Source organism: Sorex fumeus, unplaced genomic scaffold, assembly GCF_029834395.1.
Source record: "Sorex fumeus unplaced genomic scaffold, SorFum_2.1 ptg000125l, whole genome shotgun sequence".
In the NCBI taxonomy this organism is placed as follows: domain Eukaryota; kingdom Metazoa; phylum Chordata; class Mammalia; order Eulipotyphla; family Soricidae; genus Sorex; species Sorex fumeus.
The window spans coordinates 2,649,625-2,785,669 of record NW_026606182.1 but is presented as its reverse complement, the minus strand read 5'-3'; the positions used below and the strand labels follow the sequence as shown (position 1 = coordinate 2,785,669).

The window sequence follows — 136,045 nt, the reverse complement described above, 5'->3', positions numbered from 1 at the left end:
TGGGCTTAAGAGAAATGAGGAAGGGTCTAGCGCCCAGCCCGGGTCGGGCACAGCGTCCAACGATTCCGTCCCTTGCAGCTGGAGTCTGGCGGCGGACAGGGGCAGAGTCTTCGCGGGGAGTCGGGGCCCCTGCCATCGCCCCCGACCCCGACCCCCCGACCCCCGGCGGCGGCGCGCTCGGGCGCGGCCCCTTTAAGACCGGGCGGGTGATCTCAGCCGCGCGCGCCCCGCCCCCCCCGGCGCGCACTGCGCAGGCGCGGCCGCTCTCGGGGCCCGGGACGCGCCGGCCGCGGGGACACTCGGGCAGCGGCGCCGCCCGCCCGCCCGCCGCTCCGGGGCCGACCGGGGCCGCCGCGCTCCCGCATCGCGCCGGGCCATGGGCGCCTAAGGTACGCGCCCGGCCGGCCTGGGCCGGGGCCGCGGGGATCGCGGGGATCGCGGGGGGCGCCTGGCCGGGGGGTGGCCGCTGCCCCGCGCGCCCGTGTCCCCTGCACCAGGCGGGGCCGCCCGCCCGTGGGTGGGCGCCAGCGTGGCATGCAACCGGACCCGCCGGGGGGAGTGGACACGCGGTGGACGCGATGGGCAGGACCTTGGTTGGCAAGGCCTGCCGGGGGGCGGGGGCGCCGGGCACTGCCCAAGCCGCGGGGGGTGGAGCCGTGCCCGACGCGGGGGGTCTGGGGGGTCGCCCGCTCGGGCCCGGCTGGCGCCCCCCTATCCCGGTTCGTCCGTGGGCCTCTGTGAGCAGGACCCCGCCAGGAGCCCCGGGCCCCCCCATCCCACCCCCCGGGGACGTGCGTCGTCGCGTGGCGGCGCCCCTAGGGCCCGGCTGTCGGGTGGGTCCAGCCCCCCCCCCCACGGGGCGCGCTCACGCCTCCCCGGGCATCGGGGCGCCCGGCCAGGGTTCAGCTGACCCCCCGGCCCTTGGCCAGGCCGCCGGGTGGGCAGGCGTGCCTCCGAGCGAGTCCGGCGCCCTCCCCGCGGCGTGCCAGCCTGGCATTGTGTGCTGGAGACAGGTGTTTGCGCGCCTGGTACCTGCGGGGAGGTGGTGGCCTTTGCATTATCCATGCCCGGCCTCGCCGGCCCTCGGTGGAGCGAAGCCGCCGCGCAATCTGTGCCCCGAGGCCCCGGCTGGGCACACCTGCTGGGCACCGGCAGCCGGGCGCCCGTCCCCGGGGTGCGTCCTCCCTTTCCCAGAGCCTCTGCGTGGGTGCGCCTTGGGGCCCGGCCCTGAGCTGCCGCCGGCGGCGCGCGGGGCGCAGGGGAGGCGTCTCGCCAGGGGGATGGGGACAGTTGGGGACCCGTCGTCGCAGGCCCGGGGCAGCAGAGTCCCAGCAGCCCTGGGGGAGATGCGCGAGACACAGACCTGGAAATGGGGGCGGGGAGCATGCCTGGCCACGGTGTTAAAAATAGCAAGTGGGGGGGAGGGATGCAGGGAGCCCCGCCAGGTGAGGCCCCCGGGAGTGCTCACGTGGCTTTGCAGGAGGGGGTGGGCGAGGCCGAGGGGTGCCCTGCCCAGAGGGGTCTCCCCAGGCTGTGGCCCTGTTTGCAAAGGGGGCAGCTGAGACCCAGATGCGGTGCCCTGACCGGCTCTTGCCAGGCGCCAGGTGAGGGGTTTGAGGATCAGGGGGCCGGGGGCCAGCTCTGGGCACCCGTCTCCTGCCCTGTGCGGGGGGACAACATGCCGAGACAGTGACCGCCACCCCCGTGAGGCCCTTGGGAGCCAGCGTGGGCGGAGGCGGCCACCTGTGACTCCCCCAGACACCCTCCCCCGACTCCCCGGGCCCCCTGGGCGCCCCAGCGCATTCCCGGGGTGCCCTCGGTCGCTCCCACATGGTGGTGGGTGATGCCGAGGGTTCCCTGGGGAGGAGGAGAAGGCACAAGGGAGGGTGTCCTAGTTGGCCGCTGCTGGCCGAGTTCTGGGGCGCCCGCGCCGTCCCCCCTCTGCTGCCCGGCTCTCTCTCTCTCTCCCCCGGAGAAGGGGGCAGAGCTATTTCCAGTCCCTGCTGCGCTGGTTTCTCCCTGGAAATTCCCCGGAGTGGAGACGGGCTCGGCCAGGCTCAGTGGCTTGTTTTGAAACCGGGACTCAGCGAGTGCCCTGCAGTGCCTTGCAGCAACGGGGCCTTTGGGCGGGGGACTGGGGGGAGGGGAGGGGTGCTGGGTGCAGACCTACTGTGTGTGTGTGTGTGTGTGTGTGTGTGTGTGTGTGTGTACGCGCACGCAGGGAGAGGGAAGGGAGGGGTGTTCACTGCAGACCTGTGGGGGGGGGGGCGGGGGGGGGGGAGGAGAGGGATGCTCACTGCCGAACCTACTGTGTGAGGGGGGGTCTCGCTGCAGACCTACTGTATGTGGGGGGCACTCGCTGCAGACCTACTGTGGGGGGCTCACTGCAGACCTGCTGTGTGTGCGCAAGGGGGGCTTGCTGCAGACCTACTGTGTGTGTGTGTGTGTGTGTGTGGTGGGGGGGATGATTTCTGCTTTCTGAAAGGTCGGGGTCGGCCGAGGGCACCTGGCACGGGGCCAGTCGGGCAGGACAGTGCCCCGCTTGTGGCAGGAACAGCTGGCCTGGGGGGCCCCGAGGACAATGGGAACAAGGGCGTGTTGATAAAGCACTTCCTGTGTGCAAGGAGTGAGGGGGGCATTGCCGGGAGTGGGCGCTTCCTGGGGCGACTGAGGTGACTTTTTGGTTCTTGGGCGTCTGTGTGTGGGGCTGGAGACCCAGGCCCCCCGCTGGGTCTGGGTGTGTGGCACTGGGAATGTCACCGTGCGTGCCTGGAAGGATGGAGGGAGGGGCAGAGTGGGTGTTGGGACCCTCGTGAGGACCTGAGCCCCGAGTGGTCTTCAGGACCCCTGAAGGATTCCAGGAGGAAGTGATTTCTCCCTGGGGGACCATCTTCCCCTCTGGAGGGGACCACGGGGACCCCATGCCGTGCCCCTGGGTCCCAGCATTCTCACTTGACCCTGTGGCCCGGCCTGTCTCTCCTTCCAGCCACTCCTGGGCTTGTGGCCACCTGGGCGGGGACAGCTTTGGAGTCCCCTGCTGTTGGGGCTTACCTCTGGGCCACCCTCTCACTGGGCTGTCCCTCAGACGGTCAGTACAGTCCGGGGGGTGCCCTGAAATCCGGATCCCGCATGAGTCCACCCTGGTGCCGTCCGCTCTGGAGAGCCTGGGGACAGATGTCCCTGGCGGCACAGGACCCTGCAGCCCTTGGGGAGAGCCGGGGCGCCCTGGTGATGGGAGGAGCAGGGGATGTGGCCTTCCCGGAGCCCAGTCCCTTGCGACAGGGAAGGTGAGACCGTTTCCTCTGCCTGCAGGAGTGATAATAGCCGGAGTCGGTTCCAGCAGGAAGGAGGTGCCGGCCGGGTGGGGCTGCCCTGTGGGTGCTGGGTGCTGGGGAACCCAGGGGGCGGGCCTCCTATCCTCGAGGTGGCCGTGAGGTGAGGTCACTGCTACCCGGCGCCGTGGCTGGGAACAGCAGAGGGGACAGTCGGCACCAGGTGCCGGGTGAGTTGGCGTGCGCAGGCCAGTGTCGCCCATGTCAGTGAGGTCTGGTGGCATCCAGGGAAGTGGGGGGGGGGGGGAGAAAGGGCTGCTGCCCACCGGCCTGGGACCCTGCTCCCGGGACCCCACCCTTGTTCTGTGTGTGATGGGGCTGCGGTCTCCACTGGGCGGTTGGCATGTCCGTGGCCCAGCTTGTTCCCAGGGAGATGCCCCCCGGGTCCCCACAGTCAGAGCGCGGGCGTCCCCAGTTACCCGACCAGCCACCCCCTTCCAGAGGATGAGTCTCTGCCCCCCCGCCCCCCCCCCCACGCAGTTCCCCTCTGGGAAGCCCCGGTCTAAGGTCTAAGGCACACGCCCATGCTTGGAGCCGGGTCAGAGCGGGCGTGGGAACCGCCAGTAGGTTGGGTTGCAGACTGGGGGTCTTCTGCGGCCTCCTGCTCCCGGGGGCTGAGTCAGGCTTGGCTGCCGGGGGCTGTGCTGAAGGGAGCCGGGCCGGCGGCTGGAGAGGCCGGGAGTGAGGGTGGGACGGAAGCAGGAAGCCCCCGTCACCTCCCTTCCCTGCTCCTGGGGAAGTTCCCACCCAGAGCCCTTTGTGCCCGACCTGCGCTCCAGGTCAGCGCTCCCGCCCCCACCCGTGTGGGTTTATTTATTTATGTTCTATTCTCCCTGACCTGCAGTGACAGGTCACGCGTAGCCCCAGCCCGGGTCTGAGGAGGGGCCTCGTCCCGGGTCCCGTGCAGGCAGAACCTCGTGGCGGCAGCTGGGGCGGGCACAGGCTGTGTGCCAGGCGGCCTGGGTTCCTGCCCTGGCACCTCGACTGCTGGGAGTCCCCGAAAATGAGCTGAGGGGACCGGCTGAGAGCCGGCTTGCAGAGCGCATGCTGGGTCCCAGGGCCGGGGCAGGTGAGGCTGAGCTTTGGGGGTGTGAGTGGAGGTGTGCGTCGGGTGTGGGTATGAGTGTGGGTCTGAGTCAAGGGGTGAGTGGAGGTGTGACTTTGGTGTGAGTGTGGGTTAAGTGGAGCTGTGAGTGAGGTGTGTGGGGGGTGTGGGTGTGGCCGAGGTGTGAGTGGAGGTGAGTGGGTGTGAGTCAGGTGTGTGGGGGTGTGAGTGTGGGTGTGAGTCGGGTGTGGGGGGGTGTGAGGAGGTGTGAGTAGGTGTGAGTCAGGTGTGGGAGGGTGAATGGGGGTGTGGGTGTGAGTCAGGTGTGAGTGTGGGTGTGAGTGTAGTGTGAGGGGTGTGAGTGGAGGTGTGAGTCGGGTGTGTGGGGGGTGTGAGTGGGGGTGTGGATGACTGACAGCATCTCCTGGGGCCGCCTACATTTGACCCCTCGCCCTCCCGGGTGCCTGGGCTGGAAGGCTGGGGGTCCCTGCGAGGAGGGGTGGGGGGATGTGTGAAGACCCTTCTCCAGGGCTGGGGAGCCATGCTTGGTGGCCCCCTGTGCCTGCAGGCCACGGGTAGTGGGCGTGGCTGTCCTGGGGTGGGGGCAGAGAGTGAAATTACTATTTGCCCCCCCCCCAAAAAAGAGAGAGGGGTTTCAGACCTACCCTGGGGGCCTGGGGAGGGCCTTCAGCCAGGGAGGAGGAGGTGACCATGAGCCCTGTGCCCCTCCCCCTCCCGTGGTTGGGAGCTGGGGAGTAGTGGGGGCTGCCGCTGTCCCGTCCACCAGGACTCTCGAGCCGCTGTTTTCAGGCGGGCTTGGGGGAGACCCTTCCCCGCTCGGCCCCCACTGGGGTCAGACTGGGGCCGGAGCTTGCGGGGACCTGGGGGCGTCGGGCTGATGCCATGTAGGGGCTGCAACTTCCCAGCGCTTTCCTTGTCGTGGGTCTGAGCGACTGTCACGGCTGTTGCAGGGCATGACTTCTCCGGCTCGGGGTGACCGGTTGAGGCTGTCCCCACCCTCCCCCAGGGCGGCCAAGGGGCCAAGGTGCGCTGTCCACCCCGCCTCCCCCTCTGCAGCCCAGGAGACCAATTACTGGGCCCTGTCACAGTCCACCCTGTATCCGCCCCGGGGACAGCACCGCGTGGGCTCTGCTGGCGGGAGGCGATGGGGGGGGGTTGTGCACCCAGCCCTCCCCCTCGGGAGGCGTGTGGGGGCGAGCGGGACCTGGGGTGGGGGCGGGGTGTCGGCCCAGCCTAGATCTTCCCCTGAGCTGGCATTTCCTCTGGCAGCTGTTTCCCTCCTTTCAGCCGTAGGCCCACCCGGGACTGTGGAGACAGCCCAGAGGGTTGGTGCACGCTCCCAGGGGGGCGAGTTCTGGACCCCCAAAGACTGCCCAAGGAACCCCGGGGACCCCCAGCCCTCCTGGGCCTGATCTCTGAGCCAGCCGGCCCCTGTCACTCAGCTCGGGACCCCTGGGAGGTTGGACAAGGGGTGGTCTGGGCGCTCAGAAGGACAAGCTCACATCGCCCTCAGCAGACGGGAGGCCCCGGGTTCGATCCCTGGCACCCAGACTAAAACCAACCAGAAACCGGAAACCCACCTAGTCTGCACCTTTCCAGTGAGTCGGGCCAGGACATGCACGGAGGATCCACCCCACCTTGAGGTCCTGGGCAGCTCCCACCTAACTGCGACAGCTGCGGGCCAAACCTCCCTCTTGGGGAGAAGGGGGGGGCGTCATCCAGCTCCTGCATGTGGGGGTCCTTAGGGGCGGCAGGCTGGTGGCTGTTCCCTGGAACCTTCTGTCCCTTTCCAGCACTTTCCTCCAGTAGGATCGATCCAGGAAGAGCCCGAGTGGCCGGGACAGTTTGTGCATCGGTCAGTGGGCCCAGCTCCGGCCACACCCCCTGTACCCCCACCACTTCAGAGCCCAGAAAGTCCAGACCCCCCCCAAGCCGGGGGCTCCAGCCCCCTCTCCTGGGCCCGGCTCTCTCCTGGGGTGCCCGCTGGGCGTCCCGGCTGTGGGGACCATGAGTCCCACTGGCCGCATCCCAAGGCCCCTGGTGGCCCCCTGCGGCTCCCCATGGCCCTGCACAACCTGACTCCCGTCTGTCTCCTGGGGGACGGTGACCGTTCCCCGCCGGGCACGGCCTCCTGCGGAGCTAGGTCCATATTGCTCTGCGTGTTTGCCACCTGCTGGCCGCCCTCTTCCTGGGGGGCATTGGAAGCCTTGGGGTGGGGGCCGGGGGCGGGGCGGGGGCCTTTCCTTGGTCTCTGAGCCCTCGACCCAGCACAGGGTGGCCCCGCCTTGCAGCGGGACCCCAGCAGTCTCTGACCGCCCACCCGGAGGTGCTGGGCACACCCAAGAGTACGATCTGGGGCTCGAACCCAGGACTGTGTACCGAGCACGACTTTCCCTGGCCTGGTTCCTGCGTTCCTGGGGCGCATCCCTCCTCTCTCTGGCGCCTTTTGTTTTGGGGCCGCACCCAGCGGTGTTCAGGGCTGACTCCAGGCTCCGCACTCAAGGGTCACTCCTGGCGGGGTTCAGGGGGCCCTGCGGGGTGCCGGGGGTCGAACCCGGGGCAGCCGTGTGCAAGGCTGGTGCCCTGCCCGGTGTGCTGTTCTCTGACCCTTCCTAAAGGTATGTTTTGGGGGTCCCGAGGTAAGACGGACGTTTAGGCGCTTGCCTTGCAGGCAGCTGGCTCCAGTTTGATTCTGGCCACTGCGTAGGAGGGTCCCCGAGCCCCCAGAGGAGTGACCGCCGAGCTTGGAGCCAGGATTGGCCCCGAAGCGGCCCAACGACCACCCCCCGCAAACACACACAAAGAGCAGCTTTTTTTTTTAAAGCATCTTATTTATTTTGCTTTTTGGGGGTCACATCCAGCAGTGCTCCAGGATCACTCCTGGCTCTGCGCTCAGGAATCACTCCTGGTGGTGCTCAGGGGACCCTATGGGATGCCGGGGATTGAACCCGGGTCGGCCGCGTGCAAGGCAAAAGCCCCTCCCAAAGAGCAACATTTTGGGGGGTGTCCCAGACTCAACCCAGGGCTTTAAGGGGCCGCCTCCCCACTGTGTCCTTCAAATTCTCTTTTCTCTGCAGCCCCTTTTTTATATTTTTGGCTTTTGGGGTCACATCCGGCAATGCCCGGGGGTTCCTCCTGGCTCTGCACTCAGGAGTTACTCCTGGCGGTGCTCAGGGGACCCTATGGGATGCTGGGAATCCAACCCTGGTCGGCCACGTGCCAGGCAAACGCCCTCCCTGCTGTGCTATCGCTCTGGCCCCCAGTCCTGGTGTCCCCACCCTGTCCCAGCTCCGCCACTGGGCCTTCTTCCTCTCGGGCTCCGCTCACCCTCGGGGTCTGGGGGGGTTCCTCCTGTTCCCTGCCCTGCCGGCCCGGCGTGTGGCTGTGGGGTGAGACCCTTCTCTCGGCCCCTCGCGGAATCTTGGAGCCAGATGGAGCGTGGGCTCCATTTGGATGCTGGAGGCAGGCAGCCTTGGCTCGCCTGGAGGGATTCCTTCCCCCTCCTGGGCCCTAACGCCCAGTGTGGCCCCCTGGCCCCCCTCGCTCGGGTCCCATTGTCCCACGTGCATTCTCACAATAGGCCTTGAAGGAGGTGGCGCTTCCCCGCGTCAGGGCACGCGGGTCCTTTACAGGGGAAGCGTACCCCCTCCTCCTGCAGTGCTCAGGGCCCTCCCAGGGGGGGTGCTCGGGGCTTCCAGGTGGCCAGGGAGCAAATTTGGGCCCGGCCTGCTCTGCCCTTGGACGTGCTTCACGCGGAACGTCACATGCAGAACCAAGCCACCTGGCCTGGTCCCTGGTCGCTAGCCCGCCCCCCTTCTTGCTTTTTTTGCCCACTTGTGCCTCTGCCGGGGGGAGCGGATGGAAGGTTCTGGGGGCCTGGGGCTTAGAGGGGCTCAGCCTAGCAGCCTCTCGCTGCAGGGGGCCTCTGGGTTGGGTCCAGCCTTTTGGCCGGTGTTGGCACCACCGGGAAAGCTCGGGAGACCTGCACGGTGTCTTGGCTGTGCCTGGGGTGGTCCCCTGGGGCGCCTCCCCAGGCCCCCCGCCGAGTGGGCACCCCTTGCTGAAAGGGCATGGATGGCAGGGGGCGGGGGGTGGCTGGGCAGCTTCTAGGCTCCGCAGGGGAGTCGGGACTCTGCCTCCCGTCCTGGCAGACAGCAGGCCGGCTGAGCAGCCTGGGCCCGTCTGTTCTCAGTTTGGGAGAACTGAGACCCGTGGGGGGCAGTCTTCACAGGCTCAGTAACTAGTCGGAAGCCAGGGTGGGGGGGTCGCTGCTGTTGTTCCAAGTCAAGGAAGGGGAGAGGACAGAGTAGGATGGGTGCGTGCGTGCATGTGTGTGTGTGTGTGCGTGAGCGTGGGTGTGCGTGTGTGTGTGTGTGTGTATGTGTGTTTGTGTGTGTTGGCTGTGGGGAGCAGCGGGAAGGAGAGCAAGCTGGGTTCACCTCTTGGGAGCCAGGGTGGCTCTCACAGAGCCCTGACCACTCCCCCCTCAAATGTGGCTCTGCCTCCCCCAGTCACCGCCCCCGCCAGGGACTTGAGCTCTTCCCGGGCTTAGGTCAGTCCCGTCACCCCCCTCCCCCCCTTCTGTCCTGGGGCCAGTGCTGGGGTCAGGGGTTTCTGTATAGACAGTCCATAAAAGAACCAGAACTCCCCCCCTCCGTGCCCCTCAGGCCCAGGGAACCAAAACCCCAAATGTGTTTCCTGCTTCAGGGAATCTGCAGGGGTGCAGTCATGCAACGATTCAAGATCTGAAGCCTGAGAACGAAGGCGTGGCCTCAGGGGGCTTCTGCGGGGACCTCCAGATGCCCAGTGGGGCTGCCTCTGTCAGTAGTGATGGGACAGGCGGGATGGGGGGCATGGGACCACCCGGCCCGCAGCCCTGCACTGAGGTGGGGCTTGTGGCCGGGACCCGATCTGTGGGCAGCACCCCTTTTCCGGGTCCTGGTGTTGAGCCTGGAGCTGGTGCAGGGTGGGGGGGTAGGAGGGTGCCCTTTCAGTCCCCCAGGCTGGAGCTGGGGGTCCGCACGGGGGTCTGCTCTTGGCAGGGGTACCGGAACTGATGGGGTGAGGGTATGCGGGTACCGGGAACTGCTACCTGAGGGTGATGGCGGCCCCGTGGGTGGGCACCTGGCGCTTCTCAGGCTGCAGCCCGGAGGGTGGACTCGGCCTCCCCATCTTGGAATCCGGAGCAGCTCAGGGGGCCCCGCGGCCTCCGCTGGTCTGCAGCGAACTAATTTCGTGGCAGAAATCTGACCTGAATTGACGAGAGGCTAATTATGGCCTTTAAAAATAACTCACCGAGGGGCCGAGGGACAGGCCGGCGGGGCACAGCCACCCACCCGGATCCGACCTCCGGATTGATCTCCGAGCACTGAGCCAGGAGTCAGACCTGAGCATGGCCGGGTGTGACCCCCACAACGGAAAGGAAATGAAATGTCTCCGAGGTCCCCTGGCCGTGGGCTTCTTTCCCCCGCGGTTGTGAGTGAATGCCGCCGTCTGGGCCCCCGGCCTTGTCCTCCCGTCTCAGACGTGACAGTCCCTAAGCTCCGGCTGGCCGGCCCCACGCCCCACATGGCCGAGTGACCCCGCCGGTATCCGGTTCTGGCTCTGGACTCGGGAGGCACGAGGACAGAGGACAGTGGCGGCGAGTAAGCAGGGAGCCACTCGGGCCAGAGCTGTAGGACCTGAGATCGCCCTGCACAGGGCCAGTCCGGTGGGTGTCCACACACGGCCAACCCCGGCCCTGCAGAGCCCAGAGTAAGCCTGAGCATCACCGGGCGTGGCCCCCCAAAAGAGCCACCCCCCCCTTCAAGATTCCTTTCCTCTTGCCTCTGCGTCCTGAGAAACGCACCCCCGGTCGCTGGATGCTGACGTCTCTTGCGTTCCTCTCCCCGCCGTGAGACGTCAGGGCCGACCCCTGCACCCAGACTAGAAACTGGGCTTGAGCGCTTGCGGACGGGCCCGTGCGAGTTTGGGGAAGTGCGGTGGGCTTTCTGGCCGCCCCTGCGTGCCTGTCTGGGGAACTGTGTCTAGAGTGGAAGCACATGGGGTGGGACACCCCCGGCCGGGCTCATTTGGTTCAGGTCCTCGGGCCAAGGGCGCTCCGGCTTCTTGTCCTGCCCAGGAGCTGTGGAGGTTTGACTAAGTACATTTCCATCCCCACGTCCCTTCCTGTGAGCTCAGACAAAAGGGTTGGCTCAGGATTTTTTTTTCCCTTTTCCTTTTTTGGGCCACACCCAGCGGTGCTCAGGGCTTACTCCTGGCTCTGTGCTCAGGGTCCACGACTGGGGGGCTGGGGGGGACCCTCTGGGGTGCCGGGGCTTGAACCCATGTGGGCTGCGTGCAAGGCAAATGCCCTACCTGCCGCCTGGTGCCTCTGGCCTACTTCTCAGGATTTGGTTTTGGTTTTGCCCACGTTCTGTGGTGCTGGGCTGGGGGGGCGCATGCGGTGTGAGGGGTGGACCTGCACCTCCCCCCACTCTCCAGTCTGTGACGCCTGTGCTCTGGCCCCGGCTGATCCCTGGGGGTTTTCAAAGCCTTGACACATGACCCCACACTCAGAGGTTTGGGAAGTGTTTTGTGTGTGTGTTTTTGCTTTTTGAGACACACTCAGCGATGCTGAGGGCTCTGCACTCAGGAATCCCTCCTGGCGGTGCTCGGGGGAGCCTATGGGATGCTGGGGATCGAACCTGGTCGGTCACGTGCCAGGCAAGCGCCCTCCCGGCTGGACTATCACTCTGGGCCCGTTTTGGATATTATCTTACTGGGTGGGAAATTGTGTTTGTTGAGTGGGTTCCCAGTCTGGCTGGGGAGGATTTTGCAGGTTGCGAGTCTGTTTTTTGGTGACAGGATCTCAATGACAGGGAAACATCTCCAAACACACTTTTCCAGAATGCTCTGCGTCGCCCCGGCTGCCGCCCGTGGGGAGGGTTTCCCTCGTTCACGCGCGGACATCCTTTCCCCGTGGAGGTCGGGGGTAGACTGCCCGGGAGAGCCTGACAGTGCCTGACAGGACTTTTGGGAACTGCGTCTGGGGACTGGGATGTGGTTGGGCCCAGGCCACATGCCTGAATGCTTGGGGCTTGGGATCGCGCCCCGAGCCGTGTGTTCGCGATGGCCCTCGGCCCCCGGGGAGCAGACCGCCCCTCCTTCCACTGGCCACATCCTTCTGTTGGCCTTGGAGGCCAGAGCGGTGCCGGGGTGGGGGTGGAAACGAGAAGGCAGCGCTGGGGTTCGGCCCAGGCTGTGCGCGTCCACGCGTTCCCGCCCCAAAGGGGTGTCTCTGCAGCGCGGTAGCAAAGCCAGGAAGGGGCGTTGGTTGTGTGCACATGCATGCGTGTACGTGTGTGTGTGTGTTGGTGAGGCAGACTCACCGTAGTGTGTGTACATGTGTGTGCATGTGTGTGTGCGTATGCATGCGTGTGTACATGTATGTGAGTGTGTGTGTGTTGGTGAGGCAGACTCACCGTAGTGTGTGTACATGTATGTGCATGTGTGTGTGCGTATGCATGCGTGTGTACATGTATGTGAGTGCGTGTGTGTGCGTGTGTTGGTGAGGCACAGACTCACCATAGTGTGTGTGTTGGTGAGGCAGACTCGCCGTAGTGTATATGTGTGTGTGCATGTGTGTGTGTGTTGGTGAGGCACACTCTCCGTAGTATGTGTGTTTGTGTGTGTGTGTGCGTGTGTGCATGTGTGTGTGCGCGCGTGGGTTGGTGAGGCACAGACTCACCATAGTGTGCGTGTGTGTGTACGTGTGTTGGTGAAGCACAGACTCCCTGTAGTGTGTGTGTGCGTGTGTGTGTGTGTTGGTGAGGCACACTCTTCGTAGTGTGTATGTGTGTTTGCGTGTGTGTGTGCATGTGTGTGTTGGCGAGGCACAGACGCATGACTGTGCATCTGTTTATCTGCATGTGGTCACTTGACCTCTGTCCAGCTGCAGTCTGTCTGCTGACGGGGACGCCCTCCCTCCCTCCCTCCACTTGCACCTTGTCCCGGCCCCGCCCCCCGCCCGGTGCCCCTATCACCCGCCTGTACATCACCAGAGCCACGAACCGGAGCCTCCAGGCCTCGGGCCATTCTGGGCTTTTGTTCTGGCTTCTGTTTGCTCAGGTGTCCTTATGTTTTGGTGTTTGTGCCTGTCTTTGGGGACACACCCAGCTCTGTTCAGGGACAACTCCCAGCGCAGTGCTCAGGCGACCAGGCAGTGCTAGGAACCAGACTTGGGCCGCACCTCCAGCCCCGGCGGCCTGTTGCACCGCGCTTAAGCTTCCCGGGAAGGCCTCTGGGATCGTGTCGGGTCCTTGCTTGTGTGGTGAGTGTCCTGGTGTTGCTTTGTGTTGGAGCCATATCTGGCGGTGCTCCAGGCTTCCTCCTGGCCCTGTGCTCAGGGATCGCTCCTGGCGGGGATCAAATCCGGGATTGGACTCCAGTGGGCTGTGTGCAGGGCCGACACCTGCCGTCCCCACCATCCCCGCTCTGGGGGAGCCGTTGTGGCCGCTCAGGCCTGGACCTGGGGCTCAGGCTTGCTGGCCCCCGAATCCCAGGCAGTACCGGGCACCTCCCGGCTCAGCCAACAGCCAGGCAGGGCCTTAGGGGCTGGTCTGCCAGGAGGAAGACAGCAGGGGCGCTGACTGCCCAGGGAACTAGGGGCCCTGGGCTCAGAAGTGCTTTATCTGGGCCAGGGCGGGGCAGGGCCAACTGGGACAGCCCCTTGCTGGCCTGGGGGGGTGCAGGCTGCGTACTAAGGGGGTGTCACAGCAACTTCCCCTGCCCTCCCGGAGCTGGGGCGCAGAGCCGGCGTCTTCCAAGGCCTGTGGACATACGGGGCACCATGTGAGGTGGGGGGGTGGTGCCCGCCGGGCATTGAAAGGCTCCGACCCCTTCACCGCCGGCCTCCCCGCAAACTGTGATGGTGTCCCCGCGTCTTGGCAGAGAATGTCACCGGGTGTGGCCGGGCTGAGGCTTCAGGTCAGCGCTGCTATGGGTTAGATCGGCTGGTGTCGATCAGGTCAGCTGGTACTGATCAGCGGGGCTGATGTCGGTCAGCTTAGGGTGGTCTTGGCGGGGGGTGGAGCTGGGCTTTGGCTCGAGGAGGGTCCTGAGCCGTGGGGGTCGGCGTGATGCCAGCCCAGAGTGGGGGGTCCCGTCCTTGGCGCAGGCAGGCAGTTGGGTACTGGGGCGGGGCTGAGGGCGTGCTCTGAGGCTGGTCCACCCGCTGTCCCGGGTCCCTCAACGTGGCCCTTCCCGTTGTCCCCCCCACCGCAGGCCGCTCCCGCTCATCCCGGGGCCTCTCTCAGGGGGGGCTCCCACCGCCGGGCACCATGACGGTGAGGGGGGCCGCGCTGGCCCCCGACCCAGCGTCCCCAACCACCGCGGCCGCCTCGCCCAGCGTCTCGGCCATCCCCGAGGGCAGCCCCACGGCCATGGAGCAGCCCGTGTTCCTGATGACCACTGCGGCGCAGGCCATCTCGGGGGTGTTCGTCTGGACCGCCCTTCTCCTCACCTGCCACCAGGTAACCCTGGGAGGCCGCCGGCCACACCACGGGAACCCCCACACCGGGGGGGGGGTGGGGAACCCCTGCAGGAGGCGCCTCTGCGTCACACTGGGCGGGATCCCCGGGGGCTGGGGCGGGGCGGGGTGCCCACCCCGGGCATCTCCCCCTCTCCACTCTTGCACCTTGGCCAGGGAGCAGGCAGGCATGAGATGCCGGGGTGGGGGGGGCAGTAGCCGGGCGGGCCCAGGGCTCCCGGGAAGGGGGGAAGGGGGGTCCCCTCCCCGCCGCTGACGCCGCCCCCGCCCCCAGATCTACATGCACCTGCGCTGCTACAGCCGCCCCAACGAGCAGCGCTACATCGTCCGCATCCTCTTCATCGTCCCCATCTACGCCTTCGACTCGTGGCTCAGCCTCCTCTTCTTCACCAACGACCAGTACTACGTGTACTTTGGCACCGTGCGGGACTGCTACGAGGGTGAGGAGCGCGCCTGGGGGGCGGGGATGGGGGTTGGGGGGGTGCAGGCCCGGAACCCCCTCCCCGAGCACACCCTCCGCCCGAAGACACCCCTCCAACCCACCCCGCCTGTCCCATCTCAGGCCCCGGGGCGCACAGGCGCCCGCTTGCCTCTCCCGGGGGTCCCCTCCTGGGACTGCCCTGCTGGAGCCTGGCTACGTGACAGGTCCCCTCACCCCGAGCCTGTGAATGGTGACCGCTCCCCGCAAATCCTCCCAACCCCGGGGGCACAGCCGCTGGCCCTGGACTGCATGGAACTCGGGGGGACGGTCCGTCGGGGCTCGCCGGGCACAGGAAATGCCTCTGAACTTGGCGAGGAAGCGCAGGCGTCTGCTGGGGGGTCCACTGTCCCCCCCTTGCCACCACACCAGCCTCTCCAAGAGCCGCATGGCTCCTGCCCCTGTTCCCTGCCCCCGGGGGCACCAGCTCCGGGAGGACACAAGTCCAGGGGGCCAGGCCCAGCTGTCCCCTCTATGGATTTTTCTCTCAGTTTTGGGTCATCCCTGCAGTGCCCAGGCCTGACCCCCTGGCTCTGTGCTCTGGCAGGGGGGGGTCACTCCTCGCGGTCCTTGAGGGACCGTCTGCCTTGTGTCACAGCCACTGGCCGGCTGCTGTCCCGTCTTTCTCTGCAGTTTCTGGCTCAGGCCCTTTGGGGACACATGCTCTGAGCTGGGGAGGTGGGCTGCGGGCGGGAAGCCCAGGGCGTTGTTGGCCCCCGAGCATCACCAGGGCAGCCGTGGTGTCGTCCCCAGCACCACGGGGCCTGAGCAGAGGCCCCGAGCCAGTGACCCGCACGGGCACTCCGAGGACTGCATCTGGCGGGGGTGTGTCATCGTGTCCCCCCACCCCCACCCCACCCTCCCCACCCCCGTCACAGCCTGTGTGCCGTGGCTCTGGGCCCCCGTGAAGCTCAGGCCACAATTGTCCCTGAGCTCTGCTGGTGCCCGCCTGGCCGTGCCCGGGTGTCTGGGAAAGCCACGGGCACCCGCCACCACCGCAGACTAGCCCCTCCCCAGGGCGAGGGTCTGCTGCCTCTCAGCCAGCCTGAAGACGGGGCTTGTGGCAGGAGAGGTCCCGGGCAGCAGCAGATGGTCGGGGTAGGGGTGCGGGGAGGCGGGGACAACCCCCGGAGCCCTCTTTGTGCCGCCCTGACGGTCCCTGGCCCAGGGAGTTCCCGCAGCATGTCCTGCTCCGACGCGTCTCCTAGCAACCCTTTATCCCGCCTCTGTCTCTCCGAGGGGGCTTCGGCAGCTGCCACCTCCCTGTTGGGGTTGGTGGGCTGGCCCTCCACCCGCCCGGGACCCTCCCTCATTGTTCTCCGGCCTCGAGTGCCGGCAGCTGGTGCCCCTGAGGCCGGGTGGTGGCGCCTGGCCCTCAGAATTCAGAAAGAGCCCCCGCCGGCCGCCCTGCCCGCGGCCACCCTGCAGAGTTGGGGGGAGACAGTGCCAACCCTGCCAGGCCCCAGGCACTGCTCCTACCTGGCAGGGCGCTCCTGGCAGTGCCCAGGGGCCCTGCCCACCGCGCTCCGTCCCCTGAACAGGGCAGGAGGACCGGCCACCCGTGGCTGAGCACAGGTCGGCCCCTCTGGTTGGCCCTGCAGCCTCGGTACCCTGGCGGTGGCCCTGCGTGGGGCCTGCGGGCAGCTTGCCCGCCCCCCCACGGGTTCCAGTCTGTGTTTTCCTTCTTAGCGGGACTTGAAACGGCTCCCATCCATTCGACTGCCTGAAGTCCATGGGTGATGTGGTCGCGCCCAGCTCCTCACCGCTCCCGGCTTTTCGGGTGGTTTTGCTTTTTTTTTTTTTTTTTTGGCTTTTTGGGTCACACCCGGCGATGCTCAGGGGTTCCTCCTGGCTCATGCACTCAGGAGTTACCCCTCGCGGTGCTCAGGGGGACCCTATGGGATGCTGGGAATCGAACCCGGCAAGGCAAACGCCCTCCCCGCTGTGCTATGGCTCCATCCCCCCGGTTTTGCTTTTCTAGAACACGTTTCTCTGCCTTCACGGCTCGTTGGTGCCAGCTGTCCACGATGGCCCGGTAGCATGCTGACTAACTTGCTGCCATAGAACGCTTTTCTGGTTTGTGACTCCGAGTCTGCACGCAGGGCTTACTCCTGGCGGTGCTCAGGGGACCACAAGGGGTGCTGCGGATTGAACCTGGGTGGGCCTCAGCCCCCTCCCTGCTGTTCTGTCTCTCCGGCCCAGTAGGATTATTTCCTTATTTCCTTCTGGTTGTTGCCCATGCACACACACACACACACACACGTTTTCTTTCCTTCATCTTCTCGGTGTGGCTGTGATCAGTTGGGCCTCACCCCTGCCTGGGAGGTGCCTCAGCTGAGCCCTTGGCGCTTCTGCCTGGCCCTTGTCACTGTTTCCTCCCAAGAGGTCACAGTCCGCGTTGATGCAGGCTGTCTGCAAAGTCCTGTCCACACACAGCTGGTCCCCAGCCGCTGCCTGTCCTGATGTGTCTCTGTTGGTGGTGGTTTTGGGAGCACAACCCGCAGTGCTCAGGGCTTCCTCCTCCTGGCTCTGGGCGCTGGGACCCTCTGTTGCCTGAGCCACCCCCCACCCCAGTACTGTCCCTCTGGTTGTTGTCTCGGGGCCACACTGGCCGTGCTCCGGGGTCACTTTCCTGTCGGGTCTGGGGCGACCCCTTGTGGGATGCTGTCCTGTCCCCATCCGGGCTGTCTTGCTCTCTGGTTTGCTCTGTTTCCTCTTGAATCATTTGCCCGATGCGTCAGTGGAGGGATGAGCCCCCCGGCGCCACCCCGGCCCCCCACTTCACCTTCTCCCAGAATCCGGGGGTGGGGGTGGTCCCCTGGGAACTCAGACGGAAAGTTGTGAAGCCAGAGGTCGGAGCTGGCCCGTTTCCGGGAGTGGTGTCTGTGTGGGAACCCCAGGGGCATGCCTGGTATGAGCACCTATGCGGCAGGTACCTGGTATCACACGCACCCCAGCCCCGCTGGGCCCAGGAGGCGCCACACCGGCGGGTCCGAGCATTGAGGGGCCAACCCAGCTGTCCCCGATCACGGCATTCATGGTCAGGCGTTGGCCGCGGGCATCGGCGGGGCACTCCAGCTTCCAGGGATGCGGGGCCGAGTCTGCGTGCCCATAGGCCAGCAGCCTGGATGGCTGTTCGTGTCCCTGTCCCTGAGAGGCTGGACACAGGCCCCGGCAGAGCCGTAACTGAGGCCCTGACTTGGGGCCTGTGTGTGAGCCCAGAGTGTCCCCTCAGGGGCCCCAGTTCCCCCACCCGACCTCCCGCCCCCCCAGCTCCCCTGTGCGGGGTGGGCCCTGCTCTGAGCGCCCCCTCTGCCTGCAGCCCTGGTCATCTACAACTTCCTGAGCCTGTGCTACGAGTACCTGGGGGGCGAGAGCGCCATCATGTCTGAGATCCGGGGGAAGCCCATCGAGTGAGTCCTCCCCGCCTGCTCCTCCCACCCCTGCCGGCCCCTGCACCCACGGGCGACCTGGGGGGTCCCGGGCTCTTTCTCCCAGGGCCCTTCCCACCTGTCCCCTGCCTGCAGCCCCCGCTGCCCCGTCTCCCAGGCTCCGGGTCCCCCCAGCCCGGCTTCTCCAGATGGGGCCCGTTAACCCCTTCTCCGCCCACCCCCAGGTCCAGCTGCATATACGGCACGTGCTGCCTCTGGGGCAGGACCTACTCCATCGGCTTCCTGCGCTTCTGCAAGCAGGTAGGCGGGTCTCTGGGGGTGTGGCTGTGTCTGTGTGTGTGTGTCTGCATGTCCCTTTGTTTCTGTGTGTGTGTGTGTGTGTGTCTGTGTGTGTGACCGTGTTTGTCTATCAACCATGTGTGTATGTCTGTGTGTGTGTGTCTGTGTGACCCGTGTGTCTGTGTGTAATCATGTGTGTGTGACTGTGTGTGAGATAGTGTATGACTGTGTGTCTGTGTATATATGTGTCTGCGTGTCCGTGTGTGTCTGTGTGTGTTTGTGTCTATGTGCAAGTGTCTGCATCTGTGTTTGTGTCTCTGTGTGTTCCTGTGTGTCTGCATGTGTCTGGTGTCTGTGTGTGTCTGTGTGTGACCATGTGTCGGTGTGACCGTGTGTGTATATGTGTATGTGTCTGTCTGTATGTGTGTGATCGTGTGTTTGTATGACTGTGTGTGTGCGCACATGTTTTCTGGTGCCCCCCCGTTGGCTGAGCATACCAGGGGGTCTTGTTCCCGTGACCCGTGGCCGGTGCATGAGGCCTCTAGGCCTGGGCTGGGGTATTGGCAGTGGCGGAGGCTGGAGACCGCGAGGGTCCCCCGACAGCCTGGTCCATGCAAGTCCAGACTGTCCGGTCCGGGCTGTGCGGCCGCCTGGATCCCTGTCCCTGCTCTCCATACGGTCTCAGGCAGCCTGGGGCTTCCTGGTAGTAGATTGTTTTTCCGCCTTTTCTGGCTGTGTGATCTTGGCCATGTTAATTAACCTCTCTGAGCATTGGTTTTCTCTGGTGTAAGCCTGAGTTCTCCTGGATGTAATGTTACTTCTCCCAGGGGAAGCTGGCCTTGTTGGAAGGCCAGTGAGGTGGTGGAGATGGATGGCATCCCGCCAGGGCCAGAGAGATGAGTGCCACCCGGGCACCACAGGAAGTCACCTCCCCCACGACCGCCCCCCCCCCCAAGCATCCTCCGTTCTCTTCTTGGGGGAGGGATGGACTTGCACCTCTCTGGCGTGGCCTGGACATCTGGGTCCCCTGGGACCTCGTCCCTCTGACTCACCCAGAGTCCCCCCGATGGGATGGAAGCCCTGAGCCAGCACTGTGGTGCCCCTGAGACACCCCCCAACCCTGCAGCACTGCCCAAGGCCTCCTCCCCCAGCTGTCCTACACCCCAACCCCAGGGACTGTGAAGAGCCTTAAGGCTCTGGGTTCCGGCAGGCCACAGGCTCTCGGCTGGCCTGTGTAGACAAGCGAACCCGGGACCCGGGAGCAGGACTCGAGGGCAGAGGGCAGGTCCCTCGTGTGGCCTCCAGCCTCTCCGGGCCACAGAGGGGCCCCTATGGCCCAGTTTCTGAGGCTCCCGAGCTGTTACCCTCCCCCCGCCCTCCTGTAAGCAGGAGTGATGACAAGCATCGCAGGCGCTCTGAGCACCCTGGAGGTGACCCCTGGCCTCAGCTGTCCCTCAGCGACTCGGTGCTCCCCAAAGGAGCTGTCCCCGCTGTCCCTCCCTGACAGCCCCTCTTTCCCGTGACTGTCCTCACTCCGATCCCTCCAGGGGCAGAATCGTGGCTCTCAGCCCTTTTGGGGTCCCCCGGCTCGGCCTCTCAGCCGCCCCCGGTGTCCCGGCCCCTGTGTGGGATGGCAGAGAGGGTGGCCCTGGAGAGCGGAGCTGTCCTTGTGCCTGGGGCTGCCTCCTGCCCGGCCCTGTGGTCACCCCCACACCCAGGAGGACCCTGCTCAGCGCCAGCCCCCAGCCCCGAGCAGGGAGCCGGCATGGGGGGACCCGGGGGACCGGAGGGGGCGGAGCGCCCGGCCCCGCTGTGTCCCTGAGCTGTGTCCACGGCCCTGCTGGCCTCGCGGCCCGGGCCTCGTCCCCGCACAGGCCACACTGCAGTTCTGCGTGGTGAAGCCACTCATGGCCGTCAGCACCGTGGTCCTTCAGGCCTTCGGCAAGTACCGCGACGGTGACTTTGAGTAAGCAGCGGGTGCGGCCGGAGGAGGGGGCATGTGGCCACAGGGGGCGTGCCAGCCCTGGCTGTGGGGAGAGGGTGGCAGCTCGCCCATCCCCAGGGAGGGCTCGGTGCCCGCTGTCGTTCCGCTCAGCCTTTGACCCACGACCAGCACCCCCACCCCCGTTGTCCCTGGCACCGACATGAGCCAGGATGGGACGGGAGCCACAGGGGCCTTGTTGCGGGCGCTCTGAGCACCCTGGGAGGGGAAGTTGGTGGCAAAAGGGAACTGGAGCAAGAATATAGCGGGGAAGGCGTTTGCTTTGCACGCGGCCGACCCGGGTTTGATCCCCGGCATCCCATAGGGTCCCCCGAGCACCGCCAGGAATCATTCCTGAGTGCAGAGCCAGGAGGAAGCCCTGAGCATCACCGGGTGTGACCCCAAAAGACAAAAAAAAAGTTGGTGGGAAGCAGCCCCCTGTCTGCACCCCCTGCCCCCCACATGCCTGGGGGACGAGGCGGGCTCCCTGCAGCCGTGTCCGCCCACCAGGCCGGCTTCTCCCCCCACTCCGGCTTCCGCGTCTAGGTCCCGTCGCCGGGGCGTTAGGAACACACATGCTGGGGGCGCTGGGGCCCCTCGCGAGCCAGCAGCCGGGGAGTGGGGTCTCAGGGGCTCCCCGCTGGTGGGCGGCCCCGGGCCCGGGTCTGCACCTGGGGGCCTGCAGCGTGCCTGTCCGCCCGCCCGCAGCGTCAGCAGCGGCTACCTCTACGTGACCATCATCTACAACATCTCCGTCAGCCTGGCGCTCTATGCCCTCTTCCTCTTCTACTTCGCCACCCGCGAGCTGCTCAGCCCCTACAGCCCCGTCCTCAAGTTCTTCATGGTCAAGTCCGTCATCTTCCTCTCCTTCTGGCAGGGTGAGGGGGCCTGCCTGGGCGGGGGGGCTGGGGGGTCCTGACGGGGTGGGGGGTCCTGACTAGGTTGGGGGGTCCTGGCGGGGTGGGGGGTCTTGACGGGGGGTCCTGACTGGGTTGGGGGGTCCTGATGGGGCAGAGGGGCCCTGATGGGGTGGGGGGGTCCTAACAGGGCGGGGGGTCCTGACTGGGTTGGGGGGTCCTGGCGGGGCTGGGGGGGCCTGACTGGGTGGGGGGATCCTGACGGGGTGGGAGTGAGTCCTGGCGGGTGGAGGGGTCCTGACTGAGTTGCGGGGGTCCTGACGGGGTCGGGGGTCCTGACTAGGTTGGGGGGTCCTGGCGGGATGGGGGTCTTGACGGGGGGTCCTGATGGGGCAGAGGGGCCCTGATGGGGTGGAGGGGTCCTAACAGGGCGGGGGGTCCTGACTGGGTTGGGGGGTCCTGATGGGGCAGAGGGGCCCTGATGGGGTGGGGGGGTCCTAACAGGGCGGGGGGTCCTGACTGGGTTGGGGGTCCTGGCGGGGCTGGGGGCGCCTGACTGGGTGGGGAGGTCCTGACTGAGTTGGGGGTTCCTGACGGGGCAGGGGGTCCTGACGGGGTAGAGGGCCCTGACGGAATGGGGGGGTCCTGATGGAGCGGGGGGTCCTGACTGGGCTGATCCTGACTCAGCTGGGGGGATCCTGACAGAGCTGGTTCTGACTGGGGGGGGCGCTGACTGGGCTGCCGGGGGGTCCTGACTGGCTGACAGGGCTGGTCCTGAGTCAACTGGTCCTGACTGGGCCTGGGTGTCCCTGACTGGGAGGGGCGTGTGGCACGGAGGGGCTGGGAAGGGGACCCAGGCTGTGCCCGCCGTCCCCCGCAGGCATGCTGCTGGCCATCTTGGAGAAGTGCGGGGCCATCCCCAAGATCCACTCGGCGCGCGTGTCGGTGGGCGAGGGCACGGTGGCCGCCGGCTACCAGGACTTCATCATCTGCGTGGAGATGTTCTTCGCCGCCCTGGCGCTGCGGCATGCCTTCACCTACAGGGTCTACGCCGACAAGCGGCTGGACGCCCAAGGTAGGCGCCCTGACCCCCCCGCCCAGGCAGGGGCCAGCCAAGAAGCGGGGTCCCGGCCCCTCTCGGGGCTCCCCTGAGTGTGCGGACCCCAGGGTGATATTTGTCTTGGTCCTGGCTGGGGGTGCAGGACCCCCCCAGCCCCCCACTGCTGCACTCAAGCGGGGGGGCCCAGGACTTTCTCCTGGTGGGATCGGGGGGCCCTACGGAGTGGCGGGGGTTGAACCCAGGTTGGCCGCGTGCGAGGTGAGCACCCTCCCCTCTGTGCTGTCTCGTGGCCTGAAAGTGCTACCTGGGAGCAGGCGGGGGGCGGGAGCAGGATGGGGGGACACAGGGGCAGGTTGGGGCAGGGGGGCCTGCAGGCCCCGGGGGCTCATCTTGTCTGGCCAGAGCAGAGGGTGGCCTGGCAGCCCTGAATGTCCACTCCTCAGAGCTTGCGGGGGTATAGCATTGGGTGGGAGGTCCCTGGGGCGGCCGCAAGGGCCTCCCATGAGGGCCCACTGGGCTTGGCCACTTTCTTGCCTGTCCCCCCACCGTGGGCCTCCCCACATCCTCCACCACACACTTGCACTCAGCCCCCCCACACACACACACAGCCCAGAGCCGCGCCGCGTAGACCAGGGCGTCTCTCTTGGCCACTGCCCTGCCGCTCCCCTGGCTCCGGGTCGCAGGGACCCAGGCATCCCCTCCCCATCTCCCCGCACCCACTGTCCAGGGCCATGGCCTGCAGAAAACCCGGGGTGTCCACACGTGGTGGCCAGGCGGGTCCCTCAGCTGCCTGCCCGCGCCCCGGTTGGACCAAGTGTCCTGCTCTAGTGTCCACTTCCCCGCCCACCCGGGAGCCCCCAAAGCCTGCCTGGCCTGCCGCAGAGCCGGGGCGTGGGGGCTGACCAAGAGTCCTGACTTCCCGGGACCCCCCCAGGTCTGGGAGAGCGGGCCGGCGGTGTGGGGGTGCAAGGGGGCGGTGGTTGCTCACCAGCTCTCTCTTCTCTGTCTCTCTGGCTTCTCCCTCCACCCCCCGCCCCCCACTCCCGCCCGGCCTGGCCCCTGGTGTGGCCGCGGGCAGTGCCAACGTACGGCCCTTACGGTAGGTGTTGCCGCCTGTGCACGTCTGTCCCAGTCCCTGTCCCCGGCATGCCTGTCGTCCCCGTCCCCCAGAGGCAGAGCCCTTGGTCCCTCGGTCTGTCCTTCCATCCGTCCGTCCATCCTTCCATCCATCCATCCATCCGTCTGTCCGTTTGCCTGCTTCTGTCCTGGTCTCATTGTTCCGGCACCTGCCCCAGGGGGGTCTGGGGGTGCACCCGGGCAGCCGGCCGCCAGCTGTGTTCATGGGTGTGGAACAGGGGCCACGAGGCGGGGACAGATTCTTCACCAGGAGGGACGGATGTCAGGGCAGGTGGCTTATGGGGGAGGGGAGAATGGGTGGGCGTTTCGGGAGGCGACCCCGGGCCCCTGCCAGGCGCCCTAACCGGCCGCCCGTCCCGCAGGCCGCTGCGCCCCCATGAAGAGCATCTCCAGCAGCCTCAGGGAGACCATGAACCCGCACGACATCGTGCAGGACGCCATCCACAACTTCTCGCCCGCCTACCAGCAGTACACGCAGCAGGCCACGCTGGAGCCCGGGCCCACGCGCTCCCACGGGCTGGTGCGCTCGCACAGCCTGGGCGCCGCGCGCGACCACGAGAAGACGCTGCTGCTCAGCTCCGACGACGAGTTCTAGCGCGCCCGGGCCGGGGACAGCGACGGGGCCTGGGCCCGGAACGGCGACGCGCGCCTGGGACCAGATGCGCCCGGGACCAGATGCGCAGGTTGCGCGCCCGAGGCCAGGATGCGCGCCCGTGCCCCAGACCCAGACGAGACGTGCGCCCTTCGGGACCAGGACGCACCCACCAGGACGCACCCATCTTCGCTTCCAGAGCAGCCGCCAACAATATGCCCCGCCAGACCCAGCACGGGCGGACCCCCAGGGACCAGCGCGGAGCCCCGCGTCGCGTCCCCCAGACTCAGCCCCCCACTCTCTCGCGCGCGCGCGTACCGTGCAATGCCGGAGCTGGGCCTGCCCCGCCTGCGCCCTCCGTGTCCAGTGGGAGGGCCGTGCTGTGGACTCCCCTTCCCTCCAGGCCCGCTTGGTATGCTGCAAAGATGAGAGCCAGACCCCCACGAGCCCCCCGCCTAGAGGACAGCCCCACCCCCACCATGCCCCTCCCTCCTGGGCTCTGTGGAGACCCTTGAGGTCACAGCTGGGGGTGGGCAGTGGCCCCTCTTCCCTGCTGGGCCCCTGCCACCGCTGCTGGAGGGGGTCTCAGCCAGGCTTTGGGGTTCCAGGTTGAGGATGGGCTCCCCTGGAAGGGTGGGGGTGCTGCTGGGAGGAAGGTCCCAGACTCTGGGGGGGGGGCATCCGCAGGGCCTGGGGTCCTGCCTCATGCAGACCCTGCCCGTCTCCTGTGCCTTAGCCACACATAAAAGCTTCCCCCGTTGCCCCCTCAGTTGCTTTAGGTACCCAGCAGCGTGGGCAGGGGCCCGAGACAGCCTGGCCCACCGGTCCTAACCTCACCTCCCCATCTCCCGGGTCGGGGTCCCCCAGGACTGCCCCTGTCCTTGCTGGTGCCTGAGGACACGGGCTGCACCCAGGGGTCTCCTCTCCTTTGGGCATATGGGGTTCCAGGCCTGGGGTCTTCCCTGGTGACCACTGCAGCCCCTCGGAGCAGGGGGGTGGAGGGGAGGGCGGGGTGCAGGCCAGCAGGGGGTCCCTGACTCTTCCCCCAAACCCGCTCTGTCCTCTAAGCATCCTTCCAGGCCAAAGTGTCCTGCATCTCGGTCTGTGCGGCCTGGGCCCCTGCCCGCTGCCATGGAGGGGGTGATGGGTTGGGGGGGGACTCAGTACTGGAGGGGCACAAGGACCAATGTGGACCACCCCCCTCCCCGTCCAAGGAGGCAGACCCTCCCCTTGTCTTTTTCGTTGGTTTCCATTTCCCTCCCCCCTAGAGTAGCTCTTTGTACATAAGAAATACTTGAAGACACCCTCGGACCCCGTGTGAGACGCCCAGAGCCCCTAGTTTTGTACGCGTCTGACTGCCGTGACCCCCTCCTCCCACCCCCCCAGAAAGCCGCTCTATTTTGGTCTCTGACATTTGAAATGCGTGACGGAAGTGAGCAAATAAAGTGAGAAAGAGTCTATATATATGAAATAATCTAGATGGCACCCAAACCTGCCTCTGGGTGACGTTCTTTCCCGTTCCTGAACCCCGGGGGTGGGGTGGGGGGGCGGGGCGGGAGCCTCTTCCTGGGGGTGTGGGGCCACACGGCCAGAGGTGGACACTGAAGGCCAGCCCACCCCCCCACCTCCAGTTCCTCCCTCTCCCCCCAGGCAGAAGGACAGGCGATGTTTGTCAGCTGAGACTCCCAGGGTCCCCGGGCTCTGCCTGGCCCTGGCCGGGCACTGTGCCACCGCCTGCCTCCTGATCAGGCTGTGACGCCAACGCTCAGGAATGTGCTGTGGGCGGGGGAACTTCCCCCGCTGGCCACCACCCCGCACCCACCCCCACCCCGCTTCCTGCCACCCTCAGCACCTCGGGATGGGGATCAGAGAAGGGCCCTAACCCAGCGGGGGGGCCCATGGCCCCAGGAACCAGCCAGACTTGGCAAGGGGCTCCCCGCGTTCTCCAGTTCTGCTCCCTGGAACACTCCCAGCTGCACGGAATTCGCCAAAGCCCCGGGAACATTTTCTCTGCATGTTCCAGCTCATTCCTTCCCCCTCCCCTCCAAAGTCCCCCCTCCCCGCCTCACTCCAGCCTGTCAGACCTCCGCCCTGGATGTGCCTTCATCCAGGGGAAACTGAGGCTGAAAGAAGGTCCCGGGAAAGGTGCCCCCAGCTTGGAAGACAGGTTCTACACCTGGGTTTGTGTCTCTGTTTCCCGGGCCTTCTCCGAGTACCCCACTGGCACGGGGGTGGGGGTGGGGTTTTAGCGCGGATCAGAGGGCAGAGGTTAAAGCGCTTAACTTTGCACATGGCCCAGATTGACTCTGAGCACCCCAGAGGGCATCCTGAGCCTCACCAGGAGTCATCCCTGAGCACAGACCCTGAGCACTGCCAGGGGTGACCCAAACATCCCAGAAGAAAAATGAACATTCACGGGGCAGCTTGGGAGCCTGCCAGCCTCACAGGGCTTTCTGGGTCACAGGGAAAATACTTTCTATTTGGTTCTAGAAAATCAGCTTCGTGTGAAGGTGCTAGGAAAGTGACTTGTTTTGCGGGGGCATACCCAGCGATGCCCAGGGGTTTCTCTTGACTCTGTGTTCAGGAATTGCTCCTTGCGGTACTCGGGGGGGCCCTATGGGATGCTGGGAATTGAACCCGGGTAGGCTGCATGCAAGGCAAATGTCCTCCCCACTGTGCTATTGCTCTAGCCTGAAGCTTTTTTTTTGCTTTTTTTGGGTCACACCCAGCGATGCACAGGGTTTCCTCCTGGCTCTGCACTCAGGAATTATTCCTGGTGGTGTTCAGGGGACCATATGGGATGGTGGGGATTGAACCCGGGTCGGCTGTGTGCAAGGCAAACGCCCTCCCCGCTGTGCTATTGCTCTGGCCTGAAGCTGATATCTATATGTGGGACTTTTCCTCTCCAGCAAGGCTGTTGACTCACCAAGGCGGGGACCCAGGACCTCACCCTCTGGTTCTACATCACCAGGCGGCCCTTCAAAGGCACCCCTTCACCCCAGCCCCTATCCCATGCTCCATCACGAGGCTGCTTCATGTCTTCCTCTGCAAAGCAGGGTGAGCCTGCCAGCCAGAGCAGGGCACCCCCCGTCCCCCAGAAAAACCAAACAAACAGCACAGAACATAAACACTTCTCTGTGGAAAAAGAGAACTTTGACTTTATTCAGAAAGTCTATAAAATACAGAAGGCGGATAATTCGCTTGCTGTAGGTCAGAAAATAAATAAATTCTAGGGACCGGCTTTTTTTTTTTGGTGGCCACACAGGGCTGTGCTCGGGGTTTACTCCTGGCTCCTATGTCCAGGGGTCATTCCTGGGGGGCCCCATATGGGGTGCCAGGGATCAAACCCCTATCGGCTGCGTGCACAGCAAGTAAGTGCTTTACCCACTGTATGACCTCTTTGAACCCCAGGGGAATTTTTTTTTTAAAAAACCATTTTGGGGATTATCTTTTCATCCGGCTGCCCCTAAATATAAGATAATATGTGATTTATCTGCAGATATAAAATATAAAGTCCAGCTCAGAGCCACAGGCCACTTTCCAGGAAGTGACTGCCAGCCCTGGCTGGGGAGAATAACTTAGATTCGTGCAATAAATAAACAGCTCGGGGTAGGGGGTGGGGGTGGGGAGACTGGGCTTCCCAGGATAACTGGCGTCAGTGGGAGTGTCAGCCCGAGGGCGCTTGGGGGAGGCCTTCCCTTCTAAGGGTGCACCCCAGGGTTGCAGAGCCTGATCCCTGGGTCCCCCACTGTCTGGCTGGCCCACCCCTCCCCCTGCCTTCGGTATCACCTGCTCTGGCCCTCTGCTATCCTGCCCCACCCCCACACAGCGGTCTCCCACACGCAGGGTCTTTGCACCCCTTCTCTGGCCTGTTCACGGCCCCCTGAAAACCACAGCTGCTAGCAAGTTCTGGCTTGTAATTCCGGCTCTAACCACTTAGTTTCGGGTTCGCGCCTGCCCACAGGCCTCTTTCCACCTGCCCACTTTACCCCTCTCCCTGCCTTAGAAAAGACCAGGCAGCCCAACGTATTGGTGGGGGACATCAGCGTCCCAGCGGGAGACCCAGGAGACCCCCAGTTCCCACTCTTGGGAGGAGTGCGCGGAAGGACTCTTGACACATATGAACAATCAGATTACAAAGTGCAGGTGGCCCTTTGCTCCCCTGACACAACCCAACTGACCCCAGCCCCCCACTCTAAGGCGGCAGGACTTCAGCCACTGGGAGACCCTGAGCGGCGCGCATCCCGCCCACCTCCCACCCCCATTCCCCATCTCAACAAAGCTGCTTCTCCCCAGGGACAAGAAGTCCCAGTCCGGCAGGTTGCTGGAGGACAGACCCCGCAGAGAGGACGAGTGTCCACTCCAGGGACAGCCAATAAATGGCACGTGGGGGATGAGGAGGCGCTTAGGCACTTGGGGCCGTGGGGCATGGCCGGGAGGACAGAGATGGGACCGAGGATGAGAGGGAGCAGCCCGTGATGGGGCGGGGCCGAGGACTAGGGGGCGGGGAGAGGGCGCGGGGTGGGGCCTAGGAACAGGGGGCGGGCCCGGGAACTAGAAGGAAGTGGAGTGGGTGGGGCTTGGATAGTGGGCGGAGACTCGGGGCAGGAGGCGGGACCAGAGATCAGGAGGTGGGGAGGGCGGAGCTTAGAGGGTGGGGCGGGGCCGAGAGGGTGGGGCGGGGACTCAGAGCAGGAGGCGGTAAGGGGACCGGGAGGGGGTGGAGAGGGCGGGGCTTGGAAGACGGGGTGGGGACTAGGAGCGGGGACGGGGACGCGGAGCAGGGGACAGGGAGGCGGAGGCGGGGCTTGGAGGGCGGGGCGGGGACTCGGAGCAGGAGGCAGTAGGGGGACCAGGAGGAGGTGGAGAGGGAGGGGCTTAGAAGGTGGGGCGGGAACTAGGAGCAGGGGGCGGGGAGGCGGGGCGGGGCCGGGATGGTGGGGCGGGGACTTGGAGCAAGGGGCGGGGCCGAGAACCAGGAGGTGGTGAGAGGGCGGGGCTTGGAGGGCGGGGCGGGGACTAGGAGCAGGCGGCGGGGGCGGGGCCTGGGGCGGGGGCGGAGCCTGGGGCGGGGCCGGCGGCGGCGGCGGCGGCCGCGGGGCCCGGGGCCGACTTGACGATGGTGATGACGCTGGCCGGGGCCACGAGGGTGGCGGGCCCGCGGGCCGCGGCCACGGAGCGCGCGAAGCCCTGCAGCGCCTCGCACTTGCCGCGCAGCGCGTCGAGCTCCAGGCGCATGGCGGCGTTCTCGCGCGCCAGCTTGTCCACCTCGCGCTCCAGCTCCGACTTCTGCTTCTGCAGCTCCTCCTTCTGGCACACGCGCTTCACGCGGCAGCTGGCGGCGTAGCCGCGGTTCTTGAGCGTGCGGCGCCGCTGCTTGAGCCGCGTCACCTCCTCGGCCGACAGCCCGCGCAGGTGCCGGTTCAGCTCGCGCACCGACAGCCCCATCAGCGCCTCGTCGGACAGGTGCGGCGTGTTCTCGCTCAGCTCGCGCTTGATCTGGGGGCAGCACGGTGGATGCAAGCGGGGAAACTGAGGCCCAGGCTCGCCCCTTTGCCTGTGCACCCCGCCCACACATGCACACCCCCTCCTGCCTGGGGACGGGTGGCTGGGGACCTCCCAGCCCCAGACCTCCCCTTCACCGCGAGGTAGACGCGAAGAGGAAGCGGTTCCGTTTTGCTTCAAGACCCCAAGAGGGACAGGAATTAGGGCAAGGGGCGATCAGCGCCCCGGGGAGCCACCCAAAAGATAACCCAGATTGGGGCGAGCACTCCCTCCTGCTTCTCCCCATACACACACACCTTGGGTTCACCCAGAGAAACCCCGCCTGGAAAGCACCTTTGAGGTCCTACCGCCCAGCTGGGTGCCGGCTGTGGGGACGGGGAACAGGCCAGAGAGGGAAGTGACAGGTGCGCGGGACAGGACCTAGGATCCAGGTCCAGATCCTGGACCTCCTGTCCCCAGCCCAGGGTCCTTCTGTGATCCCGTGATGGGGGGGGGCCTCTAGGGCAGCGAAAAAGGGCTGGAGGGGGGGGGCAGGGGGCCGCCTCCTCACCTTCAAAGCCTTGCTGGATAAGGGATCCCCAGACATGTTTGCAGAAGGCGCCTCTGGGCTGCAGACCTGGGGGAGAGACGATGACAAGGTCACTTCTGTCCCCCCTGGAACCCAAAGACCAGAGACCATATAAGAGGTAACAACAGTGGGCTTGCCTTGCGTGAGCAAACCCCGGTCCCCAGCACTGCACACATTCCCTGAGGGCGGCCAGGGTCACTCCTGAGCACTGATTCAGTAAGGGCCCCTGAGTACCACTGGGTGTGGCCCTCAACCTCTCCCAACAACCCCAAACTCACTGTTTGGCTACCAAAGCCACTGCTTTTTGGGGGTGCCGGAGGGGTTATTTGGTCACACACCAGGGCAGTGCTCAGGAGTGACCCCTGGTGATGCTCAGGGAACCCTGTGTGGTGCTGGGGATTCAAACTGGGATGGTGGCGGCCACCAAGGACCCCCTCAGACCACCACTCCCTGTCGCAGGGGCCCCGCCAGTCTCTGATGGCGCCTCCCAGCCTCAGGGTCCCTGCACCTACCATGCTCTTTCTCCCCATCTCCCCACAACGATTCGTCACTGAGTGCTCGCCTCAGAGCTGCCCTCCCGAGAGGTCAGGTGACCCGTGCTCACACCGTCACACACACAGTCCCCTCTGCTTCTTCCCAGCTGGGGATGGACCCCAGAGTCTCCCACATGCAAGGTGAACCCATTTCTGGCACCTGTGACTCTCTTATGTCTGCTTCCTCGTTTTCGTCTCTATCTCCCAAACCATCTTCCACCAACGCAGGTGCCCTCGGGTGTCACTGCGCCCGTCAGCGTGAACTTCAGCACCCAGCCCACACGCAGGGAAACAGGCACCCAGTGAGCAGGTCCCATGTCCTATCCCCACCCATGCTCTTCACCTGAAGCCCAGACGTGTTTTTTTCTGAAATCATTTATTGCTACTTGGGGTTTAGTCCTGGCAGTGCTCAGGGGACCCAGTGGGATGCCTGGGATTGAACCTGGGTCATCTGCATGCAAGGCAAGCGCCCTACCTGCTGTATTATCGCTCCAGCCCCCTGTCAGGTATAATTTATCTGACTTAAAAAAAAAAAAAAGAAAAACTTTTCAGGGGCCAAAGAGATAGTGTAGTGGGAAATACGGTCCCCTGAGCCCACCAGGAATGATCACTCTGCACAGAGCCAGAGCCAGAAGTAAGCCCTGAACACTGCCAGGTGTGGCCCCCAAACCAAAAATAATTTTCCTTTTTCTTAGTTTTTGGGCTACACCCAGCGATGTCAGGGGCTACTCCTGGCTCTGCACTCAGGAATTACTACAATCAGTAGTAACTCCCGGTGGGCTCAGGGGGCCACATGGGATGCTGGGGATTGAACCCGGGTTGGCTGTGTGCAAGGTAAACACCCTCCCCGCTGTGCTGTTGCTCCAAATGCAATAAATTAATACGTGTCACGACCTTTGCATGGAAGGGAGATGCAGCTCTGCATGTTGGGTGCATCTCTGCACACTGGAGGCTTGGGTTTGATCCCTGGCCCCACACGGTCCCCAGAGCATCCCTCTTCCTCTGACCACAGAGCCACGAGTTGCCCCCGAGCATCACTGCCCATGTGGCTCCAAACCCCAAAACCGAACCTTCAAGGTACACAAAACCCCTTCTGATCAATGATGCTCACAGTCCAAGCCACACCCCATCTGTACCCCTTACCCCTGGCTTTACTCAGGGATTGCTCCTGGCTCAGTGCTCAGGAATCACTACTGGCTCTGTGTTCAGCAACCACTCCTGGCTCTGTGCTCAAGGCTCACTCCTGGCTCAGTGCTCAGGAATCACTCCTGGCTCTGTGCTCAGAGCGTTCAGGCCTTACTCCTGGCTCTGTGCTCAAGGCTCACTCCTGGCTCAGTGCTCAGGAATCACTCCTGGCTCTGTGCTCAGGGCTCACTCCTGGCTCTGTGCCCAGGGCTCACTCCTGGCTCTGTGCCCAGGGCTCACTCCTGGCTCTGTGCTCAGAAATCACTCCTGGCAGGCTCAGGGGACCATCTGTGGTGCTGGGATGGACCCCAGGTCTGCTGCATGCAAGGGGAGTACCCAACCTGAATCCCATCGCTCCAGCCCCCCACTGCTGAATCTTTAGATTGGGGTGTGGACAGTTCAGGCCACCAGCCAGCGCACACACCCACCACAGCCCACCAAGCCAGAGGGTTTGATGTCCCAGAGGGAAGAGACAGAAAAGAAAAGGAAAAAAAAATCAATGTTTCAAAGGCCCCCCTGACTGAGACAGCTGCCTCGGGCCTCCCACTGAAAGGGTCCTTGGTGCCGGACCTCAGGCTGCTACTGATGCTTCCTCCTGAGCCACCCAGCCCCTCCCACGAGCACACCCATCGCTCCCTGCAGGCCCCAGCAGAGCTCCGCAAACCGCCCGTGGCTCCCGGCTGTCGGCCCCAGCCCCGCGTGCACCCCAACACGTGTCCCGCCAGAGTCTGCTCTCGCCCCCACGCCATGCTCCCTTTCTTCACTTCCTCCCACTCCACACTTTCGCACCTCGGGGATGTTCCACAGCCCATGACGCTCCCCATCCCTCCCACTCCATCTGGCTGACTGCTCCTCACACCTCCTCTAGCCCTGACCTCAGACGCCTCCTCCTCCTCCAGGAAGCCCTCCCTGACCCTTGCCATCTGGTGAGGCAGCCCTACTCGTTGGCCCCGAGGCAGTCAGTTTCCTTTTCTCCCCACCAGACAGGGCGCTGGGCAGGCAGGAGCCGGGCAGACAGAGGCCAGTGGCTCAGGGTGTGGCCTGGAGCAGGCGCCCCTGAGGGTTGAATGGTGCCAACTCCACCCTCACCCTCACTGCCTGCTTGGTCAGGCCCGGAGCCCGTCCCCTCATCCCCGGACATCGCTAATTGATCAGGGCACATGTCCTCTGGAGCCTGGACAGTCCTGGGCATCCTGCCCGAAAGGCCCCCCCCCCAAAGCTGTCCCCACACCAGAGTCCCCAAGGGGGTCCCTGCGCTCTGCAAAGGCCGGTCTTTGGGAACAGAGGCTCCGGGTCTGTCCCCTCCTTCTCCTCTGGCTCTCCTTTTGAGTCTTTATTTTATTTTTAAAATTTTTTTTTTTTGCTTTTGGGGGTCACACCTGAGCGGTTACTCCTGGCTCTGCACTCAGGAATTACTCCTGGCGGTGCTTGGGGGATCCTAGGGGATGCTGGGAATCGAACCCAGGTTGGCTGCTTGCAAGGCAAACGCCTCCCCGCTGTGCTATTGCTCCAGCCCCTCCTTGGAGTCTTTAAAGGGCGGCCCCCCTCCCCCAGCTGTTCCTGACGCGGGTTGGGCGAGAGCTGACACTTGCAGGATTGACAGCTGGCTGGCCCACTGGGCAGCCACGAGGAGCCCTGGGCCCGCCCCCTGCCCGCCCGCTGCCCCCCAGGCGGCCCAGACGCCCTGCAGACTGCCGGCCCGGCCCACCCACTGGCACCGGCTCCCCTCTGGCCGCCGCGCCGCTCGCTTCCTCTGTGAGGACACGGGGAAAAAATGTGTTTTCCTGGGCCTTGGCAGCCACACTGGGGGCGCCTCCTCCCTCCTGGACGGAGCACTCCGCGGGAGGGCCCAGGCCCCGGCCAGGGGGTTCCCGCGGGGGTCCAGCTGCCCACTCACACTCGGCTCAGACTGCAGGTATGTACCGCCCTCTCCCTGGGGCCTCAGTGTCCCACCTGGCCGATCTCCATCAAGAGCACTGATGGTCACAGAGTTCAAAGTCTGGGAACTGAGCCCTAAGATATTAGTATCTCAGAGGTCCTCGGGCAGGGAGAAGGCATCCAGGAAGGCTCCTTGGAGGCAGAGGCACGCAAACACAAACTCAGACGATCAGCCCGGACCCTCCCTCTACCTACACAGCCAGGGACCCTTGGGGCCAGGCGAAGGGGACACTCCCAGCAACCCTCAGACAGCCGAGTCTGAACGCTCAATGCCAGGGACCCAGGATGTGGTGCCCTCTGGGGTCCTGTGATCCGGGGGCCATCAGGACACCCGGAGGTCCTCGGAGAGCATCCTGGGCTATGGCTGGAGGAGCTTCAGAGACCACCGGATGCTGGGATCCAGCTCCCAGTCCCCCATTTCCTTTCTTTTGGGGGGGTGCAGCTGGTGGTGTTTGGGGCTGTCTCTGGCTCAGGCCTCAGGGCTCACCCCCAGTGGCACTCGGGGAACAGCCTTGCAGGAGGTGGGGGGATCGAAGCCCAGCTTCTTGCATGCTCTGTGCATCTTCCTGGCCCGTTCTCAGCAGAACCACAGCTGCCTGCTCCCCGTGCGGGGCCAGCCCCCCTCCCCCAAGGCCGGATGCATCGGATGCAACTGCGAGTCCTGCCCATGCGGAGTGCTGCAGGTTACAGCCATGCCTGAGCCCCACTCGCTCCCCTCTGCAGCTGACAGCTGAGAGGCTGCAGCACTGTCTGAGGGGGCAATGGAGTGAGTGCAGGGGGGTAGGGGTGTAGATGCATGAGTGTGTGTGTGTGTGTGTACACATGTGTGTGAGTGCATGTATGTAGGTGCATGAGGACATGTGTGTAAGTGTATGATGTGGGTATGAGAGTGTGTATGCATGTGAGTACATGAGTGTGCATGTACACGTATGAACACACATGTGTGAGTTGCATGTATGTAGGTGCATGAGGACACGTAAGTATGTATGTGAGTGTGAGAGTGTATATGCATGTGAGTACATGAGTGTACATGTACATGTAAGAATACACATGTGTGAGTTGCATGTATGTAGGTGCATGAGGACACGTGTAAGTGTATGCATGTGGGTGTGAGAGAGTGTGTATGCATGTGTGTGAGTACATGAACGCATGTGTATGTGTGCACAAGTGTGAATACATGTGTACATGAGCGCATTTATGTTGGTATGTGAGTACACATGTCTGAGTGCATGTGTGTAGGTGTGTGATATGTGTGTAAGCATATGAGTACACAAATGTGTGTATGTATGTGTCACACGTGTGAGTGCATGCATGTAGGTGTGTAGTGAGTACACATGTATATGAATGTGTGTGTATAGGTGTGTGAGTACACGTGTGTATGCAAGTCTGTAGGCATGTGAGAGTGTGTGTATGTGTGCATGTGTATGTGAGTACGCGTATGTGTGTGCGTGTGTCCCCTGGACCTTGAAGGATCTCTTTTTGGGAGACTAAAGCAAGAATTTTACAGTCGGGAGGCCTGGAGCAATAGCACAGAGGATTGGGTATTTGCAAGGCAAACGCTGGTTCCCGGCATCCCATGTGGTCCCCCGAGCACCACCAGGAGTGATTCCTGGGTGCAGAGCCATTAAGTAAGCCCTGAGCATTGCCAGGTGTGGACCCCCCAGAAAAAAATCTTACATTTAGGGGCCTACAGTAGGGGGAGTATGACTGGCGCAGGGCCAATCCGGGTTTGATCCCCGGCATATAGTCCCACGTAGTCCCCAAGGCCCACCAAGAGTAATCCCTGAGCACAGAGCCAGGAGTAACCGCCGAGCACTCGGAGTGTTAGTTGCGGCTCCAAAACAACAAAACCAGCATCCTGTGGGGGGGGGGGGGGCAGGGGCTCCCGCCTTGCCCTGTGCACCCTCTACCCTGCTCCACCCCATAGATGGTTCTTGAGGCATCTCTGGAGTCACAGAGCCAGCAGGAGCTCCGGCACTGCTGGGTGTGGCCCCCAAACAAAGAACAAAGCAAAACAGTGCTCCTGCGGTGGCGCAAGGATCAGGACATGCTCAGTGGCAGATCTGGCGCTCTAGCTCCGAACCCGCATCCCCGCCCCCCCCCAAGACCTCATGCCCAGGCCTCTGGCCGGGCCTTTTTCTCTATGCATTACGGGTGCACTCAGAGATCATGAACCCAGTGCACATTCATTCAGTCAGTCAGCAAACAGCCAAGAAGCACCTACTCTGGGCCAGGCTTAATACTTAACACCCGGAGATGCTCCACCTCTCCGTCCCCTCCACCTGATGATTCGGCTCACGGGTCACCTCCTCAGAGAAGCCTTCCAAGACTGCCCAGCTGATGCCCCTTTCAACCATGGTGACCTCCCCTACCCCGTCCTGCCCTCTCCACCGTGGCTGTGCTGCAATTCCTCCACAGCCCCTCCCCCCGACTGTGAGCTTGGAGGCAGGGGATGCTGGGGTCTGGTTTGTTGATGTCTCATCCTCCACCCTCAGCCTCAATTCAGGGAAAACAGGAAGAGGAGGGACATGGGGGGGCTAAGACCAGGAGAGCGCCTCTGGCCTGACCAGGGTGCAGGCCTTCCAGCTATGATTGTCCCCTGCCCGCCTCAGCCCTCTCAAGCAGAGTATGGGGCACCCCACGACTCCCCACCCACCCCATCCCACAGTTCTGGGGCCAGTGTGGTTCTCTGGGCCCAGCTGGTCCTTAGTCTACAGGGCGAGAGGTCAGTGGCCCCCCCCCAGCATGGACCTCTAAGGCACTGACAAGGCCTATCCCAGGAGCCTCTGGGTTCCGCCTCCCCCGCCCCCACCTGGCAGTTCGTGACCTCTCAGGTGGCAATGAACCGGGTGGGTGTGACAAGTGCCACCTGGGACGTTCGGCCAGCCCCGCCCAACTGTCCACCCAAGGCCAGGAGCCCAGAGGAAGTGGGGGCCCTTCCTCCGTCCCGCCATGAGGCCAGGCTTTCTGGCCCTTCCGGTTCCTCCTGCCACTCAGGGAGGGATGGAGTTTCCCCCCAACACCCATAGTCCCCCCACCCCACCCCCAGCTGGAAAACCTGGGAACCAGGACCCTGCCTCTCCTGACCCGGGTCTCCCAGATCTGGGTACTCTGCCCACCCACCTCACCTCTCCCTGCCTCCCCCGCCCCCACCCAAGCTGCAGGCACCTGCTAGCACCTGCTGACCAGGAGGGCTCAAACGCCCTGACCCATGGCCAAGGCCTGGGAAGTCCAGGGAGAGAGTGGGTGGGAGGGTGCTTCTTGGGGAACCTGTGCCCCTTCACTAGAACCCAGTTTGGCCCCGTCCTACCTCCACTGCCCGCACCCAGGGCCTCAGCGACCCGGGAGAGCGAGTCCCACGGCCCCACACACCCCTCTCCAAGGTACACCCCCAAACACACACACGCACGCACACACACACACACACACACCCCTCTTCAAGCTCTCCCTCCACCCGATCCCTCTCCTCTCCCCTAGGTGCGCCGCACACGCCCTCCCTCCCTCCCTCCTTCTCTCCGCTTTCACTCCCGCCCCTCTGCCCCCCTCCTCCCGCCCCCTCTCCCCCCAGGACGCGCGCCAGGGAACACACGCGCCCGCCCGCCCGGGGACGTAAACAAACCGCGCGCGGCCGGCCGCGGGCAGCGGGCCAGGGACTGTTCCCCGCGAGTCACGTACGTGCACACGCCGCCCCCGGCCCCGCCCGGGCGGCCCCGGCGCTCGGCCCGCGCGGCCCCTTCCTGCCCGCCCCGCCGCCGCCCGGCCCGCGCCCCCAGCCAGGGGCCCCGTCCGGCCCAGCCCCCCACCCCTCGCCGGCCGCGGCCGCTGCCCGGCCCCGGGTCACTGCCCCGCCGCCGCCGCCGCCGCCGCCGGGGACAAGGACACCTGGAGCCGGACCCGGCGGGCCGCGGCCTCGCCCGGGACCCTCGGAGCTCACCCGCCGCTCGGCCCGCTCGGCCCGCTCGGCCCGCTGTCCCGGCCGCGCTGGCCCGCTCGCCTTCCCTCCGCTGCCCACCGCGGGTCGGCCCGAGTCCGGCGCCCCGGGAGTCGTGTTGTGCGGCGAGCGGCGCGGGGGGCCGCGCGGAGTTGTAAGGCGAGCTTCCCGGAATTACTCACTCGCAGGATTCCTTTCATTCATAAAAACCCAGTCATGCGGTGACGTCACTGCCCCCGCCGCCCCCCGGCCCCGGAGCGGCCTCCCGGAGCCTCGGCCCCGCCCCCGGCCCCGCCCCGCGAAGGCCACGCCCCCGCCAGGGCGCCGCCTCGCCTACTCAGACCCCGATTCGCCCGCCCAGGTCCCGCCCCGCCTACTCAGGCCCCGCTTCGCCCGCTCAGGCTCCGATTCGCCCGCCCAGGTCCCGCCCCGCCTACTCAGGCCCCGCTTCGCCCGCCCAGGTCCCGCCCCGCCTGCTCGGGCCCCGCCCTCCCCATTCAGGCCCCGCCCCACCAGTCCAGGCCACGCCCCTCCTGCCCAAGCCCCGCCCGCTCAAGTCCCGCCCCGAGATTAGCAAAGCCTGGTAACACGAGGGCTGGGTGGATTCACGTGACGCCTCCAGAAAGCCGCGTGGGTGGAGGTGTCGTTTGTCTCATTTTGAAGGGTACGGTCCCAGGACTCTCCTTTTGAACTACACCCTGTCTTGATGATCTCATCTCGCAGTGCAGTGCCGCGGCTTTAAATGCCATTCGTATGCCCCAGAGACCCGATTCTGTGTTTCCAGAGCGAGCTTCTCTCAGACCGGGACGCCAAGCACCCCCCGCCGCTACTTTATCTGGCTGCCCACTCTGCGCCTCCACGTGGGTGCTGGAGGGAGAGAGCAAACGCGACGTGGCCAGAATCCAGCTCCTGTCTATTCCCGCTCCCCCGCATCCTTCACTCCGTAGTTCCCGATTGCGCGATTGCTTCACTTCACTCTTCCGCTCTCTGCCTTTTTTTTATTTCCAGTGTCAGGGATTGAGCCCAGGTCCTCACACATGCTACGCTTGCCCTCTACTGCGGAGTCCCAACCCTTCCATTCCCAGCCTTGGCACCTTCCGAGGCTTCCCTTTTTATTCAGAATATAAACTATACTTTGGTCTAGAAACCCCTAAGCCATGCAGCCACTCGTTAGTGTTTCTCAAATCTTTTTCCCACTGCAACCCCCCTTTTTTTTTCTGCTTTTAGGTCACACCCGGCGATGCACAGGGGTTACTCCTGGCTCTGCACTCAGAAATTACTCCTGGCGGTGCTCAGGGGACCATATGGGATGCTGGGAATCGAACCCTGGTCGCTCGCGTGCAAGGCAAGCGCCCTACCCGCTGTACTATCACTCCAACCCCTGCAAAACCCTTTTGACCTTGTTTTCTTCCTGTGACCCCCTTACCTTACAGGTTGCCCCTAGTCTTGTAGCATGACCCTCCACGGGTGCAATTTTCACTTGGGACCCCCTTGGAATATCCCGGAGTCCCACAGGGAACTTTGAGAAATGCTTGTCTAACCCCTCTCCAGTTTCACCTCCTGGCCCTCTCTCCCCTCACCGGCCACCACCTGTCAGCGGCAGCGACTGACTTCCTGGGTCCTCAAACACCCACACTCATTCCTGTCACAGGCCCTTTGCATTGACCACCTGCTCTGCTGTTGGCTGCCTGGTCCAGCCTCATCTTTCAGATGACACAGGTGCCACTGCACTGATGGGCTGTTGATTGTCAGATTGCCCTGAAAAATTAATCTCTGTCCCTTGTGATGTATTTGATTCCTATTTTCTGTCTTCCACCCCCTCCACCCTTGACAATGTCAATTTCTCGAGATACAAGCACCCCCTCGATCAAGCAGAGAGATACAGAGATAGTACAGTGGGATGGGCACTTGCCTTCCATATGGTGACTCAGGTCCACTCTCTGACGCCCCATCGGGTCCCCTGAGACCGCCAGGAATGATCCCTGAGCACAGAGCCAAGAGTAAGCCCCAAGCACCTCTGGATGTGACACCCCCTCCAAAAAGGGAAAACAAATAAGAAAAAAAGAAACGAGGGCATTTTGCAGTTCCTTCTTTTCCTTTGTGCTGGCTATTCCTTGCCATATTGCAGTGCCCACCTTACATCACTGCATGGAGAATAGGGCCTCCGAGGTCTCAGGGTGGAACCCTGGTCACTGGCGAGGCCCCCAGTCTCCTTGATGCAGTGCCTTTACTTTTACAGGTTTCATTATAGATTTTGGGTCACTTAAGGGATCATTCCTGGTAGTGCTGAGGGGACAGTGCAAGGTGCCAAAGATGGAACCCGGGTAGATTGTGTACCAGGCAAATGACTTCCCCACTGTACTGTTTCTCCAGGCTCTGTTTTTCATTTGCTTTTTGTTTTCGCAGTGCCGGGGATGGAACCAGGGCCTGTGAGGCATGTGGTGTGGTGCTGAGCCACACCTTGGCCTTTGAGTTCAGAACCCTGGTGATGCTTCCTTCCCTCAGGCTTCCTGAACTGCTGCCAGCTACCCCGACCTCCAAAGGCTCCTATGTAAGTCAACCCACTAGCTTTTTTTGGGGGGGCTGTTTTTTTGGGGGGGTCATACCCGGTGATGCTCAGGGGATAATACTGTATTTGCACTCAGGAATCACTTCTGGCACTGCTCAGGGGACCCTATAGGATGTCGGGGATCGAAAGCAGGTTGACCATGTGCAAGGCAAACACACTCTTTGCTGTACCATGACTCTGGTCCCTCACTAGCTTTTATTATTATTATTATTATTATTTGCTTTTTAGGTCACGCCCTGGTGATGCAACAGGGGTTACTCCTGGCTCTGCACTCAGGAATTACTCCTGGCGGTGCTTGGGGGACCATATCGGATTCTAGGAATCGAACCCAGGACGGCCGCATGCAGAACACACACCCTACCCGCTGTGCTATCGCTCCAGCCACCCCCCCAGATAGCTTTTTTTTTTCTTTTTGGGTCACACCTGGCGATGCACAGGGGTTACTCCTGGCTCTGCACTCAGGAGTTACCCCTGGCGGTGCTCAGGGGACCATAGGGGATACTGGGAATCAAACCCGGGTGGGCCGCGTGCAAGGCAAATGCCCTACCCACTGTGCTATTGCTTCAGCCCCCCACCCCCAATCGCTTTTAAAAGTGAACTCAGGGGGCTGGAGCACTAGCACAGTGGATAGGGCATTTGCCTTGCACTCAACCCACCCAGGTTCGATTCCAGCATCCCATAGGGTCCCCCGAGCACCGCCAGGAGTAATTCCTGAGTACACGAGCCAGGAATAACCCCCGTGCATCGCTGGGTGTAACCCCCAAAGCAAATAAATAAATAAATAAATAAACAAAAGCGGACTCAGCTTTGTTGGACCCCAACTATCCCCAATTTGCCCCTACAAATTGTCAGTGCATCCTACGTCTACATAGCTAAGAGAGCAACTCATGTAATCACTCAGGGTAGAAAACCCTGAGATCGGGGAGATTTGCTTCTGGGTCACGCACAGCAGTGGTGGAAGCTACTCCTGGTTCGGTGCTCTGGAACTCGGAGGTGCTGGGACTCAGACCCAGGGACTCCCACCCGTGAGGTGAGTGCTCTGCCATCGCGCCATCTCCCTGGCCTCACGTTTCTTCATCTTGGAGTTTGCACTAGTGTGATTTTGAAATGCTCTCCAGGCTCCCGCTCCCGTCTCCCATGAACTTCACAAGAGCCAAGGCCAAAGTCGGTGCTCCTTTGCAAACCACAACACCCAAAAGGAGAGAGAAAACAAAAGGGAATGCCCTGCCACAGAGGCAGGGTGGGATGAGGGGATGGGGGTGGGAGGGATACTGGGATTAGTGGTGGTGGGGAATTGGCACTGGTGGAGGGATGGATATTTGATCATTATATAATTGAAACCCAAGCACAAAAATTTGTAAGTCTACAACTGTACCCCATGGTGTTTCACTAATAAAAATTAAAAAAAAAAACACCAAAGTCGGTGCTCCACAGGGGAATAACAGCCCTAACACTTTAGCCTGTTCTGCAGCCAGCCCACGAGAGGGGGTCACCAGCTCAGCACCTGGACAGGAGATGCCCCTCCTGGGCAAGCTCAAGAGACCAGGTTCAAAGTCACATTTATTTATTTATTTATTTGGTTTTAGGGTCACACCCGGCGTTGCTTCTAACTCTACACTCAGGAATTACTCCTGACGGTGCTCGGGGGACCAGATGGGATGCCGAGGATTGAACGTGGGTTCTTAGCATGCCAGCCAAATGCCCTCCCTGATGTACTATTGCTTCGGCCCCTCAAAGTTACATTTGAAAGCAAGGGTTTGAGGCTAGAGAGATAGGACAGCAGGAAGGATGCTTGTTTTGCACCTGAATTTAATTGCTGGTATTCCATAGGGTCCTTGGAGCATCACCAGGAGTAGTTCCTGAGTGCAGAGCCAAGAGTAACCCTGAACATCGCTAGGTATGGCCCCAAAACTAAAGAAAACCAAAAAAGCAGGGTCTCCAAGGATAGTAGAGATAAGGACCAGGAGGATTGCTTCATGGCTGGAAGATGGCCTCACATGCTGGGGGAAAAGGCTGCTGGGATAGAGAAGGGACCACCAAGTAATTAATGCTTGGAGGGCCCGCTTGCCATGGGAGATGCGTGCTGAAAGTGGACTATGGACCGAACATATGGCCACTTCGTGTCTGTGTTACAAATCATAACACCCAAAAGGAGAGAGGGAGTAAAAGGGAATGTGCCTGCCACAGAAGCGGGGGAGGGGTGGGATGGGGGTGATGGGAGGGATACTGGGAACATTGGTGGTAGAGAATGGGCACTGGTGGAGGGATGGGAACTCGATCATTGTATGACTGAAACGTAAGCACAGAAGTTTGTAAGTCTTTAGAAAATAGCACGGTAGCACTGTCTTCCAATTTTTCATCGGTTTGCTCGAGTGGGTACCAATAATGTCTCCATTGTGAGACTTGTTACTGTGTCTGGCATATCGAATACGCCGCAGGGAGCTTGCCAGGCTCTGCTGAGTGGGCGGGATACTCTCGGTAGCTTGCCGGGCACTCCGAGAGAGATGGACGAATCAAACCTGTGTCAGCTGCATGCAAGGCAAACGCCCTACCTGCTGTGCTATCGTTCCAGCCCCTGTAGAAAATAAAAATAAATAAATAAAGGAAACACTACTAAGAAAAAAAATAAGCAGGGGCTCTTGGGGCCAGAGAAATGAATTCTTGGCACCGCATGGCCCCACGAGCACTGCTGGGAGTGACCTTTGAACACAGAGCCCCACCAGATGTGACCCCAGCAGACCCAAAATAGAAAAAAATAGTAATATTCTCTTTTTTTTCCCTTTTTGGGTCACACTGGGCGATGCACAGGGGTAATTCCTGGCTCAGCACTCAGGAATTACTTCTGGTGGTGCTCGAGGGACCTTATGGGATCCTGGGAATCGAACCCGGGTTTGTCGCATGCAAGGCAAATGCCCTCCTCACTGTGCTATCGCTCCAGCCCCTAGGATTCTCTTTTGACTAGAAGTGAATTCTTACCAGAACATTCTGAGCATCAAAATAAATAGTGATCAGGATGTCTCATAATGTAGTGAATAACAAAGGAAATTGTCAGCCCGTGGGACTGTCGATGAATGGGACAGCTTTTCTTTCCAGTAAAGGGAATGAAAACTATCATCAGGTGACCCTGTAGTCATTAGTAATGAGTTCCAACAAGAATCAACAGATAGGAAAATGAGATGAGAAAATGTGATATTTACGTAGTGTCTGAGGATTATGCCCCCAACAAGCACCACTGGAAAAACAGTAGCTCTCGGGAGGGGACAGCTGACAGATGCCCCTTCTTGGGGGATTAAGTTCCTGTCACCAGTGCTGGGACAGATGGATGATCTGGGCCCTGGATAAAGATCTGAGCCCTAGGGGCTGGAGAGATTAGAGATAGGCCAGGAGCCTGGATGCAAAAGTTGGGGAACACTTCCGGGTCAGAGGACTTGAGCTGCCCGAAGGACAGGAAGCAGCGTGGAAGTCAGAATTTGCTGCTGCTGCAAAGGCCCTTGTTGAGATCATTGACAATATCCGAATGAGGTCTATAGAGCTATAGATTAGCATTCGATTAGTGTTCATTTCCTGAACCGTGATCATTATCCTGTGGTCAAGGAGGAGAATGACCTGATTTTTTTTTCTTTTTGGGTCACACCCAGTGATGCACAGGGGTTGATCCTGGCTCTGCACTCAGGAATTACTCCTGGCGGTGTTCGGGGCACCCTATGGGATGCCGGGGATCGAACCCGGGTTGGCTGCATGCAAGGCAAATGCCTACCCGCTGTACTATCGCTCCGGGCCCTAGCCTGGATTTTAGAGGTTATGCTGGAGTACTTGGAGGTGAAGAGGTTTTATGTTGAGCTGAGGAATAGAGAGAACAGTGGTCAGGGCACTTACCCTGCATGCGGCTTACTGGGGTTGGATACCTGCCACCCGCATATGGCCCCTCCGAGTCTACCAGGGGTGATCCCTGAGTGCAGAGACAGGAGTCAGCCCTGAGCACTGCTGGTGTGGCCAAAAATAAAAAAAAAAACAAACAAGCAAGCAGAGGCATTATAGAGAGTTTATTTACAGTGGCACAGAACAAGATCGATGATAGGTTAGGTAGATGGATAGATAGGGAGACTGACGGACAGACAGATAAGCAGTTCGCGTAGGTGGATGGACAGCTAAGTAGGGATAGAGAGGTGAGAAGATAAAGATAGATTAGTACAGGTCATAGGACAGCGTGTAATGTGTTTGCCTTCCATGCAACCAACTCAGCTTTCATCCCCAGCACCCTATATGGTCCCCGAAACCCCAATAGCAGTGATCCCTGAGCACAGAGCCAGGAGTCAGCCCTGAGCGCCTCTGGGTGTGGCCACAAAGCAAACAAGAAAGACAGATTGCTAGATGCTACTGGACAGGGTTGACCCCTGGCACATAAACATAAAGAAAATGTAACGAAATATTCAGGTTGGGGGACCTGAGTGAAGGGTATAAAAAAAAAAATTCCACTCTCATCTCTTCCGTTTTGTGGTTCCATTCAAAAAAAAGTTGTTTGGGGTGTTGGTTTTGAAGTGGGGTTCTCAGGTTCCAGCAGGCCACACCCTTCCCTCCTGAGTGACTTCACATCTCTCTCTCCTCCTTCATAAACTGGGCTGACCAGGGGTCAATGCCCATTTCACAGACGGAGAAACTGCGGAACGTGTTTACCCTGACAGACACTGGGCATGGTGCCCAGGGCAGAGTGAATGATCAATAAATATCAGGGTGGAGAGAGGTGAGTCCTCAGAAGTCCCCTGAGAAACCAGCTTCTCCCCAGGAGAGGGCACCTGGCCAGGGGTGACCTCACCCGAAAGATCTCGCCTCCACCCACAGGGCGGGGCTGGCGACCAGTCCCTAGGAAGGAGCCACCCTTGGGGAAAGGGATGAGACTGGCACCTTCTGGAGAACCCTCACTGACCCAGCTGGGTCTGGTGCGCCTGACCTCCGGGGCTCCCAAGCTCCAGGTTCGGGAGGGCACCTTGTTCTTAGCAATCAGAGCCTTGGCTTGAGCCAGGATGGCAGCTGACGTCACACCCATTCCTTCAGCCCCACTCAGCCACTGGCCACCAGGGTGCTATGGGTCCCGCCATCCCACCATCTTCCCTTCTTCTTTTTTTGGGTCACATTTGGCGATGCTCAGGGTTACTCTTGTCTCTGCACTCAGGACTCACTCCTGTTAGTGCTCCGGGACCCTATGGGATGCTGGGGATCGCACCTGAGTCGGCTGCGTGCAAGGCAAATGCCCTCCCCGCTGTGCTAGGGCTGGGATCCCACCATCTCCATCCGCCAGGCTGGCTTCCTTCCAACGCTCATTCACCAGCGCCCGGCGGAAGTGTCCTTGCTGGCTTTTTAAAGTCCCCCTGGGGTTTCTCTCTGTCCTTGCCTTGAGATTTGATTTCCAGGAGCCCGGGAGCTCCGGTTCCTTTTCTCTGCTTATTTTCTTATTTTTCTTTCTCATGTGATCACGAGACATGTCCTTTGGGGGACACCTGTGATATCTAATTACCGCAGTGCACGACCACGCAGACACCAGCTCCTTGTCCTTATATTTGACTTTTGCCTCCCCACAGAAGCCCTCCCCTGTTGATTGGAGGGTACACGAATGATCGGGCTCCTTTTATCTATGTAAGTTTGGGAAGGGGACAGACCTGGTGATACTCCGAGCTTACTCAGGACTCTGTGTTCAGGACTCATTCCTGGTGGTGCTCAGATCATCTGCAGTGCTGGGATTGAACCCGGGGACCCTTGTGCAAGGTAGATACCTTCACCATTCTACTGTCTGTCTGGCCCCCAGTCTCCTTTTTTTTTTTTTTAATTTTTAAAACTTTTTAATGAATCACCGTGAGGTACAGTTACAGACTAACAAACTTTCATGCTTACGTTTCAGTCATACAATGATCGAGTACCCATCCCTCCACCAGTGCCCGTTCTCCATCACCAATGTTCCCAGTATCCCTCCCATCACCTCCACCCCAAATCCCCCCTGCCCCCGCCTCTGTGGCAGGCACATTCCCTTTTACTCTCTTTCTCCTTTAGGGTACAATGCAAGTATTAAGTGGCCATCATGTTCAGTCTATAGTCTACTTTCAGCACGCATCTCCCACCCCGAGTGGGTCCTCCAAGCATCCTTTATTTGATGGTCCCTCCTCTCTCTGAGCTCCCCAGGCTCCTTTTATTTTATTTATTTATTTATTTTTGCCTTTTGGGTCACACCTGGCAATGCACAGGGGTTTCTCTTGGCTCTGCACTCAGGAGTTACTCCTGGCGGTGCTCAGGGGACCATATGGGATGCTGGAAATCGAACCTGGGTTGGCCACATGCAAGGTAAAAGCCCTACCCGCTGTGCTAATCTCTCCAGCCCCCCAGGCTCCTTTTGAAGCAGACAAAACAGGCCAATTCAGGGCTTCACTCAGTGCTCGGGCTGCAGCTGGACCTCAATCCTCTCGCTGCTCCTCAGGAGTTAAGCAGGTTCCTCTCCTGGTGCTGAGGGTGAGGAGACAGATGGAGAGGTGGGGAGATGCCCAATAGCAGAAGAGAACCAGCACTCAGCCGGGCCAGGACTCACACACAAGGGCGGTCACAGCCCCGGGTATGGGTGTGGAGAGAGGAACCCTCATCATGTTCTAGGGGTACCCTCATCCTGTGAAGGAACCTCAGCCCTCCTCCCCCACTTTCTTCCCTCCATCCCCCCTTTCCCTGGGTTGACAGAGGCGCTTGCTCAGGGCAAGCTGCATACTTTTTTAAAAATTTTATTTATTTTTTGGGGGGTGTTACATCCAATGGTGTACAGGGGTTACTCCTGGCTTGCACTCAGGAATTACTCCTGGCATGCTCGGGGAACCATATGGGATGCTGGGAATCGAACCAGGGTTGGCCATGTTGGCTGTGTGCAAGGCAAACGCTCTACCTGCTGTGCTATCACTCCAGCCCCTTTACTTTATTTTTTAACACTTTTTTCTTTTTCTTTTTTTTATTTTTTGGTCACAGCCGGCGATGCACAGGGGTTACTCCGAGCTCTGCACTCAGGAATCACTTCTGAGTGGCAGTGCTTAGTCCATTGAACATGGGCTTGGTCAGGTGCCCACAAAATACAGGGATCATGGCAGGCACACTGCCTGCCCACCATGCCCAGCCGTGTCAGTCAGCCTCCCCTCCCCCACATATCATCACCATCGTCCCTGGCTACCAAGACCATCCTCACGATGACGGTTGGCTGTGTAGGACTCCCCGCTTGGGCCAGCCTTCCCTTCCAGATAGCATCTGTCGCTCTTTGCTGACATTCGGGGGCCACCCGGGAGGTGCCTCAGGATCATGAAATGCTGGGGATTAAAATTGGGCCTCGGGGCTGGAGCGATAGCACAGTGGGTAAGGTGTTTGCCTTGCACGTGGCCGACCCAGGTTTGATCCCCGGCATCCCATATGGTCCCCTGTGCACCGCCAGGACTACTTCCTGAGTGCAAAGCCAGGAGTAACCCCTGAGCATTGCTGGGTGTGACTCAAAAATAAATAAATAAATAAATAGATAGATAGATAGATAAATAAATAAATAAAACTGGGCCTCCTGCATGCACTTTCTGAGCACAACCCACTGCACTCTCCGACCCCATGATTCGGCTCTTTTTTTGGGTGGGGGGAGGTTTTGGGTCACACCCGGCGTGACACAGGGGTTACTCCTGGCTCTGCACTCAGGAGTTACCCCTGGCAGTGTTCGGGGGACCCTATGGGATGCTGGGAATCGAACCCGGGTTGGCCGCGTGCAAGAAAAACGCCCTCCCCGCTGTGCTATCGCTCCAGCCTAGAATTAGTTCTTTTTGTTCGCTTGTTTGTTTGCTTTGAAGTCATACACAGCGGTGCTCAGGGCTGCCTCCTGGCTCATGGATGACTCTTGGTGGGGCTCGGGGGACCCAGTGGGGTGCCGGGGATAGAACCTGAGTCAGCCACGTGCAAATGTCCTACCTGCTATACAGTTTTTCTGGCTCCATGATTTAGAGAAGAGACGTGATTGGTTGAGAGAGGAAGCCCTGCGAGCCATTCCTATACTCAGCAAACTCGCAAGCCTCCCCACACTCCCCCACCACCCCCCCACACCGGCTCTCAGTGCGAGAGCCAGTCTGAGGACAACCCATAGCAACGGTCTTCAAACACCAGGTCTGTGGGCCGTAGCGTTCTGCCAAGTAAAAAGGTGGCAACCCGCTGGTGTGCGGTGTCTGGGAGCCACCAAGCCACTCTGGGTCCAGCGGTACTCAGGGACCACCAGGGCCACAGCCCGCGGAGCTCAGGGCCCACTCCGGCAGTGATGCTTGGGGGCCACACCCCCCAGGGCTTGGGGTGGGGTGCATTCAGTGGCAGGGATCCAGCTCAGCGTCTCATACACGCAAGGCACAACTCCAACCTTTGAGTCACTTCCCCAGTCTGGTGTCTTCTGTGAGTGAGGTGCTTTACAGGCAGTGCTCAGGAGGCCTGGGATGGGGGGGGTCCCTTTAGTGATTCTCAGCCAATCAGGCTGGTGCTTCAAAGCAAAGGCCAGAAGTGCTGGGGAGGACCTAGGCCACCCTGGGGGCGGTGGTACTCAGGGGTCTCCAGGGCTGCCCCCAGAGACGCTCAAGGGTTCATGTGGTACTGGAAGCAAACCGGATTGGGTGCCTGCCAGGCAAGTGCCCTCCCTGCTGTGCTCTCTCCTTGCCCTGGTCTACAGCATCTAACACACCCGGATCCTCGGGCTCCCTTGTTTCTTTATCACACTCTTGCCCCTCTGCAGCCCCCAACCTTGCTTTTCCTGAGACAAGCCAGAAAGAGTCCGGCCCTTCTCTCCTCTCTCTCTCTCTCTCTCTCTCTCTCTCTCCCTCTCTCTCTCTCTCTCTTGCTTTTTGGATCACACCAGCGATCAGGGGTTACTCCTGGCTTTGCACTCAGGAATCACTCCTGGCAGTGCTTGGGGGACCATATGGGATGCCAGGGATTGAACCCGGATCAGCCACATGCAAGGCAAATGCCCTTCCTGCTGTGCTATCGCTCCAGCCCCAACACACACACACACACACACACACACACACACACACACACACACACACACACACACTCTTTGGACATTCCAGGGCTTCACATAGGCTGGCAAATGCTCTATCACTGAGCTCTAGTCTCAGCTCCTAGCCCCTTTGTTCATTCTTTTTTTTGGCTTTTTGGGACACACCCAGCAATGCTCAGGGGTTACTTCTGGCTCTGCACTCAGCAATTACTCCTGGCGGTGCTCGGGGACTCTATGGGATGCCGGGAACCAAACCCAGGTCAGCCGCGTGCAAGGCAAATGCCCTATCCCCTGTGCTATTGCTCCAGCCCCTCAGTTATGTGTCTTGTTGATCAAAATTGCCTCACAGGCCACCCTAAACACAAAGTGGAAGGACAGGACTCGTCTTATTGAATCCATGTACGTTGGGTCAGATAGTTCGATTGTAGGTGGAATGCCTGACCATTGACAAGCTCTTTGATAACCATCATCCCAAGTTTGCTTGCTGGGATTGGGGGGGATAGAGGGCAAAGATGTTTTCATGGAGAATGCGAAGTTTTTATCCTTTTCTCTAACTCCAAGCCAAAACTCTTGAGCAAAATTCTGGTTTATGGGAACAACTTCTTCTCAACAACCTCTTACTACAACAGGAGTAAATTAAAACCTGAAGGGATGTATCTCAGTAAAATTCCTTTGTAACTAGTTAAGGCTCTGAACTGTACCACTTCCTATGATAAGTTATTATTAACCTGTCTGGATTCTTTTATTTTTCCTGGGGTGGGGGGATGCACACGTGGTTATGCTCAGGGGTTACTCCAGGCTCTGAATTCAGGAATTACACCTGGCGGTGCTCGGGGGACCACATGGGATGCTGGGGATGGAACCTGGGTTGGCTGCATGTAAGGGAAACACCCTACCCACTGTACTATCGCTTGGGACCCCTAACCTGTTTAGATTCTTTTGATTTTGATGAGATTTGGAGACGACCGCTGGACTAGAGCCATTACCGACTGGATTCCACGGGATGTCAGACGACTGCATGGCCGCCCACCTACAAGATGGTCAGACTTGTTTGTCAAGACCCTGAACGATCGGTTTGAGGCTCTTCATGTTCCTAGAACAAACAGATGCCATTGGGCTACACTAGCACGCGACAGGGACGAATGGAGACGTTACTGGTGCCTGCTCGAGCAAATCAATGATTTACGGGAAGTCAAGTGATCAAGTGATTTTGGAGGGGTGTCACACTTGGTAGTAGTCACAGTCAATTCCAGCGGTGCTTGGAGGACCATCCGTGCCAGGGACAGAAACCAGGGCTTCCTGTGTGCAAAGCATGCATGCATGGGGTCCAGTCCTGTGCACCCTAGCTCTCCTGTCTAGGTGCTTAAACTTCCCTTCGCTCTGATGGCATGTGCTATTGTATCTCGGGACAGAGTGAGGTAGCTTGGGGTAGACTTCTCACCATGCACATAAAGGGTGCTGAAAGAATTGGTCTAGACCTGACTTGGAGGTAATCATTAGTGCAAGGAAAGTTCCCCAGCCAAGTCCTGGAGCTGGAGAGGGGGTATAGCCATGGCACAGGTCCTTTTTTTTTTTCCAGCTCAGTTCATTCTCAGCGTTACTAGTCCTAACTCCAGGGTGTGGGCATTCATTGATCTCACCTAGTCACTGAAAGTCTGGGAGATATTGCTGCACCTCCTTTTCTGACGATGTTTACGGAGACCAAGTCCTACTTAAAAGTGCAAAGAAATCTAGTGTTGGCATGGTCGAGTCAATGGCCAGGAATAATTTATTTTTATTTATTTATAGCTTGGGACCAACACCCAGCAGTGATCAAGACTCACTCCTGGCTCTGGGCTCCCAGGGGGACCATATGGGATTCGAGGGATCAAACCTGGGTTGGTTGCATGCAAGGCAACCTACCCACTATACTATGGTTCCAGCCCCCAGTAATAATTTATTAGCGGAACTCTGCTAACCCCCACCCCCGACACACACACACACACACACACACACCTGATACACACACACACATCTGATACACACACACACCTGATACACACACACACACCTGATACACACACACACACACACACACCTGATATTAAGATATTACGGGTTGTTTGGCTGATAGTTTATATGTAACTGGGCCTCCCTTATTTTTGTTTGCTGAACCTGGCAACCCCAGCTTGGGGAAACGTGGGGAAACCCGATACCATCATATCCGGCTCCTCCCTAATGTGTCTTAAGTCTTCGTTGCTTTTCCGTTTAGATTTATGAGCCACCATTAACAGGAGGCTCAGAGTCCAAGCCTTGGGCTGCAGTGGGCTGGGAAGGGCGAGCAACTTGCCCCTCACCAACATGTCCACCAGCGAGCCGTCACGACGACTTCCGCCCCGCACAGACATGGCTGCCCTCCGCCGCCGCGGATTGGCTCCCGCCCGAAACCCCCGCTAGTCTCGGGCGATGAGAGCCCCTTCCATTGGGCAGTTAGGAAAGATGGCGGCGCCCGCTCCCGCCTTCCTCGCGCGCGCCGCTCTCGCCGTGAGGGGGTGGGGCCACGAGGGGACAAGGGCTCCGGCGATTGGCCGGGAGGCGGTGCCTGCTCGTCACGTGACCCGGGGCTCGTTTGTTTGCGGAAGTAGGAGGAGGTTCAAGCGCTGAGTAAGGCGAGGTGAGTGACGGCGCAGGGGAGGCGGGGCCTGGGGGGCCCTTCCCCAACCTCTTCTGCACCCCGGACTCTGTGGTCTCCACTTGCGTCCTCTTTAGATCCTCCTTCCTCCCCACTGCCTCGTGACCGCCGTGATCCCCTGCGCGACCCACCTACCGCCCCTTTTGAGCCCCGGGCGCCCCCAACTCCCTTCCTGTGACCCCTCTCCTTCCTCCCCGAGACCCCCAGCTTCAGCCGGGCCCCTCCGCAGGCCTCCTGCCTTCCCCGTGTGTCTCCCCCTCCCCGGGTCGACCCCTCTCCCCATCTCTGGTGACTCCCTGTCACCCCAGCTTCCGCGATCCCCTTCCAAACCCCTCTGAGCGCTCCCGCTCTCCCCTGTTGCGCAGCCCGGTCACCCCCTCTCCTCCCCTGCCCCTCTGCTGGGGGGTCCTTCCTTTGTGTCCCCCCAGCTGCTGTTCTTCATTTCTGACTTTCCGACTCCCCCCACCCGAGGATCCCCGCTGGCCTCCTTACCCCGGGTCTCCCATTCCCCCAATCCTTGGGCCACCTCCTGCTCCACAAATGACCTGGAAGCTGGTGACAACAGCGAGCATGTGACTGGGATCCGTGGGCGTGGGAGCCGGAGTGCAGGGTTTCAGGGATCTGTGCTCCTTTTTTTTTTTTATTGATAGACTACTCACATGACCCTGAACAAATACCTTCCCTTCCCTGAGCGCTTCCCTTTACTCTCTCTCTCACCAGCCCAACAGGATGCCGGCCAGGTTTGGTTTGGCAACACCAACACTCCACCCGGAGCACAACGCTTTGTTTTCAGTTGTCTGCTTTGAAACCTCCCTAGGGCTTGTAAGGCTCCATCTCTGCTGTGGCGCAGTTTTTTCTCCTGTGCCTGGGACGGGGGATTGCCTTTCTTGCCCTTCGAAGGCTGGACCTCTGGTTCAGATTTTGAGAAGATGTCCAGGGCATAGCTTTGTGACCAGTTAATGGTCCTTTGATGGTCCTTTCCAAATACATGCATAGCTTTTTTGGGGGGGGGGTCACATCCAGCCGATGCTCAGGGTTTCCTCCTGGCTCTGCGCTCAGGAATCACTCCTGGCAGTGCTTGGGGGACCCTATGGGATGCTGGGAATCGAACCCGGGTTGGCCTCGTGCAAGGCAAACGCCCTACCCGCTGTGCTATTGCTCCAGCCCCTACAAGCATAGTTTTGCTTTTTTTAATCATAGGAAAGGGAAAGCACTAGAATGGAAAACAAGGGCAGATAAACTGGAGCCGATTGTCTTTTATTTATCAGTGATGGTATTGTTGATTTTTTTTTTCTGAGTGAAATGCTTTATAGGTAGTCCTTCCCATTCATTCATATTTACGGGTTGCCAGTGTTACCACCTTAAGCTGAAGTAGAGGGGGATTGGCTTGATGAGGTTGGAACTGGTTTCTTTTTTTCCTTTTTATTTTTTTCTTCTCATTTTGGGTCACACCCGGCGATGTTCAGGGGTTACTCCTGGCTCTGCACTCAGGAATCACTCCAGGTGGTGCTCAGGGGACCATATGGGATGCCGGGGATCTAACCTGGTCGACTGTGTGCAAGGCAAACGCCCTACCCACTGTGCTATTCCTCTGTCCCTGGAGCTGGTTTCAGAATTCAAGACTTGTCACCCTGAAGCCCAGGGGACCATCCCGCTGTGCATGTGCCTTGCAGTGTCTTTTTCATGGCCAGATCTCTCCCTTCCTTTCTGATTCCTTGTCATTGTCTGCTTAGATGATGGTATCCCGTCAAAACAAAGGAAACATCTTTCTCACTCAGTTAGAGGAAGGTGTGTGCTGGGGGTAGCCTGGAAGACGAGGCGGAAGCGTCTGCAGGAAAAGGAGCCTTGCTAGGTGCTGAAAGCTTTATTCTAGAGCAGAGACCAGTTTGATAGCACATGCTTGAAATGCCTGTTTGTTTGGTTTTTGTCCATCCGTGTTTTGGGGGCAATTTCCATTTTCAGAGCTTGAAGCCCCATCTCTGCTCGGACAGTCCCCACATTTCTATCTCCGCCCCCCACCAGATCCAGACCTTTCTCCTGTGCAGTCATGACACACATCATATGTAGCAACGCATGTAGCCATAGCCGGCTCCTGCCCCCCCCGCCACATTCACTCTCTCCCCCTTGGGACCATGGAAAGGTCCGGCTGATTGTCCAACCAGGCTGGTCCTGGACTCCTCACAGGCTGTCCCACCAAGCGCAGGTGTGTCTGTGGGGCCACCATAAAGACATTCACACATCAGGGGACCGCCTGACTTTCACTGCCAGCCTCAGACACTGCCAAGTGTCCCTGCCCGGTCAAGCTCAGTGACCTTGAACCCTCGCTGCCTCCTGCATGAACCAGAGTGATCCGTTAGACTGTTAGGCCTTGGCCTCTCTCTCACACACACAGACACAGACACAGACACACACACACACATACATATATACACACTCACACACATAGTCATATTCTGGTCTCAAGACCTTTACCCTTGGCTTTTGCCTTTAAGCCTCTCTCTCTCTCTCTCTCTCTCTCTCTCTCTCTCTCTCTCTCTTTCTCTCTCTCACACACACACACACACACACACACACACACACACACACAAAGTCATATTCTGGTCTCAAGGCCTTTACCCTCATTTTGGGTCACACGTGGCGATGCTCAGGAGTTACTCCTGGCTCTGCACTCAGAAACTACTCCTGGCCATGCTCAGGGGACCATATGGGATGCCGGGGATCGAACCCGGGTCGGGCCGCGTTTAAGACAAACGCCCTACCCGCTGTGCTATCACTCCAGCCCCAAGGCCTTTACCCTCATCTTTTGCTTTTAAGTTTCTCTCTCTCTCTCTCTCTCTCTCTCTCTCTCTCTCTCTCTCTCTCTCTCTCGATACTTGAGATTTCAAATGTTTGGTTTGTTTTGGGGCCACACCTGGTGGTGCTCAGGGCTCACTCCTGTCTCTGTGCCCCGCGATCATCCCTGGCCGTGCTCGGGGGACCATGTGGGGTGCTGGGGTTGAGCCTGTATCTGCTGTGTGCCAGCAGGTGCCCTCCCCGCTGTGCTCTTTCAGGACCACCCCCCCCCCCCCACTTGCAGGTCTTGCCTTGTGCACAGCCCTCAGCCTGTGCGGACCAGCTAGTGGCCAGGGGCCAGCGGCCCAGCAGCTCCCAGAGGGTCGGGGTGGGGCATCATCACACCTGCCCTCCCGAGGGGCCTTGGGGTGCTGGGAACCACTCACAGCCTTGGTCCCCGTGTTGAGATGGGGTGGGCTGGCGGCCTCCTGGGCCCCGTGTTCCCATCCTGCTAGGCTGGGGGCGTGTGAGAGGTCAGCTCCTGGGAGGGTGTTCCCATCCCGTGCCAGCTGTCCATGTTCCCAGTGTGGACATCCAGGTGTCCAGCTGTAGCCCTTCTGCTCTGGCTCCCAGAACGCCCTGGGTGCCGCGGCCCTGGGGTGCCGGCAGGCTCCTCCCGGCAGCCCTGGCTCTGACAGGAAGGCACAGAGACGGCTGAAGGTGCACCCCTGCTCCGTGCCAGCCCCCCAGTCCTGTGTCCAGCACGACTCAGGGGTGGCAGGCCGGCAGCTGAGTGCCAGAACAGGATGCGCCTGGCGCCTGCCGTCAGCGGTCTCGGGGGGGCCGGCCCCCCTCTTCCAGCTCACTCCTTGGTTCCCCTTCACGTCTGTGTGCTGCTGGGGTGGAGATCCAAGAGGCCGCAGTCAGGGCTGGTGGGCAGCGGCCCCAGCCTTGGCAGGCAGGAAGGGGGTTGGGGTTCTGTTCCCCTGACGTGTCAGGGGGCGCACTCCCAGGCGGGCAAGGGGAGTGGGGGCCGTGGGCACAGGGCACTGAAACACAGCCTGGACTGTCCCGGGAGCCCTGGGCGAGGCCTCCTGCCATTGGGGGTGGGGGTCCTGGTCCTTTTGGGGAAAACAGTGGGTATAGATGGGAAGGCCGAGCTGCAGGGACCCCCAAGGGGCTCTGAGGCTTCCAGGGAGTCCCTGGGCCTGGCAACACGTGGACATTCCATAGGGACAGCTTCGGAGGGCAGCCGAGGCGTTGGCCTGCCCATCACCTGGGCAGCTTTGGGCTGTGGGGTGAGATCTAGGTGGCCAGAGGCACCTGCAGGTGGGGACCCTGGTCTCCCACCTGCTGGGGATGCAGAGCTGGGGTCGTGCATGCTGCACCCAGCTCAAAGCACATGTGACTGGTAGCCACCCAGGGAGAAAGAAGGGGGATGCTGGGGAAGGCTGGGGTGCTCCCTGCCCTTGTAAGCTGTGTTCACAGAGCCCGGGCTTCCCCCCCACCCCACCCCCAGAGACCCAGGAAGGAAGGGGGAACCTACATTCTTTCTAGAACTTTCCTCTGTCTCTGTCCTAGGGTGGGATGACTGCAGGTCATGGCACTTGGGGGAACCCTCTGTGGTGCCAAGAATCAAACTGGGGGGTGACCAAGTGCCAGGTGGGCGCGCTGAGTCCCTGTCCTGTCTCTGCAGTGTAGGTAGAGTGTGGGCCACGCTGGGGGCAGGACGGGGAGGGAGCAGCGTGCCGGCATGTCGAGAGCACTTGGAGGGAGGGGAGGGGAGCTGCACTCGAGCTAGGCTCTGGCCTCTTCCAGAAAGAAAAGAAGGGCGGGAGTGGGGGAGAACATTCCAGAGAGATCTGCCACCACAGAGGCCAGGGAGGGATTGTGAAACACCTCTGCTTTGGGGAACCCTGTGGGGTCTGGAGTGGACAGGACACTGTCAGACTTCGGCCTCCATCTCTGCACCAGTGACAGGCGTCAGACTCAGGTAAAGAGGCCAGTGTTCTGGGGCCGAGTGATAGCACAGCAGGGAGGGCATTTGCCTTGCATGAAGCCAGCCTGGGTCCGATCCCCGGCATCCCCTATGGTCCCCTGAGCACCGTCAGGAGTAATTCCTGAGTGCAGAGTCAGGAGTAACCCCTGAGCATCGCCAGGTGTGACCCCCGCCCCTCCAAAAGGTAAGAGACTAGTGGATTTCGGGGGGTTTCCATCTGCCAGACTCTCTTCCTGGGCACCGTCACCAGGCCCAGGTTATCGATGAGAAGCAGAAACTGAGCAGGCTGGCATCCCGTGGCTTGGGGCACCAGCCAACCCGGCAGGCAGCTGGCATTGGTGACCCTGTCTCGGGAGGTAGGGAGGTGTCCTGGCCCAGGCAGCCAGACTTGGGGGCATGTGCGCCCCTTCCGGTGTACGAGCTCGTGACCCTGTGGGTCTGAGGTATAAATACCCCACCCGGCTCACGGCTTCTCTATCAGCTCATGCTCTCAGGTTCATTGACTGCCTCCCGTGGGCTCCTGTGTGTTTTGGGGGGGGAGGGTGCTTCCTGGGGAAATCAGGAGCAGGGGGGCAGCAGTCCCTAGGGTGTTAGACACTCGCACATGGCCCTGCCCCAGGGCGCCCTGTGGGTTCAGGGTGTGGAATCACAGAGGCTGGACCTGTGAGTGTGATGGACACCCACCCCAAAGCCCCGCCCACCCGAGCCCCGCCCCTACCAAAGCCCCGCCCACCTGATGCCACGCCCCTCATCAGTGAGGGTACCGCCTGTGACCGTGGGTTATGGTGTTGGGTGGGCTGGGTCACCAATGCACAGGCAGGCAGGTTGGGGTGGGTCTCCAAACTGCCCCACTGTCACCCCCTTCTCAACCTTATTGCCTATTCAGTGCTCTCTCTCCCTCTCTCCCTCCCTCCCTCTCTCTCTCCCTCTCCCTCTCTCTCTCTCTCTCTCTCTCTCTCTCTCACTCTCTCTCTCCCTCCCCCACCCTTCTTTCTTTCCAGGTTCCCAGAGGCCCCAGGCCAGAGGACAGTGCTGGTGGGCAGCGCCCTGGGTGCCGTGGTGAGGTGGGCATGGGAGAGCGAGCCCAGCTGACCGGAGACCCCGTTCTCTTCCAGACGGAGGGGGAGGGCAGGGGGCCCCCCCCCGCCCGGCAGAGGGATGCAGTTCTTCGGCCGCCTGGTCAACACCCTCAGTAGCGTCACCAACCTGTTCTCCAACCCCTTCCGCGTGAAGGAGGTGAGCGTGGCCGACTACGCCACCAGCAGCCGGGTCCGGGAGGAGGGCCAGCTGGTTCTGTTCCACAACGCGCCCAACCGGACCTGGGACTGCGTCCTGGTGAACCCCAGAAACTCACAGAGTGGATTCCGGTGGGTGTTGGTTCGCGGCCACAAACGTGCCCTTCCCTGATCCCCCCCCCATCACCACACACACGCACACACACTTTCTCCCAGGCTGTGGCACCCCTGACCAGGGAGCAGCTTCCTGGGCCTCAGTGGAGGGGTGGGGGCGGGCTGGTGGGGGCTTTGCTGACTTCCTGCCCTTTCTGGCCCGTGGGGTGCTGCGGTGTGGGTCTCTTGTGGCCCTGCAGGTGGATGGGACCAGGGTGGGTCTAGAGGCCAGGAAAGCCCTGGAGAACAGCAGCCAGACAGACAGGTGTGCATTGAGGAAACTGAGGCAGCAGCCCCTCAAGGTGGTTGGGCAAAGTCCCGGCGAAGTCGTGGCAAGGCCAGATGTTTGCCGGGCAGCTTCCCAAGCCAGCGCTGTCGGGCCTCAGATGCGCTCCATTGCCAGGCCCTAGCCGGGACCGTTTGTCGCGATTGGCTGAGTATCCTAGGGCGTGGGCCCCAGACCCCTGGTCACTGCTTGGGGGCCCTGCCTGGCCCTGCCAAACACCGCACAAGTGTGCAAAAGTCCTGGTAGCTCAGTGACTCATGCCAGGCCCTAGTGGGAAGAGAGTGCTGGGGGGTGGGGTGGTGAGTGCTGCCGGGCACATGTGAGACCCTAGGTTTGACGCCCTGCAGCTCAGAAAACAGTGCCCCGGACCCCTTGGAGACCAGGCCCCTTCCACCACCTTTTACTCCTTTTCTCCCAGAGAAAGGGGACCAGTCACCCATCTCTGTCTCTTTTTTTTTTTTTTTTTGCTTTTTGGATCACACCCGGCGATGCACAGGGGTTACTCCTGGCTCTGTGCTCAGAAATTACCCCTGGCGGTGCTCAGGGGACCATATGGGATGCTGGGACTCGAACCCGGGTTGGCTGCGTGCAAGGCAAATGCCCTACCCGCTGTGCTATTGCTCCAGCCCCTGTGTCTCTTTTTTTGGAGGGGGGCAGGTTTTTTGGATCATACCCATCAATGCCCAGGACTTACTCCTGGCTCTGCACTCAGAAATCACTCCTGACGGCGTTCAGGGGACCCTCTGGAGTGCCAGGGATCGAGCCCAGGTGGGCTGTGTGCAAGGCAAGCGCCCTCCCCACTGAACTGTCTGCCCGGCCCCAAATCCCGCTGCGCGTTTTCACTCGGAAAACATTCCATGCAGAGAACAAAGCCAGCCAGCAAAATCGCAAGTGGCCAGAACCCTTGGGCCTTGACATTCCGACCGAGATTGGCGTTGCTGCTGCTCTGATTTCCTCCCCTCGCGGCCCTGCGGGAAGCGCCCTGTGCCCACAGCCCCGACCTGCTCTGTCGCCGTCCTTGGAACCTCGCGCCGCCCTCATCGGAGTCTGTTTTGGCCGTGTTTTCACTTAGCAGAGGGCCATTGTCGTATTTTTCCATTTTCTCCTCCCTGTATTCGGGGATTTTAACCGCCCCCCCCCCACCCCGGGGTCCCTTTAGTGATAATGGGTGAGAGTCCTTCTGCGTCTGTCTGTCTGTCTGTCTCTCTCTCTCTCTCTCTCTCTCTCTCTCTCTCGGCCTCCCTCCCTCCCAGGCTCTCTCGCTGACTGTGTCTAGGGCAGACAGCCCCTGCACAGGGAGGGGAACTTTCCCTAGACCCTGCCCTGGTGGCTGGTTCGTGACCTGCCCTGTGGCCCACAGTCGCTGCTGTCCTGTACAAGTCCAGCTTTGATCGGCTCTGGACAGTTTCTCTCTCTCTCTCTCTCTCTCTCTCTCTCTCTCTCTCTCTCTCTCTCTCTCTTTCTCTCTCTCTCTCTCTTTCTCTTTCCTTTTTTTTTCTATTTAGTTTATTAGTTTTTTGGGGTTCATACCCGGTGATGCTCAGGGGTTCCTCCAGGCTCTGTACTCAGAAATTACTCCTGGCATTGCTCCTGGGGCCCTGTAGTATGATGGGAATCGAACCCAAGTTGGCTGCATCCAAGGCAAACACTCCCCACTGTGCTATGGCTCGGGCCGACTCTGGACAGTTTCAAGCTTTGGTTTCAAGTTCCATACTTCCGGGCTTCACTCTAAAGCAAACAGGACACGTGTCTCCTGGGAAAACTGGACCCCAGGGAATTGCCCAGAGACCCATCCTCTGGCCCCTGGCCTGGTGGGCAAGAAGATCTCGCCACTTCTGCCAACATCCATGAAACTCTGGCTGGCTCCCTGGATAGTCTGCAAGTGGGACAAAATGCAAACCCTTTGCCATTCTCGATAGAATGCTTGAGACTGTCACCCCCCCCCCCCCACACCTCCCCTGGGACTCCCGTGTCTTCCAGCCCAGCCAGCAGGCCTTCTAACCCTCGGAAGCCCCTCCAGGCCACATCTTCACTTTTTGGTGTTCTTTGTTTTTTGGTTTTTTTTTTTTTTTTTTTGCTTTTTGGGTCACACCCGGCGATGCTCAGGGGTTCCTCCTGGCTCATCCACTCAGGAATCACTCCTGGCGGTGCTCAGGGGAACCCTATGGGATGCTGGGAATCGAACCCGGGTCGGCTGCAGTGCCAGGCAAACGGCCTCCCCGCTGTACTCTCGCTCCAGCCCCGCGTCTTCAGTTTTTGTTTCTGTGACAAACCTGTGGAGAAGTGCAACCGCCCCCTCGTGTTTTGATCCACCCACAGAGATTTTCAGTTCCCCTCCGTGTTCTCTGCGCGGTGGGGATGGAGCTCGCTTGGCGTAGGACAGGCCCCGGGTTGCAGCCCCACATCTCACCCCACCCCCACACCGCGTCTTCATCTGTCCACCTGAGATCAAGTTCCTTCAGTTGGAAGTGAACCCTCTCTGCTTCCTGCCGCTAATGACCAAGATTCCTCTCCTTTGGCTCGGGAAATGTTTGGGCTACACTTTCAGCCTGGGAGGGCCTTTGTTTGCGTTTCACGCAGGGTCTGGAATTCTCATGCTGTGCAGGTCTTTGAGGTCCCAAGGCCTGGCTTCCTGCTCAGCTTCTCGGGAACCAGCTGATGCTGCTGTTGCCTGCTGACTTTCCTTCCTCTGCGATTCTTTTCTCTCTTATTTTGATGTTCGGATCTCTCCTGTTTTCATGTTGGGATCACACCCAGCAATGCTAAAGGCTGACTCCTGGCTCTGCGCCCAGAGATCGCTCCTGGTGGACCAATCAGGGGATCCTGTGGGGTGTCGGGAATCGAACCCAGGCCAGCTGCGTGCAGGGCAAGCGCCCACCCGCTATGCCATCTCTCTGCTCCCCCCTCTGCAATTTTAATCTTATTTATTTATCTATTTTATTGCTTTTTTGGGTCACACCTGGCGATGCTCAGGCATTTTGTCTGGCTCTGCACTCAGGAATCACTCCTGGCAGTGCTCGGAGGACCCTGTGGGTTGCCGGGGATCAAACTCCAGGGGGCCGTGTGCAAGGAAATACCCTTCCAGCTGTACTAGCACTCTGCCTCCCCTCCCCCTGCCACAGTTGTTTTTTGCTTTTTGGGTCACACCCAGCGATGCTCGGGGGTTAGTCCTGGCTCATACACTCAGGAATTACTCCTGGTGGTGCTTGGGGTTCCATATAGGATGCTGGGAATCAAACCCGGGTCAGCCGCTTACAAGGCAAATGCCCTCCCCCAGTTGTTGTGTGTGTTTGTGTGTGTTTTTGCTTTTTGGGGCCGGAGTTACTCCTGGCTCTGCACTCAGAAATTACTCCTGGCGGTGCTCGGGGGAACCCTATGGGATGCTGGGAATCGAACCCATGTCAGCTGCGTGCAAGGCAGATGCCCTCCCCGCTGTGCTATCACTCCAGCCCCCCACCGCAATTTTTAAAATTTCCTCTGTGCTGTTGGTTTTCAGTCCCGGTAACATGCTACAGGTTGCCGTGGCAGTTAGGGCACACAGCGTTGTCAGGGGACCACACTCAGTGGCTCGGAAACAGTAACTGTCTAACTCAGCGCTGTAGCATGGGTATATCTCAGAGGGCAAGGCTTGGGTCTCCAAGGAGTCAGCTGGCGGGAGTGACTACGGGTCCCCGAGTGAGGTCGCCCGGGGCCACGGGTCAGTGCCTGGTGTCTTCAATTTGCCTCTGGCATGAAGGCGGGGTCGAAAGAGAAGAAATAGAAGCTTCCAGTTGGTTTAGCTTCCCTTCTGTTATGTTCTATGTGGTCAAAGGGTTAATGAGTCGGATTCGAGAGTAGAGACAGTTCTCACTGTTGTGTGTGTGTGTGTGTGTGTGTGTGTGTGTGTGTGTGTGTGTGGTGGGGGCAGGGGAGCGGGTATCAGAGACTTGTGGGTCTTTTCTCTTCCCTCCCTTCCTCCAGTTTTCTCTTGCTCTGTTTTGGAAGAGGGCTCATATGGTATTTTGAATCATTGGTTGTTTTTTTGGCTTTAGTTTATGGGCCCCACCCAGCAGTGCTCAGAGCTTATTCCTCCTGGCATTGCACTCAGGGATCACTCCTGGGTGGGGCTCACCCCTTTGGGGTGCCAGGAATCGAACCCGGGTCAGCCACATTCAAGGCAGGCGCCCTGCCCCATGTGGCCATGCTGTGTTATCGCCACAGCCGGAATTTCAAATCACTGAAACGTTTTTCACCCCTTTTGGAAAGCTCCCAGTTATGAAGTCTTTGAGCATGGTTTCCATCCAATTCTTTTCTGGTAGCTTTGGGGCTTCACTTCTATGCCTGTTGGGTCTGAGCTAGCACAGTCCGGACCTGATTGACTCAGCCTTTGCCCTTGTCTCTTCATGCTTCGTTTTGTTTCCTTTTTTTTTTGCTTTTTGGGTCACACTCGGCGATGCTCAGGGGTTCCTCCTGGCTCTGCACTCAGGAATTACTCCTGGCGGTGCTCGGGGGACCCTATGGGATGCTGGGAATCGAACCTGGGTTGACCGCGTGCAAGGCAAACGCCCTCCCTGCTGTGCTATCGCTCCAGCCCCTGTTTCTTTTATTTCTAAAAGATCTTCATGATCTCTGGTTGTTCCTTTTGGTATAGTTTAGTCCACTGAGGTCTTTATTTTTGGTTTGTTTGTTTTTGAGTCATCCCTGGTGGCAGTGCTCTTGAATCTGTGCTCAGGGATCACTCCTGGGAAGCTCAGGGGACCATATGGGTGCCAGAGATCAAACCTTAGTTAATCGTGTAGAAAGCAAATGCCTGGTCTGCTGAAATATCTCTCTAAGTTCTTCATTTTGAGTGTTTTTTTCTTTAGTTTTGTTTTGTTTATGGCTTTGGGCCACGCCTGGCAGTGCTCAGGGCTTATTCCTGGTTCTGCACTCAGGAATCACTCCTGGCAGACCTGGGGTGTGTGTGTGTGTGTGTGTGTGTGTGTGTGTGTGTGTGTGTGTGTGTATGATGAGAGGCCAGTAGCATGCTGGGCATTGAACCTGGTCGGCTGAGATCATTCTGGCCCAACCAGGGTTAATTTCTGAGTGCAGAACCAGGAGTAACCCCAGAGTCTCGCTGGCTCTGCCCCCCCCCAACATAACAAAACAAAACACTAGAAATAAAATATTCCCTAGCTTGTTGCTCTTCTTCACCTTCTCCTTGGGTAAACTTAGTTCTGTGGTCACTCTCCTCTGATTTGTCTTTTTATTTAGTCTTTCTCTTCATCCAATCAACATATTGTCCACCTGGAGGAAATAATCCAATCCTGTTTTCATTCCTTTTGACGGATTTCAGGATGCACAAGTCCCCAAGATCTCCCCTTGACTGTTTTTCGTTTGAAATCCACCATCCTGGATTCCGCCATCACTTCATCCTGCTGGGCCCCCTGGCTCAGGTGGTATCGCCACAAAACCCGGGGTGCAGAAGACCCCAACACACCTCCTGGCCCCTAGAGGACGCAGGGAGGGAAGGTTCTTCCCACAGTCACACAGAGTGGCCGTGGGCCCTGCAGCAGGTGCCTCCTCCTGGCTGCCCGCCAGTGTTCCATAGTGCGTCTACTGTGGTGGCCGTGAGGTGCCCCCCCCCCAGATCGGTGCCTGGACCCGGGGGACCCCGGAGTTTATCCCCACCGCCCGGGTTTTCAGGGAGTCGCTTCTCGGCCCTCCTGAGGTCGGGGGAAGGAGACCTCAGCCCCGGCCTCTTAGTCGAGGATGTAGAAAAGATTTCCAGGAAACTGGCAGCGAAGGCAGGCAAAAGCGCAGCATTGGCTGTGGATGGTGCCCGTGTGGGGGCAGGCGGGCAGTCATGGGGAGGGGAACCCACCAGGGCAGAGGAAGTGCTCTCACTCTGGGTTGCTGAAGGCAGTGGATTGTGATGGGGGGTCTCGAGGCAGGTGGTCATGCTAGGGGTGTTGCCCTGGACTGGTCAGCTGGTGTGTGTGTGTCTGTGTGTGTCTTCCTTGTCCTAGCCTTATCAGGGCCTTTGACCGTGTGTGTGTGTGTGTGTGAGTGTTTGTGTGTGTTCCTTGTCCTATTCTTATCAGGCCTTTGACTGTGTGTGTGTGTGTGTGTGTGTGTGTGTGTGTGTGTATGTCTTCCTTGTCCCAGCCTTATCAGGGCCTTTGGTGGTACCTGATACCAGGCCTCCAGGTATCAGGCGATGGAGATAAACTCCGGGGTCCGAGGGTCCAGGCACAGAGGGCTCCGGGCCTTCCCCTCCAGCTGGCCATGCATGTCCTTATTTTGTGGCTTCCTGAAATTTATTACCTGCTTGCCTGCCTCAACCCATGATGAAAGTCATGTGTGTTCCTGGTGGAAAATTTAGAGAGGAAGAGCTTGGGATGATGGTGCTGCAGTGTCCACATTGACCTCTGTCCTTCCCGGCTTTGATCTTTTATGGCATGTAGATTACGTTATATCATAAAAGGGGGGGGAAGTGTTGTGACTTGCTGTCTTCACATTGCAGAATAGACAGGTGCCTGTTCGCTGAGTCATTGTAATGGCTGTATAATATTCCATCGCCGAGGGGCTGGGTTCATGACTGTTTATGGAGGTAAAGAACTGTTCTTCATGGTCTGGGACTTGCAGATGTGACTCTTACATTAGAAATGTGCGTGACGGTTTAGAGCAATAGTACCATGGGGAGGGCATTTGCTTTGCATGCAGCTCACCAGGGTTTAGTCTCCGGCATCCCATAGGGTCATCTGAGCACTGCCTGGAGTGATTCCTGAGTGCAGAACCAGGAGTAACCCCTGAGTATTGCTGGGTATGACCCCCCCCCCACCAAAAAAAGGAATATGCATGACAGAAAACTATGTCAAGACCAAGAAAGTGTGGTTTTTTTTTTCTTTTTGGGTCACACCCGGCGATGCTCAGGGGTTACTCCTGGCTTTGCACTCAGGAATTACTCCTGGCGATGCTCAGGGGACCATATGGGGCGCTGGGAATCGAACCTGGTTGGGCCACGTGCAAGGCAAACGCCCTACCCGCTGTGTTATCACTCCAGCCCCGAGAAAGTGTGTCTTTCAAATGAAGAAACTGCAGCTTCATTTAGATGAGTGTCTGTGGGTCTGGGTGAACTGCTGTGAGCGTGTGTGTGTGTGTGTGTGTGTGTGTGTGTGTGTGTGTGTGTGTGGTGGGACAGGGTGGCCCATTGCGGGCAGGCAGTGACTGGTCAGTGTGGACCAGAGTCTGTTTTTTTGGGCGGGTGCTCTCAATCAGTGCTCAGGACTCAGGGTCTCCCAGCAGTGCTCAGTTTAGCCATGTGGACAGGTTAGAAACGATTCCTAGTGACATGCGGCTGCTTGGGAGGGGCCTCCAGGGCTACCACCAGGGGTGCTTCGGGACCCCGCAGAGCCAGGCACCCAGGCCAGCCCGCAGCGCCCTCTGCCGGCCGGGCCCTCAGGCGCCTCCCGCCGCGGGTGTGGCCGAGGGTCTCACCGCTGCCCCCTGGCGGCCCGCAGGCTCTTCCAGCTGGAGGTGGAGGCGGACGCGCTGGTGAGCTTCCAGCAGTACAGCTCGCAGCTGCCGCCCTTCTACGAGAGCTCGGCGCACACGCTGCACGTCGAGGCCCTGCAGCACCTGACCGACCTCATCCGCAGCCACCCCGGCTGGTCGGTGGCGCACCTGGCCGTGGAGCTGGGCATCCGCGAGTGTTTCCACCACAGCCGCATCATCAGGTGGGCGCCGGGGCGCAGGGGCGGGGCTGCTCCGTGGGGGAGTGGGGAGGGGTGGGGGGTGTGCATGTGTGTGGGGGGGAGAGTGGGGGTGTTGGACGTGCATGTGGGCGTGTGGGAGGGGCAGAGGGGAGGGGTGTGCGTGTGGGGGGGAGGAGGAGAGTGGGGGTGTTGGGCGTGCATGTGGGTAGTGTGTGTCCGTGGGGTGTGTGTAGGTGTGCCTGCATGTGTGTGCATGTGGTATGGGTACGCAGGGTGTGTGCGGGTGTGTGCATGTGTGTGTATATGGGGTGCGGTTGTGTGAGTGTGTGTACATGTGTGCATAGATGGTTTGTGTGTACATGGTGTGTGTATGGCCTGGGTATGTTGGGGTATGTGGGTGTGCCCGTGTGTGTGTACGGTGTGTGTGTATGGGGTGTGTGTGTGTGTGTGTGTGTGTGTGTGTGTGTGTGTATGCTTGGCGAACCCTATGGCCGTCTGTCCTCCACCCTCACAAAGGTTATCGGGATGTGAGGACTCCCACCGTGTGGACCCGTATTACCACTTCCACAGCCCCATGCCCAGCTCGGCCCTGAGACCCACAGCTGGGGGATGCTCCCTGGTGGTGCTCAGGAGACCCAGTAGGGGGAGATTTGACTCACAGATCCCACAGGGGGGCCGCCTCCTGCTCCGCACTTTGTGTTCTTACGGGCGCATACCCCATATTGCTGGGGCAGGGACCCTGGGACCCCGGGGCTTCTCCTGGCACAGTGGTCAGTGGGGGGTCGGCAATCGGCAATGCTGGACCCAGGGTGCTCAGTGGTCGCCTGAGCTACACCCGCTGGTGCTGGTGCTGGCCTTGTGGTGCCAGGATCCAACTCGGGGCCTCTCATACCCTAGGCATGACCCCCGCCCCCTGAGCCATGCCCCCCGGCCTGGGTGCAGCAGCCCCCAACATTTCTGGCCTGTGTGGGCCTGAAGAGATTGTGTCGTCACAGTGGGAGACACAGCCCTGACCCTCCAGGTGTGCACACACACACACACACACACACACACATATATACGTGTCCCTCACCTGGGACACACCTCTGCCACTGTCCGTGTGAAGCATCCCCTTGAACGTGGTGTCCTCGTCTCTGCATCTTGGGGTCCTCAGCCCCCCCCCCGCGCCCCACTTCCCTCCCGGGTCCTCACCTCCCCGCTCCGCCCCTGCAGCTGCGCCAACAGCCGGGAGAATGTGGAGGGCTGCACCCCACTGCACCTGGCCTGCCGCAAAGGCGACAGCGAGATCCTGGTGGAGCTGGTGCACTACTGCCACGCGCAGCTGGACGCCACCGACAACAACGGGGAGACGGCCTTCCACTACGCCGTCCAGGGCGACAGCTCCCAGGTGCTGCAGGTGAGCTGGGGAGACCCCCTCCCATCCTCCCCAGAGTGTGGCTGCATTCCACCTGGCTCCCCCAGACCCTGAGGTCTGAGCTCCGTGGGGGAGAGTCCACCCACCCTCTCCCGGCCTGTGCTGCCAAGGCGGCACCGCCCTGGCACTGGGCTCTGACCCACCTCAGCTCCTCCTACCAGCATCCCAGCCCCCCACCGCATCCCCCCATCTCACCTTTCCCACGCCCCCCCCCCCCGCCAGGAGGGGCCTTAACTCTCTCCCGGGGGTCCTCAAACAGCCAAGACCCCTGGCCTGCTCCCGCTGGCCTTTGTGCAGGGGGAGCATTTCAAAATGTTTGATCCCTGGGCAGACAGGAGTTAGGGTTGGGGGGGCTGAGTGAGAGATGCACAAGCCCCTCTGAGACGGGTGACGTCAGAGAACCAGCTCGAATAAGAGGGGGCTCCCTGAAGGCCTCTCCTTCCGACCAGCATGGAGCACTGCCATCTAGAAAAGGGGAGTCCTCTCCCCCGAAATGTGCTTGGGGAGGGCATCCTGCACCCACCTCAAGCCCCCCCTTTTTTTTTTTTTTGCTTTTTGGGTCACACCTGGAGATACTCAGGGGTTCTTCCTGGCTCTGCACTCAGGAATTACTCCTGGCGGTGCTCAGGGGACTATACGGGATGCTGGGAATCAAACCCGGGTTGGCCGCATGCAAGGCAAACGCCCTACCCGCTGTGCTATTGCTCCAGCCCCTTGAGCCCCTTCTTGAGACCCCAAAACCTGACCCCCACACACTCCTCGTCGGGTCATGTTCGTGCCAAGCTGGCCTGCCAGGCCCGGCTGGGCCCCTGCCCAGTGTCATGGTGCTCGGGTGCCTCCCCCAGAGACCAGCCATAATTCACCCCAGGAGACAACCGCCGGCCCCAGGGGAGGACAAAACAGCCTCGGGGCTCTCTCAGGGCTGTGTTTCTGTGGGTTTTGTTTGTTCTTTCTGTTTGGTCACACCTGGAGGTGCTCAGGGCCATCCCTAGTTCTGCTTGGGGTGACTCCTGAGACTGCACAGGGGCCTGTATTTGTTGTCTGAGATGGACCCAGGGCTCCTGCACGCAAAGCCTGCACTCCAGCCCTTGGACTGTCTCTCCAGCACCCTGTTTTTGTTTTGTTCTGTGGGTCTTCTTTTGGGGGGGTGGGTCACACCCGGCGATGCTCAGGGGTTACTCCTGGCATTGCACTCAGGAATAGCTCCTGGTGGTGCTCGGGGGACCCTGTGGGATGCCGGGGATGGAACCCAGGTTGGCATGTGCAAGGCAAACGCCCTCCCCACTGTACTATCGCTCCAGCCCTTGTTTTGTGTTTTCATGGCAAAAATAAAACCTACCTGCACAAAGCAGGTCCCCAGGATATCCATGAAAGCTGGACTCACTCTCACCCAGCCCCGGCGCTTCTCCCGGATGCAGTTTCCCCGTCTCCCACCCCCCCACCCCCCGGACTGCCCTCCTCGATCCTGTCTGAGGGCCCTGTGCCGCCCACCGCGGTGACCCGGTCCGACTGTCAGCTCCTAGGGAAGAACGCCTCGGCCGGCCTGAACCAGGTCAACAACCAGGGCCTGACCCCGCTGCACCTGGCCTGCCAGATGGGCAAGCAGGAGATGGTGCGCGTGCTGCTGCTGTGCAACGCGCGCTGCAACATCCTGGGCCCCACCGGCTACCCCATCCACACGGCCATGAAGTTCTCCCAGAAGGGGTAAGCTCCGCCCCTCCGCGCCTGCAACAGCCCCGCCCCGCCCCTCGTGCCCCGGCGACACGCCCCCTTCCTATGCTGCCCCGCCCCACCCGCAAAGGCCCCGCCCACGGCCCCTCCCACCCACAACGCCCCGCCCCTTATGTCACGCCCACAAAATGGCATGACCTACCAGGCCCGTGCCCCGCCCACAATGACACGCCCACCTACGCCCCGCCCACAAGGCCCCGCCCCTTACACAACGCCCATAAGTGGCTGACCCTGGGGTGACACGCCCCTTATGCTCCTCCTACGGCCCCGCCCCTTTCGTGCCCCGCCCATACTGAGGCTTGGTGACTCTAAAATGACGCTTGGCCTCCAACCTCCCTGTGCAAAAAAGCTAACAATACTATGTAGGGGGGAGCAGTACTATGAACAATACTAGCAGTACTAGGGAACAATACTATGTGGCAGGCGGGCCATCAGGGCTTCTCTCCGCAGTCCGGGGGATTAGGCCTGTGTGGCGCTGGGGATCAAGCTTAAGACCTTGTCCTTGAAAGGCATGGACCCTCTGGGGCTAGGAGGCAGGACATCCTGGCTGGCTGGGCGGTCCAGGGGCTCCGCAGTGCCAATGCTGGGGATCTAGTGCTCCAGCCCTTTGAACTTCTTCCTTGGTCCAGTGAAATCATTGCAATACTCCCTAGGGTACCACCCGCCCTTCTAGCCTCCCCAGGTGGTAGAATTTACGCGTCCCCAAGACTTGGAGGGGCCCACAAACTGGGGGTCTCTGCCAGCCGAGCTGTCAGCCCCAACCAGACAGTCCCTGCCCAGCTGCAGGGCGCAGTGGCTTCCGTGCCTGGCTATGTGGTAAGGCAGCCCAGCGCCCCTGTCTGCCTCAACATGCCTTTCCTTCCTCACTGAGTGCAGTGTCCTTGCGTCAGGCCCTATTTGGGGTTGCTGTAGACCATCTCCTCACTTCTCCCCTCTCCCCAGAAACAGTGACTTGGGGTGTGTTTGCCTGCATATGCCTGGTGTGTGTATTTCTCTGTGTGTGTGTGTGTATGTGTACACCAGGCATTGCTATCCCTGTGTGTGTGTGTGTGTGTGTGTGTGTGTGTGTGTGTGTGTGTGGGCACTGCTGTCTCTGCATTATACAGAAGCCTCCTTCCCTGTTGCCCCCAGCACACCCACGATGAGCTCGAACTGTCACCAGGACCTTACCCAATGTTTGGGGACAGTCCTGATCCCCACCCCTCACGCCAGGTGACCTAATGGACACAAGTGATGACAAAGTTGTCACCGCGACTGTGTCCAGCCTTGGTGCTGGTGCAGTGGCCGCTTTGGCCAGACTCTGTGGGTGTCATTGTGGCTGAGCCGCCTGCGACCTGGCCCCTGTTTGGCCTCTGAGGGCCAGGGTCAGGCCTGGGCGCAAAGTTTCACTTCCCGTGTTTCCTGGGCTCATTCTGTTGCGGCAAAAACCAATTCCCTTTTCTTCGTTGGTTTTGGTTTGGGGCTTGCTGGGAGGTTGAATCCCACTGCCTCACCTGTGCAGTCACGTGATTGGACACGAAGCCGCACCCCAGCACCAGAAGCTCCTTTTTCTTTTTCTTTTTTTTTTTTATTAGTGAAACACCATGAGGTACAGTTGTAGACTTACAATTTTTTGTGCTTGGGTTTCGATTATACAATGATCAGATACCCATCCCTCCACCAGTGCCCATTTTACACCACCATGGATAATATCCCCCCACCCCCATCCCCCCATCGCCCCCTGCCTCTGTGGCAGGGCAATCCCCTGTGTTCTCTCTCTCCTCTTGGGTGTTGTGGTCTGCAAAAGACGCATTGAGTGGCAAACATGTTCAGTCCATAGTCTACTTTCGACATGCATCTCCCCTCCTGGGAGGATCCTCCAAACACCCTTTATTTGGTGCTCCCTTCTCTATCTGAGCTGCCCTTTCCTCTAGGATACCCGTCTGGCCTCTAAGTTATGGAGTAATCCTCCTGGTGAGAAGCTCCTTTTTCTGTCAGAATTGTTCTGCATAGTCGTGTGTGTGTGTGTGTGTGTGTGTGTGTGTGTGTGGTGGGGGTGTTTCCAGCTTGTAGCTGCTGTGGTAAATGCAGCTCGGCCCACGGGTTCACAGATATCCCTGCCAGCCCCTGGGTCCGTTTCCGTTGCTAACAGACCTGGGAGTGGAGAGTACCCAAGTCTCTGCCTGCTTCTGACAGGCTGCAGGTGCCCACCCCACCCCCAAGCATCTGGTTGGGCTGCCGGGGTGGGAGGGCGGCGTGCACCAGTCACAGAACTAGGTTCAGGAATGTCTTGTCTTCTTAACACCCGCCCGTCCTATTGGATTGTCTCCCTATTGCACGTGGGCTCGGCCAGCACCCACAGGTCTCCACAAGGAAGCCACAGCCTGCCCAGCCCTGAATCCAGCACCAGGGAGAGCCATCTGGACTTGTTGGTTATCAAGGAAGGCTCCCTGGAGGAGGCAGCTTGAGCCAGGCCTCCAGGGGCTCACCATACCCTTACCTACCAGGCGGCCCGCGCGTGCTGGGCTGTCTGTTGTTGATTTTGTTATCTGTGGCAGAAACTCTTTCCAGCCAGTAGATGAAGGCCCAGGTTGAGTCCAGAGGCCTCTCCCAGCGCCAGGGGCCCCCATGTTGACCTTCCTCACTTCCCCATGGGCCCGCCTCCCCAGGTGTGCCGAGATGATCATCAGCATGGACAGCAACCAGATCCACAGCAAGGACCCGCGCTACGGGGCCAGCCCGCTCCACTGGGCCAAGACCGCTGAGGTAGGGGCGGGGTCTGCCGGTGAGTGGCAGGTTCCAAGGGGGGGCGAGGTCTGAGCTTAAGTGGCAGGTTCCAGGGCGGGCGGGGCCTAAAGAGGAGGAGTTCAAGAGTGGGCGGGGGTCTAAGGGTGAGTGGCAGTTTCCAAGGGTGGGTGGGGCCTGAAGATGAGAGGCAGGTTTCGAGATGGGCGGAGTCTGGGACTGAGTGGCAGGCTCCAAAGGTGGGTGTGGCCTGGGGCTGAGTGACAGATTCTGGGTGGGCGGGGCTTGAGACAGGTGGTTCGGGGTGGGCGGGGTCCGAGTTTGAGTGGCAGCATGGGCTCTGCAGTGGGCGGAGCCTGAGGCCAGCAAGCTCCTGGTTGGGTGGGGCCAGGTGAGTGGCAGGTCTTAGATTGAGTGGCTGGCCCAGCTCCTGAGCCCACTGGGCATTTTCTGAGGCCAAGAGACCTTTGAGCGGGGTGTTGGGGTCTTAACGCTGGTGCACGCCCTCTCTCTCGGCAGAGAGGCCCATGGGGAGGTGGCCATGGAATGACCAGGCCTCCACTTTGTGATTTCCTCCCCTCGGCGCTGGGGTCCAGCAGGGAGAGTGACCTGCTGGACCCTGGGGTGGGCTTCAGAGAGGAGACCCCCCCTGCAGGGACCGTCTTCTCGCCGGGAGCCTGAGTCCAGCCTGGCCCTTTCATTCGCGTGGTGGCAACTTTGTCCTTGTGGGCAGTCACGTGCATTTCCGTCCTCAACACGGGGTTCTGGGGCTCAGTCCCACTTGGGGTGTCCAAGGCGTGCGAGTTGGACTAGGGCCACGCCCAGATCTGCCGGCTAGAACTTTCTAGACACCGCTGGAGAGCGGGAGTCCCCACGCGCGAGGCCGGGAGGCAGTGGTGGGCCCTGACCCGGGGGTCCCGCAGATGGCGCGGATGCTGCTGAAACGGGGCGGCGACGTGAACAGCACCAGCTCGGCCGGGAACACCCCCCTGCACGTGGCCGTGATGCGCGACCGCTTCGAGTGCGTCATGGTGCTGCTGACCCACGGGGCCAACGCCAACGCCCGCGGGGAGCACGGCAACACCCCGCTGCACCTGGCCATGTCGGTGAGCCGCCCCGCGCCGCCTCCTCCAGGAAGCCTTCCGGGGCCGGAGCAATAGTCCAGCGGGGAGGGCGTTTGCCTTGCACACGGCTGACTTGGGTTAGATGTCCAGCATCCTGTAGGTCCCTGAGCACCGCCAGGAGTAATTCCTGAGTGCAGAGCCAGGAGTCACCCCTGAGCATCACCGGGTGTGACTGCCCCCCCCCCCCAATAAAAGGGAAGTCTTACAGTTTGGCGTGACCATATCCGGGAGCAGGGAATGCAGCCCTGCAGGGCAGGTTGAGGGAAGTGGACTGCTGGCCCATGGTCACTCAGGAGGGCGTGGTGAAGGGACAGGCAGGCTGGACACCAGGCCAGTTGTCCTTCCTGTTGTATGTCCTCAGCCCTCTCTGGTGGCCGGTGAGCCCTGAGGCAGGTGTCCATCTGGCTCAGTGGCCTAGTGGTGGGCACAGATGCTGGCTTAGATCCTGCCCTCTGTCCACTCTAGTCAGGCCACAAGCGTGTCCCTCCAGTCCAGCACAGACCTCCATGTCCCCCAATCACTCCTCACACCTGAGAGCTGACCGGGGGGGGGGGGGGGGGGGGGGGGGGGGGGGGGGAGGGGCGGGGGAGCCCGGAGCCTCCTTCTCGGGGTTCCCTGAGCGGCGGCTCCTTCCTCTCTCCCCGTCCCCACAGAAAGACAACGTGGAGCTGGTCAAGGCGCTCATTGTGTTTGGGGCAGAAGTGGACACCCCTAATGACTTTGGGGAGACGCCGGTATTCATGGCCTCCAAGGTCCACAAAGGTCCGTGCTCTGGACCCTGGAGCAGAGCTGGGCGGGTGGGGGCTCTGCGAGGGGTGGGGGTGCAGACCTGGTGGGTGGGGTGCAGAACCAGGGGGTGGGGTGCAGAATTGGGTGGGGTGTGTGGGCAGAGCCCGGGGGGTGCAGAGCCAGATGGGTGGCCCGCATTCCATCCCTGCACCCCCAAATTGCTCCCTGCACAGGGTCCCAGGAGCCCTGGGAAAATCAGGGGGACCCTCCTTTGCCCCAGAATAGGGGTGCTGGCCACTAAGTGGGCCGCCAGGGGTGGTCAGTGGGTGTCCCCTCCTGCCAGGGTCCAGGGGTTGCAGCAGGAGGAAGCTCTGGGGACTCAAGTGGTAGGAGGAAGGACCCCCCCTTGCAGGAGATGGGAGTGTGAGAATGTTGAGTGTGAGCGTGGGGGACTGTGGATGTGGGTGTGAATGAGAGTGAGTGTACATGTGAGTGTGGGGGACTGTATGTGTGACTGAATGTGTGTGTTCATGTGTGAGTAGTAAGTGTATGTGAGTGTGAGAGTGTGTATGAATGTGTGTGTATGCGTGTGAGGTGAGTTCATGTCAGTATATCAGTTTGCATGTGTATGAGTGTGAGTGAGTGTGTGCATATGTGTGTATGTGGGTGCATGTGTGTATATGTTTTTGTGTGTATGTGTGTGAGTGTGATTGTGTGTATGTGAGTGATCATGAATGTGTGTATATGTGTGTAAGTGTATGTGGGTGCATGTGAGTATATTGTATGTGTGTGAATATGAGTGTATGTGTGAGTGCATGCGTGTGTATGTGGGTGCATGTGAGTTTGTGTATGTATGTTAGTGTGTGAGAGTGTGAGTGTATGTGGGTGCGTGAGTGTATGTGTGTGTATGAGTGTCAGTGTGTGTATGTGTGAGTGTGTGTGAGTGTGTATGTGAGTGTAAGAGTGAGTGTGTTGTGAGTTTGTATGTATGTTAGTGTGTGAGAGAGTGAGTGTATGTGGGTGCGTGAGTGTATGTGTGTATGAGTGTTAGTGTGTGTATGTATGTGTGAGTGTGTGTGTGAGTGTGTATGTGAGTGTGAGAGTGTGTGAGTGTGTGTGTGTGAGTGTGGTGTGTGTATGTATGTTAGTGTGTGAGAGTGTGAGTGTATGTGGGTGCGTGAGTGTATGTATGTGTATGAGTATCAGTGTGTGTATGTATATGTGTGTGAGTGTGTATGTGAGTATAAGAGTGAGTGTGGTGTGAGTTTGTATGTATGTTAGTGTGTGAGAGAGTGAGTGTATGTGGGCGCGTGAGTATATGTATGTGTGTATGAGTGTGTGAGTGTGTATGTGTGAGTGTTTATGTATGTGTGAATATGTGTTTGAGTGTGTGGTGAGTATGTGTGAGTGATGTGTGTGTGAGTGTGTGTGTCTGTGTGAGTGTGTGTGTCTGTGTGTGTATATGTGTGAGTGTGGTGTGAGTGTGTGTAGTGATGAGTGTGTGTGTGAGTGTGTATATATGTATGAGTGTGTGTGTGAGTGTGAGTGTGCACACCCCGCCTCTGCTCTCAGGCTCACGCGTGTGCTGTCGCTGGCTGCTCGACTGTGGGGCCCGTGCGGGTCCTTCTCCCCGCCTGTTGCCAGGAGCGGGCGTGGGACTTGGTGCCGGCGCTGTCCCTGTGGAGCTGGGACTGGACGCGGCCCGGGCGGGTCCTGTGGTGGCCTAGAGCAGTCACGTGCCCTGCCGGGGCTCAGTCCCTACCCCCGTGGCCTTTGGGGCAAGGGGGCGCCCCCCGCGGACACCGTGGCTGAGCCTGTGCCTCCCTCTCCCACACCCTGGGCAGTGGTCACCAGGAGGGCACTCCTGACTCTGCTGAGAACCGTGGGGGCCGAGAGCCGCAGCCCCCTCAGCCAGGCCGGGCCCTCGGAGCAGGGCTCCGCCACCACGCTGCACCCCTTCTTCTCCCTGGAAAAGTCGCAGCCCCCGCCAATCAGCCTAAGCAACCTCGGTAGGCGCCCCGCCGGGCCAGGGGGGTGCTGAGGGGGACAGGGTGAGGGCGGCAGGAAGGACGGGGTGGCCCCAGGGGAGCCCATCCCCCCCGCCCCCACCCTGCCAGTTCCGGCTCCCTAACTCCCTAAGTTAGATGCGTGTCCCACTGAGCGGCCCCCAGCCGGGCTCTGGCCCCCAGAGTCCCCTTCTCCGGCCCGGCCCAAGGCTCGGCCATTCAGGAACAGGGTCTCCCGGGCAGGCCAGGCAGGACATCCTGAAAGGGACCGGCAGACACCCCGGCACAGGCAGGCGTTTTCCTCGGCAAGGATGGGGTCCTGGCCCCTGCCCCCGGGAGACCTCCCCACCCCCCGCCTGGCCTGGGGTGTGCCGGGCTGGAGCCAGCAGCGCCCCCCGCCCCAGCCCTGATCCTCCCCTGTCCATCCTTCCTCTCAGTTGGCAGGTGGTCAGACTGTGGCCAGGCAGGGCTGGAATGTGGCCAGTGGACCAGTCCCCCACCCCGGCCCACTCCCAGCCTCCCCTGCCCTCAGGCCTGGTGAGGGGGAGACCGCTTGCCGCTTGCTCCTGCTTGGCTGATACACGACGGGGCTGAGGCGGGGTAGTGTGGCTGAATGGTTAGGGGCGATGCCCCGAGGCCACGCCCGGACCTGGGATTACACTAGGGGCCGGGCAGGGGGTCTCAGAGGGATGGAGTGTCTCTGTCTGTTCCCAGGGAACCCCCGGGAAGGGCCCAGCCCTGGTGCTTACCTCGTGCGGGCTCTGGGGGGGGGGGGTAGGGGAACTCCCAGTGCCGAGTCCCTCAAGTGGGGTGCTCCCGCTGCAGCTGTCTGGGGTGGGCCTCCTCCCAGGGGCTGGTGCATAGCTGAGCTGGCCTGGGGGACCCCGGGGTGTCCCGCAGAACTCCAGGACATCCTGCACGTCTCGCGCGCCCGGAAGCCGGCCTTTCTGCTGAGCTCCATGAGGGACGAGAAGCGGAGGTGAGGGTCGGGGTGCTGCCCGGGGGCCCCTGAAACTCACAGGGACGAGACAGGGGCTGGGGGACCCTGTGGGGTGCGGGGGACGGAGCCTGGGCTGGCCACTAGCCACTGTCCTGTCTTCTGGCCCAGGAGGTCACAGCCGGGCACTGCCCGGCTGCCCCCCTGGAAAGGCGCTTCCATGGCCAAGTGCCAGCCCTGCTACCCACCATTCCCGGCCTCACCCCACTGCAGAGGCCCTGACCTTGCTCTCCTTCCCCACCCCTGCACCCCCCCAGGCCTCAGGGTCCTGAGTCAGCTGTGTGCGGTGGCCCAGGGCCTGGGGTGTGTGTCTGCACCTGACCCCCAGAGAGGCCGGAGGTGACCTCGTGTCCCAGGTCTCGGCTTGTCATGGCACAGACCCCCCCCCCCGCCCCGTGCCCCCTTGACCTGGGGGCCCTCATCCTGCCAAGGCTGCTGTCCTGTGATGTGAGTTGTGGGGGTGCCGACCCCCCCGCCCCGCACACACATACCCCCAGCCTCCCTGCTGCCTGATGTGGGCAGCCCCCCATCTTTTCTGCACCCTCACTTCAGGGCTGTGGGGTCCCCGGGACCCAGGTCTCCCCTCTCCCACCAGCTGCCCACAGAGCCTGGCCCAGATCTCCAGAAGCTTCTGGAAGCTTCCAGAAGGAGGGGGGGAGGCAGCAAGTGAGCAGCTTCTTTACCCCTGGGGGTGCTGGGGGCTGAGGTAGCCTCACAGGGGGAGGGGGGGGCGTGGAGACAGGAGGGGAGTCGAAGGAAGCTTCTGGATCCGAGCATGGACTGGGCGGCCCACCTCAAGGCGGGTGGGGCCTGGGTGTGGCTTCCCGGGGGCTGAGACTGGGACTCTGGCTCAGTACCCTGGGTTACGGGCCCCTGGGTGCCCTCCTCAGCTCCCACCTTTTTCCTACTCACTTGAGGGGGACCAGGGACCCCTCAGGGGCTTGGGGGCACTTCAGGGAGCTGTGAAGGGCCCCGTTCCTCGGGACCCTGTGACCCCACCAGCTTGACACCAACCAGCCCACCCAGACTTATTCTGGGGTCCAGCCCGAAGCGGACGAAGCCCAGGGCTGCCCTCAGGGCCCTGTCCACAGGGGCGCGGACCCGGGCCTTGCCCACAGCCCCCCCGTGTGTGTCCCCCCTCCCCCCACAGCCGCGACCACCTGCTGTGCCTGGACGGTGGCGGCGTGAAGGGGCTGGTCATCATCCAGCTGCTCATCGCCATCGAGCGCGCCTCGGGCATCGCCACCAAGGACCTGTTCGACTGGGTGGCGGGCACCAGCACGGGCGGCATCCTGGCCCTGGCCATCCTGCACAGTGAGCACCGAGCCGGAGCACTTCCTGTGGGCGTGGGCGGGACGGCACCCACCGAGGCCCCAGCCCCTCCTCTCCGCACCCCTACCGGGGATCAGGCCCTCACCCCCTCCACCATCCGGGACCCCCCCCATCCCCCGCTGACACACGTCTCAGTCCCTGGTCTGCTCACTGCACTTTGCCCACAGGGAGGGGAGGGGAGGGGTCACGCACCCGGCACGGGTCCGACCTCTGTCCCCCGCCCGAGGTGCCCCCCACTGCACGGCCATCTGGCCCCCCTCCCCCGACAGCTGGGCCTTGTCTGGGTGGGGGCCATCCTGGAGCTCATAGACTGTCCAGCCCCTCTGGCCAGCGGAGGGACCAGCACAGGCCCCCCTGCCCCCGGCCACTAGGCTTTGAGGGGGTGGGGCGTGGGGGTGGACTCAGTGCTGCCCCTCGGCTTCATTACACTTGGGTGTCAGAGGGGGAAACTGAGACTGCCTAGGAGTCAGGGCAGAACCAGGGCAGGTGCCCACCTAGGGGTCCTGGCTCTCCTCCCCCCTACTGGGGGGGGACTTTTCCCCCCTATCCGGGCTCTGTTTAGGATCTTAAGGCCCTCCCCCCCAGAAGCCCCCCAGCCCCTGCTCCAGCCCAGGCCTCTAGTCCTGGACAGTGGGGGCCCTGGACTGGCCACGTGCGCCCTTGCGAGCTCCCCCCTGAAGGAACAAAACGGAGGTTATGGGCCAGGGAAGACCCCAGCCTTGGGTGGGGAAGTGAGGGGTGGGGCCTGCCTGGGTGTGAAGGCGGCATGAGGGGGTTCCCAGAACCCGGCAGGGCCCAGCAAGGCCAGCCCCTCCCTCGGGGCCCAGGTCCCACTGCCCTGCGCTCCCAGGCCTGTGGGTGGCCACTGTCATGTCCCGGGCCAGCGAGCGGCCACTCGAGTGGGCATCCAAGTCCCAGGCCAGCCGGCGGCCACACCACTGTCCTCCCCCAGGCAAGTCCATGGCCTACATGCGCGGCGTGTACTTCCGCATGAAGGACGAGGTGTTCCGGGGCTCGCGGCCCTATGAGTCGGCGCCCCTGGAGGAGTTCCTGAAGCGAGAGTTTGGGGAGCACACGAAGATGACAGATGTCAGGAAGCCTAAGTGAGCCCCGGCCCGGCCCGCATAGGCGCCCGACCCGCCCGGGAAGGTTGGGGGTGGGGGGCAGAGAGCAGCCGTGGGAGCGCCCCTGTGCCCATCCTGTGTCCCCACATGCGGCGGGTCCTTCTGGGGGGCCTGCCCAGCACAGCTCCCTTCCTCCCGGGTACGGTGTGTGGAGTGGGGAGAGGGCATCCAGTGTGCCCCAACATCTGCAGGAGGGCCCAGGGGCCCCCAGGGCACCAATGCTGCTTTGTGGCCCCTTCCTGGACTCCTGCCCCTCCCCCCGCCCTTCTGCCCAGTTTTTTTTTATTTTTTGGCATTTTGGGTCCCACCTAGCGATGCACAGGGGTTCCTCCTGGCTCATGCATTAAGGAACTACTCCTGGTGGTGCTCGGGGGACCATATGGGATGCTGGGAATCGAACCTGGGTCGGCCACATGCAAGGCAAACGCCCTCCCCACTGTGCTATTGCTCCAGCCCCACTTTTTTTTTTTTTTCTGATGGGAGGTGGTGGGGGATATCTGGGCCATTCCAGGTGTGTTTGGGAGACTGACGTGCTGGGGACTGAGCCAGGCTCCACCCTGTGCTGGCGATGATCTCTCAGGCCCAGGGTAACACACAGACTTTCAGGGAACTTTGGACAAACACAGAAAGCCACAGGAAATGTCATCTCAGACTTGCTCACCCAAGAGCGTCCTTTGAAAGCAACCGTGTGTGTGTGTGTGTGTGTGTGTGTGTGTGTGTGTGTGTGTGTGTGTTTCTTCCCTTTTTTATGGGGGAGGAGCAGGGATGTAGGGATGCGTGTGAGACCCCCTGAGCCCCTGGGGCCGGCCCGGGACCCAGCACAGCTTCCCCCCACAGGGTCATGCTCACAGGGACACTGTCTGACCGGCAGCCGGCCGAGCTCCACCTCTTCCGGAACTACGAGGCCCCCGAGACCGCGCGGGAACCCCGCTACAACCAGAACGTCCACCTGAAGCCCACGACACACCCGTCAGGTGGGTCACCCCCAACCATGGGGGGTGTGGTGTGGAGGGATGGTCACTCGGCATCCCCCCCAGCCCCCTTTCCTTCTCATCCCCACTCCCGGCTTCACAGCGGGGGCTGCTGGGGCCCGGCAGGCCAGAGGGTCCCTTACCTCATGCTGCCTGGACAGGACGGTGGCACCTGGGCCTCGTCAGCCCTGTTTCTGGGGGTCCCCGCCGCTCCCTCTCCCCACAGCCCTGACTCCTCCAGACACACACTCCTACTCGCAAAACACACATACTTGTGCTCCTACACACACACATGCATATGCACACCTACCTCAGTGCATGCACACATGATATACACACACCTGCACCTAGTTAAACACACACCTACACCTACACAAATGTACACAGTTACACATATGCACGCAACCATCTACACACCTAAATAAACATGTACCTACCCACGCTGACACACACCTAAACACGTATGCGCATATGCACACCTACATGGATACACGTACCCACGTGTGCACACATATGCCTACTCGTGCACATTTGTGTGTACCTGCATGCCCACACTGACATATGCACATGCATCTACGCATGCATGCATGCAGTTACACACTTACACATACATGCCCACACAGGTACATGCACCTATACATATACACGTGTACGTGCAACTCCACACACCTGCGTGCATACATGCATCTACATATACACATTCACAAACACAGCTCCCAGTCTACACTTCCATGTACCTCTGCACGACACTTACATACTACCTGCATGACACATGCTTACAAATCAAGCGGGCACACGTACACACCTTCACATGCACACCGCATCTTTACGCCGCACGCACCCCTGCTGACATAGATATCCATGCACCTGTGCAGGTGCACGGACCCCTACATACCTGCACACACATCCACGCACTTCACGATGCATGAGCCACGTGCACACTCGTGCACACCTGCACACAGCCACCCCCCGCATGCTGGGGTTCACGCCAGTCTTCCGCGCGTCCCCCCAGACCAGCTCGTATGGCGGGCAGCCCGGAGCAGTGGGGCGGCCCCCACCTACTTCCGGCCCAACGGGCGTTTCCTGGACGGCGGGCTGCTGGCCAACAACCCCACGCTGGACGCCATGACCGAGATCCACGAGTACAACCAGGACTTGATCCGCAAGGTGAAGACCCTGGGCCGAGGGTGGGTAACTCTCCCGTGCCCTCCCCCCGCCCCCAGCCCCTCACTCAGGACCTACTCCTGGCAGGTGCTGGGGGTCCTACTCGGTGACTCTCAGGGTCTCGAGGTGCGGGGGATCCCCGGGGTCTGCCTGTGGAGGCATCTCCCGGCCCTTGGGCAGTTTTCCCGGCTCCAGAGTGCTGGATTGGGGCGTCTGCCTGCAGGCATGGCTCCAGGGGGCGCCGGGATACCTGGGCAGTTGGGATCCGTGGACAGTGTCTGCTGTTAGTGGGAGAGCCGAGGCCAGGACAAACCCCACCCAGCTGCCCAGCAGGGAGCCCGCCATCGCCCTGGGGGCTCCCCTCTGGGGGATGCAGACAAGGGCAGCCCCTCCCGGGGCCCAAGCTGTGATGGGGGGGGCACTGTGGGCATCTGGCAGAGGAGGGGGACCTTCTTGAGGGTCTGAGGGTCCTAGTGTGGGGACCTCATGCACAGGGGCGTTGACCACACCCACTCCACGCAAGGTTGGAGTCAGGGTCAGCAGCAGGGGATGCTGCTCAGGGTCCTCTCCTGCCCCTGGAGGCCTGCTCCTGCCTCCGGCTCCCCTGGGACCCCCCCCACCCCATGGGCGGGACTCCTAGGGGAGGTAGCGCTGAAGCCTGGGCCTGCACCCACAGGGCCAAGGCAGCAAAGTGAAGAAACTGTCAGTCGTCGTGTCCCTGGGGACGGGGCGGTCCCCCCAGGTGCCTGTGACCTGCGTGGACATCTTCCGCCCCAGCAACCCCTGGGAACTGGCCAAGACGGTTTTCGGGGCCAAGGAACTGGGCAAGATGGTGGTGGACTGTGTGAGTCCCTGGGGACACCTGATCGCCCCCTCCCAGGGCTCCTAGGGGTGTGGGCGGGGTTGTGTGCCCTCTGAGCGGGGACTGGTCCCCGAATCCATCCCCTCGCTGCCAGGGACCCACGGTGACCATCTGAGGCCGGGGGCTTTCAGCCTCCTGGGGTCTTTGCGCCTTTCCCAAAGCCCCGCGTAGAGGCGCAGAATACCAGGTGCCGGGGCAAGCGACTCCGCCTTGTCCCCACCCCATCCCCCACCGCGCCCCCGTGGGCGCTGCTCTGTCCAGAGCGCACCGCATAGCGCCCTCCTGAGGGCAGTGGGGGGACTGCGGCCCAGGTGGGGAAGTAGCCCCACGCCACCTTAGTGGGGGCTGCGGGAGGCCTGGCGCTCAGGGCTGCTCCTGGCAGTGCACAGACCCCGACGGACGCGCCGTGGACCGGGCACGCGCCTGGTGTGAGATGGTGGACATCCAGTACTTCAGGTGAGTGGCCGCCCCACCGTCACCGCCCCGCGCCACCCTGGCCCCGCCCCCGACTTCTGCTCCGCCCCGCCCTTGCCGCAGCTCCGCCCCCAGGCCTCAGTCCAGCTCCGCCCTTGCCCCGCCCCAGGCCGTCGCCCCGACCTGCTCCTGCCCCGCCCCCAGGCCTTCGCCCCGCCTCTGACGCTGCCCCGCCTCCAGGCCTTTGCCCCGTCCCTGCTGCCCAGCCCCTGCTGCTGCTGCCCCACCTTCCAGGCTGTAGCCCCGCCCCTGCTGCTGTTGCCCCGCCCCCGGGCCGGCGCCCCGCCCCTGCTGTTGCCCCGCCTCCCGGTCATCGCCCCGCCCCTGCCGCTGCCCCGCCCCTGGGCCTTCTCCCCGCCCTGCCACGCCCCCTGCCGCAGCCCCGCCCCGCCCCGGCCGAGTGGTCCTCGCTCACCCGCATCTCGGCGCACAGGCTGAACCCCCAGCTGGGCACGGACATCATGCTGGACGAGGTGAACGACACGGTGCTGGTGAACGCGCTGTGGGAGACCGAAGTCTACATCCACGAGCACCGCGACCAGTTCCAGAAGCTCATCGAGCTGCTGGTCTCGCCCTGAGCCGCAGACCCCTCCCCGGGGACCCTCCCCGGCCCCGCCCTGACCGCGGGGACACCGACCCCACGTCCAACACTACAGGTGCCGGGAACGCCCAGCCCAGCCTCCCGGAGGCGCGGGGCAGAGGCGGTGGCGCCGGGCGCAGCTCGGGCGTGGGCCCGCACCCTCCGAGCGCCCCGCCCGCCAGTCCCCACGCTCTCAAAGGCCGTTCCTCTGACTGTGACACCCCCCTTGGGGTTCTGAGTGGGGAGGGCCCCGGGGCTGGCTGCCCCCCAAACTGTGAAATAAACGGTGATTCTGCTCTGCCGGTGTCTTGTGTGCTGTGGGGGGCAGGACGCCTCCCTGCGCCCCTGCCCTCGGCCGTTTGCAGCCTCCTAGGAGGGTCGCAGGTGGGCAGCCCGGGCGCCCCTGCCCTGCCGCGGGTCCGGGTAGGCTTGAGGCCCAGAGAGCCGGCAGAGCCGGGGTTCCACGCCTGGAGGGTCTGTGCTGGTCCTGCCTCTGCACCCCACCTAGCCAGGCCAAGAGGCTCCACCCACTGCGTCCCCCGCCCGCGTCCAGAGCAGGAGGGCAGGGGGTCCCCGAGGGTCCGGAGGTACCTAGAGAAGCCCAGAGGTGCCACCAGGTGGTGCCCACCCGCGGATGCCCACCGGTGCTGTTCAGAGGGTAAATAATTGAAGGCGGGTCACACGACCCGCCCCGTCACAGGATGCTGCCGCCGGGGTCTGGTTACGCCCCAGATCGCGTCCTGACATCCCAGGCTGGTGAATAATTAAGCTGCTACCTCCGCCTGCCTCCTGGCCCGCTCCAGACCCAGGCTCCCACCGCGGCACCCCACAGCGCGCCCCAGCCTCCCGCCAGCACGGTGAGGCCCCCCAGAACCCCCGAGATGAACCCGTTCTACAGATCCACCATGACCATCTACCAGGTGAGCGCCCCCTCCACCCCACCCCCTCACCCCGCTCCCAGACACCCAGGCTTCAGCTGGAGGCCCAGAAGCCGTTGCGGGGGACATAGCCTCCCAGCCCCCACCTCAAGGCTTCTGGAAGCATGCCCCCAGCTCTGGGGACAGTGGCAGTCAAGAGGGCCCCTCTGGGGCGTCTCCCCGTTTCAGAGCCCCCTACTCTCCCAGAGGTTGCTGCATTCTCTACAGATGAGCAGTGAGCCCCTCTGGGGGGGCCCTCTGTCCCCTGCCCGCAAGTGGGTAAGAGTTGCCCCATTTGACAGATGAGCAAACTGAGGCCTGGGTGGCAGGCCCTGGAGCTGCCCCCACCTTCAGGGACCTCCTTGCAAGGTGCTGGGATTTCCCTTCCTTTCCTGCCCTCCAAGGCCTGGACTAGCTGCCTGGGGCCTCACCCCATCGGAGTCTCTGGTGGGGGTGGGCAGGAGGGCCTTCCAGGTGCCAGGGCTTGGGGGCACAGTGCCCCAGCGCACGTGGGACCCTGGCTTAGGGGATGTCTTGCAGCCCAGAGCCCGGCTTTTGGACACCCCAAGCTCGCAGAAGGGCTCCCCAAAGTCTGGAGGCGGCTCTTGCCCCTGCCCCCGGGGGCTGCTGGAACCCCCAAAGCCTGCCCTCCACCCACTGTCCTGTCCACCACAGAGCATCATGGAGCAGTTCAACCCCGCGCTGGAGAACCTGGTCTACCTGGGGAACAACTACCTCCGCGCCTTCCATGGTGAGCCGGAAACTGAGTTCCAGCCTGACCCCGTGTCCTGTCAGATGCCTGCAGCTGCGTGGACACCCCCCCCCCCCGCCCCGCCTCTGCCGGCGGAGCCCCTCACTGAATGGCAGAGATCTGAGCCCTGTGCACCCTCCCCCACAGCCTGTGCCAGCTCAATCCCCCCCACCCCCCGCACCCTATCCTCACAGTCCACTCCCAGCTCACCCCACCTGGCTGAGTCTCCCTGGCCAGCGTTCCCCACGTTTCCAGCATGCTCCGCCCGCAGTGCTCAGCCTCCCTCACGGGAGACCAGCGGTCACCTTGCGGGCATCCTCGCGGGAGCCCCCTGCCTCACGCCTCCTTGCGCCCCCGTCCCCCGCCGAGTGGCCTTGTGCTGGGGGGCAGGGCTCACCCTGCTGCCCCCCACCCCCGCAGCTCTATCCCAGGCCGCCGAGGTCTACTTCTCCGCCATCCAGAAGATCGGGGAGCAGGCCCTGCAGAGCACCAGCTCGCAGATCCTGGGTGAGCCCCTCCAGCGACCCTCTCCCTGCCGCCCGCCCCACGCCTGCCCTCCTGGGACCCCCCCCCCCCGAGTTGGGCCTCCTGGAGCGCCCGCACCCCCCACCACACCCTCAAACCGGGCCTTGGCGCGGGGACCCAGCCCCTCCCTGCCACTCCCACAGGGAGCCGTGTGTGAACCCCTGGACTTCGGTCCTGAAAGCAGGGCGGGAGGTTGGGGGGCGGGTGGCCCCACTGAGGCCGTCCTGTGTGTGCCCTCAGGGGAGATCCTGGTGCAGATGTCAGACACCCAGAGGCACCTGAACTCTGACCTGGAAGAGGTGGTGAGTGAGAGTCCCCGCCGGAAACAGAAAAGGGCTTGACCCCCCAACCCCCCAACCCAGACATCATCACAGCTGCCCTGGAGTCCCGCCAGGTTGATCTGCGGGCAGCATCTCCCCTCAAGGCCAAGTTGGGGGCTCACGGCAATCCAGGCACCCTGGGGTGAGAGAAGTAAACTGAGTCAGGGTCAAGGTTCCAGAGTAACTGAGAAATGCGGGCAAAAAAGGGCCCGACCCGCCCCCCACTCCCCAGGTCTGCTCCCCGCTGCAGCCAGACCCAAACAAACGTTCCCCAGCCTAGATTCAAACCTAGCAGCACCCCCACGGCACCCCCATCCTGCACCCCCGAGCCCCTCCTGACCACCCAGGAGCCTCAGAGGTGCTCCTGCTCTCAGCCAACAGGGCCAGGCCTGGCCATGCCCTGAGCATGCTCCTGGGCACAGCTTGGGGACCCTGAACAAGGCCCCTCAACGTGCTGGCCCACACTTTACCTGTCTGGGAAATGGGCACAATTGCCAGGACTGCCCTGTGTGGCTCGATTTGGGAGGATGACCGTCCCCTCTCCAGACCCGCTGAGACTCGGGGTGCAGGCGGAAATTTCGTCTCTGTGACCATCTGTGGTTCTCGTGTGCCGGGGTCAGCGACTTTCGGGGTGGGGCTCCCCAAGGACAGTTATTGGTTATTGGGCTGAAATGGGGAAATTTTCCCAGCGGGAAAAGGGGACCTTCCTACGTGTAATGAAAGCAGATTCCCCCATACAATCTGGGGTTCATCATGAAATCTTTGTCACTTCCTGGGGCCTGGGTGGGGGGGAAGTGAGGAAGCCAGGCTCCCCCCAGAAGCCTGTGACTCCGTCCCCGGGTTCGGTGGCTTTCTGTGTCGCCAGAGATTAGAACAGCCCTGGCCGGGCTCACAGACAAGCCACCCCTGGCCCAGCAGCCTGCCCAGGCCCCTACTGAGCAGGTGTTCAGGCTCTGCCCTGCCCAGGAGGGGACCTAGGTGGAGGGGTGTTCTAGTGTGGCCCTGAGACAAGCCCCTCTGGTCACCCAGAGAGGGGAGCTGCACTAGTCGGTGGAACTGCTTTGTCTTTGAGACCAGAGCAAACTGCGGTCCCAGCCCCGGGGACAGGCAAGCCAGGGCTGCCGGGCAGGGTGGGGGGGTGGGGTTGGGGGTCTGCCCCTTTCTGCCTGGAGCCCCTGCTGGCTGGAGGGTTTCTGTAGAGACGCAGCGGGGAGGGCACTCGCCTGGCCCACAGCTGGTCCGGGTTCATTCCCGGGCATCCTGGGCACCCCAGATGGTCCGCCAAGCCCCGCCCACAGCGGTGCCTGAGTGTGGAGCCAGGCATGAACTCTGAGCACCTCAGGGTGTGTCCCACACCCCGAAAACGAGACACACTGGAGCCCGTGGAATAGTGCAGCCGGGAGGGCGCTTACCTTGCTTGCATGTGGCCGACCTGGGTTCAATCCCCGGCATCACATACAATCCTCTTCCCGAGCACTGCCAGGAGTGATTCCTGGGTGCAGAGCCTGGAATAACCCCTGAGCACAGCCGGGTGTGACCCAAAAATAAAAAATAAATGCACAGGCTCTGGGCTCAGTTCCGCTAGAGCACCTCACTGGCACCCAAACACTAACATTAACCCGGAGTCATTGGAAGGGCCCCAGGGGTGCCTGAGACCACTGGGGGGCCCCAAAGAGAAGCTTCCCTGAACCCACTTTATGCCCCTGTGGACAGGCAGGGGAGAGGCCAGGGAACCCCCTTCTTATCTGCACTGAGCATGCGCGGCTGAGGTCGCTCCCTCCTGGAAACCTACCGCGTCTTGCACCCTGCACAATCATTATTGTTATTGTTGTTGTTGTTATTGTTGTTGGGATGAAGCCCAGCGAGGCCCCTTCCCTCCCGTCTCCCCTCCTCTCCCCCCACGTGATGACTTTATTGGAGTGGGCAGAGTCCCCCGTTCCTGGCCAGTCCCCCATTCCTGGGTCCAAGCCTAGCACCACCCCCTGGGCTCTCCAGCCCGGCTCCAGGCCTGGCCCGCACTGGGCATCCTCCAGAAACGCAGGACCTGGGGAGTATCCCTGCGACTGGGCCCCACCATGGACACGCTTTTGCCGATGAGATCTTTTTTATTTTAATTTATTTTTAATTGAATCACCATGAGATAGTTTGGTTTCTTTGGGGGTCACACCCAGCGATGCTCAGGGGGTTCCTCCTGGCTCTGCGCTCAGGGATTACTCCTGGCGGTGCTCAGGGGACCCTATGGGATGCTGGGAATCGAACCCAGGTCGGCCGCGTGCAAGGCAAACGCCTTACCCGCTGTGCTATGGCTCCAGCCCCGTGGAAAAGGAAATTCTGTTCTGTTCTGGAGCCACACCCAGCAGTGTTCAGTGATGACTCCAGGTCTCTGTGCTCAGGGATCACGCCTGGCAGGCTCGGGGGATCGAACCTGGGTGGGCTGCGTGCACGGCACAAAACTTCCATGGCCCGGCTTCAGTCACAGAGTGTCCCAATGCCCGTTCCCCACCAGGGTCCACTTCCCAGCACCAATGGGCCCAGCTGACCTTTTCCTTCTTACCCTCTACCTGTGGGCACTACGGTTTGCAGGACGGAGACTGAGAATAGAGATCTCTCTTGGTTGGTTTAGGGCCACCAGGCCATGCTCAGGGATCATTCCTGGCTCTGGGCTCAGGGACCACTCCTTGTGATGCACCGGGACGGTCGTGGGTGCCGGGATGGAGCCCAGGTCTGCCTCGTGCAAGGCTAGCACCCTGCCCGCTGTACTCTCTCTGCGGCCCCAGTCTAATTTTTTTGTGAATAAATAGATTTTATTTGAAACTTTTTTGGTTTTTTTTTTAACCAATTACTTGAATTTTTTTTTTGTTTCTTTTGGCCCAGATGCTACAAAACGTTTTTCTCTTAATTGTAGTGGTTTTCTAGGATATATCCTGGTGCCGGAGCGATCGTACAGCAGGGAGGGCGTTTGCCCTGCATGCCCCTGACCTCCTGGGTTCGATTCCCCAAGCACCGCCAGGAGTAATTCCTGAGTGCAGAGCCAGGAGTAACACCTGAGCACTGCTGGGTGTGTGGGTGTGACCCTCCCCTGCCCAGGCTCTGGCCAAAAAAAATTAAAATATATATATATCCTTTAGTTTGGTTAGTATCAGTCAATTGTTTGACATGTTTTCTCTGTTGAGGGGAGTTTCAATATTTTAGTTTTAGGAAAAGTTGCCTTGGTTTAGTTTTGGGGGGTCATGGTCCATAGCCGGTGATGTTCAGGGGTCACTCCTGCACTCGGGAATTACTCCTGGCAGGCCTTGGGGGGACCATATGGGGTGCCGGGGATCAAACCCAGATAGGCCGGGTGCAAGGCAAGTGCCCACTGTGCTACCCACTGTGCTATCTCTCTGGCCCTCATGTGTTTTTATTTGTTTCTTTCCTTCCATCCTTGAATTTCTTCTCTCGGGAGATCTGTGACCTGGGCATGAAAGCTCACTATGTCCTTCCCCTTAGCTATTGATTTATTTATTGGGTCTTGGGTCGCACCCAGCAGTGCTCAAGGAACACCCTCTCTGGGGATCGAACTTGGCTTGGCTGTGGGCGAGGAAGCCCCTTCCCGCTGGGGTCGACTTCCTGGTTCCCTATCCCCCCTCCCCCCACCCGTCCTAGGGCTTCGTGGTGCCAGCTGTGCCCTGGGCGTCCCTTGGTGCCCTCCCGGGCCGTCCCCTTCCCCAGGGGGCCGTGGATGCGTGTTGCGGCACCTCCTCCTCCGGATCTGGGCAGGGCTGCTGGGGGCCGGGGGTTGGGGTGGGGGGAACCGACTCCGGCAACCCGTCTCCTATGCGCTCATGTTTACGTTCCTCTTGGATGGAAATCGCAGCAGATTGTGTGGGTCAGAGGGCGGTCATGTATTTAGCTTTATCAGAAGCTTCCAGAAAATTCCCCGAAGTTCTGGGGGGTTTTCTTTGTTTGTTTGTTTGTTTTGGATTTTTTTTTTTTTTTTGCTCACGTTCTGCATGCTCAGAGGTTACTCTTGGCTCTGCACTCGGGAATCACTTCTGGCGGTGCTCCGGGGACCCTATGGGATGCTGGGGTTCGAATCCCAGTCGGCCGGGTGCCAGGCAAATGCCCTCCCCGCTGGACTATCACTCCGGCTCCTCCCCCAAGGTTCTCAAACTCTCGTTGCGCTGCCCACCCCCGGCCTGGCCACTCCGTGGAGGACCACAGCCGCTGACGTTTCCCTGGCAACGTTCCCCGTGGGTCACTGTGTTTATGCAGGCTATCACCAGGGAGATGCTGTGATATCTCTGGTGATGAATGTCTTTTTGTGGGTTTATTGGATCATGTGTGCTTTCTGGGATGTTTGCTGAGCCAATCACCTATTTTTTTTTTATTTTATTTTTATGAGGGGTTGTGTTTATTGTCTGCTTAGCAAGCATTCGTTAGTCCACCCTTTGCCGAGGCGTGTCCATGTGCCTGTAGTTCTGTATTCTCCCACCTGGGCTGCTCCTTTCCCTTCCTCAATGGTCACTCTGAAGAGCAGATATTCTACAGGTTTTTTTTGTTTGTTTGTTTTTTGTTTTTTGTTTTTGTTTTTATTTTTATTTTTGGGTCACGCCCGGCGATGCACAGGGGCTCCTCCTGGCTCTGTACTCAGGAATTACCCCTGGCGGTGCTCGGGGAAACCTATGGGATGCTGGAAATTGAACCCGGGTCAGCTGCGGGCAAGGCAAACGCCCTACCCGCTGTGCTATTGCTCCTTCTTTAAAATTTATTATTATTATTTTATTTTGCTTTTTAAGTCACACTCAGAGATGCTCAGGGGTTACTCCTGGCTCATACTTCAGGAATTCCTCCTGGCGGTGCTCAGGGGACCATATGGGATGCTGGGAATCGAACCCGGGTTGGCCAAGTGCAAGGCAAATGCCCTACCGGCTGTGCTATCGCTCCACTCCCTCGCTCCCTTTTTTTTAAAAAAAGAAATTCTTATGAAATAAAACTCACCTAGGAAATTGGGGAGGAGAGGGTTGCTCGCTCTTCAAGCCCCTGTTCTCCCTTGAACACATTATCTTGCTTTTCTTGAAGATAATTTTTTTAACCTTTTGTTTGTTTGGGGGCGTTTGCCTTGCACGCAGCCAACATGGTGACCCGGGTTCGATTCCCAGCATCCCTTATAGTCCCCTGAGCACCACCAGGGGTAATTCCTGAGTGCATGAGCCAGGAGTAACCCCTGAGCATCGCCGAGTGTGACCCAAAAAGCAAAAAAAAAAAAAAATCCTCTGTTTGTTTTGGTGGGCCGGAGCCGCCAGCCCTGCGCTCAGGGCTCACTCAGGCGGTGCCCGTGGCAGAGCTGGGGTTGACTGCAGGCAAGGCCGACCTGCTGCCTGTCAGTCTGGCCCCTTGTTTCTGCGGTTCTTCACTTGCTTACTTTCTCTCTGGAGAACCCTCCAGAATGTTCTCTCTCCAACACTTCCCCACACTTTCTCTCCTCTCCGATCTTTCTAAGTTTCATTCGATAAATACTACCTTGCCCCCCCCCCCCCCCCACAAATACACACACACACACACACACACACACACACACCATATGGGGAGGTGGAGGAAAGGATTATGTGTTCAGTATCTTCTCTCCTCTCCTCTCCCTTCCTCTCCCTTCCCCTCCCCTCCCTCCCCCTTTATTCCCCTCCTCTCCTCTCCTCTCCTCTCCTCTCCTCTCCTCTCCTCTCCTCTCCTCCCCTCCCCTCCCCTCTCCTCCCCCCCCCTCCCCTCTCCTCTGCTCTTCTGCAAGGGCACAGCTTAAAAGGGTGAGCAGGCAGGGCTGGAGCGATAGCACAGCGAGTAGGGTATTTGCCTTGCACGAGGCTGACCTCAGTTCGATTCCCAGCATCCCATATGGTCCCCTGAGCACCGCCAGGAGTAATTCCTGAGTGCATGAGCCAGAAATAACCCCTGTGCATCGTCAGGTGTGACCCAAAAAGCAAAAGAAAAAAAAAAAAGAGTGAGCAGGCAACGTGAGCTAAGTGTGAGTTCCTTGAACACGGGCCTGCAGGGCACGCCAGATCTTTTACATTTTTGAAGAAACCCAATCGGGCCATTGAGAACAAAGGTTTGGATTTGTTTCCTGTCTTCCCGGATAGGATATATCTCTAAGTTTCCTGGCGCAGCTGGGGGTCCATAGCATCACTCGGATCCCTCTCAATGTTGATATGACCTTAGATGAGGTCAAGGTTGTCTTTTCCTTATCCTGGAAGCATTTACAATATTGATAAGCCCTTGGTCTTATTGACTCGTCAGGGATAAGCAGGCTTCTTCCTTTTTTATTTACTTTTTTTTTTTTTTTTGCTTTTATGGGTCACACCCAACAGTGCTCAGGGGTTACTCCTGGCTCATGCATTCAGAAATTACTCCTGGTGGAGGTTGTGGACCATATGGGATGCTGGGAATCGAACCTAGGTTGGCCGCGTGCAAGGCAAGTGCCCTACCCGCTGTGCTCTCGCTCCGGCCCCTAGGCGGGCTTATTTCTGAGTGTTCTCTCTCCCACTGACAAATGTGTCTGTACGTCCCTCTCATGCTCTATTGGTTATGTTAAAAAAAAAACATTCCAAGAGGGGCTGGAGCAATAGCACAGCGGATCGGGCGTTTGCCTTGCACGCAGCCAACCTAGGTTCGATTCCCAGCATCCCATATGGTCCACAAGCACCGCCAGGAGTAATTTCTGAATGCATGAGCCAGGAGTAACCCCTGCGCATTGCTGGGTGTGACCCAAAAAGCAAAAAAAAAAAAAAAAAAAAAAAACTTAGTTACCAGACAAAAGTATTTTGGCAAGTGTCTAGGGTAACAGTGGTCAGGCAACAATTAAACAATAATTTCCAGTATCAGTACCAATTATATGATTACACAGACTTCTCGTCCTTTTAGGGTTAACGAAAAGCAACTTCTGGGGCATTGTGAGAATTGATTCATTGAGCCCACCTGCTGAGCCCGGGAACTTTCCCAAGTGGGTTCAGGTTGGCTAGTTACGCACTGTTTTACTGCTGGGAAACGGAATCTGTTTCAGTCCCAGGAACTGAACCTGAGGCCTACCTGATTTTTCTCATTTCTGCCGCCTGTCATGGCGTCAGCTTCGCCTTACACCAGGAAGCCTGCTGTGATTTGAGTAGGAACTGCACAGTCAGTCACAGTGAGGACCTGACTGCGTGTGCAGACTTTGCGAGGTCTGAGTTTGATCCCAGCACCACGTGGTCCCTGAGCACCAGTGAGAGCATCTCTGAGCATGGAGGAGCTGGAGTAGCCTCTGGGCATTGCTGATGTGACCCCATAAAACAAAAACCAAGAGTGAGGTTGAGGGAGGAACTGTACAAATCTCTGAACCGACGCGCGTCCTGGTCATATGTGGGGTCTTCTGATCCACGAACACGGTACCTCTCACTTTCCTTCCGCTCTGTGATGGTCTTTGGATAAGACTCCTCCCTGTGATTTGGGGGAAGCCACTGTCAATGGTATTTTATTCGGTTTTATTTTCTGAGTGACGGGGCCAGATCGATAGTACAGTGGGGAGGGCGTTTGCCTTGTACACGGCCAACCCGGGTTCGATCCCCAGCATCCCATATAGTCCCCCGAGCACTGCCACGAGTAATTCCTGAGTGCAAGAGCCAGGAGGAACCCCTGAGCATTGCCAGGTGTGACCCCCCCCAAAAAAAAAATTAAAAAAAAATATTTTATGAGTGACAACCTGGTTTTCCAGTTGTCCAGGGCGTGGCTTTTGTTCCTGTAGGACCCCTTGGGCTTGGATTTCAATTGCAAAAAGAAAGCACAAAGCCCACGTGACACCGAGGTGATGCCCAGGTGAAACTAGGCTATTTCCCCCAACTGGCTGGAAAGGGGGCGTTACCCTAGAGGTGACAGCAACAGGTTGTGGGTCTATTTGGAGCGAGGGAGAGATTGCAGGTCCGCTGTGGACAGGCAAAGTGGGAAGGGATGGTCAGAAAATTCATTGCAAGGGCTGGAGCAATATTACAGCGGGGGTGGGGGGCATTTGCCGTGCACGTGGCCGTCCTGGGTTCGATCCCCGGCATCATCCCATGCGGCCCTTCGACCCTGCTAGGAGTGATCCCTGAGCACAGAGGCCAGAGTCAGCCCTGAGCACTGTGGAGTGTGGTCCTAAAACAAAGAAAAGAAAGAAAAGCCGCAGAGGTGTGGCTGGTTGGCCGAGGGTAGGAGACTGGAGTGTGGGGGTGAGTCTGGACTTGGGAGAGGACCCCCAGGGAATGGGTTCAGAGAGGGCTTACAGAACCCCGGCAGCTGCCAGGAATGCTGGGGGGAGATGGGGATCGCGGGGAGCCAAGACACCGGGAGGGTGGGTCGAGTCTCCACCCTGGGCTCCAGCACCCACCCTGGCTCTACGTCTTGGGGTGTCCGGGTACAGGGGCTCAGGAGCAAAGGGGAGCAGACGAGTTGGGGTCACCTGCAGAGACAATTCCTTCCAGACTTTGTATTTTTGGGGGTCACACTGGCGATGCCCTGGGGTTCCTCCTGGCTCTGCACTCAGGAATTACTCCTGCTGGTGCTCAGGGAACCCTGTGGGATGCCGGGGATCGAACCCGGGTCTGGAATGTGCAAGGCCAAATGCTCCCTGCTGTCCTATCGCTCTGGTGCCCCCTTCCAGACTGTTCTTTTGTTTTTAGGGCCCTACCTGGCAGTGCTTTCAGATTAGCGCTCTCTCTCTGCATTCAGGGGTCACTCCTGGAAGGACTTGGGGGACCCTCTACGGTGCCAGGGATTGAACCTGCCTTGATTTCTGCCACAAGCGCCTTTCCCTTGTACTGCTTCTTTGGCTGGCCCAGTTCATCTGTTTTCTGGTTTGGTTTGGGGCTGTTCTCGGCAGTGCCCAGGGCTGACTCCTGGTTCTGTGCTCAGGGCGGACTCCTGGCTCTGTGCTCATGGCAGACTCCTGGCTCTGTGCTCAGGGTGGACTCCTGGCTCTGTGCTCAGGGCTGACTCCTGACTCTGTGCTCAGGGCTGATTCCTGGCTCTGTGCTCAGGGCTCTCTCCTGGAGGGCTCTGGGGACCATCTGGGGTGCCAGGATGGAACTCAGGTTGGCCATGGACAAGGTGAAAGTCCTCCCTGCTGTCCTATCTCTTCACTTTCCCTAGTTTATTATTCTTCAGTGTTTCCGTAATAACTCATCTCGCAGTGCTCGGTGTTTTCCAGGAATCTGGGTCTATCCTGGGGGGGAGAGACACACTTGTGGGGGTTCCAGGCGCAGAGAGATGGGTCAGATCTCTCTGACAGAGGAGCTTACCCCGGGGGACGGTGACTGACCCCCGCTGGGGCGGGTGCTCCAGTGCCCACATTCCAGAAACCGCACGAGGAAGGTCGAACTCTGCCCGTGGAGTGAGGGCGCGACCAGGCCAAGGGTGGCGCGGCTGGTGTTTGAAAACGGGTCGGAAACTCCAGACACACCCAAGGGCAGGCAATAGGCAGGACCCAGATGGAGCTGACGCAGTTGGCGTGGGATTTTTTTTAGTTTTTCTTTTGCTTTCGGTGGCGCCATGCCTGGCATTGCTGATAGTGCCCAAGGCTTACTCCTGACTCGGTGCTCAGGGGTTATTCCTGACTCAGGGCTCAGGGTTTACTCCTGACTTGCTGCTCAGGGCTTACTCTGGGCATTACTGAGGGACCATATGAGGTGCTGGGGTTGAGCCCAGGTCAGCCACATGCCATACAAGTGCCTGACCTACTGTCTGACTTCTCTGTGAGTTACATATGATGGTTTATGTTTGGATTTTTGTTTCATTGCTTTCTTTGTTTGGACCCCTGTTGGAGTGTTTTAGTCTCCCTCTCATGGGAGACGGGAGCGATAGCACAGTGGTAGGGCGTTTGCCTTGCATGCAGCCAACATGGCCGACCCGAGTTCGATTCCTCTGCCCCTCTCGGAGAGCCCGGCAAGCTACCGAGAGTATCTCGCCCGCATGGCAGAGCCTGGCAAGCTCCCCGTGACGTATTCGATATGCCAAACACAGTAACAACAAGTCTCACGATGGAGACGTTACTGGGCCCGCTCGAGCAAATCGATGATCAACGGGAGGGCCTTTACTTTACTTTACTTATTATTATTTTGCTTTGTGGGTCACACCCGGCGATGCACAGGGGTTACTCCTGCCTCTGCACTCAGGAATTACCCCTGGTGGTGCTCAGGGGACCCTATGGGGTGCCGGGGATCGAACCCGGGTCGGCTGCATGCAAAGCAAACGCCCTCCCCGCCGTGCTATTGCTCCAGCCCCCTATTTTAATTTTTTTTTTTAGCAGGAAGCTTCCCTTTTATTTCTGACTTTTTAATACTATTGCCATTATTATAGTTTAGGCAGTGTGGTACTGCATCTCCGCGAAGCGTGCAAGTATTCCTGTGTTGCTTCTAGTCCTCCTCTTGGTTCACTTCAGTGCCTCACCCCATCCTGCGCAGCCCTCCCTGCTTGGCAATCTTAGTTTTACAACCCACGGTCAAAGTTTTTTCCATCATTTCATATTGCGGCGGCTTTATTATATCTATTTCTCTGGTGATTGAGCCTGCACGGTGAGGGAGGCGGGGGTGTGGGGTGCAGGGCAGCGATTTCCAGGGGCGTTGGGAGGGTGCAGAGTCCCGGGGATGACGGGGGTCGCCCTGACGCCCGGTCCTGCTCCCCACACAGGTGCAAAAATTCCACAGCGACCTGCTGCAGCACATGGAGAAGAACAGCAAGCTGGACATGCAGTACATCAAGGTGAGCCCGTACAGACGGGAGCGGCCTCGCCGCATGGCACAGACGGGCACGCTGAGGCCCACGCCGTGCCCAGCGGAGCCCCGCGGGCTGGGCGTCCGCGCCCCTCTGACCCGCTCTCCCCGCCGCCCCCTGCCCACCAGGACAGCCGCCAGCACTACGAGCTGGAGTACCGCCACCGTGTGGCCAGCCTGGAGAAGTGCAAGTCCGACCTGTGGCGCCTGGAGCGCAAGCGGGACAAGAACGTCCGTGAGATGAAGGTGCGGGGCGCGCGGCGGCCTGGGGGCCCGAGACCACCCCCCCCGGGCCCGAGCCTGAGACCCCCAAGACCTCGGGTCTGCGCCTGAGACCCCCAGCCCCCGGGCCCGCGCCTGAGGCCCCCCCAGCCCCCGGGCCCGCGCCTGAGACCCCGCCCCCGTCCCCGGGCCCGCGCCTGAGCCCCCCACAGTCCCCCCGACCCGTGCCTGAGCCCCCTCCACCGCCCCCCGCACCTGATCCCCCCGCCCCCTGGATACACACCTGAACACCCCCGGCTCCCTGGACCCGCGCCTGAGCCTCCTCCAACCCCCTTATCCCATGCCTGAGCCCCCCACCCCCCCATCCCGCGCCTGAGCCCCCTAGATTCCTGGACCCGCGCCTGAGCCCCCCTCCCGCACCTGAGAACCCTCAGGTTCCTGCACCCGCGCCTAAGCGACACCCGTCCTGCGCCTGAGTCCCCCACTGGCACCTGAGTCCCCCCCATATTCCTGGACCCGTGCCTGAGCGACCCCCCGTCCCGTGCCCAAGCCCCACGCACCCGTCCCGCGCCTGAGCCCCCCGCCCCGCTCCAGCGCCTTGCGAGCGCGGCTCCCCTCACTGCCCCTGTGCTGACCCACTAACCGGCCTCCCCGGCTGGACTGGACCGGGCGGGGGAGCAGAAGGGACTCAGGCGCCAGCCCTGCCCGGCAGGACCGCGGGGGACTGGATTGGGAGCCACGGGGGGAGGGGGAGGGTGCCGCCGGGAGGAGGCGCTGGGTAGGGAGGGGGCGGGGATGGAGGGTCCCGAGTGTCCACCCGCAGCCAGAACCCCCGTCCGCGCAGGAGAACGTGAACCGGCTGAACGCGCAGATGCAGGACTTCATGTCCTCGAGCCAGCGGGCGGCCGAGCTGGAGGAGAAGCGGCGCTACCGCTTCCTGGCCGAGAAGCACCTGGTCCTCGCCAACTCCTACCTGCAGTACTTCGGCAGGGTGAGGGGGCGCGCTGGGCAGGGCTGGGGGCGGGGGGCATTTCCTCCCTCCGCCGCTCCTCCCTGCCCCTGCAGCCTGCCTGATCCGTTGGTGCCCATCGCCAGCGTCATTTTCCATCCCGCGGACCGCGCGCTCCTTTATTCCCAGGCGGAAGCTGGAGCTTTTCGCCCGACCCCGTAGACCCCCCAACCCCCCACCGGCCAGCAGACACCCGGACTCTTCCGAGCTGGCCTTTGGATCAGCAGCTTATTTCGTTTCTTTTTGGGTCACACCCAGCGATGCTCAGGAGTTACTCTCTGGTCTGCACTCAGGCAGTGCTTGGGGGACCCTATGGGATGCCGGGGATTGAACCTGGGTCAGCTGCGGGCAAGGCAAACGCCCTCCCCGCTGTGCTAATCACTCGAGCACCCCCAGCTTATTTCTTTTGGTTGTTGTTTGGGCCAGACCTGCTTGGCGTTGCTCAGAGGTTACTGGCTCCCTCTCCCTGCAAATGATCCAGATCTGAGTTTGGGTTTTTTTTTTGGGGGGTCACACCCGGTGATGCACAGGGGTTACTCCTGTCCCTGCACTCAGGAACTACTCTTGGCAGTGGTGCTTGGGGGGCCACACAAGATGCTGGGGGATCCAACAGGGGTCAGCTGCGTGCAAGGCAACCACCCTACTCGCTGTACTATTTCTTCAGCCCCCTCTGGGGCTTACTCCTGGCTTTGCACTCAGGAATTACTCCTGACAGTACTTCCGGGACTAATGTGGGATCACACCCAACGATCAAACCCGGGTCTGCCGCGTGCCAGGCAAATGCCCTCCCCACCAACCCCATGACCTGCTCTGACTCCTATAATGCAGATGGTCTAACGCAGACAGTCTCTCGAAAGATTCCAGTAAGATAGTGCAGGCAGGGCCGGATGAAGATGGTCCAGGGGCTGAAGACGCAGTGAACCCTGCTCGGATCCCCAGCATCTATGGTCCCCCAAGGCCCCCCGCAGTGCAGAGCCAGGAGGAAGCCCCGATGTGACCCCCCAAACGAAACAGCAGAACAGAGTGGGGGGTACCGTGGTGAACACGGCAGGGGGGGCCTTTCTTCAGTCCTGGGGTGCGGTGGGGAGCGGCCCACGCAGAGGAAAGCTGTATTTGGGTTGTACCTGAGAAATAATTGATAGGGGTGACCAAGGGACAGCACCACGGCCGGCGCCAGGCAAAGGGGTATGGTTACGGAGCTGGCCGCAGCGCCACCGAGGAGCACTGGTTTCCATGGGGAGGATCGGATCGGTTGGGGAGAGACCTTTTTTTTTTTTTTTTTTTTACGCTTCTGGCTTTGAGCCGTGCCCGGTGACCTCCCACAACACAGAGCCCTGCCCCAGGAACGGCCACTTTATTAACTTTGGGAACCTGTTTTATTGTCACACCTGGCTATGCTTAAGGCGTACTTCGGCCCTGTGCTCAGGGGCCACTCCCAGAGGCTCTGGGGGCCCTTCGTGGAACTGGGGATCGAACATGAGTTGGCAAGCCAGCGTCCACCTGCTGTCTGCCGACCGCCCAGCTCTGCTGGAACTTTTAATTTTTCTTTTGTTTCTGGGTGGCACCCTGCGGTGCTCAGGGATCACTTCTAGCGGGTTGGGGCTTCGATAGGGAGTGCCGGGGATTGAACCCAGGTCCCCCGCGTGCAAGACCCGTGCCTCCCCGCTGGGCCATGGCTCCAGCCCCGCTTGCTTTAACTCTCCGCAGCTGAGCCCTGCTTAAGCGGAGGCAGGTGGACAGAGAGAAGAAAAGTTGAAAACAGGCTTGATTATTCCAGGGGTGTCGGCTTGGCCCATAAAATAACTCTCCCCCGAGAGCAAAAGACAGTTCTGGAGAGTTCCAGGGCCGAGAACCGGGGCTGGGTTCTTGGATTTGGGGTGTCTGACATCCCCGTGTAGCGTCAGGGTACTGGGGTGCCGGAGGGGGCTGGCGGTCACCCCCAGGGTGGGGAGCCAGAAGGGAGACACCCCCACCCCCGCGTGGCTGACCCCGCGTCCCCCGTCCCCGCCCAGGCCCAGGGGCTGCTGCAGAGCCGCGTGGTGCTGTGGAAGGAACAGACGGAGTCCAGCCGAGCGCCGTCGCGCGCCCACTCGCCGGGCCTGCTGGGCCCCCCCTACCCGTCGGGCCGCCTGACCCCCACCCGGCCGGACATGGTGAGGCCCTGGGCCGCCCCGCCGCCCTTCGCTCCCCCGCCGCCCTTCGCGCCCCCCGCGGGGCCCTGGGAGCTGAGACCCTCGGCCTGGGGCCTCCTGCCCCCCACGGGACCCTGGTATGGCGGCGGCGTCGGCGGCGCAGCGCCCCTCGGCCCGCCCTTCCGCCCCGGCGCCGCCTCGGCGCCCCCCTGGTGGCTCGGCCGGAGACCCCTGAACCCCTACGCCGACGTCTGGGACTGGGGGTGGTGGGGGCTGGACTAGGGCGCCGCGCCCCGGCCCCTCCCCGCCCCACCCTCCCCTGCCCGTGTCCCCCCCGCAGCCGCCCCAGAGGTCTCTGGGAGAGTTCGGGTCCCCCGGCAGCCGGCTCGGCTCCGGCTCCTACGGCCCCGAGGCCCTGGACGCGCGGTCCGCGTCCCAGCTGGAGCCCGATCGCCGGTCCCTGCCCCGGACGTCGTCTGCCTGTGAGTGTCCACCGCGTCGGGGCGGGGTCAGAGCCTAGCGGGGTCGTCGGGCGGGGGCGGGGGCAGCGGCCGCGGGGGCGTCGGGCGGGGACGTCGGGACGGGGGCAGCGGCCGCGGGGGCGTCGGGGCGGGGTGCGGGGGCGTCGGGACGGGCGCAGCGGCCGCGGGGGCGTCGGGGCGGGGTGCGGGGCGTCGGGACGGGGGCAGCGGCCGCGGGGGCGTCGGGGCGGGGGCAGCGGCCGGCGGGGGCGGGGGGCAGCGGCCGGGGTGGCTGCGGGGTCCGGGCGGAGCCTGGGGGCCGCCCCGGGCCCGCCCCGACGTGCGCCCCTCTCCCGCAGCCTCGCTGTACGGCGCCTTCGCGGAGCGCGCGGGCGGCGGGGGCGCGCGCAGGGTCCGCGCGCTCGTGTCGCACTCGCAGGGCGCCAACCACACGCTGCTGTGCTTCTCCGCCGGGGACGTGGTGGAGGTGCTGGTGCCCGAGGCCCGCAACGGCTGGCTGTACGGCCGGCTGGAAGGCTCCGCCGCGTGAGTGGGCCGCCCCTGCCTCCGTTTCCCCACCCGCCCGGGAGCCGGGGTGGCGGGCGCTGTTTCCTCTCCCCCGCAGCCCGGGACCTCGAGCTGCGGGGTCCCGTGGGTGGGGCCCGGTCGCATGGGTGGACTGAGCCCCCCCCAACGTGGGGGACTCCACAACCATCAAATTAATCAGTGGGGGTGGGGGGGCGGGGCGGGGCGACGGTCCAGCGGGGCGGGAGCTCACCTTGCGCGCCACCCACCTGGGCTCCATCCCTGACGGCCCACTGCGGGTCCCCAGCCCCCCCTCGCCCCAGGCGTGAGCGCTGAGGTCTCCGGGTTGGGGGCGGGAGGAGAAGGGGGCTCTCTTGGGGCTGGAGAAATAGTACAGAGGGTAGGGCGTTTGCCTTGCACGCGGCCGACCCGGGTTCGATTCCCAGCATCCCTTACGGTCCCCTGAACACCGCCAGGAGTAACTCCTGAGTGCAGAGCCAGGAGTAATCCCTGTGCAACGCCGGATGTGACCAAAAAAAGCCCCCCCCCCAAAAAAAAGGGGTCTCCAGAGTGAACGTTAGTGAGCCCCTGGGGGAGATCACGCCCAGGCATGGGCAAAGGGGAGTTTGCAGGCGCAGGCAGTGCAGGGGACGGGGGTCGGGGGTCGGGCGTTGGGGGGGGCTGCGGAACGGGTGAGTGGGGTGCACAGAGGGTAGCTGTGTGGGTAAGAGAAGGTGCCAGGGATGGGAATGGGGGTGCACGGGGCCTGGGTGTGCAGCCCCCCACGTCTCCGTGCCTGGAGGCCAAGTGGGGGGAGCCTCTTACTTAGGGGACCCCCTTCTTGCACCCCAGGGCCGGGTGGTTTCCAGAGGCCTACGTGAAGCCCCTGGAGATGCCCATGGACCCCCTGAGCGCCTTCAGACCGGTGTCCCCCCTGAGCCCCCTGAGCCCCCTGAGCCCCATGAATGAGCTGCCCTCCAGGTACTGTGGGGGCTGCCCGGGTTCCGGCCCTTGCGTCTCCCACCCACAGCCTTCATGAAGGCACCTGGTCTGGGGGGCCGGGGGCAGCTGGGCCTCCTGACGCCGCATCCGGATGCACTTAGGTCGTACCCGCTCCGGGGCAGCCACAGCCTTGATGACCTCCTGGACAGGCCGGGCTACCCGCTGGCCGCCTCCCCCAGCCGGCCCCCGAGCCGCGCCCCCAGCCCCGCCCCGCCCCCGCCCCCTCTGCCCACCCCCCGCCGAGACAGCGTGAGCAGCACAACCACCAGCGACAGCAAGGTGAGCCCCCAGACCCCCGCCCCAGCTGGGGGGCCCAGAGGGGCTGGGGGCGGTGGGGAGCGTCCCCCCCATTGGGGGAGGCAGGAGGAGACATTCTAGCCCAGAGGCTGCTGTGCCCACCCTGCCAGACCTGCCCGCTGGAGTGGGGGGTTCTGGGGGTCTCGTGACCCCGTGCCCCTGCAAACCCAGCCCTCCCTCCCCCCACCCCGCAGAAACTCGCGTCCTGGGAACAGCAGCCCCCCGAACTCTTCCCTCGGTGAGTCCCGGGTGCGGGCTCAGTAGGGGGTCGAGGGGGCGGGGAGAGCCGTCCCATCCCCCTGCCCTCCCCCCCACGGCTGCGGCCGGGACCCCTCTCACCCAGCCTCCCCTACTCCAGGGGCACCAACCCCTTTGCCACGGTGAAGCTCCGCCCCACGACCACCAACGACCGTTCTGCACCCCTCATCCGCTGAGGCGCTCGCTCTCCAGGGGGCCGACTTGACCCCCACGATCCTGGGGGCCACCAGAGCTGGCGGCGGCAGCAGCAGCGGGTCCGAGCCGGCGACCGGATCCTGGGGGCGGGGGGGGATGGGAAGGGCTGCCCCAAGCCCCTTCACGGGCACCAAACGGGCCTGGAGCCTTCCAAGCCAGGCGTGCGGAACTGAGGGACGGGCCCACTTCTTCCAGCCAGGGGCCGGGGCGCCCCATCCCCCGCTACCCGTCTGCTCCACGGGGAGAAGCCCCCCGCGCCCCCCAGCTCTGCTCTTGTCCCTGTTCACTTTTGTAACTGGCGGGAAATAAAGCGAGAGGCAGAACCGACGGCATCCGAGTCGGGGCGCCCGGGTGGGGGGCGGGGTCCCGCTGCAGAGCGAACTGGGGGCCAGTCGGGGGGCTGTCCGAGTCTGCCCCTGGGGGCTCCAGAAAATCGTGGGTCCCCCAGATGGAGCTGGGGGCTGTGGCCGAGGCCCGGGACCCCCCTGGACACAGGCCCCTGGCCCTCTCCTGTCCAGCCTCTCCGGGGGATTAGCCTGTCCTGCGGGGTCACAGGGCGCGCTGGAATGTGGGTGGGAGGGTGGGGGGCCGGCGAGAGGTTGAGGAGATGAGGGTCAGTGCCGTCTGACATCAGGACCCCCGTCCCTGCAGGATTATGGCCTCTCAGCACTCCCTGGGGAGGCTGGGGTGTTTTGGGGGGCAGGGGACCCCTGCTCTCCTCCCAGGCAAAAGTCTCTTAAGTGGGCTTGTGGGGGGAAACTGAGCCCGCCCGGGCCCCGCCCAGTGGGCACCCCCAAGCAGCTAGGCTTCCGGGGAGCAGCGGGTGAGTGTGGGAGGGGTCTCCGGGGCCGGGAACACGGAGGGCACCAAACACCCACCATGCCCTTGGCCGTGCCCAGCACCAGGATACCCCCTGGCTTGGAGGGGCCGCGGGATGGAGGGAAAGGGGGGCTCCCCGCTGTGGTCCGGCCCAGCCTGTCTCCGTGCCTCCCTCCCATCTGTCATGGGGGCACACGGGGCCACTGTGACCGACCCCTGGGCCGGGTTGCGGGAGAGGGGGAACGGGAGAAGCATTTGCTGCCTGGGGAGGGGCTTGGAGGGCGACCCCTCTCCCAGGACCCCTCCGGGAAAAAGCTGGCTCCCTCTGGAATGTTCTGAGACCCAAGGCGCGGGACAGAACCCCAAGCGGGCCGGTGAGATGGCCCAGTGGGTAGGGCGCCTCTCTGGCATGTGGCTGACCTGGGTTTGAGCCTGCGCCCCCACTCTCTGACTGGCCCCCAAGCTCACTGTCCGAGTGGGGACACAGAGAAAGGGGGTCACTTGTGCCTGGGGTGTACCGAAGGGCTGTCCCCCACCCCCGAGGATGCCGCAGACCGTGTTGCCCACTAGGTGGGGCCTGGGACTTCCCTTTGGGGTGTGGTGCGCCGACCCCGCACGCTCACTTCAAAGATGGGGCGAGCCCTGGCGGGAGAGGCAGGTGGCCGGGCCGAGCCCCCGGACCGCACTCTGTGGGGTCCCCCCAGGACCCCGGGGGAGGGGGCAGAAAAGAGGAGCGAGGTGGGAGCTGCTGACTGCTCTGTTTATTCAACACGGCCCCGCCCCCAGGACGGGGTCAAATAAATAAAGGCCGCCAAGGTGCGAGGGGGAGGGAGTGGGGCCCCCACTTCCCGCAGGCGCAGGTTGGGGGGGCCCCCCGCAGCCCGCCCCCCCCACGGGCTCCTGGGCTCCCGCCACCTCCACCCCCTTTCTCTGCCGTTCTGCTAAGGCAGAGCCCGCCACCAGGCGTAGGGCTGGGGGTGTGGGGGGCCGGGGGACGTGCCCAGACCCCGGCCGCCTCGCCTGGGCAGGAGCCGGGGTGCGTTTGCTAGGACAGAGGAGCAGGGAGGCAGGCGCCCCGAGCCAGCAGGCCTTTATGCACCCCCCGCCCCCGGGGCGGTGGTCCTCCCACTCCCCCGACCCCCCAGCTGTGCGCCCCGCGGAGGGGGAGGGGGGCACTCAGGAGTCACACCAGCTCCCACCCTTGTCCAGGGGCCCCGCGGCCCCGCGCACGTTCCTGGAGGGCTCCCTGGAGGCCGCGTCCTCCTCGTCCTCCTCCTCCTCCTCGCCGTCGGTGAACTCCTCCTGGCCCAGGCCGTAGGCCAGCGTGGTGTGCGCCAGGTCCACCTCGATGGGGAAGACGTCGGCGTCCCGCAGCACCGCGTAGCAGTCGTTGTAGTACTTGGACATGGTGGACACGAAGCGCTGCAGCTGGAACACGATGTCCTGGACTGCGGGGAGGGGCGCAGAGGTGGGCAGGGCCGGCCGGCCGCCCCCACGGCCCCCCGCGCCCCGGGAGGTGTCGGGCCGGGGAGAACCCGGGGTCTGCAGGAGCCCAGCACCCGGGGTTCCCGCGCCCCGCCCCAGGCGCCAGCGTGGGACGCGGGGCGTCGCTCCGCCGCCAGGGGGCGCCCTACCCTACCGTGTTTCTGGTCCAGCAGCTCCATCTTCTCCAGCACATCCTTGCGCATCTGGGAGAAGCGCGCGCGGGCCTCCTGGCGGCAGCGCAGGATCAGGCGGTACTCGTAGTTGCCGGTGCTCACGCGGTACAGTGGCTCCCCCAGGGCCTGCAATGGCGGCGGGGGCGGGGGGGGGAGCTCAGGGAGCGGGGTGGGGGCTGCCACGCACGGCACCGCCCCCCTGCCCTGGGCCCCACGTTCTGAAGCTGCGGGCTGTGGTGCTCCGGGGCTGAGGGGGGGGACACTGCCCGCTGGGCACCGCCACGAGATGGGCCAACAGGGTCCCTGGAATCCAAGCAGGAAGCCCTGGGAGGGGCTTGGGGAGTCAAAGGGCTCGAGCCCCAGCGCAACCCCCCTAACCAGCACCTCTGGGCCAAGCATCGCCGGGAGAGGCCCCTAGGCCTCCCTGAGCACTGCTGAGAGCTCTCGCCTCTCAGGAAAACAAACATGAAATGCTTCAAAGGCGACAATGCAGGCTGGGAGGGCTCCGGGTTCTGTCCCGGGCCTGAGGAGGGACCCCTGGGCAATGCCAGGTGTAGCTCGAAATGCCACATCGAGCAAGTTGAAAGTGTCTCTTGGGAGCGAGGAGTGTGCTTTCCTGCAACAACTTCCCGGTCTGGGGGGGCGGGGCAGGGGCGGGGCCGGGGGCAGCACAAGAATCAGCCAAGAATCACCCCCCTCCAATCTCCCCCCTCCTTCCCTGATGCACCCGCACATCCAGTGCGCGCCCACACTCACGATGCAGCTGTACTCCTCATCATCCATCTCCTTCACCTTCAGACAGTACGACTGGGGGACAGGGGAGGTCATCAGCATGGCCGGGGCCCCTGGACACTGGCCCAATAGCCCTGAGGACCGTGTGGGTGCTGCCGACCCAAGGCAGAAGCAGTGTGTGTGTGTGTGTGTGTGTGTGTGTGTGTGTGTGTGTGGTGTGGGACGGGGCTGGGCAGGGCACCTGCAGCAGCCCACAGGCCCCAAGAGGTGGGGGGCAGGAGGTGTGGCTGGCCCAGGTGCTCAGGTCAGGGGTGCCCTGGAGTGGCCAACCACAGGTCTCTTAACTCCTCTGACCAGAGAATCACCACTTCAGCATGAACATTCTTGGGGTGGGGGAGAGCCTCAGAGGACTGAGGCACAGACCTGCACGAAGGAGCCCCAGACCCCACGCTCAGCACCGCGGGGTCCCCTGAGCACCATCAGGGGCAACCTCTGAACATGGAGCTGGGAGCAGCCCTGAGCACTGACAGCTGTGGGCCCCAAACAAATCAAAAGTGACACCCACAGGACCTGGAAGGCACTTGACTCCCGGTGACTGGACTGGGTAACCCACTGGATAAAGGGACCCCCTCCAAATGGATGAACCTCGAAGGATCAAAACAGTCCCAGGTTCTGCCTGCACAGGCCCCCAGGGGCCCTACTAAGGCTCCCAGCCTGGGGGTCCCACCTCCCCAAATGCGACAGGGCGGTGGCCAGTCAGGTCCTGTGACCCTGCAGCCAGCCTCGCCCTCGGGCTCCGGCACGTACCAGGTACTCGAACTTCACATCCAGGTACTTCTTGATGGTGAGGCGCGTGTCAGGGATGGCCTTGTTGAGGTACGTGTTCAGGTCGGTCAGCATCTGGAGGGATGGGGTGCACACTGAGCCCCCCAAGCCAGGCGGAGAGTCAGGCTGGCCAGAGGGGCACAGCGAGAGCACCGAGGCCTCCTTCCTCCCGGGGGAACAGCTCCAAAGGACCCGGGAACTTGGCCCGCGCCAACTGCCTGCGTCCCTTCGCTGGCCCGCACCGGCCGTCCCGTGGGCTCCACGCGCCCTACCGGCTTGATGGTCTTCAGGAGCCGGATGCCGAACTTCTCGATGCTGCGGTGCGCATCTGCGAACTTCACGAAAGCCTCGCTGGCGGCCGGCTGGGGCTCCCGCACCCCGATCACAGAGAACACATCCCCAAAGGCTGCAAGACAGGTTTGCCGCGGGCTGCCTGGACTGAATGTACTATGAAAGCAGGACTTGGGGGGAGTGGGGAGTGATGGCAGACGGGAGGCCCAGGAAGCAGGGCTGGAGACTGTGTCCCAAGGAAGGTGAGTTCATAGCCTGGCGTACCAGACCACGCCCCTGGGGGTACTGATGTAGAGCTGGGAGAGCTGGGCCCCGCCCTCAGGAGTGCTTGGCCCCGCCCCCAAGAGAGCTTGGCCCCGCCCCCAGGAAAGTTGGGTCACGCCCCAGGAGAGCTGGGCCACGCCCCCCCGGGAGCCACACCCTTGTATAGCTTGGTGGCACCCCGCTGCAGAGGGGGTTTTCCCCTCTAGGGGGGAGGGGTTTGCACCCCACTGCAGGAGGCCACACAGTGGATTGGGTGCTCTTACCCCGGTGTGTCTGGGACAGCTCGTAGAAGGCCCGGAGAAGGTTCTTGGTGTGCTCCGTCATCCCTGTGGGAGGTGGGAGGGAGGCCGCTGACCCCGTCCCTCCCGCGCTCAGCTCTGTTCCCGGTTCCCCGATACCCCAGGACACCCCAGCCTTCTGGCGTGAAGATGGGGCTCAGTCAAGACCCCCGCAGGCCGAAGGGCAGATCCCGCACCCTGGTCCCTGCAGAGATGGGGGGGTTCACTGCATGGACAGGTGCTGCCGTTTGAAGTTTTAGGGAGACGTTTCGTGTGACACCCTTCGGAAGCCTTCTCAGGGCTGTGATGCCCGAAAGGGCGGCCCTCACGGCCACTCCCCGCCCCGCGCGACGCTCTTCCTGCCCACCTACCTTTGTACAGCTCAGCCGTGCGCTCCAGCTCCTCCAGTCTCTTGACCAGCCCATCTGTGGGGAGAAGGCGGGTTGGCAGGTCTCAGCGGCCATGGGGAGCCGCACCTGGACCCCGCCAGGCGGGGAGGGAGAGGCGCCCCCCCGAGCGGCACCAACGCAGCTCAGAGCTTGGCGGGCACAGGACACGCACTGTCGAGGCTCCGGGGTTTCCACCAAACCCGCGCAGGCGGGGCTGGGACCAGTGACAGCTGCTCTAACTGAGGGGTGGGCGGGAAAGGCAGACAAGGGACATAAGATCGATCTGGGAGGAGGGGGGCTCAGAAAGAGCATCAAGAGAGCACTGTGGGGTGGGCCTTGCTGAATGCATATTTGCTTAGCAGGTGTATGCAGGAACACCTGCAGTGTGTATGCACCTGCTGTGTGCAGACACCTTCATGTACACGCGCCTGCTGTGTGCAGACACCTGTGTGTACGGGCCCCATCAGACCCAGGGGACATGGGCGGTAGGTGAGACCCTCATCAGCGGCAACAACTGGCAGCAAAGCCGTGAAATGGGGGCAAGCGGATCTGACAATGAAAATCTTCAGGAAGAGGCAGGGGCGGACACACAGGTGGTGGTACATCTGGGAGACCCTCGCGCCCCACGGGTAAGGTCGGCTCCTGCTCCCCACCAGGCAGGGAGCCCGGGCGAGCTGCCCTCCCTCGATGCCCCTCCACCACCGTCCCAGAGAGGTGGGCCAGGTGGGGGGAGGCACTTCCTGCGCCCCCGACTCTGCTGACCTGGGCCGGGGCGGTCCCGGCTGGGGCCCAGGGAGCGTACAGCCGGCCTGAGGCCACCTCCGGGCGGAGGAGGTGGCTGAGGGCGCCCCCAGACGCGCTCGGAGGGGGCGGCCCCGCAGCTGGCCTCTGGCGCCCGGCGCCCAGCCTGCCCAGCGCCGCCTGGCAGCCCAGGCGCCACGTAAGCGCCGGCTGTTGTTTTTAGCTGGGTCACGGGACGCGCGAGCGCGCGCTTCCTTTTTAGCAACCCTATTTCAGGCGGGGGAAATTGCAAGGTTGGGGGGGCGGGTAAAAAACACGAGCACCGGTGCTAATTTCATCCCGATGCGCGGTAACTACAGTAACGGGGATTTATAGCCCAACGGCGCCCGGAATAGCAGCGGCCACTTCGGGGCGCTCGGGCCCCGCCTCCAGCCCCAGCCCGCGCAGCCCGGCGCCCCGCTGAGCCCACAGTTTCTCTGGGTATTTATAGCCGCGCCCCCTCCCCAGCCAGCGCCGCGGCTATTTATACGCCCCGGCTGCGACGACGACGCGAGGGCCAGGCCCGTGCGTGGGTGCGAGGCGCGTGGACGCGGCTTCCCCTGCCCGCCGCCGCCGCCTCCAGCCCGAGCGGCGGAGAAGAGCGCAGCGGCGCCACCTCCTGGACAGCGGCAGGAGCGCAGGGCGGCGGGGCCGAGGGTGGACTAGGGCGGGGCCGGGCGCAGACAGGGCTCCCCGGTGCCAGTCCGCGCCCCCTCCCCGCCCCACCCGCCGCGGTCTGCTGGGGAGACTCGGCTGGAGGGGCGGGCGCACGTGGACGCTCTCCGGGAGTGCGGCAACGGGCGGGGGCCGCCAGGGCCAGCCCGAGGGGTCTGCGCGGGGTGGGGCTCACCGTTGCACAGGATGGCCCGGCTCAGGCCCAGGGCGTCTGCGGTCCCCGAACTCATGTTCTCCACCAGCCGGTGCTTCACCTTCTTCAGCACTGGGGGCACCAGCAGATGGGTTCAGGGGAGAGGGTGGGCTGCTGGCTGGACCCCCAACACGTACCCGACCCCCCACCCAGGCTCACGAGCACGCACCAGGGTGGAAGGGGCAAAACTGGGTTTGCTGTGGGGTGGGTGGAGTGGGGGTGCTGGGGGCGGGGGCATGGGGCCCGTCCCGGTCTGTTCTGGGGGTGCGGGAACAAGGCAGCTGTCAAGGGCCTGGCCAAGGGCAGGACATGAGGGTGGCTAGTGGGTGTCGCTGAGCCGGGGTGGCCTCGGGAAGCCCCCGTTGTCCCAGAGGAGGCCAGGGCGCCAGGACAAGGGCAGAGGTCCCGTCGGAGATTCCCCAGCATGCCCACATCTGAGGCTCAAGATGGCACCGGCTTGAGGAGGCAGCTCTGGGCAGGGATCTCCAGCCTCGACCTCCTCCCCACACCCCCGGACAGCCCCCGCCCTGGTCAGTAGATAACCTGGGGGTGCGGTCACCTGGGCACAGTCCTCCTGGTCTCAGACCTTGATGGGTCCTGCTCTAGAGTCTAGAAGTTTCTACAGATCAAGACTCAGGCATGCTGGGCAGAAGGGAGTCTAGGGACGCCCTAACTAGCCTGAGGGCCAGGCTGACCTGGGGCCCTCCAGGGCACTGGCGAGGGTGGGGCAGAGGGGGCCGAGTCTGAGGGGCGGAGCCTGGGGAACAGGGCTGGGAAGGGGCGGAGCCTAGAGGGGCAGGGCAAAGAAGGGGCGGGGCCTGAGAGGACAGGAGAAGGGGCGGGGGAAGGGGCGGGGTCTAGAGGGGCAGGAGTAAGAAGGGGCGGGGCGTGAGGGGAGAGTAGAAACACAAGGCTGGGAAGGGGCGGAGCCTAGAGGGCAGGGCTAATGAGGGGTGGAGCCTAAGAACACTGGTGCTGTGGAAGGGCGTGGCCCACAGGGGCGTGGCTTAGGGGCAGAATCTGAGGGACTCGCTGTGGAGGGGCGTGGCCTGAAAGGGGCAGTGCTGGGGAAGAGGCGTGGCCTGAGAAGGGCGGTGCTGGGGGAGGGGCGTGGCCTGAGGAGAGTGGAACTGAGGGGCGGGGCCTGAGAAGGGTGATGCTGGGGAGGGGCGGGGCCTGAAAGGCAGGACTGAGGGGCGGGGCCTGAGAACGGGTGCTGAGGTGGGGCGTGGCCGAGGAGAAGGGTACTGAGGAGGGGCGGGGCCTGCAGGAGCCGTGAGGTGCCCACCCCTTTGGTAGGCAGTGTGAGGGCCTGGGCCTGGGGTACTAAGGGGCCTCTGAAGCACCACATTAGGACCGCCAGATACCAGGGAGGAGGCTGGGGGGTGGGACCGGGGCAGGGGAGACACTGCTGGCCGCTCACCGATGTCCAGGGACATGCCCTGCTTGGGGTCTGCCTGCAGCTTATTGTAGTGGATGGTCACCTCCCCCTGCAAGGAAATGGGGCTGAGAGGGAGCTCCACACCCCGCGGCCTGGGTCTGGGGCAGGAGGAGCTGAGAGCCCTGCCCCCATCTCTGTCCAGCCTAGGGCAGCTGTGGTCCCCTTCCCTCCGCAGCCCCCAGCCCCAAAGTCAGTCAGGAGGACTCTGTTAGTGCTCTAGCGGGATGAGGAGTCCTGCCACGCCCCCACCCCGAGTCCCGCCAGGCTCCAGCCAGGGGAGGGGTCCTGCCCACTCTTGCCCCCCAAACCTGCACTCCGTCATTTTCCCAGGGATGCCCCATGCAATGCTAAGAGCCCTGATGGGGCACCCCAGGGTCCCCCGGGGAGGCTCAGGGAGGGGTGAGGGGCTCTGCAGGGGCACATTCCAGGCACCGGCTCACCTTCACCGCCTGGATCATCTTGGCCACCTCCACTTTTGTCTTGCCCTTGATGGACTTGCCGTTGACGCCCGTGATCTCATCGCCCGCGGCCACGGTGCCGTCCAGGGCAGCCGGGGTATTGTCGAACACCTGGGGCGCAGGAAGAGGCAGGGAGTGAGCAGATGGCAGGGGGCAGCCCTGCCCCAGTGACACACAGACTCACGTACCCGCCCCAAGCCCACGAGAAAGGGAAGCATGGCCCCCAAAAAGAACAAGAGCTCGGAGCAGGTGACTTGATTGCAGACTGGAGGGCCTGGTCAGAGCAGGTATGAGGTGACAACACGGGCACTGGACAGCAAGCCATCATGGCACGGAGCACCGCCCCTGCTGTGTGGGCGACGCAGAGCAGATGGCCGCCAGGCAGACAGGGAAGGCGGGGCATGAGAACTGGCCACTGAGGGGACACAGGATGTCTGTGGGGGGAAAGTAAGACTAGAAATGGGGGGTCATTCTTTAGTGATGCTCTGGGTGCCGCTGACTTATACTCTAGAAACCGTTACAGGCCGGAGCCATAATACAGAGGTAAGGTGCTTGCCTTGCACGCGGCCAACCCAGATTTGATTCCTGGCATCCCATATGGTGCCCAGAGCACTGCCAGGAGTTATTCCTGAGTGCATGATCAGGAGAGTAAACCCTGTGCATCACAGGGTATGACCCAAAAAGAAAAAAAAGACTACATACAAAAATCATCCATCCTATGTTATAAAATCTCTCTCTTTTTCTTCTTCTTCTTGGGGGTGCTATACCTGGTGATGCTCAGGGTTTGCTCCCAGCTCTGCACTCAGGAATGACTCCTGGTGGTATTCAGGGGCCCTTATGGGATGCCGGGATTCGAACCCGGGTGGACTGCATGCAAGGCCAGCGCCCTACCCACTGGACTATCATCCCCCCTACTTGTTTCATGTACAAACAGAGAAAATGAGTCAGGTCCCCTCTAGATCTGGGCACCGTCAGAGATGCAGCTGGCTCAGGCCCCGAGCACCATGATCGGGCATGTCACAGCATCTTTGGTTTCTCAGGACATATCTAAGTCATGTCTGCACTCCGCTACAACCAGTGTGCAGTGCCGTTGTGTCTAAGAAAACACAAAACATGGCAAAGTGGAGCTGAATACTGGCCTCTGTGACCGGGGGTGCATGTCTGTCACGGCCGCTGCGAGGATGCCAGCATTTATTTTTATTTATTTTTTTATTTGCTTTTTGGGTCACACCTGGTGATGCTCAAGGGTTACTCTTGGCTCTGCACTCAGGAATGACTCCTGGTGGTGTTCGGGGGACCCTATGGGATGCTGGGAATCGAACCCGGGTTGTCTGTGTGCAAGGTAAACGCCCTCCCCGCTGTGCTATTGCTCCAGCCCCAGATGTGAGCATTTAAACCCTCACCAGGACCAGAACTCAGAGGCATCCCGGGCACTGAACTGGTTGTCACTGGCCATTCCAGCTCAGGTCAGCTGGCGCTCAGAGCTCACACCTGACCCCCCAGGAGGCAGCAAGAATAAGGAAGAGCAAACAAACACACAACAACGAAGAAGGGACTCGGACCCCGCAGGATTATACACATCAGGACAGCAGAAGGAGAAAACGGAGCTGGTGGCTTCAGGGGCCGAGTGACAGCACCTGCAGGCGGCCACCCGAGTTAGATCTCTGAAATTCCAAACCCTGCCATAGGTAGTTCTTGAGTGAAGAGCCAGGGGCATTGCTGCAGGGGGGGTGGCAAAAAACCCTCAAACCAACCCAAACAACCCCCTGACAACAACGGAACAGGCTCCAAAGACAAGGCACATGGCATCATCAACTCGTCAAATTCCTTAATAGGAAACTTTTTTTTTCTGCTTTTTGGGTCACACCTGGCGATGCACAGGGGTTCCTCCTGGCTCTGCACTCAGGAGTTACTCCTGGCGGTGCTCAAGGGACCCTATGGGATGCTGGGAATCGAACCCAGGTGGGTCGCGTGCAAGGCAAACACCCTACCTGCTGTACTATCACTCCAGCCCCAGAACTTTTTTTTTTTTAATGAAGAAAATTTAAGAGACATCCTGGACAATATCAAGAGGAACAACCGCCTCATCATAGGACTTACAGAAGATAAGAGATGGGGAGAAACTGCAGTGGGAGAAATACTCCCTGTGCAGTCTCCCCTGCCCCCCCCCAAAAAAAAAAAGCTGAGGAGGGAGGTTCAATCTCATGGAAGCTGATCCAGAAAGCGCAAACAGCGTCAAACAAAATAAGCAGAATGAGGAGTCAGAGTGACACCATCGCGGGTAAGGTGCTTACCTCGCAGGTGGCCGATCTGGGTTTGATCCCCAGCATCCCCTATGGTCCCCTGAGCCCCATCAGGAGTGATTCCCAAGTACAGAGCCAGAAATAACCCCTGAGCACCCGCCACCATCCACCCACCGCCTTAATGCAGCAATAGAGGGGCTGGAGTGCTAGTACAGAGAGGAGGATGTTGGCTGACCCAGGTTTGATCCCTGGCACCTCAAATGATCCCCCGAGCACTGCCAGGAGTGATCCCTGAGTGCGGGCCAGGAGTCAGCCCTGAGCACAGTTGGGTGTTTGTTTTGTTTGTTTGAGCACAAAACTGCAAAAAAGCAGCAATAGACACAAGCATATATAAGGGAACCAACATGAAAATTCACAGCTGATTTTTCATATGAACTCTATAAACAGAAAGGGAATGGAATGTATATTCAAAGTACTGAATGCAAAGAAAGTCCAACCAAGAATTCTCTACCCTGCAAGGCTGTCACTCAGATTTGAGGGAGTGATAAAAATATTCTCAGAAAAACAACAGAAGGCATGTTATGTTTAAAGTAAAGCTGGGAATACTGAATGGCTTCCTATTAAAAGAAAACAAAAAGGAAAACACCAAACACCAAAATCCTCATAGAAAAAAACAGCAATAATGTTTATTTCTCTAAATGCTAGTGGCTAGATAAATCAGGATCAAAATTCAACCTCTTGCTACTTTTTTTTTTATGTGTGTGGGGGGTCTTCTTGGGATCACTGCAGCCCCCGAAAGGCAGACTACCTTTTTTTTTAATTTTTTTTTTTTAATTTTTGGGGTCACACCTGGCGATGCTCAGGGGTTACTCCTGGCTCTGCACTCAGGAATCACTCCTGGCGGTGCTCAGGAGACCCTATGAGATGCTGGGAATCAAACGCAGATCAGCCGTGTGCAAGGCAAACACCCTCCCCACTGTACCAGGGCTCTGGCCTCAACCTCCTCTTGCTACTTACAAGAGACACACTTAACTTTCATGACAAACACTCAGACTGATGGATGGAAACAACCCAGCAGGATAGTGACAGCAGGTTGATTAAAAGCAGGAGTGGCCAGACTGCACCAGTCCAAAGAGCATTTAGTTTTTTTTAAAGTAGCTTGAGGGGGCTGGAGCAATAGCACAGCGGGTAGGGCGTCTGCCTTGCATGCGGCCAACCTGAGTTCGATCCCCAGCATCCCATATGGCCCCCTGAGCACCATCAGGAGTAATTCCTGAGTGCAGAGCCAGGAGGAACCCCTGTGCATTGCTGGGTGTGACCCAAAAAGCAATAAATAAATAAAGTAGCTAGAGAAGGGGATGGACACAGCATACTAGTTAAGAATTAAGACAGCATAGCTTGGGTGGGGTGGGGGTGGAGGGAAGGACACTGGGAACACTGGTGGTGGGAAATGTGCACTGGTGGAGGGATGGGTGTTTGACCATTGTGTGACCAAAACTCAACCATGAAAGTTTTGTAGCTGTAACTCACGGTGATTCAATTGGAAAAAAAAAAGAAGTCATTGTAGGAAAAATAGAAACTCTATTATACTCGGTAAAATAAAAACAAAAAGACAGCAACAGCTCAAGAGGACTTACCAACATATATGCATCAAATAATTGGTGAAGCAAAGTCTATAAAGCGAACGCTAACAGACAGCGTGGGAGACCCGTCACGGGGCACCGCCCAGACAGAGAGTCAGGACGGAAATAAGATCCCGAGTGAGGACCGGAAGAGCTCGGTTAACAGACGAGTACAGGCCCTCTGCACCCCCAAAGCCGAACGCACATTCTTCCCTGGGGCACACGGAACATTCTCCAAGACAAATCACATGCTGAAATGATTCGTGTGTCTACAGGTGACACAAAATAGAAATCACATGAAGTATCCTTTCAGGCCACAATGCTGCTGTTTGTCCGTGGTGTGTGTGTGGTGTGTGTATAGTGTGTGCATGGTGTGTCCATGGTATATCTGCGGTATGTATTTTTTCCCCCTTTTTGGGCCATATCTGTGATGCTCCGGGGTTCCTCCTGGCTCTGCACTCAGGAATTACTCCTGGTGGTGTTCAGGGACCCTATGGGATGCTGGGGATCGAACCCGGGTTGGTGTGTGCAACGCAAGGGCCCGACCTGTTATGCTACTGCTTGGTCCCTGTGGTATGTCCATGGTGTGTGTGTCTGTGGTGCATCCATGTGCGTCCGTGGGGTGCCTGTGGTGTATCCACGATGTACCTGTGGTGTGTCTGTGGTGTACCCATGGTGTGTCAGGTGTTTCCATAGTGTGTGTCCATGGTGTGTCCATGGTGTATCCATAGTGTGTCAGATGTTTCCATAGTGTGTGCGTGGTGTGCCCATGGTGCGTTCGTGTAGTATCTGTGGTGTGTGCGTGGTGTGTGAATGGTATGTGCGTGGTGTGTCTATGGCATGTCCTTGATATGTCCGTAACGTGTTCGTGGTATGTCCACTGTGTCTGTGGTGTGCCCCTGGTGTGTTCATGGAGTATCTTTGGTGTGACCGTGATATGTCTGGGGTGTGTCCAGGGTATGTCCATGATATGTCCGAGGTGTGTGCGTGATATGTGCGCAGTGTGTGTATGGTGTGTCCCTGGTGTGTCGGCGCGGCTACTAAGCAAGGCAGTAGCACTGGCGTCTCCCTGCTCAGCCCCCGACACCAAGTCACTAACATTCTGCTGCAAGAACGCGGCCGGTGTGGGACTGACGCAGGGAGAGCCTGTCGGGCCCGGCCTCGGCGCCCTGAGGTCTGGAGAAGCGGCACAGGCCGGGAGAGAGCAGACAGCCGGGCTGGGGGGTGGCGGGAGGGTCACGGGGCAGCGCAGGGCTGGGGAGGAAGGGGGTGGCCGCACCTGGACAATGTAGAGGCAAGGACAGTACTGGGCGCCTCCACCGATGCTGATGCCGATCAGGTTCTGTGCGTCCTTCTGCAGGGTGACCTTCCCGGGCACGGTGGGGATTCCGCTGGAGAGACAGGAGCAGCGCTGAGCCCCCAGGGAAGGGGCCAGGGGCAGGGAAGGGGACAGGAGACCCCGAGGGACGCTGACAGCCACAGTGTGGTCCAGCTCACGGCGGCCTGGGGCTGTCCCTGTCTCTGTGCCTCAGTCTCCCCATCCACACCATGAGTCCAATCAGAGGAGCTGCCTCGCCAAAGTTCTGAGGCACAAGTGCCCGGCAGGTGCCCGCAGCAGGCCTGGCATAAAAACAGGTCCCCCTTCCTCTCCGTGGGTCGAAGCTGGAGGCTGGCACCGTCTCGGGCACATGAGGAGCTTCGGGGATGCCTCCCCGAGAAGCTGTTGTCAAATGCTTCCCCCCTCACCCCCTCTCTCCAATTCTACAGCCAATGAACGCTTATTTCACCAGGTGTGCGAGCAAGACTCTTACCAGCGCCCCTTCCGCTCTAGACCTCTGTTAACAACCCCCTGATGCCAAGCCCCTCACTCAGGGCCCAGCACACCCGAGGGCACTGCAACTTTATCCTGATGAGTCAGTGGGGAAACAAACTTAAAAAAAAAAAAAGAGCCCCATGCCATGTATCGTCCGCACGGGGGTCTGTGCCAGGCCATTCTCGTTAGCTTCCCAATCTGGATGGGGATCGCGGGGGCCTCCCTGGCCATCTGCCCTGCACCCGCTGGGCTGGTCTCTGTCCACGGCGCCCTTTTGGCCAGTAACGTCAGCTCCGATCGTGAGCCACAGCCCCGACGGACGGACGCGGACGGACGGACAGACGGATGCATGGCAGAGGCAGTGCCCAATCGGATGCCGGGCTGAGAAGAAAGGGCTGGGGGCGCGGGGAGGCGGGGGGAGTTGGGGGGACCCCGAGGCCCGGAGCTGCCGCACCCCCCGGGGCTTGGGGGAACCAGGTCTACTCACAGCTTATCCTCCTCGATGTCATAGTCCAAGTCTGCGAACATGGTCCCGAGAGCTAGGGCGGGCGGGCTAGCGACCCAGCTCGCCGGGGGAGGGGGTGACTGGAGCCGGGAGAGAGAGTGCGGAGGGTGAGGACGCGCAGGGTCCGAGGTGCCCTGCCCCAAGCCCGGCGGCGCGGGAGGTGGGGGCGGGGCCCCGGGGCGCGCAGGTGCCTCTTCTAGGTCCAAGGGGGGACCTGCAGGCCAGGCGGTGGGCTCGGACCCCAGAACCCGCCCCGCGCGGGACTCCAGGCCCGGGGGAGCTGCCTCTGCCGTGCACCGGAAGCGTCAGCCTCGCAGCCAGCTCCGCGCCAGGCTGGCACCTGCACCCACCTGCCGTTCCACCTGTCTGCGGCCGCGACTGTGGCGTCACTTCCGCCCGCGAGCGGAAGTCCCGCCTCCCAACTCGGGACGTTCGCCCCAATCCCGGCAGACGAACCTCCCCTGCCTGGTTCCCGGGGCTCCCAGAACCAGGAAAGGGAAAGAGTATTTCACGGAAGCTCGCCGTTGGCGTGAGCAATGGAAACGCGGGGGCGGCCCGGGCCGGCCGGCCGCGCTCGCCCCGCCCCTTGCGCTCTGGCCGCCGCCATCTTGGGAAGGGCAAGCCTCTTCCCAGCATCCTCAGCGGGACGCCTGGACCACGCCGGCCGCCCGGTTGCTGTGGCAACGGAAGCATCCTCGGGCGGGGAGGCTTACGGGCCAGTTTCGGAAGGACAGCAGCGCGCCTTGCGACCTCCCTTTCTCATTTGCAGCACCCCCCCATCCTAAGTGCCACTAGAAGGGCAATGTCGGCGTTAGAAGGAGCCTCCGAAACGCCAGCTTTGCGAGTTAGAAGTCCAAGGGCCGGAAAGGGGGAGAGATTTAGTCCAGAGCCCATGCACTTGAGCTAAAGTCCATATCTTGAACCCCGAGACTCCTCCCCAAGGATCCACGGCCCTTTTAACCCCTGCACTTCCGTGTTCAGCGGCTCTGCTGTGAACCACACATCGGACACACGACACTGGCCCGTTGGTGCCTCTCCTCAGATGTGAACTCGGGACATCCAGGCGGGTGTTTCCTGTGGCTCTTGGTGAGAGGTTCCTTACATCCCACCGTCTTCTTGAATCCCGAAGAACAGGTGCCCGGCGCCCCGCTGAAGGTCCCTGCCCCCACATACCTGAGACCCAGGAAGTAACATCTCTGCTTCCTGGCTGAGAAGTCCAGCTCTGACCTCCCTGCCAACCTCCACCGCCACTGAAGCTGTGCAAAGGGGGTCCCCTGGAGAGGACGGCACTCCCACAGTCTCAGTCTGGCTTCCATTGGGAGATCTGCTCATCGGGACAGCCTGAGCTGGGTCCTGTCCAGTTTCCTTCCCTGGCTGCCCCAGGGTCTTACAGGGAAGGGGACGGGAAGGGGAGCGACCCGCCGTCTCCCACAGCCCTGATGGCGCATTACTCATACCCCCTGAGAGCTAATCTTTGTCTCCAACGATGCTCAGGTGCCACCATAGCGACAGCACCCCAGGGCCACCCTGATCCGCGACTCATCATTTCCTAGGACTTTAACAAACACACCGTTGGGCCACGGAGCTGGCTCTGAGGGCTGGAATGCGGGCTTCACCTGGGGAGATCCCAGGTTGGATCCCCGGTACTGCACGATCCTGGAACATGGCTGGAGTGATCCACAAAATAAAGTTCCTCAGAGTCCCACAAGAGGAGAGCTCGTCTGCCCCCCACCCATTGCAGCATTAAGGAAACTAAGGCTCAGGGAAGCCGTATCCCAGGTGGTCAGTGGCCCAGCCAGGCTGGTTCCTTCCAGTCCTATTTGCACGCCAGAATCTTGGTTTTGGAAAGCAGCACGCCAGAATCTTGGTTTTCGAACCCAGCCACTTTACCAGAACTGGTACCTTCCCATCCCGGCAGGGTGCTGGCCTAACCCAGACTCCATCACGCTGCAGAAGAAGGACCTGGAGGGTGGCAGATGAGCTGAAGATTATGGACCTGGGTCCCACGCACTCATGGAGGACAAGCCCCAAAAAGAGGGCCGGAGAGAGAGGTGCAGGGGTTAAAGAGCCCACCTTGCCCTGGTCGACCCCCATTCAATCCCCAGCACTGCTTATGGTTTCCTGAGTCCCACCCGGAGTGACCTCTGAGTGTGGAGCACAGCCAAGTGTGGCCCCAAAGTACCACCACCCTCCCCCCCAAAAATAAGGCAAACTTGGGACATAGCTTTATAGCCCCAAAACTGGGTTGCTGCTTGCAGCCCCTCTAGTACTGCTCAGGGGGCCAGGTCGAGATAGAATTTGGGGTTCCCACTTGCTAGGCCTGCACACAGCTCTTTGCACCCCTCCCTAGTCCCAGAGTTCTCTTTCATGTGGGTATCATTCCTGCTCCCGCATGACAGAGCCTGGCAAGCTCCCCGTGGCGTATTCGATATGCCAAAAACAGTAACAATAACGGGTCTCATTCCCTTGATCCCGAAAGAGCTCCCAATACGGCAGCATCAGGAAAGACGAGCAAGGAGAGGCTGCTAAAATCTCAGGGTTGGGACGAATGAGACGTTACTGGCGCTGGCTTGAGTAAATCGATGAACAACGGGATGACAGTGATACAGTGACCATTCCTGCCGTGATCACGCTGGGAAGCCACTGCAAGTGTCACTACAAGGCTTCACCTGGGGGACCCCAGGTCCTGGAACATGACTGGAGTGACCAAGGCTCAGTCTGAGGCAGGGGTGTAGGCTGTGTTCACAGGGCACTGTGAGGAGGAGTCTGGCATGTGGATCACAGAGTGTGGGGTGTCTCTTCAGCTGGGAGCCCTTCAGATCCACCCCCAATCTCCCCAGGCAGGAAGGGGGCCCCCGTGGTGTAATTCTGTGGCCAGATGCTTGGGCAGACTTCCTGGAGGAAGTGTCATCTCCAGGGAGGGTTGAAGGAGATCCTAGAAGTGGGGGATGCGGTGACGCAGGGCAAAGCTGGCGAAGGTGACAAGGTGCGAGGCACAGTCCCCAAGTCTCGGGCTCACTGTGGTGGGGGAGGGAGGCCAGGCCAGGGGCAAGGAGAGACACGGCCACCCACCGTGGCGTCCTTCCTGGAGCACTTGCCTGTGGCAACTTCTTCCCCACCGGGCCCCTCTGAGTGTCCCCCGGCAAGCAGATGATCCCCCTCACTGGCAGGGTCCCGCTGCTGAAAATCCGTGTGACCCCAGGCCAGTCTCATCCTTCCTTGGATCTGGGTCTCCAAGAACCTCAAATTCAATCCCAAAAGGGGTCCTGCGCCTGCAGCCCCCCGTATTCCTGGGCGGGTGCTGCCACCCAGTGGCGATGTGGAGAAATGCCTCGTCTCTGAACTTCCGGCGGCGGCGGGCGGGCCAGGGCTGAGTCGCTGGCCGTGGGCACCAGAGCTGGTCATGTTCCCGGCCGTGCTGAGCCTGGTGTGCCCATTGTGGGGGCCCCAGCACAGAGCCTGACTCCTCTCTGACTCACTGCTCGATTCACAGGCTTCTTCCAGAAAGGTCAAGCAGAGGTGGGTGGGTGGCATTTGGTTCACCGTCAGCACAGATTCAGAGCTGGGATTTTTCTCTTTTTCCATCAAACACAGTCATGGGCTCAGCCCCTGCTTCCGGTGCCTGAGTCTGGGCCCAGCAATTTCCACCGTCACCTCATGCCGAACCTCCCCCTCCCCCCTGCCCTTGGGGCTGCAACTCATTCTCAGTTCATTCATTGCACAGATAACGTGTGGAGAGCACCCGAGACCAGCCCCAAGGCCACAGTGGGGGAGGAGAGCAAGGACCCCCATCCCAGCGTGACGGGCTCACTTGTGCGAGAGGCAGGCGGGAGCAGACTCCGTTCCTGCTGGCTGGCGCTGGGGTTCTGTGAAGTGGGGCCGGGAGTGGGGGGCTGGAGGGATGCAGGGAGCGGAGAGACGCTTTTAAGCAAAAGTGCTGCCTAAGGAGCCCAGGGGGCAGAAGACTGTTGCATCAATGTGAGCCGGTAGGTGTGAGCCAGCAGGTGCGAACTGGCAGGTGTGAGCGGGCAGGTGTGAACCGGCAGGTGTGGACTGGCAGGTGTGAGCCGACAGATGTAAACTGGCAGGTGTGAGCTGACAGGTGTGAACCGGCTGGTGTGAACCAGCTGGTGTGAACCAGCAGGTGTGGACTGGCAGGTGTGAGCGGGCAGGTGTGGGCTGGCAAGTGTGAGCAGGTAGATGTGGACTGGCAGGTGTGAGCCAACAGGTGTGAACTGGCAGGTGTGAGCTGACAGGTGTGAACCGTATGGTGTGAACCAGCTGGTGTGAACCAACAGGTGTGGACTGGCAGGTGTTAGCAGGCAGGTGTGGACTGGCAGGTGTGAACTGGCTGGTGTGAACCAGCTGGTGTGAACCAGCAGGTGTGGACTGGTAGGTGTGAACCAGCAGGTGTGGACTGGTAGGTGTGAGCCAGCAGGTGCGAACTGGCAGGTGTGAGCGGGCAGGTGTGGACTGGTAGGTGTGAACCGGCAGGTGTGGACTGGCAGGTGTGAGCCAACAGATGTAAACTGGCAGGTGTGAGCTGACAGGTGTGAACCGGCTGGTGTGAACCAGCTGGTGTGAACCAGCAGGTGTGGACTGGCAGGTGTGAGCGGGCAGGTGTGGGCTGGCAAGTGTGAGCAGGTAGATGTGGACTGGCAGGTGTGAGCCAACAGGTGTGAACTGGCAGGTGTGAGCTGACAGGTGTGAACCGTATGGTGTGAACCAGCTGGTGCGAACCAGCAGGTGTGGACTGGCAGGTGTTAGCAGGCAGGTGTGGACTGGCAGGTGTGGACTGGCTGGTGTGAACCAGCTGGTGTGAACCAGCAGGTGTGGACTGGTAGGTGTGGACTGGTAGGTGTGAGCCAGCAGGTGCGAACTGGCAGGTGTGAGCTGACAGGTGTGAACCGGCTGGTGTGAACCAGCTGGTGTGAACCAGCTGGTGTGAACCAGCTGATGTGGACTGGCAGGTGTGAGCAGGCAGGTGTGGGCTGGCAAGTGTGAGCAGGCAGATGTGGACTGGCAGGTGTGGGCCAACAGGTGTGACCTGGCTGGTGTGAACCAGCAGGTGTGGACTGGCAGGTGTTAGCAGGCAGGTGTGGACTGGCAGGTGTGAACTGGCTGGTGTGAACCAGTCGGTGTGGGCTGGCAGGTGTGAGCCAGGCAAACTGGGCAGGTGTGAACTGGCAGGTGGGAGCTGGGAAGATGGGAGTCAGGCTGCCATCAGACCTGAGAACTCTGGAGTTGGGGGGTGGTCTTTCCTGAGCGGGAAAGTTGGGTTCCCCTCCAGATGGATGAGGCCAGAGCCCACTCAGACTGTGCTTTTGGGGGCTGTGTGGACGTGGACAGCAAGCAGGAGGGATCAGTGAACCAGAAACCTAAGCTTCCTCTAAGCCTGGAGCCAGCCCCGTGTCAGGGGGGCCCCGGGGAGGGGCAGGACTGGGAGGCAGGACAGTCGGCCCCCGGCTGTGTGACCCTGAACGCCTTGTCCGCCCTCTCTGAGCCTGGGTAAAGACTTTTTTTTTAATAGTAAATAAAACTTTTATTTTTAATGTGATTTGGAGCTATAGGACAAATGCAAGAATCATTTATAATTTACTGCTTGATCAAAATTAACAAAAATATAACAAATAATATATCTAACTCAAAATGAAAAATCACTTTCTAAGGAAAAACTTTTTGCTCTATGCTTTCATAATTTTTCCTATGTAGTATTGGAAAAGAATGTAGCTTTATTTTCCATAAGTGGTTAAAAGCAACATTTTTAATTTGAATAAGCCATACACACTCAAAGCAAAGTGCGAGGATTATTTTTGCTGCAAGGTTAGCTTGCAAATGAAAAGAAGAAATCCAAATCCACATACTGTAATAGCTGTCCTCTATAAAGTGGACATCATGGGCACAATGGAGTGTTGGGTTTAGGCTTCTGGTCTGTTTGGGGGCCACGCCTGGCAGTGCTCAGGGCCGCTCCCTGCTCAGTTCTCAGGACCGTGCTATGCTGGGGATCGCAGCCTGCCTTGGCCCTTGGGGCCACATCTCTGGCTGAGTGTGAGCCCCGAGTCTGTCTCCCCTGAGAGCCTAGACACTGGCCCCCTCCCTCCACACATACACACGTCCTGTCTGGGACCTCTGGCCTCTCGCGGTTTCTGGAACATTCTGGAATATTCCCATCAAGGCTTTCCTTCTGCATTGCCCTGTGCCTGAAACATTCCTCACTATCTGGTCCTTCCATTCATGTCACCCCCTGGGGGGCCTTCTGTGAGCACCCCAAGGAAGGACCACCCCGGCCTGCCTGGTCTCCCCACAGGGAAGGATGTTCAGTGCTTGTCTGTGAATGAATGCATGCATGAATGAATGAATGAGGGGATGCAGGATTCCGAATGGGGAGACAGAGGAGGTTGGGGTGTCATCCCCGTTCCCGGGAGGCTAAAGAAAGTGGGGGTGGGGGCCAGAGAGAGTCTGTGACCCCCGCCTGCTGAACTGGGGGACCCCCAGGCGGGCGCACCTCTCCCATGGAGGGCCCAGTGTCGAGGCGGCGGATGAGTGGGTCTCGCAGGACCCAGTCCGGCTAGGACCGAGCCAGACCCTCCTAGTCCACGGGGCGCGGGTCCCCCCTTTTCCCCCCTCCCTGTCGGCTGCCTCTGGCCAGAGGAGGATGTGGGGGCCTGGGCCCCCCCCAACCAACCAACTTCTATTCCTGGCTCTGCTTGGCGTGTAATGGGCTGACCCCTGACCTCCCCCTCCTGCTCGCCTGGGGTTGGGTCAGTGATGAAAGCTCGCGGGGGCCTGGGGGGGCGGCGGGCGAGGACAGGGCCCCATTGTTCCCCGGCTCGCCATGCGTGCACGCGCCTGTCTCTCTCTGCGTCTGTCTCTGTCGGTCTCTGCGCCCCCAGCGCCTCTCCCCCTCTCTCCCTCCTCCTCCTCCTCCTCCTCTTCCTCCTCCTCCTCTTCCCCGCCTCCAGGGAGAAGCGGGTCACCCCAACACCCGCCAAGATGCACCATGATCCAGAGTCCGGGGAGCCTGGGAAGGACCCGTGGGGGGCGTGAGGCTCTGCTAGCCTCTGGGCTTGACCCCCCCACACACTGTCCACTGTCCACTGTCCCAGCTCTGGCACTCGGGTGCGTCTGACCTGTCCGTTCCGCCGCCCTGTGTGGGCCCCCCACGGCTGACAGTGCCCGGCTCTTCACCAGGGCCAGTGTCCCTTCCGCTCGAGGGGGTCTTTGCCCTTAGGAACCCCTCGACAGCCCAAGGCCCGGGGTGGGACTCAGGCAGCAGTGCTGGGCCTCCCTCCTCCCATGGCCCCTGCCCCTCCCTGCCGGGGACCATGTCTCCGTCCAGCTCGGACAGTGGACAGATCAGCTGCCCTCTGCCACCTCCCCACCTGTCCCTTCTCCCGTCCCAGCTTCCAGCACTTGGGGTGAATCTTGTGCTTTTTGGGGGGGTATCTCCAACCGTGCTTTTGAATTTTTCATTTCTCAAATAATTTTGTTATTATTATTGTTATTATTATTATTTGGATCACACCCAGCAATGCACAGCGATTCCTCTTGGCTCTGCACTCAGGAATTACTCCTGGAGGTGCTTGGGGGACTCTATGGGGTGCTGGGAATCGAACCCGGGTCGGCCGCGTGCAAGGCAAATGCCCTACCCACTGTGCTATCGCTCCAGCCCCTCTCAACTAATTCTAGACGGAGAGGAAACTGCAAAAACTGTACAAAGAGGGGCTGGAGCTGTAGGAACGTGGGTGGAGCACTTGCCTCGCGCATAGCTGACCCGGGTTCGATCCCCAACATCCCGTACTGTCTCCTGAGCCTGCCAGGAGGGATCCCTGAGTGCAGAGCCAGGAGTAACCCCTGTGTATCGCCAGATGTGACCCTCCCCATAAAAAATGTGTGAGGCCTCTGTACTTTCACACGTGTGGATACGTGTGCTTTGTGTGTGCATGTATGTGTGTATGTGCATACAGTCTCGTATAGTCTCTAGTGCAGTTACAGTCTGAGTTATTCCCCTGCACGCTGAATAAGGAGCGACACAGTCCTCCCTACCCCTCCAGCCACGGCTCCAGTCTCCACCTCTGAAAATTCGTTCTTTGATTCAAGGTGATCTTGATAATCCTCTCAGCATGGAACTTTCCAGATCGAGGTGTTTTTTTCCTTCCGTATTGACCCCTGGTGCTGCATCCTGAAAGTTCTTGGTTTCAAGACCTAGATCCTTTTTCACAGCTGCATAGTATTCCCCGCCGCATGTGGCTCTGGGCAGCCCTACTCCCACTGCAGGGCACTTTGCTTGCTTCTAGTTTTCTACTACAACCAAGGGAGCTGTCTCCCCAGCCTGTTAGGACTCGACATGGCCAAGAGCTTCTGTCTCTCTGTAACGAATGCCCAGGAGTGCAGTTGTCAGGTCCCAAGGCAAGTGTGTATATTTTTTTCCTTTTCCTTTTTCCCTACAGTGCTGAGGATTGAACCCAGTTCTCATACGTGCGTGGCATGGGCTTTGCCTCTAAGTCACATCCACAGTCCATGTGTTTGCTGTCCCACCCCACCCAGTGTGAGGAACGACTCAGGACTCAGTACTCAGGGGCTGTCCCCAGTGGTGCTCAGGGTCCATGCCGTGCTGGGGGTCAAACCCGGGGCTTCCCCACGCAGAGCATGTGCTCCAGGCTTCTGAGCTAACTTCCCTGGCCACGTTCCTTTTCTTTTCCTGCAGGATGGGGGTTGGGCAGTGCTCAGGGGTTATTGCTCTGAACTCAGGAGTGACCCCTGGAATGCTCAGGGAACCACATGTGGTGGCAGGGTTCAAGACAGAGTCCCAGGGCTGCAGCCACATGTAAAGCAAGTGACTAATCTCCTCCATTTATTATTATTATTATTATTAATATCATTAACCATCCTCCTCCTCCTCCTCTCCTTCCTCCTTAAACTGCCGAACTATTATCCAGACCATTTTATGCTTTTTTTTTCTTTTTGGGTCACACCCAGCGGTGCTCAGGGGTTCCTCCTAGCACTGCACTCAGGAATTACTCCTGACAGTGCTCGGGGGACTATATGGGGTGCCAGGGATCGAACCTGGGTCAGCCATGCACAAGGCAAACACCCACTCTGCTGTACTATCTCTCTGGCCTGCATTCTATGCTTTTCTCTGTAAATATTTGGTGGAATGTACCTCTTATTACAATTGTAATTATCTCATTCTTATTATCTCATCCTTACTTTGGACAAAATGGCAGGCTACCGAAAGTAACTGCCCACACGGCAGAGTCTGGCAAACTCCCCGTGGCATACCCAATATGCCAAATACCAGTAACAATGATGGGTCTCATTCTCCTAACTCTGAAAGAGCCTTGAATATGGCACTTTTTAAAAAATCTCAGGGCTAGGAAGAAGGAGACGTTACTGGGGCCTGCTCGAGGCAACCGACGAACAACAGAATGGTCGTGATCGTGATTGTGATTACAATTGTAAATAGAGGATTTAATTTTTTTTTTTTTTTTCAAACGGTTTACAGGACCAGAGAGATAGTTCAGGCGTTAAGGTACTTGACTTCCCTGTGGGGTGTCAGCCAGGATCCTGGTCCAAATCCCCGGCACCCCAAGCCCCACCCGGAGGGATCCCTGAGCACAGAGCCAGGAGTAATCCCTGAGCACTGAGAGGTAGGGCCCAACACGATAGCACCGTGGGCAGGGCATTTGCCTTGCACACAACTGTCCCAGGTTCGATTCCCGGCCTCCCCGAGGGTCCCCTGAGCACCGCCAGGAGTCAGCCCTGGGTGCAGGGCCAGGAGTCAGCCCTGAGCATCGCCTGGTATGGCCCAAAGCAAAACGAAACAAAACAAACCAGAAAGAAATCTGTCAGCTGAGGATCGTGTCTCAGTGTCTCAGCAGTCAGGAGCAGCTGGTCTGGAGGCCAGAATCCTCCGCATGGCCGAGGAATGAGACCCTGGCCGACCCTGCAGCTCAGCGCCCCCAGCCTGCGGACACCTGCTGCCCAGGGGAAGGGGGGGGGGCAGAGGAGAAGGCGGGGTGGACGGAGGACTCCCGGGCGGGCCGATGCTCAGACAGCTGAGACCAAGCAGGAGCGGCTGTTCGCAGAGGAGCTGGGCTGTGTGGGGGCCTCTGACCGGCTCGGGGGTCTCTTCCTGCCCCAGGTGCGCTAAGGTCCTTTGAGCTTAACCCACTGCTGGAGTTTCCTGCCGGCCGGTGGCTTCTCTGATCCCCGGGATTCTGAACTCGCTGCTGACCGGCTTGGCCACTGTTGGGGTGTGGCCAAGCTAGTCCGTGTCTAAGGCGCCCTCTTCGACTTCCTGTGCCCCCCAACCACACTGAGGGTCCCCCCAGGGTGCCCCAGCAGGCCCAGAGTGTGGCGCCTGGAATCCGGGGTGGGGGGACTTGCACAGGCCTGGAGAACTGAGACTCCCCCTGAGCGCAGGCCAAGGGACACCCCAACTATGCGGAATCCGGCAGACCCGCCTTTGGCCTGGGGGCACGGGGCGGCCACCCTCCAGAGGAAGTGGCTATAAGGGGGCTGGGGTCAAAGGTTAATGACCTCTTTGTGCTCTGGGCTGATGGATGGTGTAGCCTGTCAGGACTGGGGCGGGCGGGGGTGGTCCCCATTTCCCTTCGGTAGCCACTGGGGGTCTCCTTGCTGCAGTGGGGAGCCAGGCCAGGGGGAAGCCCCCTTCCCAGCTCTGTTCCAGGAATGACTCCTGAGCACAGAGCTAGGAGTAACCCCTGAGCACTGAGAGGTAGGGCCCAACACGCCCATGCCCAGATTTACACTTTACTCGGACACCGACATCTGCAAGTACGTTTTCACTGAGAAAAAATTTGCACAGGGTGAAATTCATTTGTCTGAAACCCAGGCAGGGCTGTCGGGTTGCTGCCCAGCTGTGGGACCAGCTGCTTTCTCTCCTTCCAGGGCATTTGTCTTACACGCCCTCCCGACTGTGCTATGGGATGCCGGGGCCAACCCGGGTTCAATCCCCGGCATCCCATAGGGTCCCCCAAGCACTGCCAGGAGTAATCCCTGAGTGCATAAGCCAGGAGGAACCCCTGAGCATCCGGGTGTGACCCAAAAAGAAAAAAAAAAGAAGCTTTATCCACTCATTGTCCCCTGCCCACCCCTGGCCTAGCCCTGGTCCCTAAACCCTGACAACTGCCAGTTTCCCTTCCCTGCCACCAGGCCCTGCAGGTGGTCTTGCCCTGTCCTGGGCCCTCTGGGGTCTGTAGAGCCGGGGCAGGGACCCAGACAGGACTCTGGGGGTCTTCCCATAGGGAGCCCCCAGGGTTCAGCCTGGTCCCGTGACTTCCTGCTTCCCACGGCTGGCAGGGCTGCCGGATGCAGAGGCCTGAGGGGCCAGGAGTGCCGCTCAGAGGCGGCTTCCGGCAGAGTCTGGTGGGAGCTGGCTCCGGAGGGGAGAAAAGCTTCAGGTCAGGTAGAGGGGCTGCAGGGACCAGCATTGCAGGCCCGGGGAACAGCCCATGCCAAGGCCCAGAGTCGAGCAGGGGCAGGAGGTGGGTTTCAAATGGAGCCTGGTTCTTGGCCGCCCCCATGGCAGTGTGGAGGGGGTCCCCCAAGACAGCAGAGAAGCCCCCTGCACCGCCAGACTCTGATACTCTTTTTTTTTTTTTTTGCTTTTATTTTGGGTCACACTTGGCTATGCACAGGGATTCCTCCTGGCTCTGCACTCAGGAATTACTCCTGGCAGTGCTCGGGGGACTCTATGGGATGCCGGGGATCGAACCCGGGTTGGCTGCGTGCAAGGCAAACGCCCTACCCGCTGTGCTATGGCTCCAAGACCCTTTTCAGGCTTCTGTCTGGGGGGTCACAGTGAGCGACGCTTTGGGGTCATGCCTGGCACTGGGGGATTCCCCAGGGCTGGGACTGATCCCGGTCCCACATGGACCCCCGATGTCACCGTGTGTGTGTGTGTGTGTGTGTGTGTGTGTGTGTGTGTGTGTGTGTGAGATGCAGTTCTGGTGGCCCCCAGAACTTGGGCCTGAGGGGGGGGCATGTCATGAGGACCTGGCCTATCGCCACCAAAGCGATGCTCGGCCCGAGAACGGTCTGGGAGACCCCGCGTGCGGGAATTACAATTTCCCGTGGGAAGCTCCTCTCCTCCTCCTCCCCTGCGGGTTCCTGCAGACCTCAGGGGTCGCACAGTGGCTGGGGATCAGGATTCCAAGCGGCAGAGTGACTCGTGGGCTGGGGCGGGGGGTGTACTCAAGAGAATCAGGCCAGCCTCCCACGGAGTCTTCCTGGAGCCCAAGGTCACGGTTTGGAGGTGCTTCTGACCCCCTCTATTTCTGGGGGGGGGTCACACCTGGCGATGCTCATGGCTACCTCCTGGCTCTGAACTCAGGAATCACTCCTGGAGGTGCTCAGGGGACCCTATGGGATGCTGGGAATCGAACCCAGGTCAGCCGCGTGCAAGGTAAACGCCCTCCCTGCTGTGCTATGGCTCCGGCCCTGTGGTACCCTCTGCTCAGTGGTGCTCTGCGCTACTCCCGGCTCGGTGCTTGCGGGGGGGCATGCGGTATTGAGGCCTAGACTCCGGGCTCCTGCAGGCAAAGCCTGTACTCTGGTCACCAAACTCTCTCGGCCTTTCCTGGAACCCCCTAAATGAATGCAGGCCCACAGCAAAAGCATTTGATATGCTTGATATATAAATATATAAAAGATACATCACATTTTTTTTCAGCTTTTTTAGTCACACCTGGCGATGCTCAGGGGTTCCTCCCGAATCTGCTCTCAGGAATTCCTCCTGGCAGTGCTCCAGGGACCATATGGGATGCCGGAGATCAAACCTGGGTCGGCCACATGCAAGGCAAACACCTCCACTGTGCTATTGCCCCGGCCCAACGTGTTTCTTTTTGTTTTTTTGGTTTTTTTTTTCTTTTGCTTTTTGGGTCACACCCAGCTATGCACAGGGATTACTCCTGGCTCATGCACTCAGGAATTACTCCTTGGCGTTGCTTGGGGGACCCTACTGGATGCTGGGAATCGAACCCGGGTTGGCCGCGTGCAAGGCAAACGCCCTACTCGCTGTGCTATTGATCCAGCCCCCAACGGGTTTTATACCCGAAACATGTCTTGCATCATATAGTGTGGCCTGAATACCCTTCTCCTCCCCCCCAAATAAACCATGTATCCTTGTTTTTATTTTTTTTGGGGGGGGGGCACTCGTGATGTGCTCAGGACTTACTCCTGGCTCTGTGCTCAGGGATCACTGCTGATGGTGCCTGCGGGACCAGATGTGGTGATGGAGACTGAGCCTAGAGTGACCATGTGCCCAGGAAACTCCCGGACCTCTGTACTGTCTCTGCAGCCCGACCACAAGGTTTGAGAGTTGAACTAAAATCCCTCAGACTGGAGCCATTATGCAGCAGGTCGGGAACTGGCCTTGCAGGCGGCCGACCCGGGTTCGATCCTTGACACCACATATGGCCCCTGAGCCTGCCAGGAGTGATCCCTGAGCACCGAGTTCGGAGCAAACCCTGAGCATCACCGGGTGTGACCCCCCAAACAAAAATAAATAAAACAACATTCTTTAGTAACAACTCCATTGCCCTCAGAGACGCTGGGGTTCTTGGGAGTTCCCCACTATGGCCCACCTGACCCTCCCCTCTGCCCACCTGTCCTGTGATCCCGGCCCCAATCTGCACCCCCAAAGGCTTCTCGGCCCCATCTCTCTCTCTCTCTCTCTCGACTTCTCCGGTAAACCTTTATTTTTGGGGCTTGGGGGCGGTGGAGGCCTTGTTCATGGCCACCTCCTCCAGGAAGCCCTCCACGCATGCCTCCTGAGGGGTAAACTCCCAGACTCCCGGGCTTGCCACACGCACGCTGGCTCCTGGCTGCTTTGTCTCCTCACGGTGGCTCCTGGAGAACTGAGAAGAAAGTTTTATTTAAAACTGAGTAAACCTTCCCGGGCCCCCAGGTTCTGGGGGCAGACGATGGGCTGGGGGCATCTTTCCCGGCAGCACCGTGCGAACACCTGAGCGGCGGCACCGGGCAGCCCGGGACGAGCAGGGACAGAGCGGGCAGCGGGCAGCGGTGGCGGGTGGGCGGGGCCTCGCTGGCCAGGACCCCGGGAGGCCCGGGAGGTGGGAAGTGGCTGAGCAAAAGCCCCACCAAGACGCCAACCCCAGCCCCAATTCCGGACCCGAGGCCGCGGCTGCGAGCAGTGGGCACTGGGCCCGGTCACGTGACCCACCACCCAGCAGCCTCGTGCCCACGGCCGCCCACATGCTGCTCAGTTTCCTGGGCTGGCTCCTGCCCGCTGCCCACCCACCTCCCAGGATGCAGAATGACCCCCAGGGCCTCGGGGCCTCTGCTGTGCCCGCCTGGCACAAGCCCACTCGCTCCCACGCCTGGCGGAGCTCGGGGCTGACTCCCGGCTCTGTGCTCGGGGGTCCTGGCGGGGCTCAGGGCTGACTCCTGGCTCTGTGCTCAGGGGTCCTGGCTGGGCTTGGGGGACCCTGTGGGGTGCCTGGGATCAAACCCGGGTCGGTGCGTGCGGGACCAGGCTCCCCCCCCGTCGGGGTGCCCTCGCTCCGGCCCCCCAGGGCTCTTGTTTCCAATAAACTCACTTCGCTCCGTCTACACAGGCTTCTGCACTTCTGGTTGATTTTTCCGCCCCTCCCGGCTGGGACCAGGGGCCTGAGATGGGAACGTCCCCTGTCCCCTCCCGCTCCCCGGGGACCCCTGAGAGACACCCCCAGACGAGCCCCTTGGGTATCCCACCAGGGTCCCTGTTGCGATGCCCTCTCTGAGCTCCGGCTTCCTCCTCTCAAGCTGGGTGGGTGTCGGGAGGGAAAGGTCATGACCTTGGGGTTCAGGGTTCCACTCTGAGTCGCACTGTGTGCCGGGGATACTTTCCAGGGAAGCGCGTGACCGGGTGAGGCCCACTCGGGGGGACGCGGGGACCCTCCCGCCTCAAACAGAGGCTGCCGAGGTCCGAGCAAGTTGACGGCATGGCAGGGGCTGGCCACGGGGCCGGGATGGGGCCAGCCCGAAGCGGGGGGGCGGGGGGGCAGGGGCGTGGGGGGGTCCCCGTCTCCAGCAGGGCCGGAAGTGCACCCCAACAGCCCACCACGGCCGCCCCCACCGTGCAGGCCGCCGGGGTTGCAGTGGCCACCCGGCCTTGGTCACTCCGGCAGCCCCGGGGTGCAGCGGGGCGGGAGGCGCGGGGAGGAGGCTGTGGGGGTGGTGGGGGGCCGGGACGAGCCAGGGAGAGGGGCAGGGAGGGAACAAAAGGGCCCTTTGTGGCCGGGGCAGGAGAAGGGGCGCATTACCCAATGCCCAGAAGCCATGTTGGTAACAAGAGAGCCATTCTCTGGGCTGGAAAACAACTCGGCCCAGAGTCGGCGGGATTAACCCCCTGGGCGCGGGGGGCGGAGTGGGGGTGGGCACGCCCGGGCCTTTGGGGGCGCCCAGCCGGCCCCTTCCTGTCCCCCGCCCCACCCGCCAGACCCCCCGATGGCACCCCGGGCCCGACCTGGGCCGCTTGGCCCAGTCCCAGTTGTGGGCCCAGAGCCCGGTTCTACCTGGTGGCCCCTGGAGTCGGTGCCTGGTTGGCTTGAGGCCCTGCACACAGGCCCGGCTGATCTTTCGGGTCCCGAGCGCCCAGCAATCCCCTGGGGCCAGAGGGGCCTCTCTCCTGTTCCCGCGGCCCACCAGGAAGGGTCCCCTGAGTACCCCCCACCTTGGCCAGCTCCTTCCCACCACCCCAGGAAGCCGCCACCTGGTCATCAAGCACGGAACGGCGGTGGAGCTCCCTCCACGCGGCTTAACGACCACACCGCCTCCCGCTGGCCACCCGGCTGTCGCCTCCGCTGACCGCGCTGGGGCAGGACTGTCCATCCCACGCGGCCACCTATTATTATTCAAGAAAAACAGGTGCCCGCGGACTTCATGACGGAAGGACCGGGGGAAGGTGCTGGCCCTGCCCAGGTTAATCAAGGGCCCCCTAGCCCCCCAGGGTGAGCCCAGCGCGGGCGAGTGTGGCCCCCACACACAGCTCCTCTTCCTCTTCCTCCCTCCTCCCTCCCGGCTTCTCGCCAACAGCAGGGCCGGCCTGCGTGTGGGTGGGCAGTGCGGTGACCGCTGGCCTCTGCGGGTGCAGGTTCCCACCAGGAAGGTGGGGATGGGCCCTGACAAGTCCCCCGCTGCGCAGTGGGACCAGCAGCGGGGGGTGGGGGGGTCTCACGGGGCCTGTGTCGGGAGACCCACAAGGGAGCAAGGGGCCGGGCTGGAGGGTTCGGGGGGCCCAGCTGGAGGGGCTGGAGAGGGGCGAGGGGTCCAGGGGCTAGGCGGGAGCAGGGGAGGGTCTGACGTGGCCTGGCTGTGTGGGGTACCAGGGGGAATGTCAAGGAAGAAGCTGGAGACCCCCACACCTCCCTGGAGACCCCCATGTGCTCCCAGGAGACCCCCCAGACACTCCCTGGAGACCCCCACGTGCTCCCCAGGTCGCTCCCTCCCCCCTGAGGACAGCAGAGTTACCCCCGGGAACGTCTCTAAACTGCAGTTCAGGCTCTGAAAGGTTCCACCCTGTGCACTTTTTTTTTTAATTTTATTTTTTTTAATTAAAAAAATTTTTTTTTAAATTAATGGAAGCAGGGCTTTTTAAAGCAGGGCCTGTGTCCCCTTCCCTCCCCTGCCTCAGTTTCCCCATCTGTAAAGCCACGCACACGTCACAAGTTGGAGGTTCGGGAGAAGCGGCAGCGCTGTGCTGGGGTGAAGGCCCAGGTGGCCAGCCTGGGAGGGGCAGTGCCCCCCCATGCTGGTGCCATGGGGCTCCCCCGGCCTTTAGCTCAGCCCCAGCCTCGTGTCTGGCCAGGCGGAGGTGGGGAAGTCGTGATTGTGGGGGGACGCTGGTGAATGGTCCCCTGGGGGGGCCAGGCTGGGGGACTCAGTGGGCATGGACAGGGCCAGACCTCCAGAGCCCCACTGGCCAGCTGTGGCCACATGGCAGGTTCGGGCCACAGAGGAGAGAAAGGAAGGAGGAGGAGGAGCAGGAGGAGGAGGAGGAGGCCGGGGCTTCCCGGAAATGGGGACAAGGGGGCCAGAGGGTTCTCACAGGCGGGTCCAGCCCCCATCGAAGAAGGGAGACCAGCAAGACCCGGGGGACCCCCATGGGCCCTGTCCCTCAGGGGCTGCCCTGGCCTGGTACCCCTCAACAGAGGGCCAAGGCTCCGGGGCACGTCCGCCTCCTCCCCCCCAGGCGGGCCCAGTGTCCTGCCCACGTCACGCTGGCCAGGCGGGACGGAAGCCTCAAGGCCCTTCCATGGGCGCTGGCGTCAGCCGGGAGTCACATGGCGGGCGGGCGGGCGGGCGGGCAGCGGGCCGCCACCCCCCACCCCACCCCCCTCCCACCTCCGACCCGCCCCGGGCATTGGGCCGCGGCTCTTGGAAAACAGCTGAGGAAATGGAGTGGAAAGCGATCACCCCCCATCCACCCCGCCCCACCCGTCACCCGGGCACCCCCTGGCGCGGCCCGAATGGGGTGCGCAGGGGCGAGGCCCCGGGGGCAGGGGCCGAGCTGGAAGGGCTGGAGGTGCCCGCGCCAAGCCCCTCCCGGCTGTGTCCCCTGGAACCTCACCTGGGCAGGAAAGTTCCACGGGTGACCCGGGCAGGCGCCTCCCGCTCTGCCTCTCCTCCTGGGGACAGGCTGCACCAGCCAGCTGCCGGGAGAGGCAGGGGACAGGCCGGCCGGACACAGTGGTGCCCCACTGGCGGGCCGGACATAGCACCGAGGCCTGGGGGTCCCTGAGCCCTCAGCTCTCAGCGGCAGCCCCTCCTCCCCGCCCGGGCCTGGCCCCTGTAGCTCCCGACCTGATCAATGCCCCAGCCAGCTGCTTCCGGCTTTAGCAGAATTCCCTCGCACCCAGAACCCTGGGAGGTCAGGCCTGTCCCCGGGGGTGTCACTCCTGCATCGGGGTCCTGCCTTCTCTCCCCAGCCCTGGGCCCAGCAGGTGTGACCCAGGAGACAGGGCCATGGAGGTGGCATGAAGGTGACCTCGCAGCTGAGGGGCCACCCTGGACAGTGGCCGCAGTGGCCTGGCCAGACTCCACGTCCCACCACGTCCTGCGCCCAGGGCAGAGCTGGGCCCCCCCCCACCCCACCCGCCTGTGGACGGAGGGTCAAGGGCAGCCCTGCCCTTCCGGTGCTGTGGGCTGGGCTGTCCAGACTCAGGCCCAGGGCGCTGGGCAGTGCGGAGGGGAGAGGAGGGGGGGGGTGGGCGGATGAGACCAGCCGCGCCCGAGCCCCCGCGGTCCCCCGCACTTGGGGAACAGAGGCCCATTGATGCCGGCCGCCGGGGGCCGGGATGATGACCGAGCGTTTGGGGGCTGCGAGTGACCTCGGAGACGAGCCGGGTCACATGGCGGGGGCAGCCGCTTGTCCGGGGCACCCCGAGGGCTGGTGTCACCCCCACCCTCGGGTTTACGGGGCTGTGGGCAGGGCCCTGAGTCCAGCCTCAGGCCGGCGAGGGCACCAAGGACCAAACCCACCGCGGGGAGGTAATAACCCTTGTGACTCTCAGAACCTTGCGGTGCCAACGGAGGAAACGGGGTGCCCCTGCCTAGCCCCTGCTGCGGCTCCCACACTGCTCTGAATTCGGCCTCCTGGCAGTGGGCGTCAGAGCTGAGGCTTTGCGGTTGAATAGGAGTTTTCCAGGGACCAAGGGGTGACAGTGGCGCGCAGAGGGAAAGGG

The 136,045-nt window shown here is 61.3% G+C and overlaps 5 protein-coding genes across 10 annotated transcripts; 3 read left to right on the top strand and 2 right to left on the bottom strand.

The window, feature by feature from the left end:
• Window positions 1-13,662: 13,662 nt before the first annotated feature.
• TMEM184B (transmembrane protein 184B) lies at window positions 13,663-25,165 on the top strand. Of its 2 annotated transcripts, XM_056137584.1 has the most exons (9): window positions 13,663-13,910; window positions 14,202-14,367; window positions 17,728-17,818; window positions 18,022-18,097; window positions 19,951-20,042; window positions 20,766-20,935; window positions 21,795-21,989; window positions 23,053-23,073; window positions 23,474-25,165. In XM_056137584.1, the coding sequence occupies exons 1-9, from the start codon at window positions 13,719-13,721 to the stop codon at window positions 23,704-23,706; spliced, it is 1,236 nt and encodes a 411-aa protein (XP_055993559.1). In that variant the 5' UTR covers window positions 13,663-13,718; the 3' UTR covers window positions 23,707-25,165. The 2 variants fall into 2 exon arrangements, with proteins under 2 accessions (XP_055993559.1, XP_055993560.1); XM_056137585.1 differs by lacking the exon at window positions 23,053-23,073.
• A 3,533-nt stretch (window positions 25,166-28,698) lies between these two features.
• Window positions 28,699-37,639, bottom strand: MAFF (MAF bZIP transcription factor F). The gene is made up of 3 exons (XM_056137599.1): window positions 37,367-37,639; window positions 29,759-29,824; window positions 28,699-29,202 (listed from the first exon to the last, which is right to left on the bottom strand). The coding sequence occupies exons 2-3, from the start codon at window positions 29,792-29,794 to the stop codon at window positions 28,723-28,725; spliced, it is 516 nt and encodes a 171-aa protein (XP_055993574.1). The 5' UTR covers window positions 29,795-29,824; window positions 37,367-37,639; the 3' UTR covers window positions 28,699-28,722.
• A 13,908-nt stretch (window positions 37,640-51,547) lies between these two features.
• On the top strand, window positions 51,548-83,137 carry PLA2G6 (phospholipase A2 group VI). 3 transcript variants are annotated; one of them, XM_056137576.1, is made up of 17 exons: window positions 51,548-51,616; window positions 57,521-57,772; window positions 65,561-65,776; window positions 66,968-67,151; window positions 68,686-68,873; window positions 71,549-71,645; window positions 72,548-72,730; window positions 73,402-73,510; window positions 75,322-75,486; window positions 76,384-76,462; window positions 77,631-77,794; window positions 78,765-78,915; window positions 79,774-79,910; window positions 80,920-81,074; window positions 81,748-81,915; window positions 82,316-82,389; window positions 82,841-83,137. In XM_056137576.1, exons 2-17 carry the CDS (start codon window positions 57,564-57,566, stop codon window positions 82,983-82,985), a joined length of 2,424 nt encoding a protein of 807 aa, XP_055993551.1. In that variant the 5' UTR covers window positions 51,548-51,616; window positions 57,521-57,563; the 3' UTR covers window positions 82,986-83,137. The 3 variants fall into 3 exon arrangements, with proteins under 3 accessions (XP_055993551.1, XP_055993550.1, XP_055993552.1); XM_056137575.1 differs by having other exon boundaries at window positions 51,561-51,616; window positions 57,407-57,772; window positions 82,841-83,136; XM_056137577.1 differs by lacking the exon at window positions 75,322-75,486 and having other exon boundaries at window positions 51,561-51,616; window positions 57,407-57,772; window positions 82,841-83,129.
• A 484-nt stretch (window positions 83,138-83,621) lies between these two features.
• Window positions 83,622-102,330, top strand: BAIAP2L2 (BAR/IMD domain containing adaptor protein 2 like 2). The gene is made up of 15 exons (XM_056137471.1): window positions 83,622-83,645; window positions 83,791-83,907; window positions 84,580-84,655; window positions 85,076-85,162; window positions 85,421-85,482; window positions 96,166-96,237; window positions 96,378-96,494; window positions 97,315-97,461; window positions 99,492-99,632; window positions 99,952-100,093; window positions 100,432-100,618; window positions 101,450-101,578; window positions 101,701-101,878; window positions 102,091-102,134; window positions 102,255-102,330. Exons 1-15 carry the CDS (start codon window positions 83,622-83,624, stop codon window positions 102,328-102,330), a joined length of 1,599 nt encoding a protein of 532 aa, XP_055993446.1.
• A 1,865-nt stretch (window positions 102,331-104,195) lies between these two features.
• PICK1 (protein interacting with PRKCA 1) lies at window positions 104,196-117,807 on the bottom strand. Of its 3 annotated transcripts, none has more exons than XM_056137582.1 (13): window positions 117,686-117,807; window positions 117,318-117,415; window positions 116,297-116,408; window positions 111,135-111,263; window positions 110,677-110,743; window positions 109,236-109,325; window positions 107,588-107,641; window positions 107,202-107,264; window positions 106,656-106,789; window positions 106,366-106,458; window positions 105,583-105,633; window positions 104,808-104,952; window positions 104,196-104,616 (listed from the first exon to the last, which is right to left on the bottom strand). In XM_056137582.1, the coding sequence occupies exons 2-13, from the start codon at window positions 117,356-117,358 to the stop codon at window positions 104,345-104,347; spliced, it is 1,251 nt and encodes a 416-aa protein (XP_055993557.1). In that variant the 5' UTR covers window positions 117,359-117,415; window positions 117,686-117,807; the 3' UTR covers window positions 104,196-104,344. The 3 variants fall into 3 exon arrangements, with proteins under 3 accessions (XP_055993557.1, XP_055993556.1, XP_055993558.1); XM_056137581.1 differs by having other exon boundaries at window positions 117,318-117,549; window positions 117,686-117,754; XM_056137583.1 differs by having other exon boundaries at window positions 104,206-104,611; window positions 117,318-117,719.
• Between the last annotated feature and the right edge of the window lie 18,238 nt (window positions 117,808-136,045).

Coding starts and splice junctions, on each gene's coding strand:
- TMEM184B (XM_056137584.1), top strand. CDS start 13,719: ATGACGGTGAGGGGGGCCGCGCTGGCCCCCGACCCAGCGTCCCCAACC. Junction 20,043..20,765: donor TACCGCGACGGTGACTTTGA/GTAAGCAGCGGG, acceptor GCCCGCCCGCAG/CGTCAGCAGCGGCTACCTCT. Junction 21,990..23,052: donor CAAGCGGCTGGACGCCCAAG/GTAGGCGCCCTG, acceptor GGCCGCGGGCAG/TGCCAACGTACGGCCCTTAC.
- MAFF (XM_056137599.1), bottom strand. CDS start 29,794: ATGTCTGGGGATCCCTTATCCAGCAAGGCTTTGAAG. Junction 29,203..29,758: donor TATCCAGCAAGGCTTTGAAG/GTGAGGAGGCGG, acceptor TGCTGCCCCCAG/ATCAAGCGCGAGCTGAGCGA.
- PICK1 (XM_056137582.1), bottom strand. CDS start 117,358: ATGTTCGCAGACTTGGACTATGACATCGAGGAGGATAAGCT. Junction 111,264..116,296: donor CTTGCCTCTACATTGTCCAG/GTGCGGCCACCC, acceptor CCTGCGCCCCAG/GTGTTCGACAATACCCCGGC. Junction 107,265..107,587: donor CACGGCTGAGCTGTACAAAG/GTAGGTGGGCAG, acceptor CACCTCCCACAG/GGATGACGGAGCACACCAAG.
- PLA2G6 (XM_056137576.1), top strand. CDS start 57,564: ATGCAGTTCTTCGGCCGCCTGGTCAACACCCTCAGTAGCGTCACCAAC. Junction 57,773..65,560: donor AACTCACAGAGTGGATTCCG/GTGGGTGTTGGT, acceptor GGCGGCCCGCAG/GCTCTTCCAGCTGGAGGTGG. Junction 72,731..73,401: donor CGCTGCACCTGGCCATGTCG/GTGAGCCGCCCC, acceptor CCGTCCCCACAG/AAAGACAACGTGGAGCTGGT.
- BAIAP2L2 (XM_056137471.1), top strand. CDS start 83,622: ATGCCCACCGGTGCTGTTCAGAGG. Junction 85,163..85,420: donor CACCAGCTCGCAGATCCTGG/GTGAGCCCCTCC, acceptor GTGTGCCCTCAG/GGGAGATCCTGGTGCAGATG. Junction 96,238..96,377: donor TGGACATGCAGTACATCAAG/GTGAGCCCGTAC, acceptor CCTGCCCACCAG/GACAGCCGCCAGCACTACGA.